The 144,179-nt window shown below is 39.5% G+C and overlaps 1 protein-coding gene and 1 pseudogene across 2 annotated transcripts; one reads left to right on the forward strand and one right to left on the reverse strand.

The window, feature by feature from the left end:
- The first annotated feature begins 43,771 nt into the window (after positions 1 to 43,771).
- SLC1A3 (solute carrier family 1 member 3) lies at positions 43,772 to 117,486 on the forward strand. Of its 2 annotated transcripts, XM_037799258.1 has the most exons (10): positions 43,772 to 43,921; positions 45,534 to 45,808; positions 63,607 to 63,744; positions 102,767 to 102,971; positions 104,950 to 104,992; positions 107,367 to 107,659; positions 109,969 to 110,202; positions 110,716 to 110,910; positions 114,134 to 114,268; positions 116,076 to 116,280. In XM_037799258.1, the coding sequence occupies exons 2-10, from the start codon at positions 45,628 to 45,630 to the stop codon at positions 116,278 to 116,280; spliced, it is 1,629 nt and encodes a 542-aa protein (XP_037655186.1). In that variant the 5' UTR covers positions 43,772 to 43,921; positions 45,534 to 45,627. The 2 variants fall into 2 exon arrangements, with proteins under 2 accessions (XP_037655186.1, XP_037655187.1); XM_037799259.1 differs by lacking the exon at positions 43,772 to 43,921 and having other exon boundaries at positions 45,628 to 45,808; positions 116,076 to 117,486.
- On the reverse strand, positions 73,957 to 74,356 carry LOC119506276 (annotated as a pseudogene).
- Positions 117,487 to 144,179: the final 26,693 nt, after the last annotated feature.

Raw genomic sequence — 144,179 nt, forward strand, 5'->3', positions numbered from 1 at the left:
CATTCTCTGACCACAATGGAACACAATTAGAAGTCAATAACCATCAGAGACTTAGAAAATTCACAAATACCTGGAGGTTAAACAACACACTCCTAAACAATCAGTGGGTTAAAGAAGAAATAGCAAGAGAAATTGCTAAATATATAGAGATGAATGAAAATGAGAACACAACATACAAAAACCTATGGGATGCAGCAAAAGCAGTGCTAAGGGGGAAATTTATAGCACTAAACGCATATATGAAAAAGGAAGAAAGAGCCAAAATCAAAGAACTAATGGATCAACTGAAGAAGCTAGAAAATGAACAGCAAACCAATCCTAAACCAAGTAGAAGAAAAGAAATAACAAGGATTAAAGCAGAAATAAATGACATAGAGAACAAAAAAACAATAGAGAGGATAAATATCACCAAAAGTTGGTTCTTTGAGAAGATCAACAAGATTGACAAGCCCCTAGCTAGACTGACAAAATCAAAAAGAGAGAAGACCCATATAAACAAAATAATGAATGAAAAAGGTGACATAACTGCAGATCCTGAAGAAATTAAAAAAATTATAACAGGATACAATGAACAACTGTATGGCAACAAACTGGATAATGTAGAGGAAATGGACAATTTCCTGGAAACATATGAACAACCTAGACTGACCAGAGAAGAAATAGAAGACCTCAACCAACCCATCACAAGCAAAGAGATCCAATCAGTCATCAAAAATCTTCCCACAAATAAATGCCCAGGGCCAGATGGCTTCACAGGGGAATTCTACCAAACTTTCCAGAAAGAACTGACACCAGTCTTACTCAAACTCTTTCAAAACATTGAAGAAAATGGAACACTACCTAACTCATTTTATGAAGCTAACATCAATCTAATACCAAAACCAGGCAAAGATGTTACAAAAAAGGAAAACCACCGGCCAATCTCCCTAATGAATATAGATGCAAAAATCCTCAACAAAATACTTGCAAATCGAATCCAAAGACACATTGAAAAAATCATACACCATGACCAAGTGGTGTTTATTCCAGGCATGCAAGGATGGTTCAACATAAGAAAAACAATCAATGTATTACAACACATTAACAAGTCAAAAGGGAAAATTCAATTGATCATCTCAACAGATGCTGAAAAAGCATTTGACAAAATCCAACATCCCTTTTTGATAAAAACACTTCAAAAGGTAGGAATTGAAGGAAACTTCCTCAACATGATAAAGAGCATATATGAAAAACCCACAGCCAGCATAGTACTCAATGGTGAGAGACTGAAAGCCTTCCCTCTAAGATCAGGAACAAGACAAGGATGCCCGCTATCACCACTATTATTCAACATTGTGCTGGAAGTGCTAGCCAGGGCAATCCGGCAAGACAAAGAAATAAAAGGCATCCAAATTGGAAAAGAAGAAGTAAAACTGTCATTGTTTGCAGATGATATGATCTTATATCTAGAAAACCCTGAGAAATCAACGATACAGCTACTAGAGCTAATAAACAAATTTAGCAAAGTAGTGGGATACAAGGTTAATGCACATAAGTCAGTAATGTTTCTATATGCTAGAAATGAACAAACTGAAGAGACACTCAAGAAAAAGATACCATTTTCAATAGCAACTAAAAAAATCAAGTACCTAGGAATCAACTTAACCAAAGATGTAAAAGACCTATACAAAGAAAACTACATAACTCTACTAAAAGAAATAGAAGGGGATCTTAAAAGATGGAAAAACATTCCATGTTCATGGATAGGAAGACTAAATGTCATTAAGATGTCAATTCTACCCAAACTCATCTACAGATTCAATGCAATCCCAATCAAAATTCCAACAACCTACTTTCCAGACTTGGAAAAGCTAGTTATCAAATTTATTTGGAAAGGGAAGATGCCTCGAATTGCTGAAGACACTCTAAAAAAGAAAAATGAAGTGGGAGGACTTACACTCCCTGACTTTGAAGCTTATTATAAAGCCACAGTTGCCAAAACAGCATGGTACTGGCACAAAGATAGACATTTAGATCAATGGAATCGAATTGAGAATTCGGAGACAGACCCTCAGATCTATGGCCGACTGATCTTTGATAAGGCCCCCAAAGTCACTGAACTGAGTCATAATGGTCTTTTCAACAAATGGGGCTGGGAGAGTTGGATATCCATATCCAAAAGAATGAAAGAGGACCCCTACCTCACCCCCTACACAAAAATTAACTCAAAATGGACCAAAGATCTCAATATAAAAGAAAGTACCATAAAACTCCTAGAAGATAATATAGGAAAACATCTTCAAGACCTTGTATTAGGCGGCCACTTCCTAGACTTTACACCCAAAGCACAAGCAACAAAAGAGAAAATAGATAAATGGGAACTCCTCAAGCTTAGAAGTTTCTGCACCTCAAAGGAATTTCTCAAAAAGGTAAAGAGGCAGCCAACTCAATGGGAAAAAATTTTTGGAAACCATGTATCTGACAAAAGACTGATCTCTTGCATATTTAAAGAAATCCTACAACTCAATGACAATAGTACAGTCGGCCCAATTATAAAATGGGCAAAAGATATGAAAAGACAGTTCTCTGAAGAGGAAATACAAATGGCCAAGAAACACATGAAAAAATGTTCAGCTTCACTAGCTATTAGAGAGATGCAAATTAAGACCACAATGAGATACCATCTAACACCGGTTAGAATGGCTGCCATTAAACAAACAGGAATCTACAAATGCTGGAGGGGATGTGGAGAAATTGGAACTCTTATTCACTGTTGGTGGGACTGTATAATGGTTCAGCCACTCTGGAAGTCAGTCTGGCAGTTCCTTAGAAAACTAGATATAGAGTTACCATTCGATCCAGCGATTGCACTTCTCGGTATATACCCGGAAGATCGGAAAGCAGTGACACGAACAGATATCTGCACGCCAATGTTCATAGCAGCATTATTCACAATTGCCAAAAGATGGAAACAACCCAAATGTCCTTCAACAGATGAGTGGATAAATAAAATGTATATACACAAGATGGAATACTACGCGGCAGTAAGAAGGAATGATCTCGTGAAACATATGACAACATGGATGAACCTTGAGGTCATAATGCTAAGCGAAATAAGCCAGGCACAAAAAGAGAAATATTATATGCTACCACTAATGTGAACTTTGAAAAATGTAAAACAAATGGCTTATAATGTAGAATGTAGGGGAACTAGCAATAGAGAGCAATTAAGGAAGGGGGAACAATAATCCAAGAAGAACAGATAAGCTATTTAACGTTCTGGGGATGCCCAGGAATGACTATGGTCTGTTAATTTCTGATGGATATAGTAGGAGCAAGTTCACAGAAATGTTGCTATATTAGGTAACTTTCTTGGGGTAAAGTAGGAACATGTTGGAAATTAAGCAGTTATCTTAGGTTAGTTGTCTTTTTCTTACTCCCTTGTTATGGTCTCTTTGAAATGTTCTTTTATTGTATGTTTGTTTTCTTTTTAACTTTTTTTTCATACATTTGATTTAAAAAAGAAGGGAAAGTTAAAAAAAAAAAAAAAAAACAAGGAAAAAAAAAAACGATGTAGTGCCCCCTTGTGGAGCCTGTGGAGAATGCAGGGGTATTCACCTACCCCACCTCCATGGTTGCTAACATGACCACAGACATAGGGGACTGGTGGTTTGATGGGTTGAGCCCTCTACCACAGGTTTTACCCTTGAGAAGACGGTTGCTGCAAAGGAGAGGCTAGGCCTCCCTATGGTTGTGCCTAAGAGCCTCCTCCCGAATGCCTCTTTGTTGCTCAGATGTGGCCCTGTCTCTCTAGCTAAGCCAACTTGAAAGGTGAAATCACTGCCCTCCCCCCTGCATGGGATCAGACACCCAGGGGAGTGAATCTCCCTGGCAACGTGGAATATGACTCCCGGGGAGGAATGTAGACCTGGCATCGTGGGACGGAGAACATCTTCTTGACCAAAAGGGGGATGTGAAAGGAAATGAAATAAGCTTCAGTGGCAGAGAGATTCCCAAAGGAGCCGAGAGGTCACTCTGGAGGGCACTCTTACGCACACTTTAGACAACCCTTTTTAGGTTCTGGGGAATTGGGGTAGCTGGTGGTGGATACCTGAAACTATCAAACTACAACCCAGAACCCATGAATCTCGAAGACAGTTGTATAAAAATGTAGCTTATGAGGGGTGACAAGGGGATTGGGAAAGCCATAAGGACCACACTCCACTTTGTCTAGTTTATGGATGGATGAGTAGAAAAATAGGGGAAGGAAACAAACAGACAAAGGTACCCAGTGTTCTTTTTTACTTCAATTGCTCTTTTTCACTCTAATTATTATTCTTGTTATTCTTGTGTGTGTGCTAATGAAGGTGTCAGGGATTGATTTGGGTGATGAATGTACAACTATGTAATGGTACTGTGAACAATCGAAAGTACGATTTGTTTTGTATGACTGCGTGGTATACGAATATATCTCAATAAAATGAAGATTAAAAAAAAAAGACTAAGACCCACCTCGAATGTGTTGGGTCACATCTCAATTGAAACAACCTAATCAAAGGTCCTACCCACAATAGGTCTGCACCCACAAGAATGGATTAAAAGAACATTCCTTTACTGGGGTACAAAACAGCTCCAAACCAGCACACTATCATCAGTGCCTCACTTTTTACAAGGTGAAAGACCAAATCCTTTGTAACCATTTGAAATAAAATATATACGTTAGGGCTTGATTCAAAATATTAACATATACAGTACTTGTTTTTTAAAATAGAATACTTAGATGGTTAATAAATACTTTTTATAACTTTTCACTAAGAACAGACTAACAATTTAAAAAATTTTGTTACTTTAACAGAGAAAGCTAATTTTTTTCATTTTAGCTTTGCATTAGTATACTATTCAATAAATAAGTATATCAAATCTTAGTCAATATTGACCACAGCAGATAAAATTTTTTCCATAAACTTTCTATAACCTTTTATATTCATTTAGATTTTGCCCCACACATTTCTTTACATTCTGTGAATATTAATTATTTCCCCTTAGAACAAAACCACACTGCTAAATAAGCATATTAAGTTTTAGTCAGCATTGAATACAATAAACCAAATTTACTCTTATAAAACCTCTACAGCTTCTTACACTTAGGTCTGGTCTTGTCTCATATGCTTGCTTCTCATTCTCTGAAAACTATTCTACTTTATGACAAATGTACATCTTTTTCTTTAACAAAGTACATCTTGCATACTTTATATGTCTGCATACTTTAAGTTACTAAGAAGATTTTTGGAACTGTCTTTAAACCTTTTACAAAATATAATTATTCTTAAAATAAAGTTTGCCAAAATAATACATTTTGTTAAATACAAACATATATTTCATTATCTTAAAGATTTAATAGATACAATGCTATTTTATTTAATCAGTAAACTTGTATAAATTTAGGGAGAACATACCCAAGTAGAATAAAATTATACGCTTAACAATGATAGTTCATAGGGGATGGTTTCCAGAAATTTTAGTTTTATTCAGTTTACTGTTTTATCAGTATGTTAGTGAGAAATACTATGATAAAAACAGCTTTCTTGATAACATTAAGTATCCAGTAATTTCTTAATGCAAAAAAAAAAAAAGTATTTTATTTTTCCTCCTTTGGAGATTATATAACTGAGAAATTAAGAATTAACAAATTATTATCATTACTGAATCGTCATATAGATGTTTTTCTTTTTTTATTGTAGAATAGATAAAAGTTAATACCTGAAATTACTGAAACTCAACTAGTCCCCTGGACCTGGGTTTGAGGGTCTAGATCCCACTTCCAGAATGATCTCCCTTGCTCTGACCCCTACACCACCCTGCTTTCAGGGTACCATTCTGTGTGGGGTTCAAGACCTTGCCCTGAGTTAGTCTGTTCAGTATACCTGGAAAATAAGTAATTCAACAATTGATTGGTATCTAATGAAATTAAGAAAGCCTGTTTATCTTAACTGTTAACAGGTGTATTACTTAGGTATAGTAAGTGTTTAATGCCTGTTTAATTGTTAATTGGTGTGTTCAGTCTAGTTAAGAATGGCTCTATAGAAAAAAAAACACTGTATTAAAGTTTTCTGCAAGAGAGATCAGAAATAGTTTGAAGTGATGTATGTTCAATCCTTTGTCTCTCCTAGAAATCAATGTTGAGAAAATGTATAATTTTACCTGTCAAGATTAGCAGCCACCTCCACTCTGTAACCAAGAGGCCAATAAATCAGAAAAGGAAGAAGCTCCCCTATTTCCTCCTCCTCCTCTGTATTCCTCTTTATCAGAAGTAAAAGCCTATGAGATAGAAATGATCTCCCCCTCCCATACCCACTAGTGTACTCAGTTTGGACAGGGCTACTCTCTAAAACCAGCAACAGAGGCACTGGCAAAACTTCTACCCAGCAAGTGCCTATAGGAGGAAACAAATAGGGAGGCCCAACAGGATTTATAATATTCAGGCATACCAGAAAAAGATGAGAAAGTAGGCTTCAAATTAGTGAGTTTCATATCTCTGTTTCTGGGTTTGTTTTTTTAGTGTGTGTGTGTGTGTGTGTGTGTGCATCTAACTTTCTATTTGTGCCTCTTTGTCCAGTGTATGTTTTCTTACCTCTGGATGGTAATACCAAATTGGCAAACAAAAATTCTTAAAAGAGTTCTATTCAAATTGACTAAGAATCAATAAGTGTGTGTGTGTGTGTGTGTGTGTGTGTGTGTGTGTGTGTGTGTATAAATTAGTACTCCTACAGTCCCAAAAAGAGAAAAAAGAATAAATACTCCAGGCACCAGGGTTCAAAGACTTAGTATCTGTAATCACTGTTGAAAGAAAGAAAGAAAGAAAGAAAGAAAGAAAGAAAGAAAGAAAGAAAGAGAAGGAAGGAAGGAAGGAAGGAAGGAAGGAAGGAAGGAAGGAAAGAAGGAAGGAAGGAAGGAAGGAAGGAAGAAAGAAAACTGGACATTAGAAAGAAACCACCACTGGAATTTCCCTAAGGCAGCAGAGGGCTGCCTCAGAAAAAGGAAAAGACTTTTCTAATTGTCCAGGTCACAGCTGTAGGCAAAATAGATCTAATAATTGGAAACAATTAAAAGAAGGCCATAGGAAATCTCCTCAACACTAAGGTCATCTTAGAGATCTTATAACCGACTACCCTCATTTAAAACTTTTAAAACCTCTGGATGCACAGCTATATGATGGTACCATGGGCAATTAATTGTGCACTTTGGATTTTTGGATGATTGTATGGCATGTGAATGATCTCAATAAAATTAAATTTAAAAAAAACCTAGTTCAACAGACCAGGACTCCTTCTTTCTGTCTCACCTATCCCTGTCCCCAGGGCATAGCCAGCTAAGGCAGCTATGGGGGAAGGGTTGGGTACAGAAAGATAGGGGAGGATGGAGTTGGTTTAGAATTCGTTCCACTGGCTCTGGAGATTAGAAATGGTAGACACAGAGGAAGTGTTGTGGAGTATGCCATTTTTGTTCTAAGAGAATTCCCCAATTAAAATTTTTTTTCAAAAATAGCTTTGCAACAGTAACCACAATAAATAAATATTAAAATACAAATAGCCTTGGGATGGGGTAATTGAATAAGATCTAATTGCCAAATTTCAATTAAGTAAGAGAGCATGTCCTTGAGAGCTATGAAAAAGTTTTCCTGGATTTATGCTTGACAAAAATTAAACAATTGTACATTTTCCAGAGTTTGATGCTTTTGAGGTTGTTCATAATTTTAGGATGTTATGAAAAGAGACAGATTTTTTTAACCTCCAATAGAAACAGGAGCATTGTGTCTATTAGATCTTTGAGATGGTGAAAAATGTATGTGTTTAATTAAATTAAATTATATGGCAAACTATTTTAAAAATATTTATGCTTTGTAGGATGTTTAAAGATAGTATTAAAGACCTTTTTGGTAACTTAAGGTATGCAGGTATGTAAAGTAAATAGGATGTGCATTGTTAATTTGTGCTCAAGAAAGTGTAGGGCAAAACTTGGGTGAATATGGAAAGTTGTAGAAATTTGTGGAAGTGAATTTCGTTTGTCATTGTCAATGTGACTAAAATTTGATAGTCGAAGGGAGTGTAGTTTTGTAAACGGCTAGTTTTTTTTTTTCTTTTTCTTCTTTTCCATTTTTTTTTTAGTTTCTAGTTTTAATGTGTAAGACAAAACCTGAATGGACATGGAAAGTTATAGAAAGGCTGTGAAAATGAGCTCTGTTTGTCATAGTCTATGCTGACCAAAGATTTGATAGGCTGTTTATAATATTTTGAAAGAATTTTTTGTGTCAAACTGTATATTCAAACAAATCTGGAGTTTCATTTTTTCTCTTTTAAAATAAAATGCAGATTATTGGTCTGCTCTTAATAAAAGATTATAAAAAGTTTTTCTTAACCATCTGAGTATTCTGTCTAGAAGACAAAGATTCTATGTCATATTAGAATAATATCCTTGATGTTTATGTTGATCTTATCATCCTTTATTTTAGAAAATGTTTTGTTGTCACTTTGTGTAAATAAGGAACCAAATATTGTTACACAGTAATCTATTTTCCTGTTTAGCATAGTGTTGAAACCTGACAACCTTTGACATTTTGTCCTCCCAAAATCAAACCCTAAAGGATGTCTTTTATTTTAAACTGCTGCAAAGGATTGTTCTTTTACCTTGAAAGAGCAAGATGTTATTACATAGGATGTGTTTGGGAGGTATTACAGTAAGTAAAAGGGATTTTCCATCCTTCTGTTAGCTAAATTTCTGTAAGTGCAATATTATTCATATATTTATGGATTGTATAAAATTCCTAAGGACTTGACAATGTTCTCATTGTCCATGTTATATCCTAATACTGATACTGATCATGGAAATAACCAAATTTACATGTCAGTTACACTACACTGCTCTAAAACTTATCTAAAAGTACATATGCTCAACAAAAAGGGACTTTAAAAGAGAAGCAAGTATGTATATTATATTCTACCTGTTGATTAACATAACCCTTGTAAATATGTAAAGGTGAGTGTTCTGGTTTGCTAATGCTACCTTATGCAAAATACCAGAAATGGATTGGCTTTTATAAAGGGGGTTTATTTGGTTACACAGTTTCAGTTTTAAGGCCATAAAGTGTCCAAGGTAAGGCATCAACAATAGGGTACCTTCACTGGAGAAAGGCCATTGGCATCCAGAAAACCTCTGTTAGCTGGGAAGGCACATGGCTCCATCTACTTGCTCCCAGGTTGTGTTTCAAAATGGTATTCTCCAGAATGTCTCTGTGTCAGCTTCTCAGGGCAAACTAGGCTAGTACCTTCAAAGCATCAGCAAAACTCTGCTTTCAATGGCTAGCTTCAAAATGTCTCTGTAAGTTGCAGCAGTGAGTTCCCTCTGTCTGGGTTTCTTATATAGGACTTAGTAAACTAATCAAGACCCATGCTGAATGGATGGGGCTACACCTCCATGGAAATTATCCAATCAGAGTTATCACCTACAGTTGTGTGGGTCACATCTCCATGGAAGCAACATAATCCAAAGGTTCCAACTTAATCAACACTAATATATCTGCCCCCACAAGACTGTATCAAAGAACATGGCTCTTTCTGAGAGACATAACATATAAAAACTGGTGCATTGAGGCAGGACAAAATTTCTGTTACAGTTTGTGGTTAATGACCTCAATATAAGCTAATTGTCAAATGCTTTTACTTCTGGAAATATCTTCATTTACAAAATGTTTATAAGGAAATTACATGCTGATTGTAAGCTTGCACAGCACTCACACATATTCCTGAGCTCTAACTATTATTTCTAAATACTGAGAAGTTTTGCTCTTTGTGTATTACCTGATAGCTCCCTGGAATTTTGGTTATCTATGTGATATCTGAGACTCAGACTCAGAGTTCTCCATCTCTAGAAGTACTAAAGAAGCAACATTACCCCATAGAGAAATTGTTAAAGAAGCAGAAAAACATTAGACTTCAATTAGGGATATAAATGAAGCTGATTTGGTTAGGACTGAAGTAAATCAGAATACCGGGTAAAATATTGTCTATATTTTAAAGCCTTAATTTCTGCATGAGACCAAAGGAGGAGAGATTTATTTTGTAGAAAATTTAAGTTTTCTGTGGCATAATTTCGAATCTAACCTGTCTGGTCAGTTTATTTAAACAACCTAATTCAGGTTTATGTGGCATGGAACCTAGGATAGGGAATGAGAGTTTAGTGATCTGTACAAATTGATTTAATACCCTGGTGTAGTTCAGAGTGTTTGGGGCATAAATGAAAAAGTATTTGTAAGTTCCTTTGAGGGGCTGGTGAAAGCATGGAAATATTAAACTTGCCCACCTGGGGAATTCAAGCAACATGAGCTCCTGCCTAACCTGACATACTGCCTAAGAGTCATTCCCTGAAAATCTCCATGTTGCTCTAATGTGGTTTCTTTCTCTAAGGAAAACTCTGAAAATAAACTCACTACCTTTACCCCATGTGAGACATGATTTTCAGGGGTAAATTTCCCTGAGACTGTAGGACATGACTTCCAGGGATAAATGTCTCTAACACCGTGGGATTAGCTTAGCAATGGATTCATGATTTAAAGGAGAAAGAAAGCTTCAGTGGCTAAGAGAATTAAAACTAGAGTTGGGAGATCATTCTAAAAGCTATTCTTATGCAACTCAGCCAAATATTGCCAACACTATTCCTGAGAACCCTAAGAAGCATTCTGGTTCTATCTAAAAACTGTAAAAATTTATTTCCAAATTAACATGGCTATAAATTGCCTCCTTCTACTCCTTTTATTTAAATCTATAATTTTCAATTTACTTAAGTTTATTTTTCAGAGACTTAAAACCTCCATATTGTTCCTAGGTCAGCTAAGCCCTGAAATCAAGAGGTCCCAGTCTTTCCAAGAATGATAACCAGCTTCATTCTCTACCCCATGATACTGACACCCCTTTCAGCATGAAGAAGTTAGAATGGTCATCACCCAGATATCACTCAAGACTGAGGAATGAACAAAATAAAAGGAAGGAATCGTAACTGAGAAATTAATAATTAACAAATGATTATGATTACTGAATCATTATATATAGTTTTCTTTTTATATTGAAGAAAAGGCAGAAGTTGATACCTGGAATTACTGAAATTCAACTAGTCTTACTTTTTTCTGTACTTGTTTGCCTGGTCCCAGCCTTGTGTATACTAACTATTGTAATGATTATTCCAGCCTAGTCTCAGCCCTGTTTACCATTACTATTGTAATGGTTTTTCTTGCCTAGTCTCAACCCTGTGTGTACTTACTATTGTAATGGTAACAATCCATCCCTCCCGTTGTTTGAATCCATAAAACCCTGAACTCCTTAGACTCGGGGAGACAGATCTGGGGGTCAATAGGCAATCTGATCTCCTGCTTTGCATGTAGCATTAAACTCCTCTCTTTGAAACCCTGGTGTCATGGATTGACTGTTACGTGCATCAGGCAGAGAACACACCGCTTTTGTTTGGTATCAGTTAAATACCTCATTGTTTACAATTAGGAATAACTTTAAAAGCATACCGATTATCAGGATTTGAAAAATACATTATAATTGTTTAATTTGTTCTAAGCATAACTCAGGAAAATTTTTCACAGCTCTTAATGATATTTTTCTTTACCTACTGGAGCCTTAAAGTACGGCAATTTGATTTTATTCAATTACCCTTATTCTAAGGTTATAAATACATTTTAGTAATGATTTGCCCTCTGTGATAATTATTGTAAAAATGTTGTTAGAAAAAAAATTCTAAATTGAAGTATTACAGAATAAATTATACAAAACATAGCCTATTCCATAACACTTTTCTGTCTCTATCACTCCTAATCCCTAGGCCCGGTAGAAATAATCTTAAAAACAAACATACACCTTTTCTGCACCCAGCCCTTCCCCCATAGTCACCTCTACTGGTTTACTTTTATTTTTTCTGCTTGAATTTGGTCAAGGTTCAGAAGGCCCTGGAGGCAAGGATAGGTGAGATAGAAAGAATGTAGAGGATTTCTTTTTCTTAGTTTTTTTCTTTCTTATAGTTTTGTCTATTTACATTTCTACATGACCTTTACTAGCCATCCTTTCAAAGCTGCGCTAGTTTTCTAAAAAATTCTGTACAGTCCTGCTTCCCAAATCTCTCTAGCTTAGAATGAAAAGATATGAGTGTCCAGGCTTATAGGTCTGAATGATAAGATTGAATTCTTTTTAAATCTACTGAGACTTCTGTAGGATTTGGGAGTTAGGTTAAGTCAGGACATAGAGGAGGAAGGCAGGAGTTTAAAGAGCACTAGAAGCTGAGTTTAGTTAATTTCTGGGACTCTAGGAGTATTGATTTACATACATATAGAAACACTTACTTATCTTTGACCAATTTGAATAGTGCTTTTTAAAGAATTTTGTTTGTTAATTTAGCGTTACCATCCAAAGGTAGAAAAATACACATTGAACAAACACACAGATACAAATAGAAGGTTAGACACACTCAAAGACAGAAGTACAGAGATATGAAACTCAATAATTTGAACTACAATTCTTCTTTTTTCTGGTATGATTTGTAATGAAGATATCATCCACATACTGTATCAATGGAATAATTCCTTCTCTGGATTTTAGTTTAAGTGAGTATTGTTTAACATGATGTACAATACCTGATTGTTGGAGTTTCACTTGAACTGATTTTATTATTTTGCACATCTGGATTTTCATCAGCTTATGTCTGGTCTTAGAGAGCAGCCTGGCTGAACTGAGTACTGAAAGGTATGGGGAGGGACTATTTCTGTCTTAGGGTCTTTTATCTCTGATAAAGGGGGATACAGAGGAGGAGTTAATAATGATTCTATAGAATCTTCCAGACTTGAATCAGGGAGGACATTTTTTTTTCTCTGCTAGTTTTTACAGGTAAAATTTTACATTTTATCATTAACATCAACTGCTGAGAGATAAAGGGTTGAACATACACCATCTCATCCCATTTCTGCTCTCCTTTGCAGAACAGCTTGAGCTGTAATATAGTGTTCTTTTCTTTTCTTTTTTTTTTTTTTTAAATCCAAATGCCTTATTTAGCACTTATTTGATGCAATGTGTATTAAATATTGAACAGGATTTAAAAAGAGGTTTCATGGATAAAAATAAATAAATCACTATTGGCCTTGGAGATAATATTCATTTTTTTTCTTCATTTTATTGAGATATATTCACATACCACACAGTCATACGAAACAAATCATACATTCAATTGTTCACAGTACCATTACATAGTTGTACATTCATCACCTAAATCAATCCCTGACACCTTCATTAGCACACACACAAAAATAACAAGAATAATAATTAAAGTGAAAAAGAGCAATTAAAGTAAAAAAGAACACTGGGTACCTTTGTCTGTCTGTTTGTTTGTTTGTTTCCTTCCCCTATTTTTCTACTCAGCCATCCATAAACTAGACACAGGGGAGTGTGGTCCTTATGGCTTTCCCAATCCCGTTGTCACCCTTCATAAGCTACATTTTTATACAATTGTATTTGAGATTCATGGGTTCTGGGTTGTAGTTTGATAGTTTCAGGTCTCCACCACCAGCTACCCCAATTCATTAGAACCTAAAAAGGGTTGCCTATATTGTGCATAAGAGTGCCCACCAGAGTGACCTCTCGGCTTCTTTTGGAATCTCTCTGCCACTGAAGCTTCTTTCATTTCCTTTCACATCCCCCTTTTGGTCAAGAAGATGTTCTCCATCCCACAATGCCGGGTCTACATTCCTCCCCGGGAGTCATATTCCACGTTGCCAGGGAGATTCACTCCCCTGGGTGTCTGATCCCATGTAGGGGTCAGGGCAGTGATTTCAGCTTTCAAGTTGGCTTAGCTAGAGAGAGAGGGCCACATCCGAGCAACAAAGAGGCATTCGGAAGGAGGCTTTTAGGCACAATTATAGGGAGGCCTAGCCTCTCCTTTGCAGCAACAGTCTTCCCAAGGGCAAGTCCTGTAGTAGAGGGCTCAGCCCATCAAACTACCAGTCCCTTATGTCTGTGGTCATGTTAGCAACCATCGAGGTGGGGCAGGCCAATACCTCTGCATTCTCCACAGGCTCCTCAAGGGGACTCTACATATTTTTTTCCCTTGTTTTTTTTTTTAACTTTTTTTTTAAACCAACTGTATGAAAAATAAAATAAATAATTAAAAAAATACAATAAAAGAATATTTCAAAGAGACCATAACAAGGGAGTAAGAAAAAAGACAATTAACCTAAGATAACTACTTTACTTCCAACATGTTCCTACTCTTCCCCAAGAAAGTTACCTAATATAGCAACATTTCTGTGAACTTGTTCCTACTATACCCATCAGAAATTAACAGACCATAGTCATTCCTGGGGATTCCCAGAGCATTAAATTTACCCATGATAGTTTATCTGTTCTTCTTGGATTATTGTTCCCCCTTCCTTAATTGCTCTCTATTGCTAGTTCCCCTACATTCTACATTATAAACCATTTGTTTTACATTTTTCAAAGTTCACATTAGTGGTAGCATATAGTATTTCTCTTTTTGTGCCTGGCTTATTTCGCTCAGCATTATGTCTTCAAGGTTCATCCATGTTGTCACATGTTTCACGAGATTGTTCCTTCTTACTGCCGTGTAGTATTCCATTGTGTGTATATACCACATTTTATTTATCCACTCATCTGTTGAAGGACATTTGGATTGTTTCCATCTCTTGGCAATTGTGAATAATGCTGCTATGAACATTGGCGTGCAGATATCTGTTCTTGTCACTAATTTCCGATCTTTCACGTATACACCGAGTAGTGCAATCGCTGGGTCAAATGGTAACTCTATATCTAGTTTTCTAAGGAACTGCCAGACTGACTTCCAGAGTGGCTGAACCATTATACAGTCCCACCAACAATGAATGAGAGTTCCAATTTCTCCACATCCTCTCCAGCATTTCTAGTTTCCTGTTTGTTTAATGGCAGCCATTCTAATCGGTGTGAGATGTTATCTCATTCTGGTCTTAATTTGCATCTCTCTAATAGCTAGTGAAGCTGAACATTTTTTCATGTGTTTCTTGGCCATTTGTACTTCCTCTTCAGAGAACTGTCTTTTCACATCTTTTGCCCATTTTATAATTGGGCTGTCTGTACTATTGTTATTGAGTTGTAGGATTTCTTTAAATATGCAAGATATCAGTCTTTTGTCAGATACATGGTTTCCAAAATTTTTTTCCCATTGAGTTGGCTGCCCCTTTACCTTTTTGAGACATTCCTTTGAGGTACAGAAACTTCTAAGCTTTAGGAGTTCCCATTTATCTATTTTTTCTTTCATTGCTTGTGCTTTGGGTGTAAAGTCTAGGAAGTATCCGCCTAATACAAGGTCTTGAAGATGTTTTCCTATATTATCTTCTAGAAGTTTTATGGTACTTTTTTTGTATTGAGATCTTTGGTCCATTCTGAGTTAATTTTTGTGTACAGTGTGAGGTAGGGGTCCTCTTTCATTCTTTTGGATATAGATATCCAACTCTCCCAGCCCCATTTGTTGAAAAGACCATTATGACTCAGTTCAGTGACTTTGGGGGCCTTATCAAAGATCAGTCGGCCATAGATCTGGGGGTCTATCTCCGAATTCTCAATTCGATTCCATTGATCTATATGTCTATCTTTGTGCCAGTACCATGCTGTTTTGACAACTGTGCCTTTATAATAAGCTTCAAAGTCAGGGAATGTAAGTCCTCCCACTTCGTTTTTCTTTTTTAGAGTGTCTTTAGCAATTTGAGGCATCTTCCCTTTCCAAATAAATTTGATAACTAGCTTTTCCAAGTCTGCAAAGTAGGTTGTTGGAATTTTGATTGGGATTGCATTGAATCTGTAGATGAGTTTGGGTAGAATTGACATCTTAATGACATTTAGCCTTCCTATCCATGAACATGGAATATTTTTCCATCTTTTAAGGTCCCCTTCTATTTCTTTTAGCAGAGTTATGTAGTTTTTTTTGTATAGGTCTTTTACATCTTTGGTTAAGTTTATTCCTAGGTACTTGATTTTTTTAGTTGCTATTGAAAATGGTATCTTTTTCTTGAGTGTCTCTTCAGTTTGTTCATTTCTAGCATATAGAAACATTATTGACTTACATGCATTAATCTTGTATCCCACTACTTTGCTAAATTTGTTTATTAGCTCTAGTAGATGTATCGTCAATTTCTCAGGGTTTTCCAGATAAGATCATATCATCTGCAAACAATGACAGTTTTACTTCTTCTTTTCCAATTTGGATGCCTTTTATTTCTTTGTCTTGCCAGATTGCCCTGGCTAGCACTTCCAGCACAATGTTGAATAACAGTGGTGATAGCGGGCATCTTTGTCTTGTTCCTGATCTTAGAGGGAAGGCTTTCAGTCTCTCACCATTGAGTACTATGCTGGCTGTGGGTTTTTCATATATGCTTTTTATCATGTTGAGGAAGTTTCCTTCAATTCCTACCTTTTGAAGTGTTTTTATCAAAAAGGGATGTTGGATTTCATCAAATGCTTTTTCAGCATCTATTGAGATGATCAATTGATTTTTCCCTTTTGAATTGTTAATGAGTTGTAATACATTGATTGATTTTCTTATGTTGAACCATCCTTGCATGCCTGGAATGAACCCCACTTGGTCATGGTGTATGATTTTTTCAATGTGTCTTTGGATTCGATTTGCAAGTATTTTGTTGAGGATTTTTGCATCTATATTCATTAGGGAGATTGGCCAGTAGTTTTCCTTTTTTGCAGCATCTTTGCCTGGTATTGGTATTAGATTAATGTTAGCTTCATAAAATGAGTTAGGTAGTGTTCCATTTTCTTCAATGTTTTGAAAGAGTTTGAGTATGATTGGTGTCAGTTCTTTTTGGAAAGTTTGGTAGAATTCCCCTGTGAAGCCATCTGGCCCTGGGCATTCATTTGTGGGAAGATTTTTGATGACTGATTGGATCTCTTTGCTTGTGATGGGTTGGTTGAGGTCTTCTATTTCTTCTCTGGTCAGTCTAGGTTGTTCATATGTTTCCAGGAAATTGTCCATTTCCTCTACATTATCCAGTTTGTTGCCATACAGTTGTTCATAGTATCCTCTTATAATTTTTTTAATTTCTTCGGGATCTGCAGTAATGTCACCTTTCTTATTCATTATTTTGTTTATATGGGTCTTCTCTCTTTTTGATTTTGTCAGTCTAGCTAGGGGCTTGTCAATCTTGTTGATCTTTTCAAAGAATCAACTTTTGATGATATTTATCCTCTCTATTGTTTTTTTGTTCTCTATGTCATTTATTTCTGCTTTAATCCTTGTTATTTCTTTTCTTCTACTTGGTTTAGGATTGGTTTGCTGTTCATTTTCTAGCTTCTTCAGTTGATCCATTACTTCTTTGATTTTGGCTCTTTCTTCCTTTTTAATATATGCATTTAGTGCTATAAATTTCCCCCTCAGTACTGCTTTTGCTGCATCCCATAGGTTTTGGTATGTTGTGTTCTCATTTTCATTCATCTCTATATATTTAGCAATTTGTCTTGCTATTTCTTCTTTAACCCACTGATTGTTTAGGAGTGTGCTGTTTAACCTCCAGGTATTTGTGAATTTTCTAAGTCTCTGATGGTTATTGACTTCTCATTGTATTCCATTGTGGTCAGAGAATGTGCTTTGAATAATTTCAATCTTTTTAAATTTATTGAGCCTTGCTTTATGTCCCAGCATATGATCTATTCTCGAGAAAGTTCCATGAGCACTAGAGAAGAATGTGTATCCTGGTGATTTGGGATGTAATGTTCTATATATGTCTGTCAGATCTAATTCATTTATCAGATTGTTTAAGTTTTCAGTTTCCTTATTGGTCTTCTGTCTGGTTGATCTATCTATAGGAGGGACTGATGTGTTGAAGTCTCCCACAATTATTGTGGAACATCAATTGCTTCCTTTAGTTTTACCAGTGTTTCTCTCATGTATTTTGTGGCACCTTGATTGGGTGCATAGACATTTACAATTGTTATTTCTTCTTGTTGAATTGCCCCTTTTATTAGTATGTAGTGGCCTTCTTTGTCTCTCAAAACATCCCTGCATTTAAAGTCTATTTTATCTGAGATTAATATTGCTACTCCTGCTTTCTTTTGGCTGTTGCTGGCATGAAATATTTTTTTCCATCCTTTCACTTTCAATTTCTTTGTGTCCCTGTGTCTAAGATGAGACTCTTGTATGCAACATATCGATGGTTCATTTTCTTTAATCCGTTCTGTGAATCTATACCTTTTAATTGGGGAGTTTAATCCATTTACATTCAACTTTATAACCATGAAGGCATTTCTTGAATCAGCCATCTTATCCTTTGGTTTATGTTTGTCATATATATTTTTCCCCTCTCTCTATTAATATCCTTTAATGTACCCATACCGAATCTCTTTAGTACTGAACCTTTCTCCAAATCTCTCTCTTCTTTCTTTGTTTCTCCATCTGTAGGGCTCCCTTTAGTATCTCCAGTAGGGCAGGTCTCTTGTTAGCAAATTCTCTCAGCATTTGTTTGTCTGTGAAAAATTTAAGCTCTCCCTCAAATTTGAAGGAGAGATTTGCTGGATAAAGTATTCTTGGTTGGAAATTTTTCTCACTCAGAATTTTAAATATATCGTGCCACTGCCTTCTCGCCTCCATGGTGGCTGCTGAGTAGTCACTACTTAGTCTTATGCTGTTTCCTTTGTATGTGGTGAATTGCTTTTCTCTTGCTGCTTTCAGAACTTGCTCCTTCTCTTCCGTGTTTGACAGTTTGATCAGAATATGTCTCAGAGTGGGTTTATTTGGATTTATTCTATTCAGAGTTCCCTGGGCATTTATGATTTGTATATTTATGGTGTTTAGAAGATTTGGGAAGTTTTTCCCAACAATTTCTTTGAATACTCCTCCTAGACCTTTACCCTTTTCTTCCCCTTCTGGAACACCAATGAGTCTTTTATTCAGACGTTTTATATTATCTATCATATCCCTGAGGTCCATTTCGATTTTTTCGATTTTTTTCCCCATTCTTTCTTTTGTGCTTTCATTTTCCATTCTGTCATCTTCCAGGTCACTGATTCAATGTTCAACTTCCTGTAGTCTTGTACTATGAGTATCCAGAATCTTTTTAATTTGGTCAAAAGTTTCTTTAATTTCCATAAGGTCATCTATTTTTTTATTTAGTCTTGCAATGTCTTCTTTATGCTCTTCTAGAGTCTTCTTGATATCCTTTGTATCCCGTTCTATGGTCTGATTGTTCATCTTTAGTTCTTTGATTAGTTGCCATATGTACTTTGTCTCTTGTGATCTTTTGATTTGGGTGCTTGGGCTTGGGTTATCCATATCATCTGATTTTTTCATATGCTTTTTAATTTTCTGTTGTTTTTGGCCTCTTGCCATTTGCTGAACTTGATAGGGTTCTTTTAGGATTTGTAGACCAATTGAAGTCCTTATCTCTAATTTATCAGATCTACAGCTTCATGGAGTGCACTTTCTGTAACTAACCAGCAGGTGGCATCCATGAGCCACTTGTTCTCCACAAGCCAGTTCTCCCCTGCTTTGCCTTTGTGGTGAGTGGGGGAGTGAGTCTTGTGGGGTCCAATTGGTGTACCAAGCTTGCGTGTGTAGTTGGTGTTGCCCGCCCTGTATATGGGGCATGTGTCTGGGCGGTCAGGGAGGGGGGGGGTGGCTCTAACAATCAAATCTCCCCGGTGTCCCTGGAGTTTTAAAGCTGCTGCAATAGTCTAATCCTTCAGTTCAGTCCTGCCACAGTTTGTCTCTGCCACTGACCCACAAGTCCTTGGTTTTGGCATATGGCCCTGTGACTTGCAAGTGGGTCCGTCTTCCAGGCCGTGCACACCCTGGTCCTCTGTTGAGGAATGACTGTGCTATGTCACAGGTGAGTTCCATCCCCCCAGGACAGTTCTGGGCTGCTGGGCTGTGTAGGGAGGCTCCCAGTCTGCTGAAAATCTATAGTGTTCTTTTCTATAGAACAATTCTCAGGCCATTTCTCTCCTGTTTCTAAGTCAAATTGAGGCCAAACTGTGTTACAGAAATAAACCATTTCTTTTGTGTTTTCATAGTCTTGTAACTAAAATCTTTTCAAATTTTCAAAATACAACCCAAAGGGATAAATTCAGGAAAGCTATTAGAATTAGAATTCCCCCATGCTAAAGAGTTTCAGAAATCAGTAACCGATTAGGAACAATTGAACAATACAAATACAATAACACCAATTAATAATTAAAACAGACTACTAACATTTCTTATGTATTTAAACAACATACCAATTGACAATTAATAATCAAACAGAAACTAAACACTTACTATATTTCTAGTACCAAATATATCCAATATTTCAAAATTCAAGAAGGGGCAGTGGTTAGAGCAAGGGAGATAATTCTGGAAGTGAGACTTTGAATCCTGCAAATCCCCTCACTAGCATCCTAATCTACTTTTATCTTGTTGACCTGCTCAACCAGTTAGATGTCCAGGTTTGCAACTGTTTCTCTCTTTGAAGCTTAAAGGCACCAATGATACTGGGGTGCCAGCAGGGCAAGAAAAATGTGGTCACTGAGCCTCTAGACTACAGGGTCTAGGCAGCTACAAAAGACTCAATACCATGCTTCCCTGTCCTGCCGGGGCTCCAGAACTTTGGGCTGTCAGACTCCTTATTCTTAAAAGACATTCATTTCCCTTCATGGTTACCAAATTGATACTGATCAAACATAGGGTTCTCTGCCCCATATGCATAAGAGTCAATCTATGGCAACAGGGTTTCAAAAGGAGAAAGAGTTTATTGCTAGATGAAGCAAGAGAACAGATGAACTACTGGCCTAAAATCTATCTCCCCTAGTCTAAGGAGTTTAGGGTTTTTATGGATTAAACAAGGGAAGGTGGAGCTGTTACCATTATCATAACAAGTAAAAACAACCACAATTTACAAAACATAAAGGTGAGGAGCTAAGCTAAATTAATGATTACAATGAAAATTATAAACAACTATAGCAGCATGTAAAGGGGGTTAACTAAGCTAGAACTAAGTGACAATAACCATTACAATAGCAAGTATAAACACTAGTCAGCAGTTAGTTCTGGGATTACTCAAGTTCACATTAGTGAGTTGTCTTTGTGATCATATGACTCTAAAGTTGTAAAACAAGGTAAGGGGGTACAAGTGGGGCCACTCAGGATGTTTTTACAATCACAAGATAAAGGTTATATAGTTATACAATCATATCAAAGATCAAGGCATCTGGGTTACAACTGAGTGGGTTTCAGTAATTTCAGGTATTTCCTTTTGACTATTCTATGATATACTAGCAAGTAAGAAAAGGGCATCTATATAATGATTTAGTTATCCTAATTATTTATTAACTCTTAATTTCTCAGTTAGTTACAATCCTTCCTACACACAATCAACAGAAAGACTGTGAGCTGGGCAGGCAATTGCAAAAAGCATTTAGCCTGTTGCTATCATCTGTATTTATTTACACAGCTGTTCTTTCCTTAGTTCAAGCAGAAGACTCTGGCCCAGAAATCAGAGACACAAATAAAATTAAGGGCCTTTTGAAGACTGCTGTGCAGTATCCTCCATCCTGGGCTCTCAGCAGGGATATGGAGTCCAGACATTTCCAAAGTCTTCCACTGTGGTGTGTTAAGGGTATGAGAACAAACTGAATACTGCTAAGAGCTTAGGGCTGTGGAAGAGGTTATTTTAAAACATCAATGTCCTACTGTGAGCGCTGAATGTATTCCCTTTTAGGGGGCTCTTATCTGGAGCCCTTGACTAGAAAGTGAATAGAACAAAAACGCCTGAACTGTTCTATGGTTGCCTTCAGCCCTCCCCTGGGATAATTTTTAGCAATAAACACAAATCAAGAGGAAGCTAAAGAATGGGTATTTTTTTAAAGGTCTTCAAACAACCAACCTTTATTTTTTCAAGTGGGGGGACAAAAAGAAGAAATTAGAGCCAACTTTTTTCTAGTTAAGTTCCCTGGACCGCCCAAAACACAACACAGATGCTGTGATGAATGTTAACAAGCTATTGAGTGGAGTGTGCTGGAGCGCATTAAGACAAAGATAGAGAATAATTTTTAAAACTAAAGAAAACACAGATAGAAAGCCCATAAAAGCTTATTGTAACCATGACTCACATTAATTCTTTGGGAGGTTATGCAATAAAACTGAATTCTTTTTCATCAGTACATTCAAAGTAAATTTACTACTCTCTTTCAGTTCCAATAATGATATACATATAAGAGTATTCTATCAATTTAAGGGTAAGAATTATTTTGTTTTAGGACAAATGTTTGGGAATAATACCCATGCCCTGGAATTCCATGGAGCCGTGTGTGTCAGAGATGGGGGGCAGGGAATAGGAGGGCTGAGATGGGTCTATCAGCTAGAGGAACATGTGAATAAGGACAAGCTAGAGGATCCCTCAAGACACTTGTCTGACCCACTACTGGCCAATTTTAGTGCAGCCACATCCCATGGGATAAGGGTAGAATGGATGGAGGGTAGGTGATTAGCACTAGATAGTTCTAGTTTCAAATCTAGCAAGTCAGAGAGGTCTTTCCTTCCCAGAGTCAGGATCTGTGGTAGTAATTCCACAGACACCAATTAAAGACTTGAAGCCCACACTATGTAAAGGGACATACAGGTGGCTTGATAACATTTTGGGATTAAGTTGAAGTGAGAGAATCAGAGCCAAGTCACATGAAGGATACCAAGAAAGATGGAAGATTCTGGTCTGAAACACGTACCACTGGAAAGAGTTGAATTCAGTGTCTGAATTCCAACTGGCAACAGATGAAGTTGGGATTGAGGATTATTTAACTGTGACTATTTGTAAATCATTTCAAAGAGGAAAATACCAAACCAATAGAGAAATGTATCCTTATGATTTCTTTCATGTTTAAATTGGGATGAAAGAATAAACCAAAATAATTATTGTAGGAGATTTGCTGCAGGTAAAAAAGGCTTTGCATATGGAATGAACTGAGGTACATGAAGGTTTCTGGTCTCTTTTTTTTTTAATTTTATTTTATTTTGAAATAAATTCAAAGTTATAGGAACAGTTGCAAAAACAATACAAACCCCATACACAGAACTCCAGCATACCCTCACTCCTCCCCTGATACCCCAATCCACCAACTTTAACATGCTGTCACATCACTATTTCTTTCCCTCCCTCCCTCCATCCCTATCATCCATCATCTATTGCTCTGTCTTCTGAATGTATGAGAGCTAGCTGCACCCATCCTTGAACAAACACTATAATTCACATATACAATTCCCATGAACAAGAACATTCTTTTATGCAATCTCTGGTCTCTTCTTAACTTCTCTGAATATCATATCAAATTATTAGAAGGGAAAGCCTTCTGTTTCTTTCCCTATGGAGGTGTAACTTTCCAGTCATCTCTCCAACCCCTCACTCACTCCTTTGAGATGAGGAGTAGTTCCTGACTGGCAAATTTGGGAAAAATAAACTGGAATAACCTAGTTCAGTTCCTTCCTTCTTCTTCTTGGAAGTGGGCAAGCCACAAAGAGAACTGGTTCTAAAAGTCTTATCTGGGGGAGAAACTAAGATGGCAGCTAGGTGAGACAGGGCAGAAAAACACTAGATAAAAACCAGAAAGTGACCCAGAATACCAGTTACAGTGATGCACCAGCTGGACAAGGTCTGCTAGTACCACAGGGGCCGTATACTTGGTGAAACCAGGAGTGTGCATTCTGAAACGAGTGAGTAAGCTGGCTGGAAGACCTGCAGCCATGCGGCAGTGAGGGGAAGCCAGGGCTTGGCGTTCGGAGACCAACTGGCTTTTTTTTAAAAAAAAAAAGGGGGGGGACCCAGGAGCAGCTGCAGTTGTGACAGTGGGAACCACGCAGTAAAACACAGCAAGAGGGGGCTGGACCAGCCTCTCGGTGTCTGGCCAGGAAGCTAGCCTGCTGCAGATACCCTCAGGGCCAAGGGAATGGAGGGGAGAGCCGGAAACTGAAAGAAACCTCGCGGCTATCAGCTGTCTTCCCGGAGGTCTGGATAAACTCCTGCCTGGGGCTGTGCCCACAGCCCAGAGCCCTGCCAGTTGTCCCGGAGCTGGGAAGGAGGAACTGTGCAAGGAGGAGGGGGTTGAGATGCCCCGTTCGGCCATCTTTGCATCAGGCAGAGAGTGCCCCTGAACGGCCTGGCAGCCCAGGGCTTCCCTTAAGGGAGAGCGCGCACTGGTGATGTAGCACGGCATTCCCTCGGCTGAGCTCCTGGAGGATTGCAACTGGGAGGGGGACCCGCTCGGACAACCCAGGGACACTACGCCAAGTCCGGTGGTTTGTGGGACAGCGAGAGAGAGGGTCTGGGGCTGAAATGAAATGAAGGTTTAGACTCTTGCGGTGGCCTTGAATCTCCGGGAACCTGGGGGATTTGAATATTAAAGCTGTCCTTCCTCCCCGGCCACCCATACACATGCCCCACATTCAGGGCAGACAGCTCCAGCAACACACCCAATCTGAGTTCTCCAACTGAACCCCGCAAGAATCATTTCCCCACACACTGTGGGAACAAGTTTGAGAACTGACTTGAGGGGTATAGGTGACTCACAGACACCATCTGCTGGTTAGTTAGAGAAAGTGTATGCCACCAAACTGTTTCTGAAAAATTAGATTGGTATCTTCTTTTTTACAACTTGAAAGAACCCTATCAAGCAAAGCAAATGCCAAGAGGCCAAAAACAACAGAAAATCTTAATCCATATGATAAAACCAGATATATGGAGAATCCAACTCCAAACACACAAATCAAGATATCAGAAGAGACTCAGTACTTGGCAGAATTAATCAAAAAACTACAATCAAGGAATGAAAACATGGCAAAGGATTTAAAGGATATCAAGAAGACCATGGCCCAGGATATAAGTGACATAAAGAAGACCCTAGAAGAGCATAAAGAGAACATTGCAAGAGTAAATAAAAAAAATAGAAGATCTTATAGAAATAAAAGAAACTGTTGGCCAAATTAAAAAGACTCTGGATATTCACAATACAAGATTAGAGGAAGCTGAACAACGTCTCAGTGTCCTAGAAGTCCACAGAATGGAAAATGAAAGAACAAAAGAAATAATGGAGAAAAAAATAGAAAAAAATGAAATGGATCTCAGGGATACGATAGATAAAATAAAATGTCCAAACTTAAGGCTCATTGGTGTCCCAGAAGGGGAAGAGAAGGGTAAAGGTCTAGAAAGAGTATTCAGAGAAATTGTTGGGGAAAACTTTTCCAACCTTCTACAAAATATAAATACACAAAGCATAAATGCCCAGAGAACTCCAAATAGAATAAATCAAAATAAACCCACTCCAAGACGTATTCTGATCAGACTCTCAAATACTGAAGAGAAGGAGCAAGTTCTGAAAGCAGCAAGAGAAAACCAATTCACCACATACAAAGGAAACAACATAAGACTAAGTTGTGACTACTCAGCGGCCACCATGGAGGCGAGAAGGCAGTGGCATGACATATTTAAAACTCTGAGAGAGAAAAATTTCCAACCAAGAATACTTTATCCAGCAAAACTCTCCTTCAAATTTGAGGGAGAGCTTAAATTTTTCACAGACAAACAAATGCTGAGAGACTTTGCCAATAAAAGACCTGCCCTACTTCAGATACTACAGGGAGCCCTACCAACAGAAAAACAAGGAAAGGAGAAAGAGATATAGAGAATTTTAACAGACATATATAGTACCTTACATCCCAAATCACCAGGACACTCATTTTTCTCTAGTGATCACGGATCTTTCTCCAGAAGGGACCATAAGCTGGGACATAAAACAAGCCTAAAGAAATTAAAAAAAAAAAAAATTGAATATACTCAAAGCACATTCTCCAACCACAATGGAATACAAATAGAAGTCAATAATTTTTGAACTGTAACTCCACTATTTACTTCCTACACAATATAAAATACACAAACTCTAATGACAAATCAGTGGTTTTGAACTCAATGTAAAATATGTAATTTTAGACAACTATATAAAGGTGGGAGAATGGAGGAGTATAGGAACAGAGTTTATGTGTCCTATTGAAATGAAGGTGGTATCAAAGAAAAACAAGACTGTCATGGATTTAAGAGGTTAACTTTAAGCCCCACAGTAAACACAAAGAAATTATCAGAGAATATAACCATAGAGATGAAAAGTAGAGTATGGGTTAAGAGAAATGGGGGAAGGGGCAATGGGGAGTTAAGAAATGAGTGTAGGGTTGCTGTTTGAGGTGAAGGGAAATTTCTAGTAATGGATGGTGGGAAAGAGCATTACAACATTCTAAATGTGATTAATCCCACTAATGGAAGGCTAGGGAGGGGGTGGAATGGGAAGATTTAAGCTGTATATATGTTTCCACAATTGGAAAAAAAAAAAAAAGACAGTCTAAATAGATGACATTTGAATGCCAAGGATGAGCCTGGATGGGATTGGAGGATGGAGGACAGGAGGCTAAAAGGGACACAGTTGAGACATAAGGAAAAGAAAATATAGAATGTAAGCTTTGTATCATTGTTGAATCTCTTGTACTTCTTATCTGCACTTAATGGGATTGCATGAAAGAATGTTCTTGTTCATGGGAAGTGTGTATGTGAATTATAGTGTTTGTTCAAGGATGTGTGCAGCTAACTCTCATATGTTCAGAAGACAGAGCAATAGATGATGGATGATAGGGAGGGAGGGAGGGAGGGAGGGAAAGAAATAGCGATGTGACAACATGTTAAAGTTGGTGGATTGGGCTATCGGGGGAGGGGAGTCAGAGTATGATGGAATTCTGCGTATGGAGTTAGCATTGTTTTTGCAACTGTTCCTATAACTTTGAATTTATTTCAAAATAAAGAAAAGAAAAAGTCTTATCTGGGCAGCTCCTACTCCAAGGGACCACCCGCAGGCCAACACTGCCTGTAACTGGAGGGGTGGGAAGCATATCTGCCTAATTATAGGGTTCAGTTTAAAAGTCCATTTGGTGTTCATACTTAGCTATCAGTTCAACTTTGGTTTATGATGAAGGTTATGTTTGGATATCCCATGTGCCTATTCTTTATCATTTTTCTTAATTTGTTCGGAATTTGGACAAGAAGGAGAAATATTATGTATTGGGCTCCAAGGGACATGCCAACTAATTTAAAGAGATTTAAAGAGATATTGGAGGCTTTGTATGATTGCATGGTATGTGAATATACCTCAATAAAATTGAATTTTAAAAAAAAAAGAGATATTGGAATAGATCAACTGATGTTAAAGCACATGCGTGAAAATAAACAAGCAAGAATATCTAAAACAATTATGAAAGCAAGAGTAATAAAATAGGGTCTTCATGTTATAAAGCTACAATAGTTAAAAATGTGGTGTTGGCACATTTAATATACATAGAGATCAATGGATCAGGGTAGAAGTCCAGAAATAGATCCAAACATGTATGGGAATTTAGTAGTCAGTGGAGAAAAGATCGATTCTTTAATAAATTATGTCCAGGTAGCCATTTGGAAAAAAAAAAAAAGTTGAATCCATTCTTTACACTTCAGGGCAAGATAATTTCAGGTAGATTAAAGGTTTAAATTTAAAAAAATGGAATCTTAAAAATCCAAGAAGTAAATATTGGAGGCTTTTTATCATCTTGCATTAGGAAAAATCTTTTTTTAAGTTTAGTAAAACCCTCATAAGCCATAAAAGGAAAGACTGATAATTTCAACATAAAAATAAAAATTTATTGCATCTCTCACCATATACAAAAATTAACTCAAAATGGATCAAAGACCCAAATACAGGAACCAAAATTTTAAAACCCCAGAAGAAAACATAGACAATTATCTTTAGAACTTGTATTAGACCAAAGTTTCTTAAAATTTCCACTAAAAGCATGAGTAACAAAAGAAAAACTAGATGAATTGGAACTCATCAAAGTTAAAAACTTTTGAGCACCAAAGGACATTATCAAAAAAGTGTAAGTACAACTTATGGAATGGGAGAAAGTACTTGGAAACCATATATCTGATAAGGGTTTGCTATGCAGAATATGTACAGAATTCCTACAGTTCAATAACAAAAAGACAAACAACCTATTTTGATTTGCTAGAACTTCTGGAATGCAATATACCAGAAATGGATTAGCTTTTATAAAGGGTATTTATTAGGTTACAAATTTACAGTTCTAAGGCCATAAAAGTGTCCAAGCTAAGGCATCAACAAGAGGATACCTTCACTGAAGAAAGGCCAATGGCACCTCTGTTAGCTGGGAAGGCAGGTGGCTGTCGTCTGCTGGTCCTTTGCTCCCGGGTTGTGTTGCTTTTACTTCTGGTTCCAGTGGCCTTCTCTTTAAGTATCTGTGGGTTCTCACTTAGCTTCTCCAGGACAAACTGGGTTTCATCTCTTAGCTTAGCATCTCCAAACATCTTTCTCTCTGCATCTCCAAGTGCCTGGGTCTGTGTTGGCTCTGAGCTCTGTCATTATCTCCCTAAGCTCTCTTAAGGACTCCAGTAAACTAATTAAGATCCACCTTGAATGGGTGGGGCCACATCTCCATGGAAATAATTTAATCAAAAGGTCCCACCCACAGTTGGGTGGGTCACATCTTCATGGAAACAACCTAATCAAAAGATCCCATCCACAACAGGTCTGCCCCCACAGGAGTGGATTAAAAGAATATTGTCTTTGATGGGGTATATAACAGATTCAAACCAGTACACAACCCAGTTTCAAAAATAGGGCAAGGACATTTCTCAGTAGAAGATACACAAATGACCATAAGCTCATGAAACGATGCACAACATCATTAGCCATTAGGGAAATGCAAATCAAAACCACCATGAGATATCACCTCATAACTACTAGAATGGCTATTAATTTTTTAAAAAAAGGAATAGAAAATAAGTGTTGATGAGTATGCAGAGAAATATGACACCACAGGCATGATTGGTGGGAATGAATGTGAAATGGTGCAGCCACTGTTGAAAACAGTTTGGCAGTTCTTTAGAAAGTAATGTATAGGATTATCATATGATCCAGCAATGCCACTTCTAGGTATATTTCCAAAAGAATTGAAAGCAGGAACTCAGACAAATATCTGTACACCAATATTCATAACAGCATTATTCATAATTGCCAAAAGGTAGAAGCAACTCAAATGTCCATCAGTGAAAGGATGATGAACAAAATGTAGCATATACATTCAATTGGATATAATTCAGCCATAAAAATGAATGTAGTTCTGATACATGCAACAACATGGATGAACCTTGCAGACATCATGTTGAGTGAAATCCACCAGACACAAAAGGCCAAATATTGTATGATCTTTCTGATATGAAAAACTAGAATATGTAAATTCATAGAGACAGAAAGAAGATTACAGGTTACCAGGGACAGGGGTGGGGTGGAGAATGGGGACTTGATGCTTAATGGGTACAGAGTTGTTTTTTTGGGGTGATGGAAAAGTTTTGGTAATGAATAGTGGTGATGGCAGCACAATATTGTAAATGTGATTAATACCATTGAATTGTATATTTGAAAGTGGTTAAATGGGAAATTTCATCAATTGTAACAAAGGTATCATACTAATACAAAACATTAATAATAAATAAACTGTTGAGGGACAAGAGGTCTAAGGGAGCTCTATACTTTCTGTTTGACTTTTCTGTAAATCTACAAGATGTAAAAAAAAAGGAACAAACAAATTTTTAAAGAGACAAATGGCAAACTGGCTAAAAATATTAGAACCACATCACAGAAAAAAGACCAAATTTCCCTAAAACATTGAGTGTCTATAAATTAATAAAACAAAGACTAAGAACTCAGTATATTAATGGACAAAGCTAAGAAAAGATATTTCCCCAAATCTTAAAGATCTTAAAGCTATGAAAAGATGCCCACTATCATTCATCAGAAGAAACATGCAAATATAAACTACAACTTGACGTTTTTGCATTTTAAATTGGCAAAAATTAAAAATCTGCATAAAATAATGGGTGGAAGAACCAGTACTATCAATACATTATTCTTGTGTGTATAAATTGATACATTCTCTACCAAGAATAATTTCATAATAATAGCAAAAATTACAAATGTTATTACCCTTTGCCTCAAAAATTCCTCCTCTAGAACGTGCAAAATGAGGCATGTATAAGGTATTCACTACAGCAGTGTTAATAATAGTGCAGGATTGAAAACCACCTAATATCCATAATTAGGGAATTGGTTAAATTAATTGTCATAGCCTATTCAATAGTGTTAAGATATTTGGCTATCCTTTTATGAAAACATTAGGTTCTTACATCATAGCAGATGTTTAAAAAAAAAAAAAAAACAAGGGTATTAAAGGGCTAGATGAAAAGCAAAACAAAACAAAAACCTTATAAAAAATCTGGGAAGAAACTATTGGAGAGTACAGTATGTTTACTACTTCAGAGTGGGGAAGACTTTGCAAGCAATACTCAAAACTCAGAGGCCACAGAGAATAAAGAAATGATAAAAACAGACTTCACCACCTAAAATTTATAACTTCTGTCAAGAAAAGACACCATAAGTGAAGTTAATGGCATGGATCAAAATCTCAAGATATCCAATACACTATCATTTATTACCTTTTTGTATATATGTTATATTTCACAGTAAGGAAATAACTGAAACTGTGCAACTGTAGCATATAATATTCTTTGAAATTTGTTCTGTAACTACTTGTTAATTTTCACTTGGAAAGTTGTCACATCTATGTATATATGTCATGTTCTACAATAAAAAATATGATTAAAGAAAGCATAATGCAATTCAAAATGTTTATGTGAACAAGTTTCAACAGTTCAACTTCATAACAATTATAAATAATAAAAGTGTTAAAGTTTTCTAGACATCAACAACCAAAAAATAAAAAAAAAGAAAAAAAAGAAAAGAGTAGTATGGTGCCCAGAAGTGAGAAGTATGTGAGAAGAGGATGCAAATTCAGACTTCTATCTCAGAGCTTCTGCACCTGCTCTGCACCGTTATCCCCTTTGGCAGTCTACTAAAGCCTATGGATGCCTTCTCAGAATAAATAAAATACATAAGTGCAGAAAATAAAATGCATGAGATTACAAAGGGAGCCAATTCTATTTAAAAACGGTTATCAAAAATTGTTTTTAAATCTTGTGATGCAGTATTATATATGCTTCTTTATCAAGCCAATAAATAGCAAGATAGAACAGCAGATTTAATAACTACTGCGATTTTGAAGTAGTGATGAGCATACATAACGTTTTGAGATATCTGAAACAATTACAAGGTGATATGAAAATCTCAGTGATTTCTATTAGCATAGGTACTGCTAATACTAATGTGGTTTGAGGCCTACATCCATAATTGAAGGAAATGCTGAATTTCCATCAAAGGTTAATGAAAAGAAAGATATAACGCTCTTTCCATCCAAGCTCATAGACTTCTGGATTCTATCCACAAAAGATCTTGACACACCTTAAAAGGCAAAGAAATGCAATGCGCAAAGTGCAAAGTCCAATTACATGGCTTAGCCCCTTGGTATTGCTTAAAGAATCGAACCAGACTTGAAAATTAGATAAAGGAAATCAAACTCTGGGAGTTTGTGACCACCCAGTCCCCTACCTTTCAAACTCATGACAAAGTAACTCTAAAGAGCTGCTCAGCAGGGCAGTCTGGGGGTGAGAAGAAATGCCCTGAGTATCTGCAGCTTCACACGTCAGACCCATCTATGTGCAACACTGATCAGCTGAAAACATGACCCCTATTCCTTTGGGAAAACAAGCCCAAAATTATTTAGATGACAATCATTTTTTTGGCAGGTAAGTGTCTATATTCTTGGGGAGGTTCAGAATTAAATACAGAGAACTATGGTACTCTGTGCTTGTGTTAAGCTTAGAAAGGATCTCTGACTTTTTGATAGTTTAAATTTTTGTTATTTGTAAGATAATGTGGCATATTAGACTCCACTTCTCCTTTTCCCTCCCTACTGCTCTATATCCCATCACTTTCTCCTTCTTCTCTACCCCTAAACATTGGAGTCACCCAGGGGTCAGTCCTTGATCATCTGTTTTTGATTATCTTTTCTCTGTCTACATTCACACCCTTTGGTGACCTCATTCACCTCTGTCTTTCATATTAAAAGGTACAAAAGCTTTAAACATTGCCTACCTGTTGATAACACCAAATCTAATCTCAAACCAGATCTCTCCCCTGAATTCATTCTCTTCTACTCAATGGTCTGTTCACTATCTCTACTCCATTGTCTAAAAGACATCTCAAACTTTGATTTCCTGACCTGACAGTGCCCCACGAAAGTCTTGTTCCCCAGTCTTCCCCAAATCAGTAAATTACAATTACTTTCCTCATGTTGGTCAGGCCAAAAACCATAGTGTGATCCTTTTTTGAGCCAACAAATGTTTATAAAAATTTAGCTAACAAAATGAGGCATGATAATAGAGGTTTGATTAGATGTATTTCCAATCTTCATAATAATGTTCGGTTTGCTAGAGTGTGTAATGTTAAACGAAATAACCTTGACAATTTAATTTTCAGTTATTCAGTTCTATTTAGGTTATGAATCTCCTCTGTCCTCACTCCCTCATGCAAAGCCATGCCTTTAAAATACCATGTGTGTAACGACTCCCAAACGTGGAACTCCAACTACACCTCTCTCCTCAATCTCCACCTGCCACCAGGACATGTCCCTTTGAAACTCTGAACTCTTGATTAACCCACACATAATCTGAACTTTCAGTCCTCCACCCCATTTCAGTTAAACTCCATTCATACAGTTGTATACGCCAAAAACCTTAGCTTCATCCGTCACTATTTTTTTTTTCTCACCTCCTTTATCCAATTTATCATCAGAATCCAAATCAGACCACTCCTACCACATCTATGGCTAGTCACCTTAATCAAAGCCCCATCACCTCTCATTGGGTCTTCTCCAGTAGTCTCCTAACTATTCTCCCACCTAACTGTTCTCCATCCAGCAGCCAGATTTAGCCTTTTAAAAAAGTCCATGTCATTCCTCTGCTCTAAGTTCTACAATGGTTTTCTATCTGTGAGGGAAATCCCAGATTCTTTGCATGAAACCATACACATTAATTTGTTTAGGATCTGTCTCCCCAACACTGGAATGAAAACTCCATGAGAGCCAAGACTTCTCGTTTGTTCACCACATTATCCACAGCATTGGACACACAGGGCTCAATAAATATTTGTTGCATGGAAAAGGGACGAATTGCTGAATGTGGGTGAAGGTTGGGAGTGTGGAATCATATCAGGGGGAGCTCGCTAATATTTTACTTTATAATTTTTACTATTTTGTAAAAGAGAAATCATTTTGAAGACATAGGTGTTCAAAAATTTTTAAGGGAGGAGTTTATTGAAATGTGTTAAATCCAAGCTCTATGAAAACACTAAAGAGACACTAGGATAAGATAGAAAACCTCAAAGGCAGTGGCAAGTGGAAGTAAGGGATCTGAAAATGTTAAAAGATTAGGTAGGAGATTAGATTGAGATCCCAGCTTTGGCTGTAGCCTGTTTCTCCATTTTTGAAGTTTATTTGTGTCCTTGCTCCCTCTCTTCTATTGTTTGTTTGTTTGTTTGTTTTTCCATTTTCTCACCATACTCACCAATTTCAATTCACAGTCAATGTACATTTTTAAATCTCCAGACAGCTCTCAGGGATTCAGAACATGCCTGAAGGAAGGTGCTTCTTTCATAAAGCCCCAATAGCTCAAATAAAGACCATGATCTGATCAAGAAGACTGAAGGAAATACTGTGAAATGGCCAAAGCCAGCAAAAGCCGGAAATCAAGACACCTAGGAGCCTGAGGCCTGAGACTTTGTGGCTTTGTGATCAAGATGTTACCCTCCCTTCCCATAAGGAGGATTTGGGAAGACCAGATATTCCTGGTTGATAAAAGAAATGCCTGAGGGTGGTGATGGTAGCACAAAAATTGTGAATGTCATTAATGCCACTGAATTGTGTGCTGGCAGTGGTTGTGATTGAAAATCTTATTTCCTGTCTATGTTACCACAATTGAAAAAAGAGAAAGACTAAAGAGACAATGGCAATTAAATGCAATATATGATCCTGGAATGGATCTAATAATGGAGGAGAAAATGCCCAAAAGCACATTTGAAAAATTTGGACACTGGAAAAAGTTGGAATAGAGACTGTATGATTTATTTCAATGTTAAATTACTTGAAGTTGATATTTTTTGTACTTAAGGTAGTTATGTAAGTGAATATCCTTATTCTTTGGAAATATACATGGAAGTAATACCAATTAAAATAGCATGATGTATGCAATCTGTTCTCAAATATTTAAGAAACGGTAGCTAGAATAGATGGTTGATAGAGGTTACATGTAGATAGAATGATGTAACATGTGGCAAAATGGTTCAAGTCGATAAATCTGGGTATCTGGATGGGGGATATTGGAGTTCTCTGTATTGTTTTCATATTATTTTTGCAATTTTCATTTTGGTTTGAAATTATTTTGAAATGAAAAGTTAAAAAAAAATTTTAAATATGAAGAGTAGCTCTGGGATGGGCAATAAATGCCTCCTGTATAGAGTCAGTTTCAGAAGGGGCAGGATTTGCTCGGTACCTGGCTACGAGTTTGTAATAAAAGACGGGAGCAGAGGGTAGTCAACCGGGGTAAATTGACTCCAGTGCTGCCTCTTTCCTTTCCCTAATCAGAGCTGTAATCCCCCTCACATATTTTAAACAGGAGGCAATACTGGTCTGGGATTGGATTGGGATCACATTTTAATCACTTAATGTCATCATCACAATAGGCCACTCCCTGTAGCTCCAACTTCTGGAGGAATTTGAAAGCAGAACTGGGAATAAGAACTAGATCAGATTCCCACTGGATTTGGTGGAGCAAAGACGCAAGTTTAAGCAGTCCTCTAGCCTCCAGCTACTGTGTCAAGGGGTTGAGAGGTGAGTCCTGTTTCAAATATTACATTTGAAAAATTGTGGCAGACATATAAAAATAGGTTCCAACTGATCATCTGATAAAATTCACTCTCTTCTACATGTGGTGAAAGTGCTTTTTCTTTTTCTGCCTGCCTCCTAAACGTTAGCATTCGCTCTACCTTGGTGAATCTATTACTCTGACACAAATCTTCCTCCAGGGGAGTGGAGGGAAACCTCTGTGGACAGAGACGGTCGGGAGCACCCTGTTTCTGCCAAGAAAGCTCCTGGAATATGGAAGAATGTTCGCCACCAAGGAAGGGATAGCATCTGTGGAGTTTTTGCTTGTTACGCGTGGACGTGTTCCTTTTGGTTAAGGAAGATTGGGTAGTTCTTGGAAAATCTTGGGGCTAATTCTGTTGCGGTTGATGCTATTGCTTGTTATGCCATATTCTAGAACATCATTGAAACAATGCATTAATACAAAGCTACCTTTGATTTTAAAAGTCACACCTAAAAGTCTTTTTTTTTTTTTTTTTTTTTGACCCAAGACTGCATTGTCAAGAGAGCAGTGCATGCAAGTTGTTTCTATTTTCTTTCTTCCCACTCCTCAACTTGTCCAAAAGGTGGTATGCTCTCTATCCCTCAGTATTTTCTCTCCCCTCTTGCCATGCATAAATAGCCGGTCTGAGCTTCTTGCTGGAGTCCTCCCACACCTCTGGCTTTGCTCCAGCTGGTTCTTTTGCCCAGAATGCCTCTCCTTAGCTATTCCTAATATTGGAAAAAACTTCCTGATCTTTAGCGGTCCATCTGAAATGCTGCCTCTTCTATGAAACCCTCCCCTTCCTCCCATAAATGAAATCTCCTATCTGCCTGGAGAATTAATTTTTTTTTTCTCTCATTAGGTCTTACTTTGTTGTATATTTAATTGTGCATATGTTTCTCTTTTTATATTCTAAGATCCTTGAGTACTGCAAGCATTTTGCCCTCTTTGCCACCTCCAGTGTCTTCAAGCATGGTGGAAACTTGTTGAATTCTGAGGGCAGTGTTTTCACTGGGAGTGTTGGTCCAAGCAAAGCAGTATCTCATGGCATTTAAGCGCCTGAGCTTGGAATGAAAGTGGCCTCAGGTGGAATCCAGTCCCTACCACTTAATCAGCTCGTGACCTTGGCTGGTGGTTAATTCTCTCAAAACCTCAATTCCTTCACTGGTAAAATGGGAATAAGAAAATTTAATAAAAACAGGGTTGTTGTGACGAATAAATAGGCAATGTAAAGCTCTTGGCACATAAGAGAGACTTAATAAATGCTATTTTTATTAGCATTAAGCTCCTGTAAAGAAACCAAAACGTTCTCAACACATGTTAATCCATTTTAATAAATTGGGAGAGAGTGGGCCAGGGAGACTTTCTCTCCCTAAAATTTTACTCTTTCCTGGCTCTTACTCTATAAAGAGAGCAATCACTTTGTAACAGTGAGGTCTGATAGAAATATGATGCGAGTCACATATGTGATTTAAAATTTTCTGCTAATCACATTAAAAGTTGCAAAATAAACAGGTGAAATTAATTTTAATGCATTTTATTTAACTTAATATATCTAAAATATTATTTCAACATATAATCAATATAAATAATTAATGAGATATTTTACATTACTTTTTGGGTGACTGAATTTCTGGAATCCCGTGCATACTTTGTGCTTACTGCACGTCTCAGTTTACACTAGCCACATTCAAGTGTTCATTACCCACAGGTGGCCAGTGCCTACCATGTCGGACAGTGTAGTTTTATAACATCAGGTTTGAAAACATTTGCCTCGTGAACAAACCAAATCACATCATGCTGTCACTGAATGCAGTTGATATTATAAGACAACGTATTTCTCTAAAAATAAATTAGGCCTGGGTGGCCTGAAGGCTGGACTCTGGTCTCCATTCTGCCATCTTATTTGAATGTGTTTCATTTTCCCCGTCCACTCCTAACAATGCCTCAATCGTCCTCTGTCTTATCCCCACTCACCTCCCCAGGGCCAGACCGAAGACCTGAAACACATGCCCAACACCTCCAAGCCATGCCTCTAAGAGATTTATTAATCGAGGGATCACTATTAATGTGGGCTTCTTAGAGAGCCACTTCATGTCTTTCCTTTTCCCCAGAGGTTATTCCAGTTATTCCAGTTTATGGGAATATTCTGTGTAGAATGTGAGTACTTCATGTTACCTGTTCCCTGATCTAGTCACATTTCATATCCTACCTACCCTGGCTACTGGGAACCCACTCAGAATATAAGGCTGGCAATGGGGAGGTGGGGAAGGCAAGCCTAGAGGCTCTGTGTGGTTTTATTTGACAAAGGGTTTAAAAAGTTTGAAACTCGCCTCACTCTTTGGTTTGGAGGGGAGACCACACTATTTGCCCAAGCTTTCACAACCCAGACCGCCCGACCCCCAGTCTCAGCGTATTTTCTCCAATGCTGTGGTGCCTCCCCTGGTTTCGCCTATTGATGTTAGGAGATTTTGAAGAACTTACTGGATTTATGCAGCTCCAGTAGAAATAGGGACTCTTACAACTGAGATCTGTTGGCATGAATGAACTGGTCACTCACTTCAATTTTGTTTTTGCAGGTGTGATCCTGCATGGGGAGGCAGCTGGTTCAGGAAGGAGAGTTACCTTTGCCCCTTCTATAACCCAGAGGTGAACTGCCTCACAGGGGTTTAGCATTTCCCCTACCAGGCCAAGAAAAATGGAATTGTTAAGTATTCTGGAGGCTTCTCCCCAAGTCTTTCAACTTATTATCAATCCATAGACACAGGACATTAGCAGAAGATGGAATTTGACTCAGGAGTGCAGCACAAATCTAGAATACATGATTTAAAGCATAAACTAACTTTATTCTGACCTCATCCCCAGAATACTGTAAGAGCATCCAGTGACCAAAAACTATTTCAGCCGCGAAGGTTGATTCGTGTTCAAGGCCCAGACCATTTCACCCTGTTTTCTCAACTCAAAGCTGCATTTCTCTTGCTTATAAAATTTGCATATTTTCTCAGTGCCTGTTTCTGACTCACAATAAACAATGCCCAGACCGCCTGCCAAAAAAATGTCCAAATGTGAATAGTTGCTATAATAGTCGTTTTTGTGATGGCAACTTTGAGCTGTGTGCTTTTAAATTATAATTACTTTTTTTTTCTTACAAAAGATGTGTATCTGTCTTGATTACTGCAATTACGATTCTATACCAGAAAGCACTTATAAAAGATTCATGTCATCACTGAGCTCCATAAAACCAGTGCCCTTCAAAAAGCTTCCTTTGGTGACTGTTTATATGTTTGTGTTTAATTTGTGACAGAGAAACCTAATGAGAAGCCATTAATCACAGAGTGGATATAAAAATGTGTCTTGAACTAAATAGAGCAAAGTGGATATGGCAAGCCCATTAATAGCATGACTTGATTTAGAATCACTGAATGTTAATAGGGAAAGGAACTTGAGAGACAATGTAGTCAAACTTCATTTTACAGATGACATTCAGAATTAGAGTGGAGGGGACATCTGGTTTAGTAATTTAAAAGCGCTATAGGATCATGAGTTAGGGGACCTGAGTTCTACACCTAAGATTCAGGTAAGAGTTGATGCTGTGTGTTTTGTTTTGTTTTTTAACAGTTTTATTCACATACTGTACAATTCATCCAAAGTGTACAATCAATGGTTCTTGGTATAATCACAGAGTTGCACAGTCATCAGCACAATCAATTTGAGAATATTCTCCTTGCTCCAAAACCAAAAAATCCCTTATCTCTTGTACCCCCTATTATTGACACATAGCATTGCTTTTGTTACTATTGATGAAAGAATATTACAACATTACTGTTAACTATAGTCCATAGTTTGCATTTGTTGTATTTTTTCCAATCTTGCAGTCTTGAGGCAGAGTTTCAGTTATATACCATAACAAAGTAGTTATGGCCCGAGCAGACTTGACTACCTCATTCATCCATGTTTTCAAACCATGACTGGTGGAATCCCCTGTTGAGGTGGCGCCTCAGAGGCCTACTGAATGAAAGGAGGGACCCTTATTTGAATAAGTTCAGAGCAGCTCTACTTGAATCTATTTTACATCATAAGGATTAAAAAAGGAATTCACTGACTCTTTTTCTTTTTTGAGTTTGGTATTTACCAATGTCCTTTCCCCAAGTCTTAGAATTGGAGACAGATTGATGAAGTCTCTAGTGGTCTTGGCTGTGTGACTTCTGTTTATTCATGCAGCAATTCTTGACTGAGCACCTTCTTCACTGGTTATCAACACAGTAGTTATCAACACAGGCTCTGCTCTCCAGCAGCCCACAGTTTAGGGTGAGGGAGAGAGGTGGGGAGACTTGCAATACAGACTGGTAGTGATTCTGGAAATTTAAGCCTAGAGGCTTTGGGAGCACATAGGAGAGACATCTGATCAAGGATCTTGTATCAGGGATTTGCAATTGAAGAGAGGTTTGGGGTTGGCTCCCCAGAAGAAATAGCAGATGGTAGACCTTCCCTTTAATATGCTTTATTTTCTATCTGTCTTTAATAAAAGCTACCAGGAACTTCTTTTGAAAAAGATGGAAAATCAAAGGTCCGGGAACTGTAAGTCATTCACTGGCTGTGTAATCCTGGGCAAGTTATGTAATCTCTATAAAACTCCATTTCAACATTTGGATATAAGGGACTAGTAATAATAGAATGTGCCTGAAAGTGTTATCACAAAGATTAAATTAGATCATGTGTGTTAAAGGGCTTATAAAACTATAAAGTCCTATAAAAGATGTTGGCTATTTATTGTGACTAAACTCCAATTAGCCTACGTTATCTCCCCCATCTAAATGAAGACTGTGGTCCTACTGAGGTTTGGCTCATGTTGGGCAACTGGGAAAATGCCATTTCACAATATAGGTGATGATTCATAACAATAACACCTATGAAATCTTCATTAAAAACAGATCATCTTTATATTTAATATGGAGAAAATGCATTAAAATTTTTTTAGCTATCATTATATCCAACCCTTCGCTAACATGACAAAAATGTATGGAATAACTTCTCACTGTTGGGGATCTCTTTGGGGAGCTCTGCTTGCTCACCCTCTCCCTTATGGTGGGGTTCCCTAGAACTTGCCCTTGCCCAGACCTCCTCTTAAGCCCCACCAGAGGTCAAAACATTACAATGTGCTTTGGGAACATTATGGTAACATGGAAGGTGCACATGTCATCCAAAGGAGGCAGCCCCCACTCAATGCCAGCCTATCCCTTGAAGAGCCTCCATTTTGTGCAGTCATCCCCTATTTTTCAAGAGGATCCATTTTGTTAAAAAAAATGTGATCGTGAATGATCCCAGTTTGTAAATGCTCCTCCTGCCCCTAGGCTTCCTGGCTCAAATCTCACGCATATAAAGACTTTGCATCTACCTAAAATTAAAACCACTTTTGTGCTTAAATGCTGTGGCTCCCCCTTGCCTAGGAGTAGACTTCAAGTTCTTTAATTTGGTGTTTTAGGTCCTCCTAGTCTACTGCAGCATTCAACCCCTGCCCACTCCCTACCATGCTGCACAATGCCTGTTCCACGCAGGCTCCATGCCAGACCCAAGTATACACAGTGGTGAGCCAAGCACAGATCCTACCTCCAAGGAGCACTCTGTCCCATGAGGAAACCAACTGGTAACAGACTTTAGCACCCAGAGTTCCCATAACTGGCACCTTCCCATTACCCACCATGCAATAATTTCAGATCTGTGTTTGTGAGCCCCTTGAGGAAAGGAACTGGTATTTGGAACACAGTAGTTGCTCATTTGAATGAATGAATGAGTGAATATTAGACAGCTTATAGTTAACCTCTCCACAGTGGAATTTTTCAGACTTCATATGTATTTTAAAAAAAACCAGTCTGTTAAAATCCAACTAACCAGAATTCACAGATTTTTTCATTCTTCTGCCTTTTACATTGAAAGTTAAAGAAAAAAATTAAGAAAAAATGAAAGGCCTACTGCCACAACCACTAATCCTACCCTTATCTCTAGTACTTCCGCTATCACACCCTGGGATCAAATCAGTTCCCCTTCATTGTCTTAGCACTCTACAATTTCCAGATCGTAGGAAAGAATTAACCCTCCTGATGATGATCCTAAAATGCAAGCTATTTGAACAGGAATCATAAAATCCCTAATGAAATTAAAAATAAACGTGGAAAATATTCAGTAATGGTTACAAGGTTTTTAATCAAGACTCTTCCTCAAAAAATCCAATTAACCATAATTCCTTAACTTGAATCCTGAAATTAAATGGTTCTGACCTCTGTTAAGATTAGCACTTGCTTATTGTCTTGATCCATCATACTTCAAACTAAGTAATGGGGATGTTCCATTTAAGGGTGGGTTGATTTAGTTTCTTATAATAACATTTTTCCCAAAGAAAGAATTTACCTACATCAAAGTTAATAATAGAATGTTCATTTGAGCAGCATTTGTTGCATGTGTTATTTTCTCCCATTCTGGAATATTAAAATGAATATGATTTCCTGACTCTGTCTCCTACTCCCAAATAGCTTTAAATGAAACAAAGTACACAAAGGCTTTTTCATAATTTCTCAACCTTTCATTTATTTAGTGTTTCTAAGAAGGAAAAAATGTTTTAAAGCTTAGGGGGTTTACTTATAAAGGAGGGGAAAAGGTAGGAATGTATGTTGAGTAAACCCAGGTTGCCCGTAGGGCATTATTTCTCTAGCTTTCCAAAAGAGAAAGTGGTGCTGAAAAGAAGTAATTCCAAATATTCCCCCAGACAAAAACCTTGTAATTCAGATGAACTCTGAACTGAGAGTCTATGCATCTCATTTTCTCATTAGGTTTTATTGCAGCCAAAAAAAAACATTCAGTGGTGAATTGCTTCCTTTCTCAAGGTCACACCAGACTCCCAAAAAGTCTGCACAAAAAATAGTGAAATGGCTTTTAACCAAGCTTTACAGATTAAAAAAAGAAAAAAAGAAGGGGTCATCAGGGCCTTCTCATCTCTGTGTTAGACAAAGTGTGATTTTCTAGCTCTTTTGTTTACCAGTCGAAAAAAAGAATAAAAAATGGAAACGCCACTTGGCTTCAATCTCCATTTAAAATCATCAGATTTCTCTTGAAGATCCCTTGAAATACAAGTTGCTTCCACAAGAAACATGGACTAGTTAGTCCTAAACCCATGGCTCAGATGAGACTTGGTGTAGTAAATAAATGCTTTAAACCAAAATCATGGTGTTCAGAAACAGCTCCGTGCACCCAGGCTAAAGATGTCAACATAAAAAACAGACAGTTGAGAAGCATTTTATTCCATATCCTTGTATTAAACATAATACAACTCATAAGAGTTCTTTAAAGTATCAGGCATAAGACAGGTTCTTGTCCTCAAGGAACTCATAATTTAGTTGAGAAGCCAAAACTTAACATGATTTTAAATAGTAAGAAGTACAAGACAGTGTATAATTAAATGTTAAGCAATGTGGAACAGATGCAAAGTGACACAGGAGATTAGAGGAGGAAGGGAAAGATCCCTGAGCTGTCAAGAGTGCGTATTTTCAATAAACTCTTAATATGGTGCCAAATTAGCAAGTTGTTGTAACTGCTGTTGATTTATAATTTTAAAGCATTCACATTATTTCCAATTGCTTTCTGGCTAGTAGCTGTTGTAAAGGACATATATTGAACAGTTGAAGCTGGCAGGAAACCTTTCTTTATCATTTCCCTGAATTTGCTAATGAGGGAAAAAAGATAGACTTCCTTTTTGGATAACAGATCATCTGTGGCAGCTTTTGCATGGAGAATATGAGATTTAATGAACCAGAATACAGAACCCTGGCTGTGGTTTTTGGAATGAGTGAGTGTTTCTATTGAACACTTCTCTGATTTGCTAAACAAGTTCTAAGTTTAGAGGTGAATCAGGCTCAAAAACTAATTTTTAATTTTTTTTTAATTTTTGATTCTTAATTTTTAAATTTTAAATTTTCCTTTTAAGAAAAATGGACTAGATGTGCAAGTTGAATCATCAAGGCAATGAGAATTTTTGAACTCCTAAAAATGACAGGGGGAGGAGGGATTTAGCATCCTTTAAAATTGAGGCATCAGAACACTGACTTATCTTCCCAAACAATGAAACTTCAGTTGTGCATTTGCATTCTGGGTCCTAAAATGCTTTTTTACTTTAGTTCAGTAAAGATCCTGATCTCTTTGCGTTTCTTACCTTTTCAGTCTTTGCAATGCAGGCAATTTGAGCTAAATTAGATTAATTATGATGGAGTTTAAACTGCTAAAATAGCGGCACTTCTCATCTTGTATTTTGAGAAACTTTAGGCAAAGTTAAGAGAATTGTAGTATTTTTTTTTTTCCTGAATACTTCATTGCATTCTGGGTCTTCCCAAGAAATGTCAATTATTTCACCAGTTCTTAAAAAAAGCACTCTCCCATTACAGTCGTACAACCAGGCAAAAGAGCACACATCTTTCTTTAGGGGAAAGAAACCTGCGATAAAGTGAGATAATTAAATTTAGCCTTAGAAAAAGTCTTTGAAACGTTCTAATCAAGACTTCCAGCTTTGAGGGCGTGTGCGCCTTACTCTTTAATTCTTCTTAGTCTTGATTTTGCATTTCTGATGAAGTGAACTGACAAAGCGTGAAAGTACTCTAAGAAGCAAAACAAAGCTAGCAAGCATGTTTCTGTTGGGCCAAGATTAATCAATATTCCAGAAGCCTCGGGTTTCCCTCCTCCTTTCTTGTGGTGTTTTCATTTTTCCCCACTCCCCCTTTCCCGGGCACAGACTCCTCCCCATTTCTTAAGTTGCCGTGATAGTAACTTGCGGTCTCAGAGCGCATGTAGAGCTCCGGGGCTAGGCTGTCTGGCTCGCTGCGTTTTGTTACTCCTTCGTACCTGTTGGGGAATTCACCTTGTCATCTGCCTGGGGTGTCTTCCACCCGTTACTAATCAGAAAAGGTAAGTCTGGGGTCCTGTATTTCTGCTGGGTTTGATTTCTTATTCCATTTATTTGCAATGCTGTTTCCCAAGCAGAGGAGTAGTGAGAGTAAAAGCTAGCCATTTTGGTAGATAAAGTTCACGTTAGTCATTTAGTGCAGCGAGTGTGCAGTGTCTATTTATGCTGTCCTCTCTAATTTAGAGTTGAGTAATTCAGGGTGGATTGGCGGCAGATTGTGGTTAGAGTTCTAGAAGAGAATCAAGGCTGAGCTCATCTGTTTCAAAGTAAAGGGAATCAGAGATTCGTAAAAATCCGGTCTCTCCCTTCCCCTCTTCTTTGCTTCTCCCTAAACTTTTAATCTGCTGTGAAGTCTTAAACAAGTAGTAGATCGTATTATCACTGACCCTAACCTGTAATTAAGTTTAAAAGTCAGAACTGTTAAGTCTTTTTTTTTCCACACTTGGATTTATTTGCCCAAAGCCTGCGAGGAGTCCCTGCGTTTCCCGTTACCTCCCCCACAGGCGCACACGCTGGCTGCCTGCGTCGCCAGAACCACACGGCCACAGTCGCGTCTCCCTTTTTACTCACATTGATGATGGTAAAGGCTATGGATTAGAAATCTTGTAAAGAAGCAGAAATGAAGCCCATGTTTTTTTCAGAACAGCAGGCTTCCACCAAGGAAAGGATCTACGTAGATCTGAGTAACCTGAGAGCCCGTTTAAGAAAGAAACTACACACTGCACTATTCAGAATAAAAATTGGATTCTTCTGCTCATCTGCTCTAGAATTCCTAAATTTTAAAATATTTAAAAGTCAGTGATAGTCTCCTCAGAAGACTCCATTATGTTGGTCACAGAGACAAATACTATTTTGTGCTTCAACATGTAATCAAAATGAAAATGAATTATGATTTCTGATAGTTTACAGATGTAAATAAGCACTTTGCCTATTTCAAGGAAAAAAATTTTTAAGTTACCCTGTAAGGTAGTGAAAAATGTATTTCCCACATCCTGTGGACACTTGTGTTTTTGTCTTGTTTTGTTTTGCTTTTGAGCAAGTTTAGTGTATGTATTGTCAAAGCAAGCACATTTTTTTTACCATTTTTTCTGAGTAATATTATGTTGTTTATAGTTACACCTATATGTAATAGAAAGGACCCAATTGCCAAATATCAATATCTTAATACATTTTGTTGACCTGGTTATGCTGTCACCATGTATGCAACATAAGTTATCAAGCCATTATTGAGAACTTCCTGTGCGCTTAATCCGATTGGACATTTATTGAGTACGTACATTGTGCAAGGCACTTGCTAGGTTTTTGGAGATAGGAAAGGGGGTAGAGGGTTCTCAGTCACACCCAGGTCTGAGGAAGCCTTTTATAGCCTTTTTGGATAGGGAAGGACAGATAAAAATAAAATAAAATAAAGACATTCTCAACTTGCATACCTTTCTTACACATGGTCCAGTAAAATATGCACATTCCAGCCTTGAAACCTGGCATTGCCACTCTCCAGTCCTTGATTCCTGCTGGAATTACACAGTTTACTAAAGACTTACATTGGTTTGGGGCAGCACTGATTTCTCACCCCTGGAGGCTATAATATAACTGTCTCTTTCTCTTCCTTTCTAGTTGTGTTCTCTAACACCAAAGAAAAGGTTTGACTTTCTGGGAGTGATTCAGAGACACTGAAGTACAAAGAAGAGACACTTTAGAGAAGTAAAATATGTCTAAAAGCAATGGAGAAGAGCCCAAGGTGGGGGGAAGGATGGAGAGGATCCAGCAGGGAGTCCGTAAACGCACGCTCCTGGCCAAGAAGAAAGTGCAGAACATCACAAAGGAGGATGTTAAAAATTACTTATTTCGGAATGCTTTTGTGCTCCTCACGGTCACCGCTGTCATTGTGGGTAAGTCATTTGATTAAAAAAAAAAAGGAAGAGAGAAAACTGTATCATGTTCTCTGAGACATCTGGCTACCTGGGAACATTATCAGATGGACTCATTGTGGGAATTCAGAACAATAACCCAGGCTTTCCTGAACTTGAAGATTTTTTTTCCATGGTGACAGTTTATTGGCATGTTTGCAGCAATGTATGGTAAACATGTGGGAATCTGAAAAAAGTATCATTAGGCATTATGCAAATTGAATAGTTGTGTGGGGAAAGGAAATAGACCAAATGTTTTCCCATCTCATCCAAGGATAAAAGAATGATAATTTATTCATTAGGCATGAGCAGTTAAAAAACAAGCAGACATGCTAGATTCACCAAATGTAATCATTATGCAATATCACTTTCACTTAAAATTAATTTATACAGCACATGCAAAATGAAATCCCTAATATTAATCATATTCTAACTGGTACTGATTTGAAGCCAAATGTCAATCTTAGACATAGACGCTGAATGTATAAAAGTACACTCTCTCATCCATTGACTGGGAAAGGTGAATTGAGATAAATGTTAACATGGTCCTCTTTCATTCATTGCCTTACAGAGCCTGCCGTAAACTACTGTAGCCTTTTTTGAAACACTTCAGTCTCTTAATAGCATTGTTAACAATCTGTACTAATGAAACAAAGTTTTGTTTGGCTTATTGGCATCTGGAGTTATAATTTAGTACTTACAAGTAGCATTGATCCAACTTTAAAAGAGCTGGAAAAAAAACTGCCTACTTGGAATTTTTTACTAAACCAATATAGAAATCCTTCGGTTAAACATATAAGCCAATGCCATCTTTAAAAAATGCTTTAACTTAAATTTCTACCAATTTGCCACACAAAAAGAGGCACTCAATGCACAGTTTAAATTCTACCTTGGAGTTTGCCAAGATCTCTGTCAACTATAAAGAGGTAATGACTTAATAAAAAACTAAAAAAATTCAACAGCATGTAAATGTAATTTTAACTTGCTCCCAAAATAAGACTCTTAAATTGCAGAAAATTAGAAATACTGCAAAGAGAGTGTAGGTTATCACAAGACTTTACGTGTGTCCCATTTCAACATCTTGGACTCCTTTTAGTAGTTGTTGGTGATTAAATGATCATTCTGTCAGTTTTAGGGATGTTCAAAGTGAAAAACATCCTGATTGATCCAGAGAAATAATGACTTTCTTGAGTAGCTTCCCAGGTTTGAATATTACTGGAAGATGTATTTAAGTACCATCCCATTGTCCTGGAACTCAATGAAAAATGTGGTATGCTCACCTCATTTTTTGCTTTGAATCACAGTCATTGTCAATCCAAGCTACACACTATTAATAATAGTGAATATTTATATACCACTCACTATTTCAGTTACTTTATAGGTGTTTTGCCTATATGAGCTCATTTAATCCTCTAGCTTGTGAAGTGAGCAAGTAGATATGATTACTGTGATCCTCCTCATTTTTCAGATGAGGAAACAGCAGGGAGAGATGAAGCAACTTGCCCAGATACACAGCTAGTAAATGCCAGAGCTAGAAGTCAAGCCCAGGCTGTTTAGCACCTGAGGCCATTTTCTTAACCACTCTGCCATCTTGTCTCTCTGCTCTGCTGAGTAGTTGAAATCTTGTGAAAGATTCCAGCAAGAGAAATGCTGCTATGTCTTGGTGGAGGCCAATTAGCAAGCAGTATTAGAAGTATTAGAAGCATTTTACTTTATGACTTGCCCAACTAAATTCAGCAGAATACTTACAATTTTCCAGTTAGTGGTAAAGCCACATCTCCCTCCGTCATTTAATGAATACCTATTTATTTTACCATCCTATAGGTATAATAATAGGACTCAGCAATACTAGAGTATGTCTGGAAAAGATGCAGAAAGGCCTATTCAAAATGGTACCATGGGAAGAGTTCAATTTTTTAGAATAGAAATGTTTCATTTGAAGAATTGAAGAATGGAAAGTAATACAACATGAATATGGAAGGTAGATTGATGAACAGGAAGTGGTTAGTACAAAGAAATAACATCTCTAATAGAAGGAAGATAATGCCAAGATTTAAGAGTACTTTCTCTAGGAGTTCTGGGATCCTTTCCTAGCCCAATGAGGCCTTTCTGGAGATCTGTGAGAACTGCAATAAGAGTTGGCTGAGCAGGGATAGATGAGTTGGCTGGATGTCCCTGTGGTTGGCTTTACTGATGGAAATCAAGGAGGTAGAAACAAGAAGGCACTAACAAACAAACAACTAGAAAGAGCTCATTGACAGTCAGGGAGGTAACTGAATCAACACCAAAGATTTGGGATAGCAAATAGACAACTTAGTAGCAGACAGGTTTAGGAGGGAAGGAAGAACCCTTCCGTTATCTTTTGAATGCATCTTCCATTGAGGACCCAGTGGACATAAGGGCTCCATTTAGCTTGTCACTTGGTACCATGTCTGCATCAGCCCTAAAAGAAATAAATAATAGGGAAAAAACGTTCTTGGACACCAACTCTTTAATTTATTTGCTACAGCTTTGGAAAAAAAACAGGAAAGATGCTGGAAAGAAGAAAACAGTTACTTTCCCCAAAGATGAGTTTAGATGAACTATATAGTTATTATTTGATTTTCAAATGCTTAGCTTTTGATTCCTCTTAGTAAAAGATGGGGAAAACTACATTTTGGGTGAATTTTTTGTTCAGTCTGTTTTGCTTTGTCGTTTGGAAATAAAATGAATATGCCTTTAATATATGGAAGGGGAAACTAGAAAAATATTATGGGGGAGGGACAGAGATGTGAATCCATAGCTTCAGAATAAAGCAAAGAATTGTAAATATTTCTGCAGTAATTCCTCTTTAAACCTAGGGATAGAACCGCTGGTGCAATTTGAGGCCATTTACAAGCAATGTCAGAGACTGAATTTGCTGTCAGGAGAGAAGTCCACGTAAGGGGAGCAAGTAATGCCCAGAGAGCAGGCAGCGCCCCAGGCACTAAGCTCCTCTAAGTGAGTTCATTATTAAAAAGCACTAGATAAAGTGTCTTCCAGGGCTCTTGCAGACATATGTCTGACAAGCCACACTGAAAAGAGTGGTGACTTTCTTCCTCCAGGAAGCACTTTGTTGTTTCAAACTGTGGTTAAGCTGTGTGAGGATGACCTCAGACATCTTGCTGAAAGAAAGTGAACATCCCTTGTCATGTTCAAGTACAGAATGCCGATTCTTTACATGTCCAGGGAACAAATCACCCAATAAAAATGAAATCTCAGGCCACAGAATTATGAAGAAATGGCTCCTAAGATCAACTGCAAGGGCTGAGAATCTGTAAATAGGATTGCCTAGAATCAGATGGTGGTTTGGCCTGGAGGAGCTCAAACAGTAACTAGCATCTTTTTCTGCTGTTGGTCTTGCCACATGCAGGAAGAATAAAATAAAATAGTTCACATTTGGGTTGTCCCTTATGGGTTTGAGAGAAAATGGTGACTTGCCGAGAAAAAAAACATACTGATCGAATTTTTAGAAAATGTTTCTCCCGTTCTCTAATACTCTTTTGACACTAAATTTAAATTGCACTGAAACTCATTGCAGTTCTAGAATATTTCTAGAAGAATATACAAGCAACCTGGTAACAGGTTATCTCTTGGGAGAGGAGCTGGGTTTCTGGGGGAATGGGGTGGTGGGAGGAATATTACTTTCTTCTGAATAATGTTTTGTGTAGTTTGAATGTTTTTTACTGTATTCATATGTTATTTACCAATTACTAAAAATGTTACTTTTTAAACCTTTTAGAAGATCCAGTGCTATTCACCAGTTTAACAAATGCTGAGTGCTGTGTGCCTAGCCCTGTGCTGTGCAATGGGGGTCCCCTTCAGATGGTTTAGTAGGAGAAAAGAATGAAAAATAAAATGACTAAGGAACAAAATTTTCAGAGATGGTAACAGAGAAGTCTGTAATTAATGCTAAACAATTTTTTGATGAGATACCATTCTGTATAACATGTGGCATCTTTCTGTGTTGGCACTTTACTAGTACCACGTTCTTATTAATAGCAGCATTGGGAGCCCTATATGTGCCTTTATGGAAAGAAAAAAGTGTGGTTTTTGGTGAAGAATAGACCAGGATTCATAGGTCAGGCTGTACTATTTAATAGCTGTGTTGTCCTAAAGAAGGCTCTAAGTTTGTTTCCTCATCTATCATTATATTTAATGTATTTTCTAATAATAATAGCTAACACAAGGCATGTACTCTGTGCCAAGCACTATTCTAAGTGCTGTAAATATATTAACTTCATCTAATTCTCACAACCACTCAGGAAAGGAGGTATTTTTATTACCCCCACTTTGCAGATGCGGAAACTGGAGACAGATAATTATCCCACAGCTGCTGCATATCGAGTGGTAGACAAATCCACTATTCTGGCTTCGTATTCATACTCTTGTCCACCACACTGTTTTGGGTGCTAGTCCCTGCCCTCAGGGAAAGTCCATTCTGGTCTTAGTACAACAATTAGTTAAGAATCTGCACTGAAGCATCAACAGAAGGCACGGAAAGGAGAGGTTGAATTGAGCTATCATTAGAAGGGTCACGTGTGAGACTTGGTGACTGATTGAATGTGAGATTGAGAGAGGGTGGACTGCAGGCTGATCCCCCGATTTCTGGCTGGGGGTGGCTGATGGTGCTACCGGTGAAGGTAGAATACAGGAGGACACTTGGAGGGGGTAGTAAGTTCAGTTTGGGACAGGTTGCGTTTGAGATGCAGGATGCCACTGTGGAAGAGAAACAGTGGAAGGGGACTTGCCATAAGTAGAGACTTGGAAGGCATCTCCACAATCACTAGACTGCATCAGGACAGGTACCATGTCTAATTCGTCTTTGAATGTGAAATGAATAATGCTCAGTGAATCGCATCATCTTACCACATCAGCTACTCCCTAAGTGAGTCTACTTGGAATAGTATTAACTCCAGGGCCCTTTTGCTCAATGCCTGAAAGTAGCAGTATTTCAGAGAGGCCACAGTGATATCCTGTGCCTTGGGCACATACACAATATCTAGTTGAGTCAGTGAGCCAGATAGATTGGTTGATCAGTGTGGCAATGGGACCAAACTGGCCAGTTGCTTGAGTTACTGGAATGGGCGTACTCTGGCAGCCCCATACTGTCATCTCCGATTACAGAACCCCTGCCAGAGGGACATCTCCATGGAGATCCAACAACAGGAATCCAAAAATGGTGGATGGATTTCCGAGTTCAGATTTATGGTTTCTTTTAACACTCTCTGGAAGTGAGAGAGGAGAGAGAGAGCTTCAGGAAGTTGGCGGGTAGGGGGCAACGATCGTGCCCAAGAAGACTGTCCCCTGGCGTCACTCAGCAGAGACTCCCTCTGGGTGGCAGAGGGCTGAGGGGAAGGGTTAGTTGGGGCTTTAAGGCTGAGAAGTAGAGGATTTGCTTCTCTGGAGAAACAGCATGGGTAGGATACAGGGACTAGAGTATATTTCATCTTTCCCATAAAGCAGCAGCACAGAGAAGTTATCAGGGCCGAGGATGGCAAATACCTGACATGAGCTCATGGCCCTCTCTCCCACCATCTCAACAGCCATTCTGGGAGCTGTCTCCTTTCCTGGGGGGATATTGTAATGGATAAGAGCATTGGGTTCTGAAGCCAGACAACCTAGGTTTATGGCCTAGTTGTAGAACTGAGCCTCCATTTCTTCATGTGCAAAATGGAATAATTAGAAAAACCTCTCTTAGATTTCTACCCCACTTCTGCCATTTACAATCCATGGGACTCTAATAATTTTCTTAAATTCAGAAGAAGTGTTCACGGAGATTGCAGAACCCTTCTTTTGCTTACGTCTTTGGAATGGCTTCGAACCCATACAAGGAAATGCATATTAACTTGGTAAGGCTGATCTGCCAGAGAACTGCGAGACCCAGTGGTGTGGGAAGAAAGAACGATGATCACCTTTAGACCTAGAAGTGGCTTCTACTGCCTTGACTAGAGAAGAGAGCCAGAGTTGTAGGAAGAGACTTAATAGCTGTAAAGGGCTTTGAGAGGCAGAGATGAAAGCCTCAGAGTAAGTGATACCATCATTATCTGTGTGTTACCGACCTGGGCTCCTGAGGTGAACCAGAAAGTAATCTCCAGGCAGCCGTCACCACATCACAGGCCAGTCAAAGGAAGGGGCACCTAAGTGTAGACACCTCTCTCAGGCAAATGGAAAATTGCCGAGAAATGTTTTTATAGTAAATGTTTTAATACACTCAAGTATATTTTTTTACTTGGGGGTCAATCTGAGGATTCTCTATGTCCTTTTTCTCTTTTTCTCCAGCATTTTAGCATCTGCTGTTCATTAATTGCCACCCCTTCAGAGTGGGGACAGGCAAGGAGAGGGGTTCTGGAAACATGAAAGAAATGGGGTAGTTTCCAACAGAATTGGTTAAGATTATTTTGAAGTAGGGGATAGAAAGCTTAATGTTGTCCTAAGATTATCTCTGGATTTTATTTTGCTCTTTTCTTAATGTTAATTCAGATGATTGAGAATACTGAGCAGGCACTTTCAAATTTGCTTCTCTTTCAAACAAGTAATCAAATAAGTGGGTGTGTTCAAAACCATTAATTGGAATAACAATACCTTCCATTTTTGTGGTGTTACAGTTTACAAAGCACTTTCCCTTTATACTCTGAAGCAGCGTAAGTCCATGGCTAGTCTATTCCCCTTCTGATTAGTATCTGCAAATGTCTGGAAATGCAGCTGAGAAAGCATTGGGAGTCTAAGGGTCCTGTGTTACAGACCTGGCTTTGCCATAAACTGTCTATGATTTAAAACAAATTCCATATTTCCTCACCATCAAAGGAAGTTTGGACTCTGCTTCCAACTCCAAATTTCAACAATTTTAGGTCTAGTTTACCTTCCTCCAAAGCATCAAAATATGTGGAGTAGGGTAGACAAGTGTTTGCTCAATCTTTGCAGTCCATGACACTGTAAAATTGTAGGGAGTTTTTCCCACATTGATGATCTCCCAACCCATTCTAGCCAGTCTATCTAGTATAACAACCAGCTGTCTTCTCTCCCCTTAACTTCTTGAAGGCCTTCAAGTCCCAGGCTCTGGATCTGATGATCAGTGTTTCTCAACCAGTGCTTGAGGACAGAGTAGGGTACACCAGTGGAAGCCACTTCTGCCCTGCAACTTCCCCTCATCTTTCAAGAACAAGAAAGGAAAAATTGTGGGCCTCTGTTTTTGTTATAGAGTAAACAAGATTGTGAAGAGTCTACACTGTTTGCAGGAGGCAACCAGAGGTGAAGCACCATTTTTCCAAGTTGTATCTTCCAAGTGTTAGAGTATTTGGTATTTATGGAACTGGGATGCTATCATTCATCAGATATTTGGTCTGGCAGCTAAGTGAGCTGTATCATTGCCATTCTGCATTTATCAGATGAGGAAATGCACAGAGCATTTCAGGGCATGTGCCCACAAAGTGTTAGCCACTATACTTACCATGTATAAAAATTGAGTTCTATGTTGAGCTTCGATGTGATCAAAACTGCACAGAGCTTATTCCCTAGGCCAAAAAAAAAAAAAAACAAAACAATAAAAACCCCTAAACTGGATAGAAGATATACCCTGGGTGAATTGTTTAAGACAAGAGGGAAAATGTACTCCTTTTTTTCCTGTGTTTCATATCAAAGTTTTGAAGGTAAGTTTAGGAGCAGTAAGTTGAAAGACATACTTAAGTTTTGAATTTCAAGACTGAGTTCCTGTCTCCAGGGAAGATACTCATTCTTCTTGTCCCCAAAGAGACTTCCCCAACAATGATTCTAGGCCATAAAGTGCTGCAGCTTCCCAGAGAGGAGACAGTGGGCTGTTAGTGAGAGGCTGTTCAGAACCTTGTAAGACTCGGCTCATTTATCCCTAATGAGAGTAGGGATGAACAATTACTGCCCTTCTTAAGCTGAAAAGTTGGTTTTAGACATATTGTGTTGCTTGAAATTCCATCTTTAAAGCAAGTAAAGCAAAACTCCAGGTATCATGTGCTTAAGTGGACACTTGCTGATTGATGAATGAGGTAAATTATGAGTCTATTAAGAGATTGCCTAGGACTAATATTATCTTATTTATTGTTTATTTTTTGCCTTAGATTTGCTTTATTTAAGGTAAATGACGTAATCATGTAAAGTGAGTCTGAGATTCTGTAAACTTCCTGGGTCTTTGTAAGTTCTAGCCTTGCAATGCTTTGCACAGTATGATGGATGACAAAAGAACATGTTAGCTTTGCTGAGTTACGTTTACAATGTGGGTTTTCAGCCTTGGTATACTTATAACTCCAAGGGCTGATTGATTGGTTGAGGCAGCACATGAGCTTATAATGATTGAGTTCAAGGTTTTTTCAGATTTACTTCCTAATCTCCAGAAAAAAAAGAGAGAGCTCTTTGGTCTGAAAGTGAGCTACACCTATAAACCTAAGCACAACTAGTGGTTCAAATTCAGTAAATTCATTGTGGAAGCAAATTAAATCAGGACAGAGGAGAAGTCATAAGTCTAAAATGACTATTTAGAAAGATCCCAGCATTTGGCAGAAATGATGTAGAATAGAATTCAGTAAGTTTTTTTAATTTGTGGGCCATTTTTTTTGTTATTCTTTTGTAATTTTACTTATGGAATTCATAAATTTATCTTATCTAAAATAAAAAAGTACAAAAGAATATATAATGAATATATAATACAAAAAGTATAAAAATATATAATGAATATATAATTTAAAAGTACAAAAGAATATGTAATGAATATGTAATGAAAATACGTAATGAAAATATATAATGAAAATTTCCCACCCGCCTCTGTCTTCCAAGGATCCAGTTCACCTTGTTGGAGGCAATTGCTATTACCAGTTTCTTATGTGCCCTTATACTTATTTTAAGAGTGTAATAATAAATACATTTTTCCACTTTTTGCCCTTTTTTACACAAATGGTGGCATAGCCTGTTTTATACATTGCATTTTCCAATTCACAACATACCTTGCATATATCATTCCTTATTACATAAGGAGCTTTCATATTCTCTATTTTATGGGTGTAACATAATTTATTTAAGCAATTCCAAATTGAAAGGTTGTAAAAAAAGTTATTTCACCCAGGTACAAATATGTCTGTGGGGTACATCCCTAGAAAAGAAATCTCTGGGCCGAAGGGGACATGCGTTTGTAATTTTGATAAATATTGCTAAATTGGAGGCTGTACTAATTTCTCTCCCAAACTGTGGAATTTGAAAAAGAGCCTTGCTAATTCCACTGCTGGAGATAAGGATGCTTGGACATTGCAGTTTCTGTGGACTGGCTAGGAAAGCAATAGGCTTATTGAAAAAAATGCAATTTCAGCATAGAATCAAGTAAATGCAGGTATTCCACCTATCTGCTTCAAAAGCATGAATTTAATTCAGATAAGATAACTCAAAGCTTTTATTTGTGTAGTGCACTCAACTGTTGGAAGCACTTAGCATCTCTGATCACATACAATCATCAGAGCAAACTGTAAAAGCAATGGAACAGGGTTTCAATGTTTATCCCTCCCTCATCTCCCTACCAATTTAATAGAAGTTTAGAGCCGGAAATACTGGTTGACTTGCCAGGGTCATTTAGAAATAAGAAACAGCAAAAATGAGACCACAGAACCAAGGACTCCTGAATTGAGTCCAGCCCAGGCTCTTTCAGGTAGTCTTATCTGTCCATAAATCCCCAGAATACTGGTGGTAATTACCTGAGGCTCTGAACACAGCAGGGCTTCCGCTAGGCTCTGGGGCAGAACATAAAGTCAGGAAATAGCAGTAGGCTTTACTATTTGTGCTGCACAGAGATACAAAATAGCAGATTAAAGGCTCTGAAAGAACAGATGAGGGAGGGCATAGATGGCAAGGGCGCATCCTTGCTGTGGGTGAGCATCTGATTTAGCTAAAAGGTAGAGAGGGAGGAAATAGCATTTCCAGTTCCATCTCACTCATAACAATTTTTTTTTTCCAGGAAGGAAGAGGTTCTGATGATTTGGGTCACTCTTCCTAGAATGAAAGAGGATTTTTAAAAATGGTGGTGGATTGGACATTGAAAAAAACAGTAGGATTATTTGTAAATCAAATTACCATTTCACATAGCCCTTGTTAGTGCAGTTTTAGGAAGAAATCACCAGGCCTTTCAGAGCTTCAAAGTGTTGGCACAGTTGCCTCAGTCACCCACTGTGTGGACTTGAATGTGTGCCTGCACCCCACTCACTCTCTTCACCCAGCTCTACTGGAGGAAGGAGGCTGGAGCAGGTATTTCCCACCTCCAGCAACAGGAAATACCAAAGGACAAAAGAATGAGCCAAGCCAGGGCCCAAGTCTCTGAGGGATGTGGGAACTGGAGAGTGGGGGAGGGCCAAGAGGTGGCCTCGAACCCAGAGTAGCTTCTCACCAGGAAATGCCTGGAAGCTTGAGCTGAAACAAAAGACCAGAGACTGGACAGACCTCTTGGGCAGGTTAGTTCACCATTATGCCCTTGCCCTCTTTGTAAAAATAGAGGAATGGGACTGGTAAGAGACCAGTTTATGACTTCTCCAAATTGGACCACAATCTGGTCAAATATGTAAATGGGAACTTTGATTTGATCTATCAGATAATTATCAAGGATTTTGAATCTGTCAAAAGAAGCGAGATGAGTCCATCTAAAGCGGCTGAGATTTAGAATGCTTTCGGTTTACATGGTCCTTTAAAACTCAACGTGTAGGTGAGAATATTAGCGTGCAGAAGGATCTTAGATACGGCCTGTTCCAGTCTGTCCCTCCCATGTTACACATTGGAGGCCCAAAAAGATGATGTGATTTGAAGACATGGGCTCTGGAAACAGGCTGATCCAAGTGTGAAACCCTATTCTCCACATCACTTACTGGCCATGGAACCTTGGTCAAATGTATCTACTGGCATAATTTACTGGCATTATCAGGCCCAGAACCCTCTTCTCTGATTGCCAGTCAATGACTGACCTTTCTACAGCATGCCACCTGTTTTCCAACATACTCAAAACCTTCTTGTGAGAGCATCAGCCATCAGGAGCTCTTACTCCTAGTCTGTGAATGTAGAATCCTGAGCATATGAGAAATAGTTCAGCCAAGATCCAGTTTCACAGGTCGTGGCAGAGAAATCACAGGTTTGTGGAGAGGGGATGCCCTTTGGGGTGGGCTACTATGCTCACAAGATACAATGGGGAATAAGATTTACTGTAAAGTAGAGAGCAAGGGGATTTCTCCATTCAGGAAGCACATTCAACACCAGCTGAGGGCCAGGCTCTGGTCAATGCTGGTCATCTAAAAGATGTTCATTCTGTTCATTCATTCACTCAACAACATATTAAGCACCTACTGTGTGCCAGGAACTGTTTTAAGGGCTTGATATAAACCAATGAAAAAAACTGATAAGAACCACTGATCACATGGGTCTTACATTTTATCAGGGCAGGCAACAATAAACAACAAACCTAGCAAACTGGAAAATTATATTGTATTTTAGAAGGTGGTATCTTGAAACAAAAAGAGCCAGGAAAGGAGGAAGAGATTTCAGGGTCGGCCTCATTGAGAAGACAACATTTAACTAAGTCTTGAAGGAGATGAACCCAATGAAAATCTGGGAAGAGCATTCTAGGCAGAGGGCTATAAAGTAGAATTGTGTCTAAGGCGATGGAGGAATAACAAGGCAGCAGATATTGAAACTGATGAGCAAGGGGAAGCTGTGACGGGTAGGGGAACAGGCATTGCACAGCCTTTGGTTTTTACTCTGCGTGAGAAGGGGAGCCAGTGGAGGAGCAGAGAGAAGTGACATTCTGACTTAGATTTTAAAAAGGTCCCTCTGGGTATTATGTTGGGGGCAGATGGTCAAAGAGTGAGATTGGGAGCAGGGAAACCTGTTAGACTACTGCAGTAGTCCACGTGAGTAAAGTAACATGTAAATCTGGGCACCTTCTTCATTTACTTCATTTATAATTGTTTTCTATTCAGATTGAAGCATAAAGAGGTAAAGGACTTACGCATGAAGAATTAAAAGCAGGACTGGGACTAGAACCCAACATCATTCATTCACCAAGCATCTACTGAGCATCTTCTCTGTGTGTCTATGCCACACTAGAAGCCACTTGGTGAGGAGGCCCAGGGATCTTTGCATGTTGGCTAGACCCCTACTACGATATGCTACTCACTCCCTGAGTGTGGGTGGGACTGTGACTTGCTTCTAGCCAATAGCGTATGGCAAAGGTTATGTCACTCCCGTGATTACCTTACATTATGTGTCATTTATTACCACATAAATGACAAGATCCTAACTGGGAAATAGGCATATTTTCACATGACACATGGTATGATATCAATGAAAATATTTGATACTATAATTTTCCTTGAGCCAGTTTGCTTGAGGGCAACATAGTGATCTTTCTGACTAAAGACCTAAGTCCTAGCTTTTGCTGAGTAGGAGCTTGACTGTTCCCTGGCTAGTTTGCACTGTAAATGCTCATAGAGGTGGTTAGTCCAACTTGGGTGAGCTGGAGCATTTGGGAGCTTTCTTAGAAACGACCTCAGAAAGCGAGGTCTTTCTTTCAAGATCGGTGCCACTCTTACTTGTGAATTTCCTTTAGGCATCTCAGCTCCTTTGGGGTACCTCTTTTTCTAGAGAACTCTGCATTGTGAGTAATAATGCTAGAAGGCTTTGGTCTGTCAATCTGTTCATCACAGATTTTGCAGAAGGTAGGGGCTTTAGGAAAATCTCACTATTTCAAACTCCAACATTTACCCAGAGTTAAATTGGGTTATTTGGTCCAAATTTTACTTTGAATTGTGGCTCATTCTTTTACATATAATATATTTTTTGGATTTGTAATATTTTCAGTAGTTTTATCAGATTCAGGGGTCATTGGCTAGTTCACAGTATGGACCAAATTCTTGAAATATGTCTTTAACTTTTACCTTGCCTCAATGTATTCTTTCTGAGGCTCCAGTTAGCACATTGTGTCTTAGTTTAGAAAGTGAGATGATATTTAATCTTCCAAAGAAGTGTCTGTTTTATAGATTCCCCAGGGGAAACAGTGAACCCCTCAAGGACTCCCTTCTTGAGCTTTTTCTTCATCAGGAAAGAGAAAGTGTTTAAACAAAAATGCGTCTTTGTGCATAGCATTCAAGCTGCATGATTGATTAATCTTGATCATCTTCAATATTCTAGTAAGATAGTCTCCGGATTCTAGAAATCCTGTTAAAATGCTAAAGTAGAAATAATATTAGACTGTTGAGGGAGAGCGAGCAACCAGGATATTGCTCAAAGTGTCAAAGCATTGTGTAATGTTGCCAAGATGCAAACTTTGCAGTTTGTTTCAGCTCTGCTAAAGCAAAGATACTCTGCTCTTCATTTTTATTTTTGCAGAATAAATCAATAATAATGGATCTGTTCTTTTACACTCAAGGATCTGTTGCCATAAAGTTTTTTATTAGCCTTGGGACAGTCAACAGTGTGCTTCAGATCAATACCCACTAACAGCTCAGTCCTGCAGAGGCAATGGGCTGTTTTACCAAACAAAACAGGACTCCTGCACCTTTGCCCTACTACCTCTAATCGGTCTGAAGGGAAGAGTGAAGGGGGCTCTGAGAAGTTTGTGCATCAGACTGTGGGAACATGTTTCAGGGAAGGCTTTTTTCATTGCTGGGCTAGAATGTAATCAGAAACCTGAATGGCTCACCAAAGAAAGCAGTCTTTGCCTTCAGAGCATTTCCTCTTGATTTGATGGTGATAGCTGCCTGACCTTAGCACTGGCTTCACCTTTAGTGCTGCCTGTTGGAACACAAAGCTGGATTTGGAGAAAAAGTCTTGTCTTTATTCATTCAACAAATGAGTTGGAAAAAAACAGCCAGACTAGGTGTTGACTTCATTAAGTAAGATTAGCAAAACCTTTCCCTAGCTTCTCTGGATTTAGTTAGCCTAATTCAAAATGGAACAAATAAGTGAGCAAAATATTCTGTAGTAACTTAGGCTCTTTAAATTAGCACAGTGACTACTCAGAGACTGAGTGCAGTGTAAGTGGGAGAGTCGGGCTCTAGAGATGGGCAGCCTGGGTGTGAAGTGCACCTCAGCCACTCACCATGGCTTGGAGCAAGTAACTTGACCCCTCTCACTGCCTACTGGTTTTGGCAATTTGCCCACCCTCTCAATGACTCTGTTCTTCATCTGTAAAATGCGGATAATAATAGTCCTAGCATCACTGGTATTTGTGAGGCAATAAGCTCGTGAGCTTTTGGCACATTCTGAGCTCTCAGTGACTGTTAGCTGCTGTTAAGAAGGTGGGAAACTTGAAGCAGTGTTCTTTCCACCTTTGTTACTGATGGTTTCCAAGGATAAAAATGTGTGCAGTAGGGACAAAAGTGGCAGATTGTTTTGAGTAAAAGGCTTCATGTAAGTTTGGTTAAATCATTTCTTTGAAAGAGATTTGGTATTACTGTTTTGAACAGTGGCCTGGTAGTAGTCACCATTTTTTGAGGTCCTCGACAAGTAAGAGAACTTGGGACAGCTCCAGCAGCTCAAGAGTGTTATCAAGGGCATCAGCAATTCAGGGGCAAGCCTCATTTGAGTGCTACCCTCAGGCCCAGGCTACAAGGATGTTCTTGTGTTTAGAGGCAGAAAAGTATAGTAGAGAAAGCAACTAGGCTTCGTTTGGAATCCCCCAAGTCGATTACTTACTTTGTAAACTTGATCAAGTTAACTAACTTCTGACCCTCAGGTTATTCAGCTATAAAACAGACCTAATGATGTCTACCTCATAAAGTTGTGGTGAGGATTAAATACCATCATTAACACCTAGTAAGGGTTCAGTACATATTTTCCTTTCCCAATAACCTCATCTTTCCCAAGAGTGGAAGTGACTCACTTGATAAAGCCAGAGATAGCCAACTAACCAAAGCATAGAAAGGGACAAAACTGATTCAGAATGGATCTGCTTTCACCCTAAACTCTTAAACTCCTCTCTTCAAAACGTTTGACATAAAACTTTCCCTTAACAAATAAATGATTTCTTTTCTACACCGTGTCTATTGTGCAGAAGACCTTTTAGAAGATGTGGATTCTGTACTGGAGAATGTAAAGAAAACGTGAAACAGATCCTAAAGCAGGTGATGCCAGAGCTAAACTCCCACACAACACTGGAATGTTGACTAGAAGGAGAAAAAAATATCACCACCTCTTGGGACTTGGCCTGCTTGATGTCTTGCTGTTGCTCTTTTAGTTATCTCTTTGGCAGGTTGGAGAGCTAAGGGTGAGCTGATTTCTTTTTCCTCCTAACACCTAGATGAGAATTGTTTGAAGAGAAAATGTGGAGTTTGATAGAGGAAGAGGAGAGAAGGTACCTGGAGTATCCAGGGAGAGAAAGAGGCTCGAGATGGCTGTTGTGTTTATAGAGTAGAGAAGGCATGTCAGTGTTGGGACAGGTTAGGCTTTGGGAAATGGAATCAAATGCATCTAGTATTTGAAAGAATAATCTCCTTCCTTCATCTACACTGGTTTGTCACTTGTTCTTGAATTATTAGTAGCTTGGCTATTCAATTAATTATTTATGAATTATGGATTAAATAGGTTTTCTGGACTAGCCAGGAACATAATAATCACCCTTGGAAATATTGTTTGAGTAAATTCATTTCCAATCCAACTTAGCAATGAACTTGTAAATCAACCTGGTCTTAAATTGTTGTCGGGATACCTAAGAATCCTAAGTTAAACTTAATATGTTCAAATTAGGAAAGAATTTGATAACACACGCTGAGGTATCCGTGTCCTTTGACCCACTACACCAAAAAATTATTCATAGATACAAAATAGCCTTTATTTGTTCATCATGGTGTTCTTCAGAAAAGTAAAAAAAAAAAAAACGTACAACAATCCAACTATTAAAGAAAGGAAGGATTAAGTAAATCTTGATATTAGCCATGAGGTCAGGAACTGATGTTCATGGTGACTATATGTGGAAAAGTATATTCTGCATGATTTCCATAAATTTAACTGTGTGTGGGAAAGTCTGGAAAGAAACGCACTGAAGCACCAACAGTGGTTGTCTTTGCTTTGCGGGACTGGCAGGGACAATGCAAGGTGGTTAAGAGCCTAGGATCTGAGAACAAACCATCTGGGTATACATCCCAGCTCTGCAACTGGAGTAATTATTTGACTTGGGGCAAGTTTTAAGCTCATTGTGGTTAGGTTTCTCCATAAGTAAATTGGTGGTAATGTTGTACCTATCTCCTGGAGTTTTTGTAAAGATTAAATTTTTTAATACCTGTGAAACACTGATAACAATTCCTGGCATATCCTAAGAGCCCAATAAGCATTAGCTATTTGCTATTTATTGGAATGGTAGACCCATGTGGACATGCTTTTTTGCCTCCTACTTTGGCACATTTATAAAATCAATGTTTCTTTCTTGAATATATTACTGTTAACATTGGAAAAAAACAATATGCATTTTCTAAAGGCCCTAAGAACTGGGTTAAATGGATTTTCTCATCACATAGATTTTGACACTTATTGGAATATCATGGTATGCAATCAGCAAATGGATACTTCATGTTTGTGGTGATCCAAGAATTGGAATTGGAGTTGCAGTAATGATTGAAATGAACTTGGTGTCCCAAAAGTCTATTTCATAAGAAGTTAGGATAATTCCATTTCCGTAAAGTTCTGTTTGGCCCGTTTGGAAAAATTAAGTCTGCCCAATATTTATTCCCCACCCCACCCCTTACTTCTAGGTAACTCAATACCAGACTCTTTTCCTCCCAATAACTTGTTTCATTTTTTTTTAAATTGAAATGTTTTAATAGTAGCCGGGCAAATATTCATAATATTGGAATAAGTAAATTTTCTTGGGGGAAGAGAGTAAGTTAGGGAAATGAGAGAGGGAGTAAATTTATTCACCATGTCTGTTAATTTCTGAACATTTCAAAAGGTATCATGCATAATTTGGCATATATAAAAATAACCATTTTGAAAATTTTGAAGTTCCAGGAGCAGAAAGAAAATTAAGGAGGAAATTGCTTTCTCTTTCCACTATTTTCCCCCAAATTTTCAGGGAAAAAGTCTTGGGGAAAAAAGTCTCTTTATTCACTTTGGAATCTTCTCTTGCCAGCAAGTAATAAGTCTGCAGAGTACAGTTGCCAAGGAAATGTCAAGACCATGTAGACAGAGAGAAAAAGGATAGTGTGCAGACAGGGAGATGATTAAAATGGATTAACAATGTGAATGAAAGTTTTTTTTTTTAATTGGAAAAAAGAAAATTGCATTATCCTTTATAAAAGTAGCTATGCTAGCAGTTATTGCACCTGTAATTACAAAAGAACTTCATTATAATAGGGTCTTTTTCCCTCACCACCTTGTTTATGGGCATGTGGTTTGTCTCCTACTTATGTCCCAATCTCTGTAATACTGTACTGATCCATGTCAAAATGATTTCACTGCACTGAAATTAGACAAAGTTAGACAAAGACATTTTTCATTTGCTAAAACCAAAAACTTTTTTTCAAGTTCTACTTGAAGCCCTGGGTTCAGCCAGACCCTTCCAGACAATAATTCCAAAGACAGACAGCATCCCTAGGCTCCCAAAGCAGCAAAAAATTTGGTTGCTTAAATAAATTTACTCTTGTCAGACACATGGTAATCATCAACCAAATATTTGCCCATTTTTCTAGGACTGTTGCTTTAGTTTCAGAAAAGTCTCTAGTCTCAGTTTTTCTTTCTTCTTTTCTTTTTTTTTTTTTTTTTTTTTTTTTTCTCTTCAGGTACAATACTTGGATTTGCCCTCCGACCATATAAAATGAGCTACCGGGAAGTAAAGTACTTCTCCTTTCCTGGGGAACTTCTGATGAGGATGTTACAGATGTTGGTGTTACCACTTATCATCTCCAGTCTTGTCACAGGTACCACATGCAGGTTTTGTTTCTGTTTTTTTTAAGTGCGCTTATTGCAAAAGATTGCTTAGAAAAGCAAATGCTTTAGGTTTCTGCTGGATGCATGCTCTGTTCTAGAAAAAAAAAAAAGTCCCTTCAAAATGATGGAAAGGAGGCTTTAGTAATGCATGAATGATTATAACTCTCATATTTTACCAATCACAAGAGGAAGCAGATTTAAACAGCCACGTAATCTGGTCTGCCTCACTACGAAAGAGGTGCCCTGCTAAACACCACACAACCAGCCTTCTCTGACCACAGTGATGTAGTTGACAACAGCGTGCAACAGGTCTGTTTTCTCACCCTCTTATCCCACCCAGATAACATCTGGTTGGACAGCCTATTAGCTATTGATGCAAGAATGCTTGTTCTCAGAGACACCAGGACTTGAGCGGGAGCCTTCTTGGAAGCCTCATCAAGAGGTAATGCCCACCACACACTCACCGACTCTGCTGCCACCAACACTGTATCTTTTTCTGGTATACCCGCATGGTTCTTTTCCTTCTCCAGTTGTCCCCCACCCCCATTACCTTTTACGTTGTTGGGAGAATGGGGAGGGGTTGGGAGGTTTTCTCAGAGGTATTTCATCAGTTGACTCTTGGATTTTCAACAAGTGGAAACTTGCTGGATAGGAGTCTATTTCCTATGACAGGGAGATAGCATTCTCCTCTTGCATTGTAAATGATTAAAGAGTTATTTTCATATGGTTAGTGAATACAAATGGAGCCAAGAAGTTGCAGGAAACAAATGTTGCTGTGCATTCCTTCCTGCCCACGCTTCTCTTTCCCCATAACAACATCTCTGACTTGGAGAAGGCATTTCCATAGACACTGCCCTGGCAGAATGGTTTCTGGGTTTGTAGCTAAAGCCCAGAACTCAGGTATTACTGATCATGTTCTCTTTCCAACCTGGCTTAACTATTCCCCTTCTTAAGCAGACAGCTGCACCTCTATCTGGGCTGGGCTGCCTTTTGAACATCTTTAACCCCAGGATATTTGTAATCTCCTTTTAAGATCTCTGTAGTAAGAACCTCATAGTACAACTCAAATGTCAGGGAGGTTTTGATTATCATGTGCCTTCGAGGCCTGGCCATTACTTGGACAGAAACTATGTTGGATGTTTCCTTTATTGCTTTGCAGATCTCTACTGGCTTCCACATGTCCGGGCCTTTAACAAGTTATTACATGTATATGAGCTCCCACTGGAGGATAAATTGCCCTTAAAACCATCAGATAGACAGTTTGATTTGGGATACTTGTTTTCAAAACTGGCCTGGTCCATTGCTGATGAAGGATAATCACAGCAATGAGTTTATCACAGAAACTGTATTAAAGGCTGCTATGTAAGGGCACATACTCTTTTTATTATTCATGCACTGTCATTTTGGGGGGAACAGGTTCTTTACAGAAAGCACTTATAGGACAGAACCCACGTTCACCATCTATTTAGGATGGCAGCAAGTCCCTCTTTGCTCTTCCTACTCACACTGTGTCTTAATTGATTACGTGCAATTTTCCTGGTATAAGGATGCAAACTGAGGGGTCCTGGATTCCTTTACGCTGTTTCTTCAAGGGTGGGACTGGTGTTTAGAGGTTTTCACAACATTCTGTCAATTGTGCTGAAAACCCATTGTGTTACCCCCTAGGCTGACCAGACAAAGCCATCATTCAGGACAGTTAGTGAAAGTGTCACTTCCCTCAGTTGCAGTCTCAGGTGACAGGTACCTTGAAGTGGAGCTTCCTGTTACTTTCTGATACTTAGTACACCACCTTTATTGAAGGAGTAAGAGCTTTGGTTAAGAAAGTATTTTTGCACAAAGAATAGTATGATCCAGTCCGTTTGCATGATTAAAAGAAATCAGTGGGCAAATCTGGGAGAAGTTATCAATATTTCTAATGTTATTAAAGAGAAAGGAATTAAAAGTTTCAAACTACAAACATAAAGTGAACTTTCAAAATGCAACCTGATTGCATGTTAGGAATGCTGCCACTTGGGACCGTTGAAAGATTCTCTGCTCCCATCCAGGACTATGTTAAGGGAAGATGCCTGATGGGATAATTTAGTTCACCAAGATCTTTTTTAAATGTAAGTCTCCATGGAGGAATTTCCAAGCTCCTCAGTAACTTAGATACTTATGATTGATTGGAAGTAATGACTCAATGAGAACTGCCTTCAGGATTTTGAGAACAATGATATAAACGAAAGAGTGTATGACCTAGTGGGATGGTGGGAAGGAGCATTTGCAAATGGCACCGCATGAGTGGTGGGAGATGTTACTGGGGAAATGTGCTGCCGAGGGAGGGAACAAAGTCAGGCTCTATCATTTTAGAATGGAAAAGCAAACTGAAACACCTTCGGTGGTGTATTGGTAGGAAGCTGCCCTCTCAGGAGACTTCTTGCCTTCCTTCTTTGATAAGGGTCATGGATACAGAGAAATATTTCTCCTACAGGAGAAGTGACGGACACAAATGTGATGATGAGTGGCAACTGACTCAGCTAAACAATAGTGTGGACAAAAGGGAGGCAAGGAGACTATTGTGACTTGTGAAGTGTAAGATTAATCCGTTCCAGCCAGTCATTGCCTTGTGGGAACAAGGGCCAAATATTCCAGTTTTTCAAGAGAATCCAGAAACCCAAATATTTTGAAGAACCTCCAAATTTTTAAACATTGATACAATTAAAAGCAAACAAAAATACTGCAAGCCAAACGAAGTACATCTGCGAGCCCAATTCCTTGGCTTACTGCTATCAGAGCTCAGGTTTGAAAGTCAAAGCTATTAATTATGCTAAATGTGCTCTTAAACTTGTGCACCTACTAGGGGATCCACTGGGTTTCGTAAGTTGATTTATTCAATCATTGATAGTTCTGTGCCAAAGCTTGACTCATAACATGGAATCAGCTACTGAAATACCATATTTATTGTCAACTAAACACAGAGCTATTGGAAAACCTTTCCTCTTCATAGTCTGAATATAACCAAGTTGTGTAAAAGCTGTGCTGGTATTTTCTGCACCAGTCAGGAACACCAGAATAAGAACTCAGAGTTTACACTCCCATAGAAGGCATTTCCCAGTGGGAAAATACTTGACAGACTTAGTGCTCTTAAGTTCAAAAGCCCCAGGTTCTGCGCAGACAGAAATCAAAACTGCGTGAAACCCTCATTCCATTTCTTGGACTAGGAATTTTGTTTTAGAAGATTCTGGGAAACATGCTGTATTCCTAATTTTACTCAAACCACATTTAAACTAAGAAATCTGATAGGTTTGTTTACTTAAAACAGTCATGTTTGTGAACTGGGGCTCTAAAGCCCCTGTAAGTCATGTTCTTCTTTTCCTGAATTTGAAATTCCAACCTTTCCAAATATCTTTGGTGTGTATTAGCATTCCAGAAGCTGCCTGGAATGCTAGAGAAACTAGGAGGAAACTTAATGGCTGGATTTGTCCTCAAGTGCTTACTTTTTAAACTTTGAACAAGAATATGTCTGTACCAACATACCGTGCAATAAAGTAGGGATTTGACGCCTCTTTCTATGGATTTGGTCAGGATAAGCAGCCAAACGAGATATTTCGTGCCAGGAATATGAGTTGGTTTTGCTGGATTTACCTGATTAAATTAAGTGGATTATAATTTAAAAACTCCATTTCAGCTTGTGCTGTGTAACATAGCTATAACCTTGTGCTTACTTCTGAATCTTTTCAGGAAACTAGTGATTCTTTTCTCATTCTAAGTGTACATTCCTCCTCACCCACTTACCTTTGGTAAATCCTTGTCTCCCAAGTTTTCTGGAAGAGGGGAACATAACTTTTGATAACAATCTCTGCAGAGTTGGACATATTGTAAGCAAGGAGTGGGGTGGGGGAGGGTGTCAACAGCAGCAGTAAAAGTCGAGTTCTGGGGCCTTTGGCAGCACCCTGGAGAATTAGAAAATGGACCAAGTTTATTTTTTAACAGTCATTCATTCATTAACAAATATGTGTTGGGCCCTACCAGGCTGAGCTGGGCACTAGGGACACATGAATAGAAAGATACAGCTCCCAAAGCTGAATGGGGGGAGGGGAAAAGGAGTTTCCCTGCATCCCTTAAAAAATACACTATATGTAAGCAAATTCCCATTCCAATTCCAACTATAAGGGAGTGAGGCTGGTCCTATGCACTTCCAACAGAAAAGAGACAATATGGTTGATTTTATTGTTGTTGTTTTGAATTTTTTTAATTGTGAACTTTAACATATATGCATAACAGTGATAACTTTCAAAGTATGATTTCACGTATAGTTAAAAAGCAAATTGCAAAGTATGTTGTGGGTCACAGTTCCACAACTTCAGCCATTTCCATTATTGTAAAGCATAACATACATATAGAAAGGTATCATCTCTTGATGTACAGCTCAACAAGCAGTCATATAGGTAATTTCAAAAATTGTTATGAGTTACATTTCCATAGTTTCAATTCTTTCCTTATTATGCAATACAAGGTATATGAAGAAAGGTGAAGACCTTCAAGGCACAATTCAGTGAGCAGCTATGGAGCAAATCCCAAAGGATGCTGTAGGCTGTACCCCAGCATCCAAAAAGAAAAAAAAAAATCTATAATTATATAAAGTTTCAGTGTTTACAGACCTTTGTTAAATCTTATCTTGTTTGTTGCCATCCCTTCCTTTCACTTAATCTCTTTCTCCAACTTTAGGGGTGTCTAGGCAGTGAGCACCCTAACTTGTTCATATTGAAAGGATGTGTCAGCAGTATGGGGAAGGGGTCTGCATCTGATTGTTCTTAAAGAGGCTATTACCTCTAAGTTTTAGGACTTGTCTGGTATAGGAGTACTCTGGTGGATTTAAGTTTCTGAATGATAAAACTTAGTGATTGCATCTTTTATAGGATCTCAGGTAGGGACCTAGTTATTTGGGGACTGCTTTTGGTAAGGGCCGGGCAAACTGTACATTTGGGATGTCTAGCTGGAGCTTGCAGAAGAGAAACTTCTAGGACAGCCTCTCAACGTCTGCTTGATTTTAAGAGCTAGATCCCAAATCTCAAGTTTCATAGAGTCGTGGCATCCCCATCATCCCAAAGTCCAGATCTTTCCATTGTGGGTTCCACCTCTGTTCTCAACTAAAGCTTTCTTTAAATCAACCTTCTTTTCCCTCAATGTCCTCAGATCATTACTGGAAACGGAGATCTCCTATAACTTGTCTTGTGAAGAAAATAATAAATTATAGTGCTTGAAATTCTAGATTGATTCTATTGCCTGCTGAAAGTTCAGCAAATGTTGAAAGAGGTATTAAATACACATAATATACAATAGTGCCAAAATGAGACTTTTTCTTTTCCTGTAATCCTAGGGACTGAAAGAATTGAAAAGAGTTACTTTCTCACTATACAATTTAATGTTGAAGTGGGGTTTCTATATTACCAGAACCGCTGTATTTACCCCTCTTTGGGAAACTCTGATCTAGTCCAGCCAGCCATCTAATTCTTAAATTCCGGAGTATCTCTTTCAAGTGATTGTCCAGCCAGCCTCTGCCTGCAAATTTTCAAATGTTCTTGGAAACCTATTTGTCCTTGGAAAACTCCAGCAATTCCTTTTGGCTTCAAAATGAAACAAACAAAAACCCCAGAAAAACAAAACAAAACCCCTACCTGCCTATAACCTCCTACCTGTGACAAGCTCTGTGATATGTCCCATATTACTTGGAAGCTTCCTTTCAAATACATAGATCGATGGATCAGTGGAATGTGGGGCTTAACTCTGGTTGAAGCCAACAAACTAGAGTCACCAGCAAAGCGCTTTCTTATCTGGGAAAATAAAAAAAGTAAAAACTATAATGTTGTAGTTCAAAATATGACCCCTTGGCTTCAGAGAAAAGACAGCTACAGTAAGAGTGAACTGAACTCTTGTCATTTCATTTAACATGAAAGAGGAAAATATGAGCTAGACAGTTCGTAATGCTTGAACATGTAAAGGGTTTGCTAAGGGCTTACAAAAATTAGAGCCAAAATCACTAAAGAAAAATTTTAAGCCATTCATTGCCATGTGTCTGTTGTGTAACTGAGACCTATTTGGAATGCTCTGGGCCCTTAGATAGAAAAGGGAGTGTAGAGCTCTACCCTTCCCCACACATATAATATTTTATTGGGGGAGGAAGAGTATCCATCTCACTTGGGGAGGAAGAGTTTCTTTGAGCCCCCCTTTTTCATTCGCTGTAAAATGGGGGTAATAATGACACCTATGTCTTGCGGTTGTTGTGAGGATTTATACCTGGCACATAGTACGTGCTCAATTAGTGTCATTGGCAGTAAGAGTCCTGGGGCAAGAGCTTTCCACTGGCAATCCACATCATGCTAAGAATCCTAGAACAAGAAGAAAGAGCTTCAGCTTAGGGGCATGTAACTAAGCCATCAGATTCTATGTTTATTTGTCTGTGATCCTTGCAGCAATCACTTTCCTGTTAAAGGTAAATTAAAGAAACCATGAAGTTAATCGAATAACAACATGGGAGCCAGAGAGAATTCCTTCCTTACCACTGGAATGGATTGGTTTCTGCCCTGTAGCATGGGATGCGATTATACTTATCACAGCTGCATAACTCTAAATATTATTGGTTATACAACTGCCCAGTCTTTCCTGGGAAGCTCAGCCCCAGTGTGTGGTACCCCAGATTTCGGGGGGCAGCAGATTCCACAAGCTGCTTACATGCTGCGAACAGAGCCTCCGTGGCTAACAAAACTTCAGGCAAACTGAACCTCTGTCTCAACACTTAGACAGCCTGCAAAGAAGCCATAAAGAAGCTCATAAAGTCTTGCTATATTCTCTCTAGACCCCTCTAGGTTAATCAGTGCCCATCTAGAGATGGAGGTTGTAGGATATAATTGGAAGAAGCCATCTGTGGGTAAAGAAATCACCTGGCTTTTTTGCATCGTGTAGAAAGGGAATTTGGTTAATTAAATGTTTTTTTTTAAAAATGGGCTTTGGGCTTTGGTGAGATGTAAACAAAGCTGCCCCAGAAAAACTCTACCCTTCCTTTACGGACAACTTCATCCAGTAAGCATTTATCGAGGCTTTTTAGGTACCAGGTACTTTTCTAGGGCCTATGGATACAAAAATGAAGACATGGTTCCTGTCTGCAAGGAGTTCAAGGTCAGGCTGGGTGAGAGGCTCATGATTGCAATATCATAGGGTAACGGTGCCGGGGGTATGAGCCCAGTGGGGAAGCAAAGTAGAGAATGCACAACACAATCATACCTCTTCCCTGCCTCACCAATTCTCAGGCTTCATTGCCTAGAAATAACGCTACTAGGAGGGAAGAAGTACATTCTTCTTGTCCTGCACTGTTTTCCTCACACCTGACTCTTTTCCTGTTAAATACAGTAAGAGTCGGAGAAGGGGGTCCTGTGAGTTTCCTAACAACAGTAACCTCTGGAAATGTGGCCCCCAAGATGGGAAATCATGGAGAAGAGGTGCCTGTTAGGGCTTCAATCACAGAAACTTTCCCTGTAGGAGAGGAGCCGCTCACCTTTCAGGAGTCTTGACTGTCCAAGCTGGAGGGATTTGGAGGTCACATTGTACAACCTTGCACCCAAGCGGGCCATCCGGATTCTGCTGGAGCGACAGAGAAGGACATTTCTGCCGATGTTTTCAGGAGAGCACCTACTAGTCTTTTAGGCACCTGAGCACCAGGTTAAGTATCCCATGTCTCCCAGGCCCACACCCCACTCTGTTCCTATTAGACTAAGTGGCCCAGCATTGAACCCAGGGCTCAGCATGTCATGTGACTGGGAAGGTCAGTGATCGGGACCCAGGCTTTCTGTTACTACAGGCTGAGGTTGGGACAGCTGTTTTATCAGCTGCAACAAACCATTGGCTCAGAGAAGTTAAGTTTGTGGTCACCTAAAACCCCCAGAATTGAATTTTTGTGGAAGGATTTTTGCGGTAAAAAGAAAATAGAACAGTTCTTCCGTTGAAAGATCAGAGGCACCAGGCACAAGGCTTTGTATGTGATGCCACTTTACGAAGAGATTTGGGTCTGTGTGAGTTAAGAATTCTTCTCTATGGGTTTCAGCAGCTTCATTAGCCTATGGGTTTGATCAAAGTTCTGGTTTATAAGAAACTTTTCAGAATTTGAAAAAATAAAGAAGAAATAAAAGGCACAAGCTTTCTTTAAAATTAAACAAGTCTCTTAAAAAAAAGAGAGAGACTTTTTCCATTCCTTATTGATTTGATTTTACTGCTTACCCAAAATCTCCTTCAATTCTTTGCAGAACTGCAGGTCTATGGGAGGTATTGGGAATGGATGCGTTTCTTCTCTTGATGCAATGCTTGTTTCCAGGAGAGTGAGGAACCTGTTTTGGAGGTCTGTGCTTAAGGACTGAAAGGGAGAAGGGAGGGAAGGGCGGCAGATGATTGTGAAGTGAAAGACCATCTTGTGCAGTTCTCACCTCTGAACTTCATATTCAGAGAGTCAGTACTGTCCCATTCAGATTTGTTGTGCTACAGGGGAAGTAGTACCCAGGCCCCAGTTCCCCAGAGCTCTTCATTTAATTAGCCTGAAATGGTGCTTGTATATATAGAGAGAGAGAATTTTTTTTTTTTTTTTTTTTTTTTTTTTTTTTTTGTACTTCAGGTGATTCTACTGTGTACCCACGGTTGAATGTCACTGCATTATAATTCAGTTTCTTTATTAGTTCAGACACCCCCTCTTCTACTTCTGGCTTCTCCCTGACCCTTGCTAATACATGCTTCCAGAGTTGTATGTTCACAACTGTCTCATAATGTTAACGCACTATGATATAATTTGCAGTTAATTTATCTGTCTGTCCCCCTCACAAAACCTTCTTGAAGGTACTATATCTTTATCTGGCACATTCTTTGCGTTGCCTAAAGAATAGAGTCTGAATTCTTGGCATGGCAAATAAGACCCTTTTTTCACAGTCAACGTTACCAGCTTTCTTGTCCACTGCTTCCCCGAGAGAATCACTGCTCCCTCTGAATTCTCAGATGCCCTCAGCCTGTCATTCTTCCCCTTAGCATGTTGCCGTCTCGGAACTACCTCTTCCCCCACTCTATTGAAATTCCTTAATTTGTTCAAGAGCCACATTACCTTTCACTTCTTCCATAAAGTTGCCCCTGCTTGCTCCAGCTGAAAGTAAGGGCTCCACTGAACAACTGGAGTACTTATTCTTGCTGGTACTCATGTCACCAGCACACATGCTTCGCAGTTGCTGGACTTTTGTGCAAATGTCTTGTCCTCTAAACTAAATGGAGGCTTTCTCTAGGACCATGTTTTATATATTTTTGTGACCTCATAGCCCCTAGAACATAGTTCATTCTGTCTGACAGCATACCACTTTTAATTTGTTGTTACTATTATTATTACAAAAGCAAGACACTTTTTACGTTAAAATGACACATAATTACAGATGTATATAATGAAAAAAATGAAATTTACTTTGCAGGGTAACTGAAACCCATTGGAAAAGCAGTGCATGGTGGTGGGTGACCTGAGGTGAAAGCCTGGGATTGCCACTTGCCAGCTCTATGATCTTGGGCAAGTTAGTTTTTCCACACAGATATCCTTTTTTTTAAACAAAAATGGATCATACATATTGTTCTGTAATATGTTTTTTTTTTTAATTAGAAAAATTATTTATTTCTACTCCTTTCGTACATCTTATTGTTCAGGAAACAATCTTACATACACATATGAAACAACGCACTATCGCCCACTCTGTTTAAAGGCAAAGCACCGTAGGTAAAGCTGACTAACTGTCCAGAGTTCTCAGGTTATAGGATCTTGCTTCCTGATTTTACATTAATTTCTGAAAACCAGAAATGCCTTCTCCAAAAACTGTTAAGGGGGTTGTTAAAAAAAAAATCACTTTATTCAATATTATAATTGTAGAAATGGAGTATATTTCCTTCTAGAAATAAAAATCTAAAAAGAAAATGCCACTTCACATCGTTGGCATGCTACCATAGGTCAGCAGAAAAAAATACTGTGATATGATTGTCTCTCTGATATTACCAAGAAGAAATTCTAGTCCAAGCTTTAATAAGCTTCCTTTTTTCACTAAATGCTTCTTCCTCTGCTGCTTTTCCACATTTCATATTAGAGGATTGGTACAGCCTTTAAAACTTCATTAACAGGAGCAAATCCAGTATCCATTGATTTCTTCTCAAAAGGCACTCTAACCCATCAGATAGCCTGGCAGGTTCATTCTCATGAATACTCTAGCCATGAAAAAACTCAGTAGGGCACAGACGAATCCAATGAACAGCAGAAGAAATCTACTGAGTTTTGGAAAGTTTGGCACATTGGATCGGTCCAGGATTATGAATCCTAAACCTCCCATTGTAAACAGGAAGCTGGATGCAAGCCCTTCCATAATACATTGCCCATTTACTCTGTAGGCCAGAAAAGCTACTGGCCTCTGGTGCCCATGTTCATCAGTCATCAAGCCAACACTTGGAGGTTCAACAATAACATCATAAATTATTCGCTGTCATAGCCCACAATGTGAACCTAGGGAGGCTTCTTTAGCTTCAGGTTGGGACATTCGAGCATGGGACTCAGTACAAGGTCTCCATGTTGGTAGTAGCAGGGGTAGCTCTCTCTGCAGTATATTTTATGTGGTCAAAAATATGTCATGGAAATATTCTCCCACATCAGTAGATGCAGATGCGCATTATCACTGAATGATTAGGTTATATCCAATATTTTGCTCTTTAAAAACTGAAGTGAACTTCATTATATACTATTTTTGTGTACTATTTCTGTTTGATTGATTACTAAAAGCAATGTTATTAGAGCCCCAAGTCTGTGCATTTAAAACCCGTAGAGTTGTTGCTATGTTACATTCCAGAAAGGCAGGATATTGTCCATTATAAATTCTTACTAAAGTGATACATGAATGCATGCTATTTGTAGGATTAAAATGATATAGAAGTATATGGAACAAAACACATAAGTACCCCAAACACACACATACACACACACACAGAGAATCAATTTCTTGCTAGGTCTGCTCACACTGGGAGCAATTGGATACCTGAATTCCATTATAAAGAACGTCTTTGCCCACCCTTAAAGGCAAATAAAAAGAAGCCGGAGTTTCTGCCAGCTGAAAGAGTGAGACAGAAAGTTCCAAGCCAGACAAGATTGTAAGTCTCTAGGGAATGCTCTCCTGTCTCCCTTTGTGCAGTATTTAGTGGGCATTTTGTGATATGCAGAAAGGCCTTAGAGTGGGAATGTTCTCTGCTGGCAAATTGAACAGCCAGATGATCTATCCAGTTTTGAGTCTGGTAGGATCTAGGTTCACCAAGCAAGAAAACTTCTTTCATCTGTTTCATGGACACAATCGTTGCAATAATCTCAGTTCCCCAGGATGGAAGCCCACACATCACCCCATGATTCCATTTGTTTTACTGATCCATCAATGTATGCAATACCAATGTAACACTGTTTAAATAGTTGTTTGAGTTTCCATCTGGGCTTTCTTCAGAGGCAAGAAACTTTCCCTAATTTACCCAAGGGGTTTCCTCTCACAGGGTACTGGATTAAAAGTGGCCAGTATCTGGGGTCCATGATCCTGGAGGGAACTAAACCACTCAGAAAAAGCTATTAGCCAATCATTTAGGAAGACAGGACTTCCTAAATGATTCCATAAGAAGATGATTGCTGGCCTCCTAGATCCAGCCTGTTAAAATGGCATCCATGTTATCAGGATTTGTCAGTACTCTTGAAAAAAACTATATATGCACACTCAGACACACAAAGAATCTTTTTCATCTCTGATATCCCTCCCCCACCCACACCTGGGTTATTTTGAAGCAAATGATAGATAGGTCATTCCATCTCTAAAAGCGAAGACCTTCTTTTAAGAAACATAACAGGTGTTTATGTCTTAATATTTTAAGGTGATTTTAACATATTTGATGTTCTCTCAGCGCCACCATGCCCCCCACCACGCACACACAGGAGCTGTCAGTCACATGAAGAAATTGTTTCTAACCAAACCATTTATGGTACAAGCTTCTGTACTAGCACTTTATATATTTTTTTTAATTAAGGTTTATTCACATACCATACAATCATCCAAAATATATGATCAATTGATCACAATACCATCATGTAGTTGTTCATTGATCACCCTGATCTATTTTTTTTAACATTTTCCTTGTACCAGAAAAAGTGATGATAAGAATTAAAAAAAAATAGTGAAAAAAGAACATCCGTATCATCCCTCATCCCACCCTATTTTTCCTTTAGTTTTTTACCCCCAGTTTTCTACTCATCCATCCATACAATGGATAAAGGGAGTGCAATCCACAAGGTTTTCAAAATCACACTGTCACCCCCTTGTAAGCTACATTGTCGTATAATCATCTTCAGTAATCAAGGCCACTGGGTTGGGGTTTGACAGTTTCAAGTGTTTACTTCTAGCTATTCCAATACATTAAAACCTAAAAGTTTTATCTATATAGTGCATAAGAATGTCCATCAGAGTGACCTCTAGACTCCTTTTGAATTCTCTGAGCCACTGAAGCTTTATTTCATTTCATTTTGCATCCCCCTTTTGGTCAAGAAAATGTTCTCAGTCCCACAATGCTGGGTCCAGATTCATCCCTGGGAGTCATATCTTTCATTGCCAGGGAGATTTACACCCTTGGGAGTCAGGTCCCACGCAGGGGGGAGAGCAGTGAGATCACCTGCCAAGGTGGCTTAGTTAGAGACAAAGGGCCACATCTGAGCAACAAAGAGGGACTCAGGGGGAGACTCTTAGGCACAATTATAAGCAGTCCTAGCTTCTCCTTTGCAGTTACAGGCTTCTTAAAGGCAAGTCTCGTGATAGAGAGTCCTGCTGCAGCCAGAGCATATGTCTTTAGTAGGGGATATGAAACACCTTGATGTTTATGCCTTGAAACTGGTGTCACAATTTGCATCATAGCACGACATGAGTGTATGTATGTGCATGCAAAGCTTTGTCTGTTCTTTTTTCAGAAGTCCTTCCAACACTGAAAAGTACTGTAGTCTGGTAGTGCCTCTAATGTTAACTTTTTTCTTTGTAATTTACAGCTTTTCCTAAATTTGTTTTTGTACTTTAGATTTCTCAACTAGATAATTTTTAGTTGAACCATAATTTGAATACATTGTTCTCAGGGCTGTTTGTGCTAAAAGCTGAACATATTGCAAATTTTTCCCAAATTGTAATATAGCAATATATACAAATTAAAAAATCCCTAATATCAGCACACCTAAACTACAAACTAGGTATTTAAGGGAAAATGGAAATATTAGTAGCTTCTAATGGAATTTGGTAGTCATCTCTTGGGTTCCTCTGCTTAATGATATATCATAAAGCATTCCTTTGGCATGAGTTGTTTTAGAGCCAGGCGCCAATGTTAATAGTTCTCAAACGTATTTAGGAATAAAAAATTTAAAAATTAAGAATGCTCTTTTGGGAACATTACAAATGTTTATATATTAATTTCTATAATATGAAGTAGGAACACTTACTATGAGAAAATATGGCTCTTATACTGTATAAGGAACAAAACTATAAACATGTTTCCATAAACAGTATAAGCTATTGAACATCCAAGCATATTTGACAATTTCAAATTTTCTAAGATCATTCAATGTATACTATTTCATACTTTTCAAGCCCTTTATACACTAGAATTCAGATAAGTAATAGGCAATAAAGTCTTCATAAAAATTTATGTTGGAAAATCTTAAAATTCAGAGAATTCAATCCACTAACTTTATTAATTTTGCTCACTTTGATTTGAGCACCTGGCACCATTTCATTTTAGCAGAGGACTTTTGGGTTTAGCTTACAGAATATAGATGTTATGTGGGAATGTGAGCTGAAATCACTAAATAATTTCCCATTAAATAAACATCTGAGCATTAACTACCAAGTGAGTCCAAGTGCCTGAAAAATACTGTATACATCACATAAGTATGTTTTCTTATGTGAATGATGCATTTATAATAATGAATGTCAGACTTTTTGACCTACTAGAAAATTACTTGTTGCCAAACTTTGTCAATCACCACTAACTTCTCCTTGTACCTTAGAATGGCAGAAACATGTTTTATACTAGAAAGAGAGGTGAAAGCCCTAAAATTATTTCTTGGTATTGGAAGATTTAACTTTAACTTATCTCACGATTGCACTTTTTAACAGCTGTATTGAGATATAATTCACATACATGATTTACTGTTTTAAAGTATACAATTCAGTATTTAGCTTTTAGTAATTCAGAGCTGTGTGTCCATCACCACAATTGATTTTAGAATGTCTTTATTACCCCACACAGAAATTTCAATCTAGCCATCATCCCCATGACTGCCCCAGCCCTCCAGCCCTAGGCAACCACTAATCTACTTTCTGTTTACATAGGTTTGCCTATTCTGGACATTTCTTATAAATGGAATTATAAAATATATGATCCTTTATTATCAGCTTCTTTCTCTTAATACGTTTTCAAGGTTCACCCATGTTGTAGCATGTAACAGTACATTTCTTTTTTGTTGCTGAATAATACTCCATTATATGGCTGATACTACATTTTATTTATCCATTCATCAGTTGGTAGACATTTGGGTTATTGTTTCCACTTTGGGGCTGCTATGAATAAATAATGTTGCTATGAACATTCATGTACAAGTTTTTGCATGAACATATATTTTCATTTCTCTTAGATATATATCTACTACTGGAATTGTTGAATTATAGGATAGTTCTGTTCAACCATTTGAGGAACCGTCAAACTTTCCCAAAGCAGATGCCCCATTTTCATTACTACCAAGAGAGTATGAAGGGCTCCAATTTCTCCACATCCTCGTCAACACTTGTTATTATCTGTCTTTTTGGTTACAACCATCCTGGTAGGTGTGAAGTGGTATTGAATTTTGGTTTTGATTTGCATTTCCCTAATGGCTAATGATGTTGAGCATCTTTTCATGTGTTTATTGGCCGTTTATATATCTTCTTTGTATAAATGTATTCAGATCTCTTGTCCATTTTTTAGTTGGGTTATTTATATTTTTATTATTGAGTTGAAATAGTTCTTTATATATTCCAATTGCACTTTTAAAAGCTCTGGACATTAAACTATTTACAATGATTGCACAGCTTGTTATAAGTCACAGTTATGTTCAATCTTGCGAAGGATTCTTTCTTGTGGTTAATAGCTACTATAAATAAGCACTCTTAAGTTCTTGTTACAAAGAATAGTGCAAATGATAAAACAATGGTGAAGGTGACTTGTTCTGTATTACTATGTACTTTGAAATAGCACTTTCCCTCCCTTTCCAAAAAAGGAAATAGTTGAAATGGCATTGTCTGATACAGTGGCACTTTCCTAGGAATACATTTTATTTGCCTTACATGTAGAAGGACTCTTGCTTTTAACTATAGAGGCTTGCGAGTTGGCTAAAACTTTTAAAGTCATAAGATATGTAGTCTGGGTATTAAAATTGCACATTTTACATTTCAAAAATGGTAAAATACAAATATTAAGTCTTTGCCTATACTAAAACTGTTGAAATTCTTCAAAATATAGATGGTAAATACACCAATTACAACTTGCTACATTAAAATACCATATTTGTTGACTTTCAGTTTTAGTGAACAAAAATAAAGTTAATTTTTAAAATGAGGCAGATGTGATATTTTACTCCCAATTCATTTGAAATGGACATTCCAAGTGGTCTCTTGCTTATCAATCTAACCAATACCACAAAAAACTGAGACAGATGTGACATTTTAATGTCAACTCTTTTGAAAGGGACATGCCAAGTGGTTTCTTACTTATCGGTCTAACTTACCACAGTTACTACAAAAGGCTTTCAAGGGCATCATACGCTGCTTCTGAGTTAAATGGCTTTCTCCCTATGTTTCGCCTTCATTTTGACAGATAAGTAATATAGACACGCGGAGTGCCTAGAATGTTGGTTCTTGGGGGCAGTAATCAGATATCTCCCTAAGTTTCATCCCCCATTGTTTCTGGTTGCCCTAAGGAGGTTGATGAGAGTGAGCAGGGGATGGGGAAAGACACAGATGAAAGCAAGAGGACCTCTGGATTACATGCTTCCTCCAAGGAATGTGGGGACTAAGGCTGAATTGCTTTTTCAAATCTCACTGGTGTGAAGTCGATTTTATGGGCTGCTACAGTCTCCTGTTTCGGCTCAATTTATAGGATGATACCATTGCTGAAAGTCCCGTTTAGGTCTTTTACAATAACATTGAATTATATACTCATTATACTTATTTCCATTATGTTTTATAATTCCAGATCAGTTATTTTCAAATCAGAAAGAAAGTAAATATTTGCTCTCCTTAGGTATCTGCTCTGGGGTGATTGCAAGAAGAACCACTCAAATAGTGTTCTTTAGGACACTCCCCTTTTTGAAACCACTAGGACCTCAAACTCAAGTCTTGAGTGCTGCATCTTTAAATAATGATTTCCACTGCCTTTTGACAATCAACAAGGACCAAAGTGGAGCTTGCCAGAAAAAGGCTAAGCTGACTGTTCTCAGAAATTTTGGGGTTGTTTCATTCAGCTTCTATCTCGTGTCTTGAACTCCCACCAGGGGTTGCATGGTTTGCTTTTATTTGATGAGCAATTTATTGTAATACAGATTAATAGGGCTACAGCCCAAGCAACTTCCTGTCTGGAAGCTGACATCCTCTTACAGATATATAAGTAATGCATGTGCTAATTACAAGTCATTCCTTTGTGTTCATTAAGGAAAACTTCCAAGGGACTCTTTGGTGTAAGCTAAATTTAAGTTACTGAATACCCTTAAACAAAACTCTAATTGTTAAGTGAAAACTAAAGCTAGTTGAGTCTTTTGAAGTTGAAGTCAAGGAGGGCAGCATCGTCTCCCTTCAAAACCTCCACTGGTGCTGCTCTTAGAGACAGGACTACATTGTTGGTCCAACCAGTGCATGGTCTACCCTTGGTAAGAAGCCTTTCTTTCACTTGCAGTCAGTTTCCTCTGTTTGTATTGCTGTTTCAGATGATCTTTTTTGTGTTGAAATCCACACAAAGGACGTAAAACAAAAACCCTCAAAAAATAAACAATATATCCCAAACTTTTTGGAAATCTGAATGCTAGACATTGTTCAGTAATGTTTGCCCTCCGTGGCTGGACAGAACCACACTCTGGTATGCGCATCTGCTTTGTTCTTCAGCCCTGTGATTTGCTTTTGGTGGCGCGAGAGCTTTCTCTCTAAGTGCAAGCTACATGAAGGCAGACAGCGTGGCTCCGCTGTTATTAAGCTTTGCTGCCAAGCTCCTCGCTATGTGTGTGCCACATGGCAGGGTGCTCTGTGAGTGTTTGTTCAAGATGCTAATGATGATTTAACCTCCCTTGTGGGAAAACCGGATTTTGATATTGGAAGGAAAACAATTTACGACATAATATTTGTGGCCTCTGGGAGAGAATTCCACCAAGTGGTTCCCAAGTCTTTGAAAACTCTCTGTTTAGATAGTGCCCACAAATAAGGCTCAGAGGGATATTTTTGAGAAAAAGATTCTTAGATATTTTGTGGGCACAAGTAATTCTTGCCTCCGGGTAGAACAAATAGTGCTATTTGAGGGAAGCCGAGCCACTGGCAGATCTTTAAAAATACACTAAATTCTCCCCATACTGATCATACTGATTCTAAATTCTCCCCATGTTAATTGTGGGTAAGTGTCAGGGATAGAATTGGTTCCATGGGATACTTCCCTTTGAAATCATCTGTGTTTCACAGCCCTGGTATCATTAGCGAAGATGTATATATTCTAATAAAATATAGGTCCTATTTGACCAGTGATAAATGTGATAAAATGCACATTTGCAAGAGTGTGTCATGTACTCCGTCTGCCCCATGCTCCACACACGGAGGTGGAAAGAAAGCTTCATGAAACTGCATAACCAAGTTTTATGTTTCATTTGTTTTTCTTTAATTACTGTATATGGAAACATGAAGTTCTGTGATTTAAGCAAGAGTCTAGTATGATCATTTTTGTAAAATACTCTAACGAGTCCTATGAGTACTCAACAAGCATTCACTCCTGACCAGTTTCTATTTTTGGCCACATACTGGTCATAATGCAACATATTGAGAGGATCTGAATGAAATAATTTAACTTTTTTCAGCGTACAAAGCACAGAATCAGCTACCATGACTTTCTCTGTAGCAAAGCATCCTTGATCCTTCCAAATAAATGTTTTCTTCTTTGATGTTCAGTCAAATTCAAACATATCCTTTGTTAAACAGAGTATTTCCCTTGGTGTTTAAAATGATTCCAGTCTCCCCATCCATCTACTCACACCTAAGGGCACATATAACTATTAAGACAGGATCATTGATTCTTTCATGAAAAGCGATTTTTTGCCAAAATCAGGAAAAGGCAAACTTTGACTGAAGGGCCAGTTCCTTAACAAACATCCAGACTCTAGTCATCCACTTCATCTTATTTTATAACTGAAATCAGGGTTTGAGAAAAGGCAGCAGTAGCAACAGTTATTATATTTTGAAAGAAAGTAGCTGCTTTTATCACAGTTTATTGTAGTAATTGCATGACTTTCTTTGTTTCGTTTTGTTTTTACAATTTATTCCTGATAATTTTGAGAGGGATAAATTTGGGGAGTCCTGATTGTAGTGAGTTTGTTGTGGATATTTTAGGGTCCTGCTATTCTGCATTTCTATGTGATCATTTTCAATTTTCCTGAAGTTAAGGGGTTAATTAATTTAAGCATTAAACTTACCATTCAGTTTGTGCTTGCCCCTTTTTTTGAGGCCCAAGCACATAGATGTGGGTTAGAAGAGTAATGTTTTATTCTTCTAAATGACTTCCCATTATTAATTTTACAAACGATTATGTTTTCACGTTGAAAGGACTGTGCTACTCAGAGCAGCAAACCTCCATGTCAAAAATTTACCTTAGGAACTTTTCAAGGAAAGTTGAGATTTGTGTCAAGGTTATGTCAATAAACCTTTTACCAATGGTTAATATAATTTGGAACACAGTTTTTAAGTTAATAAGAACCTGCAAATTTTCTCATGTTTGCCCCCGTAATTAGTCAGTCCTTTGGACAACCTCAGAATGCATTCTGTTCCATACCTAATGGTGTCTTCTCCTACAGAGTTTGAGAGTTGGGCTTTTACTTTTGGTTGCTCTTGGAAGGTATTTGTAGCTTTGATGAGCTTTGCTCATATTCACAGTGGTCATATACCCACCCTGGCCTTCTCGTGACACTGAGCTACTGATACCAGCTTCCCACGTGCACAGAGAGTTGGAATCCATGTTCAAGAAGTGCAGCCTCCTTAGGAGAGGGACTTGACAGGGACTGTCTTTAGGCACAAGCAGGCCCAGTGTGCTGCTGGTCTTTACAGATAGCAATTCTCTCTCTTTTCCCTTCAACCATGTACATTGTGGAAAGACTCAATGGGGGAAAGTGTGAGCCTTTGATCTCTCATGACCCTATCTGCATTGACGATCTGTGATTCAAGATCCCCATAGAAGAAGAAAAATGAAAACAAAAAACCATTCAAAGGAAATGCCACAAATGTATACTTTTATAATACAGTTCTAACTGTACAGATCAGCTATTATATTCTTTATGTATCTGTAATTACAAAAATCACAAGTCTCAGTCCTAGTGGAATTAATTTATATGATTGGCTCATGCGTAAAAGATTCTCTGAGAATTTTGTTGTCTCTTTTGTTATCTCTATCACAAGAAATGGACAATTGGATTAAATTCTAGTTTTTAGGCTTCCCAAAGAAAAACACAATGCTATCTTCTGTTGGTCGACAAGACCAAGATTAAACATTTATATGAAGAGCAGGGCTTTAGTGTTTATGTAACTTGTCATTTCTGTTTTGTTTTTTTTTAATTATTTCTTTTTTCATGAATTTCATTCTAACAGATTTGTTCTAAAACAAATCCTGACTATGTTGAAAGGAGAAGATATAGCTCAGTTTGAGAAAATACCCTGAAGAAAAATCCAGATCAGTGGTTCTCACTGATAAAACTCACTCTTCTCAATAATTGTAGCTTATACAACCTCTTTTGTTGTTGTTGTTTGTTTTGCAGGGAAGGGGCACAGAATGTACTATGTAAATGTGTATGCTTTAAAAGGATCCTAAAGAAAAATCAAATACCTTGATACTCTTTTTCCCCACCCCCTACCTGAGTGAGATGTGCCTTCCCAATTGAGAATCACTGTGCAAGCTTTCCAAAAAATAATGGATTGCAAAATGCTCCACCATGGATTACTTTGGTGCATTTAAAATTCAATGCAAACTTCTTAGAACATTAATTTCAATTTCAGGAATACATTGCTGGGTAAATGGAAAAGTAGATTTTGGGAATGTCAGTCTAATACACTGTTTTTGTCTGGGGCATCCAACTCCTACTGTGAATGTAGGTGGGGACACTAGATTAGATGTTGGGTGAACTTGCCCGCTTCTCCATTGACCTCTAGCTCAGGGATGCAGAGTGAAAGCCTTCTCTCCAGAGTACAGGATCGAGACTTCCTCTCTGTAGTCTGAGGGGAAGGCTGGTTTCTGCTGGAGTCCTTTGCCTAAAAGAGAAGGATTCTTTTCTCTAAACAACCATAGTACCCATTATCACTCACTTAAAAATTAATAATCCCTATCAGATATATAGTCAGTTATCAAATATCTCCATTTTTCTTTTTACTTCGTTGGTTTGAATCAAGCCATATTCATATGTTGGATTTGTTTGGTATGTACTTTGTCTCTTTTAATCTGTAGGATTTCTCTCTATCCTTCTCAGTCTTCTCCCCACTCTTTCTCTTTAGTTTGAGAAGTTCACGTTGTTTCTCAGGTAGAATTGATTCCATAATCTGGGTTTTGCTGATTACATCTCCATAATGTTACCAAACATCTTCCTCTGTTCCCCAGACCATCATTTTTCCATCATGAGATTCACAGATAGATGTGAACAGTACAGATATATAGCTGAAAGAAGCCTTGAAGAATTTCAGTGACCACAGCTTTTAGCAGCTGGTAAAACGCAGTTGGTCAAAGGATTTTGAATTAGTCAGGACCACCCTTTGGACAACGTGACTGCCGCTTTCTTAGAACCATCCTTTTGTTTGAAAGTGGGAGAGAGTTACGGGATGAGACACCGGGTGTACGCACAACTAGAATTGCCTGCTAACTAAACTTACAGATGCAGTAAAGATTTTGTAATTCTCATCTCACCCCCTGCTCTCAAAGGATCCATTGGTCCTTTCAAGTTACCATGATTTTACAAAATTGGTTCATTATGAAGATGGTCTGTGCATGTAGAATAAATTTAAATTGGCAAAAGGGGAATTCAGCAATTTTAGATTTAGAAAGACAGATTAGGAAAACTGCTGAAAATTTTTAAAAATAAAGAAACTTGGAATGAAACCAGAAATGGCCCCTCCTTTGACTTCCCCACACCCAGTCTAGTTGATTCTCTTTAACTCCGTTGACTTCTCTCTTTGGCCACTGCCTCCACCTTGGTCCAGACCAACACCATCTCGTCCCTAACGTACAGCAACAACTCCTTGGCTAGATTCCCTGCCCTCCACTCCAGGAATTTCCCTCTGCAAACCCACTTTTTCACAGAAAGTGGTGATTTTCCTGGAGCTGAATTCCAAGCTTATTACCCACATCATTTTTACAATAAATCCAAACTACTGAGCATGGCTTTCACGGCTCTTCCTTTTCCCTTCCAGTCTTATTTCTCACTTCTATCTCACAGTGTGTGCGTGAACTTTTTCCCCCAGCCTCAGGTCTTACCTTGGATGTCACCTTCTCCAGGAAACCTGTCCTACCTGTGCAGTATAGTTAGGTGACTTCATAGTCATCGTCTACCCCCTCCAGCTGACTGTAAGCTGCATGAGAGCAGGGACCATTTTGTTAAGCTGGCAACACTCATTTTTTAAGATTCCAGAGTCAGTTACTTTAGAAAGTGTCGTGAAATTCTCTGCTTTCATGTAAAAAAGTAATACACCCTGCCAGAGTATGAGTTAAGAAAAAATAACTTCTCTGGTACTGGAAACTTTGGTTTGGGGATCTAGGAACACATCGATCTGGGGAATCAAATATGACCCAACCATTGGTATCTATGGCTTGGACTTCTGTGTGGTGCTGGGTAGGCTGTGTTTCAGCATCGCAGACAGGAAGCACAGGACAGGCTGCACTGGGCCAAACACAGAATCAGCAAAAAGGAGGCCAGGCTGGTTCCTGCAGAATTATGATGGCATCATCCTTCCTGGCAAATAAATTCCCATTTTTATCCAAAAGGCCAATACAAAGTTTTCATTGAAAAGTTTAAAAAAAAAAAAAAAAAGCCCTGTTTTGGAGAGATTAATATAGGAGGGAGGAAGGGTCAAAGTTCCAAGGTGACTCAGCTATTTCTGAAAATATTGCGCTGCTTTCCTGAGCAGATTCAGACCCAAAAAGCCAACATTTGAGTGCCAATTTATGTGGTTGGCTTTTTTTTTTTTTTTTTTAACAAGCCAAGAGAGCTTTGCCATGTTTTTCCTGGAAAGATTTGCTGATTCAATCTTTCAGTTAATACTTGGTGCAGTGCCTACTAGAAGCCATGACGTGCACTTCTGCCCCCAGACATGAGAGTGTGTGCCTTTTAAAACAGTGAACATTACTTGGGGGTTTTCTGATTGCCATCTAGTTTACTTCCCTGACAGGCATTTCCGGATGTGAGGAAAGGTTTATTTTGGCACCTCCGGCCTGAACACGTGTACACACACACACACACAGAGCAAACATTCTTCCTCGGTATTTAAGATGACCTGTCTTCAAAGTTTAGAAACCGTGTTTACTCTATGGCAGAATAGCTGGCTCTTGGTAACTTTCAAGGGGAGAAAGGGCGTCTTTCCCTCCCCTGGAACTGAGTGCAACAGCTTAAAAATAGAACAATGTGTGTTTGGTGTTTTCTTTTCATCCTCTGTATCAATAACAGGTGTACAGTTACAAACACAAAGAGCTAGATTCATGTCTTCTGCACGCCTCCGGAGAATTCTGAGAGTTACCCAGGGAGCAAGAACTGGGCCTAAAATGTTTAATAAAAGGAAAGTAACTCAACATAGCTATGTGTTACTAACACTGCCCTATTACATGGTGTCGTTATTCTCCTCCCATAGTGACTCTGAGATGTAAATGCACAGACAGTAGGGGAAGATTTCACCAATGATTCTTAGGAACTATACACAAGTTTTCCAGAGAACAAGAATAAATTTAATACCTCTAAAAGTTGAATTAAAGCAAAGGGCATGGCAACTGTAAATCAGTTGCCGGCTTTGACACGATTTGGATGAGGGAACTGAAAGCTGAAATGCTTCCATTGGAGGGAATTGGTGCATCTTTGTGAGCCAAACGATAGGAGTCGATTGATTTGCTAGTTTGCATCTTACTGCGTTTTCCGTGGTGTTCTGCTTAGAAGTTGTTTTGTGACCTCTTGGAAGCATGGATCTCACATTTGCTTTGTGACTGAATTTCTTGTCCATTTTCTAGCATGCCCATGATTGTTAATGGTAGGTTTAGCTTAAGGAATAAGTTTGTGCATAAATTTGCAGTGTGGAAGCACCGTCCCTGCTTGCAGGCTCCTCAGCAGCTGCTTACAATTCTTGCATGTTCTGTCCCTGAGGAAATGGCTCATAATAGATTTGAACAGATGCTGGGTGTTTGGCAGCACTGGGAGGAGTGCTAGTTTGCAAATTTTGGGTTATTTCATGTCTCAAATAGAATTTCAATGGCCCTTAGGCCTTCCACGTGCTCCAGTGTTCATGTAAATACCTAACGTCTGACTCCATACTTATCCCTCACAAGTTCTCCTATTTATTGGGTCTGCGGCACCACTACTAAATCCTTGGCTCTCATAGTCGAATCTGATAAACATGTACAGGCAGATCTAATTTGGCAGTAAAATTGTGGCTTTTTCTAAATGTGCTTTTCCAGTTGCACCCGGTAATAAAGTATTGCCAGAACTCTAGCTTATGGGTGACTACAATTTCCTGAGTCCCCTTCCCCAGCCCCTTTTCTGCTACCCACTTACCCCTGCTATCCCACCCCTTGGTATGTGGCCCCGCTCAACACACTGCTCTGCCTTGCAGAATGCCGTGCTCCTCCATGGGTTGGGAGCTCTGAGAGCAAGTGTGAGGCTGTATTTCTGTCTAAAAATACAGGCTTCCAGACCTGGCATACAATAAGTGCCAGATGAGCGTTTGTCAAGTGAACTAAGGATGACCAGTCAGGAATAAGGAGAATGTTAAATGTTTTCCTATTAGTTAGCTTTAGCATCAGAAGACTCAGAATTCATGTAAGAGGGTTCTCCTCAAGGGCTGTGAGGAAACATACCAAAAATCCACTGTGAGTTACCTGGGCCTGTTGAAATGTTCTTCTGCTTCAAAACACACGATGGCAGATGTGGGGTTATGTTTGTGAATCTTACAGATTCTCCATGATTGGATATCCCTTTCATTTCACTTTCTGTAATTCATCTCCCTACTTGCAATAGATTACATTTCTACTCATTTGGAAGTTATTTCACAAGCACCCAGGAGGCATTTTACATGTGCTGTGGCCACCATAAGATTTGATACAATCTCATGGACACAGACTGTGCCATTTCCTTTATTTTCCCTGTCAAACCTTACATAGCTCTGTGCTGTCAGTGGGTGCTCGATAAATTATCCTGATAGCATCTGCCGTATGTTTTGTTTTCATGCTTCATTCCCTTCCTCCTCCTCATTGCATTTGTGCTCTGAGTCATGCGTAGCAGCTATTGTCTAGTTTGAGGTTGTTAATTCATTCAGTACTGAGCTCCTCCGGTGAGCGGGGCTGGGTGCTGAGGAAGGAAGTCACAGGACAGTTCAGCATCAGTCCCAGGCCCCGAGCTCCTCTCCTCTGCAGAGAGACTAGATGATTGCCTCTGAGAAGTTGAAGAGAGGCCAGCTCAGGGGTGCAGGGTGTACATTCAGTAAAAAGGGCACACACTCCGGCTGCAAACAAAAAGTACTGTTTGCTTCTTAAGAACACAAACTTTGGGGTCACCAGACTAGTCTCTTCCTGTACTAGTTGCAGCATTGACTAGCCACGGGAGAAGTCACTTCAGCATTCAGTGTCTCATTTATGGACTGGAAATAATAGTAGTGATGCAGTAACTGTTGTACTCGCCTCATGGGGGACCCGAAGTAGCTCAGTTGATGAGCCTGCTTTATGTGAAGTGTGGGCACCACCCACTCTTAGATTCTGCTCCGATAGTGTAAACATCAGACTTCAAAGGCCCTTTTGGCTTCCTTGCTGGAAAGTTATCAACTGTAAGTCCCCTCCTTGTGTTTGCATCCGTCTTCCCTGGTTATCCAATGGCCTCCTCATTGACCACTCCCTGGCTTCCACAGTACTCGGTAGCCAGTTTCAGAAATCGAGTTTCTTGTTGCCTCCCCTCCTTTCAGCTGGCTTGCTGTCTCCTACGCCATGCTCACTGCTGCTTGTGGGTGTTTCTGAATGAGAAAACTGCTTTTGGTTGACCCTGAGTAAACAGTTGACATCACTGTATTTTCTACGTCAGAATAAACTCACTTGCCAAGAAAACTAGTGACCTTCCAGGACTGGGAAAACTTTCTTTGCTGTAAACTTAACCAGTTTCAAGTTGGTTTGCTAAAGCAAAGCTTTAAACCGCTGTATGCTAACAAAAGACTGAGACTGTGATTCAGTCCTAGCTTCACCACTAACTAGTGGTGTCATTTTGTATATCATTGAAGTTCTTGGTTTCCTTGGCTGTGCTCACCAAACCTAGAGGGTGTCAGCCATAACCTAGATCCCATTTTAGTATTTCATTTTGGTTTTTTGATAACAGACTTGCATTCCCAGGGTGTTGGCAGTTTCCTTGAGGGATTCGTTCACTATGACCAAGTTTCAGTAGCACTAAGTTGTGTGCAAGTTAGAGACCACAGTTTCTTTAGCTGGGACCAAGTTTCTTTAGCATTAAGTTGTGTGCAAGTTAGAGACCATGGTTTTTTCAGCTGGGACAGAGCCTGGCACATGGTAGCCCCTCAGTAATAAGCTAAACAGTGAGTGATTTACAGCTGAATCTGTAAATGTATAACAGCATTTAGATATTGAGTTCAGATTGGGTTTACTCTTCTACCTGAAAGTGGTAAACCAATCATCTTGATCACAGGTTTATTCTATATCAGTCAATAACATTTTAAAATTTTACCCACCGTAATAATTCCTAGCAGTTATTGAGTATAAAAGGCACATCAGAGATTGTATACACATATTTGTCATCCTTTCTTCAGGATCATTATTATTAGTATCCTCAGTTTATAAGGTGGGGAAACTGGGTCTCAGAGAAGTTTCAAAACTTGCCAAGTTCTTCCTGCCGGCAAGTGGCTGGGACTGGATTCAAATTCAGATCTATGTGTCACCAAAGCCCCCCTCTCTGCTGTGCTGTGCAACCCCTAATGAGGTGTGACCTATGGATTTGTACTGTATCAACTTATAATGCTAAACTGCATTTGTTGCCTTAACTTTGCTGCCCAATCATATATTTTTTTCCACAAGTGACATATTTTCCACAGTTTTCCCATACTTGTGCACTTAATTATTTTACATCTTGCGTGGTTTAACATTTGGCTATATATTATCTTATTCTCTAATTGTTTGATGAGAATATGACTTGTCTGCTCAAAAAAAGAACTCCTTGAGAGTAGGAACTACTTTTTGTATATTTGCATCCCAGCACCAGTTGCAGTGATGAACTTCTATTAGTGGTGATGGTGTAGATGTTATGCCAATAATTCTTTGGTTAATTATCTTCACCTGCTAAAGTTGCAGGCTTTGTCATTCATCATTCATTCAACAAATATCTGTTGAGTCCTTACTTTATTAGCCACTGAGCAAACAGCAGTAAATGCAGCCCATCATGTATGTTTGTAACTGAAGGGACATGACCTGGAAAATCACAAGCTGATATGGCATTGTGGAAGGAGTTAAAGTAAAGATGCATTAAATGCATATACTTTTAAACAATGAACATTTTAGTAATCAGTGGTGTACATCCAGAATTTTTTGCTTATGCATTATCAAATGAACTTTCCTAATGCCTAAAATGACTCTCTCATTTCTTTTGTGTATGACCTTATGCTTTAAAATCCTTGATGTGTTTATATCTCTGCCCAAATGATATTACATTTCTATTTAGTAGGGAAGAAAATTTATCAGTTTATACTTTCCTAAACTGGTACTACTGATTCCTTTAGGAAGAAAGCTATTTCTTGAATTTACCAAGTCAGACCATTAAAATTCTCACAAAACATCTTATAATACTTCCATGTACTGTCAGGGATCTTTTTATATTTAAAAAAATGCTCCCTTCCTATAATAACTTTTTGGCTTTGGAATTCCTGATATAACTTGTTTGGGTGGTTCTGAAAATGTGTGGGTCTTCCATAACACCTTTGACAATAAAATAAGGCCTAATAACACAGTAAAGTAGATTTGAAACTGGCTTAATATTTAGGGCTAAAGAGTGTTTAAAGTTCCTTGGCAACCTGGTGGTACACCCGGTCTAGTACCCTGGTGTTCTTTTTTTCAAAACCTGTCTTGTATAATTATTTATTTATTTATTTATTTAACTTTATCAAAAAAATCAAACAAACAAAAACTACGTTTCAAACAATAATTTTGTTTAATAGTTTTATCAATGACATAGAAGGCATCTACCTTGTGTTTTCAGATGACATAAGCCCAGAAAGGATGGCCTCTACCACATATGCCTGGGATCATGGTTCCAAATGACATCAATAAGTTCAATGCTGGATAGAAACCATCAAGATGAAGTTGAGCAGGGGATAAATATACATTTCGTCTTTTAGATTCAAAAGGCAACTGCACAATCACAGGATGGGGGGCACAACTGAGCTTGGCAGCACTTCATGTGACTAAGAGCTTAATATGAACCAACAGTAGGATGTGGTAACTGAAAAAGAATGAATATAGTTGTGTGCTTCCTCACTGGAAGTATTAATAGTTCACTGTACTCTGCACTGGTCACATTGTGTCAGGAGTGATTTGTTTAGTTCTGAGCGCATTCAGGAAAGACTTTGACAGAGCAGGGTAGCTACTAAGAGGGTGTTGAATCCAATCCAAGATGTACTTACTGGACTCCTGTTTTGGGCAAGGCCCTGTGCTAACCACTGTGGGGAATAAAGATATGAAGACACATTGCCAGTCCCAGCCTCTAGGAGTTGACAGTTTAAACAGAGAGCCCGACAGGTACACAAGCGACTATAAAACAAAACAGACTATGACACAGAGAAACTTCAAAGAAAATGCTGTGGGAAATCGGACTGGTAGTAGGATTACAACAGGAAATGAGGTCCAGGGCAGAGGAAGCATTAAAAGCAAAATGCAATGACAGGAAAACTGAAGGTTCCTCGAGAGAATATTGAGCAGTCTATGTGGTCTGTAAAAATAATGTAAGTTGCAGTAGGAAATGAAGCTGAGAAAAGAAGAGCTCAGGCATGAGGGCATTGACTGGTGGTCAGTGGAGGCATTACAGGCTGGTGAGGGTCTGGAAATAATGATACATGAGGATCATTTGGAGGCAGTTGGAGGCACGGTGTGTATTTAGTCTGGAGAAAAGATGACTGAGGTCCCTCTGGTAAATGTGGCCCAGACCTTGCTCTGGGTTCTTCCAGAAGTGAAAATTAATCTTAGGGGTAAAGAGTTACAAGGACCCAGACTTCAATTTTTTCTAAGCACCAATTTCTAAAAATCAAAGCTTCCCAACAATTGAAAGCTAGCCTAGGAGATCATCAAGGCTAAAGTGGGAGAGTATGGTAACTGACACCCCAAAGGTAGCGAAAAATGCTACAATTTCACCAAGTGCCTGAGAGTTCCTTTCTACAGAATTTAGATTCTGTGCTTCTAGAAATTATGACCTTTGCAACATATAATGATCCGTGGTTGAGTTTTCTTCTCTGATTTCAGATATCCATTAGTACATCACCTTTGAATAAAGCTGTCATAACTCTCCAGTTCAATGTGATGTTAAACTAACGAAAGGTTCAATGAGATGTTAAACTTAATTCTGATGCAGGGTTCCCAGTGCTCTGACAGGAGCCACCCATCATCATGGCTTTATTTTACAACACATGCATCATCCTTTTATATCATGATATAGAGCATCCTTTCAGATGTGAGTTTAACCAGATTTTGTCACAGTTCCCCCTTGGGTGGATCGGTGCAAATCAACAATCGCTACAACCCACTCCATTCACATCAGTCTCGACGTTAGTCAAATGTCGTTTCCGCATCCTTTCCTTTTACATCCTAAAAGAAGTCTCTTCAGGATAAGTGAAGTTTAAAAAATTTCAAAATATTTTGATGCAACAAAACTAAAGTAGAATGTGTAGAAACAACCCCTTTCTTTTGAAGGTAAAAAGTTGTGAAAGTGTTTGCATGGGCCAGTACTTGTGAAGTATGTCAGGAGTAATTCAATTTCATTGTGGCCCTTGGGCCTAGAGGCAAAAATGCAGCTTTTCCTGTTTGGAGCAGTCTCTTACTACTACATGTAAGGGCTGGGATGAGGGAAGCCAAACCAATTCCAGATTTTACAGCAGGTTTGTTTTTCACTCTATGAAGTGATACTGCTTTATTGTTTGGCTCAAGTAGCTGGGAGAAGAATCCCCCAGTCCCTGGGTGTGACTATTCCTGTATAGATTAGATAAGAACAATTGATGAGCTTTTCAAAGAAAACTAATCAGAACTGCAGAGGGAGTGTGTTGGCCACTGCCCAAGAAATACAGACTGAGATAAAAGCACCTACCGAACTTTTCTCCATTCCATTTTTCTCTGCCTTTTAGTCTCCCTTACCCTTCATCTTCTGGACTCAGTTATCTCCAGAAACTACTCTTTCCCTTCTTCTTGAGCTCCTAACTCTTTTCCCAAAGACTTAATTTTATGCACTCTAACTCTTAACTGGCCAGTATGTGGGACCTCATTTTTTTTTTTCAGTGTTTTCCTTTGTATAGTACATAGGATTCTACATATCTGGATTTCATTTAGAAAATACTCTCTAAATACTCTCTAAAATACTCTCTAAATTAAATCTCTACATTTTACTGTCTAATTATTTCTTATTTTATAGAAAAATAATATCTTTAAAAAAACCTCTAATGTCAGTTTTAAGCAACAAACTTAACCTCAGTCCATTTCAGGGATCCCAGGTTGGGTTATGGTTTCAGAATCTCTGGAGGCCAAGGAAGAAGGAGAGTAACATCAGCTCACACAGACATGGCTGAGATGTGTGTGGCTTTGGCTCCAGGAATCTCTGCTACTTCTTAGCTTTATTGCAAGGCCTCTTCAACTCTTCTTCTGGAAAGCGGGACCAGGTCAAACTGGTTTTTAATGTCCACGTTTCTTTCCATTTCTATGAGGGTTTCAATTCCTATTCTTCTGTGATGGAAGGGCCGCCCAAGGAAATAAAGGGCACCGCTTGAGTCTCACGTGTTCTGTCATCAACTTGAGATGTCCTTTGATTAACTTTGGACAAGTTGGGCCTAGTTATGGAATTCTGCCACCTTCAGCATCTGCCAACTAGGAAATGTGCCATTTTGATCATCATCTTCCCAAGAAAATCATGTGGGGCCCAGAACGTATAAGTCTTTTCCATAGCAGGAAACACATTCCAAAGTAAAGAGGTCTGTTTTGGAAATTGCAGACCTACTCAATCCAGTGGTTGGTTGTAAGTCATGATTCCTTTGGGGGGGAAAAGTGTGTGTTGGGGGTGGAGGGGAGGGGAGGTTGGGGGATGATGACACAGGCTTTGGCCCTCAAAGAACTTCCTCTCATTAAACCAAAGCAATTTGCTGCACTCAGGCACACTCTTTGTAACGTTAGTGAACGCACCCTTTCCCCATACACATTAATGCTCCTGATGAGTGCTAGTGGACGGGCCTGCCCGGTTGGATGCATGTCATTCCACATTCTAGAGTTTCTTCTCAAAGCCAGGCTTTACAGGTATAACCAAGAGTTGGTTCAATTGGTCCCTTATTCCCCACTACCCCAAACACACGTTTTCTTTTAGCTGCTATTTTCTGTGTTCCTGGGTTTCTAAATCTTGGCAAGAGGACAGTCATTCCTTTGTGCTGGGCTGTTACAATGAGGTAACCAAAGAAAGGGTCTTGGTCTGAGGCTGTCAGCTGTTACTAATCACTACTCCCCGGCATTTCGTGGGCCCCGCTCGCCTCTCCGTCTTGCTCTGCTGAGCACACATAAAGAGGATGAATTACTCCCTGGTTCCTCTTCAAAAAAGCATATTGTGCGGCACATTCCAGTACTGTGAGCAAAGGATGGGCTAATGCGAAGGGTAAATGGGTATCTAAAGTACCTCACAGTGGGTCTTGCGCCAGCAGCTGGGCCCCTAAGCAGTGAATTTCAGAGCTGGCCCTTCCGAGAGTTCCTGTGACGTTGTCCCTGTGGTGGGCAAAGTACACAAAGGAACAGTCGCAGGGCTGTAGCGAGAGTCTATTGGATGTCAAGACCTGTCTAGAGAGAAGCAAAATATGACCGTGCAGGGGACCCACCGGCCCATTACTCAGGAAAGGACGTCTCCATCCCAAAGTTTAAGGGGCAGGGAAATGGAAACTCTTTGATATAAGAGGTTTTGAAGTTGGTCCTTAGTCTCCCCTCAGTACTACCCCCGTTCAATTTCAAGGGATGACGTCAGCTAGGGAAAGAGGATTGTCTGCTTATTCCTACCAGACCAAGGGTAAAAGCTGATTTATTTGACTTTTTTTTTTTTTTTTTTTTTTTTGCCATTAATAATATTGTCTGCTCCACTGATTTTTCCATTTAATGGTCTTTCAAAAATGTTCCCCTTTTGCCTTTCCACACTTCATTTTACTTGTGAACACTAGAGCTCAGAGAAGGAGACTTGTTAACAAGTTTTAAGTGCCAAGCTTTAAAAACATCGATTTGCCTGATCAATCATATGCCTTCATAAACTGCAAATTTGTAAAGAAGCTACTTGTCATTTTCATGCAATATGACCTCTTAGAGCTAGGTGGTGTTATAGGCTAATTAAATGTCGTTTTGTGATATTATGAACAGCCATGAGAAGGAAAGTTTGGCCAGAGAAAAACCTATGTGAAAATACTTGTGATTTAATTGACTGTAAATTTGATAAAATCCACAGCCTTTTGTGGAGAAGGCTTAACTCTGTTCACTGCTGTTCACTGCACTGATTAAATATAGACACCTCTTTGCTCAAAATTCCATGAGGTGAAACTTTTCTGAAACTTTCCCTCTCATCACAAGGTCCATAACATTTCAGTTCAAATAAACGACCAGATGCCAGAGATCAGCACTTTCCTTTCCTCTGCTAGTGAGATGACAGGAATTGTTGGAAATGGTGGGCAGATAAAGTTCATAAGAAGAGAAGACAATAGGGAGGGAAGACAAACCCCAGCTCATGGTTACTTTGTAAAGCTTCTGCCACTGACTGCTCTGGCTATTTATCAACGCGTTGCAAACTTTTTTTTTCTACTGCAACCCACAATAATAAATATATTTTACATTGTTACCCAGCACACACATACATACAATGAAAAAAAGTTTCACAAAACAATATTTACTTTTACCACACGTGGTGCACTCTGATATTTTCTCCTGTATTCTCTTTCATTAATTGATAAAAATACAAGTCATGACCTACAAAATTGATTTTATGACCTGCATAGTAAGCCTTCATTTTGACCCCACTCCTTTCTCCTATTACCTTCTCTGCATTTGTTTATTTTTTCATTCATTCATTCATTCTTCTGTTAACATATGCACATATGGAACTATAGCAGTTACTAATAGAGGCTCGTCTATAAAAGTGAAACATGTTAGCAAAGGAGGGAAAATAATACAGGACTGTGAGAGGGAGGGCAAAGGGAAGGAAGAGGGTTGCTCCTGGTGGTAAATGGCAGAGGGAAGCCAGCCTCCTGGCCTCCCTGCCCAGCATGGGGACACCTTGCTATAAATGACTCCCTGGCTCTGGACATGAAGCTCTAGGTGATGCTTGGTTTATTTATGCAGTCACTGTGTCCTTCCAGGATCCATCTCTCATTACTCAAGATAGAGTGACTCTCACTGTTTATGATTAATTGGGGGAAGAGCAACCAAAATCAGTGAGTTAGAATTTCAGAGTATTTTATAAGAAAAGCAGCTTTAGTACTTGTGATTCATACAGGACCCTAACCAAAGCATTTAAAAAAAAAAAAAAAAAAAGTGTGACCTTTCACGGCCTTCACAGTAACAGTAACGACAATGGACAATGACTATTCATTCAATAAATAATTATTGTATTAGGTGCCATCCATTTGCAGGCACTATGGCTACAGCAATGAATAAAACATACAATACTGCACTCCTAGCACTACAGTTCAGAGGGAGATGTAATGATCTTAACTATCATTTACCAAGGACTATATATACATTCTTTCTTTTTTTTGTTTTAAATGTTTGTGATCATTTTCATTTGCTTTTGGGGTTAGCGGCTACTATTTAAACTCATTCTGGGAAAAGTACATTTCATCTGTAGTTATTTTGTTTATACCTTGTGGATTCTAAACGCTAATGGGCTCCATGGAAGGAAAGTAAATATCTGAAGTTTAGAAATATAAGTTTTGGTACCTATTATTATCAATATTTAAATGACAAATGGTTTTGAAGTGCTATCAACATCTTTAAAAGATATGTACAGATTCCTGATGTACGTTTTCTCTAATGTTCACAGGAACCTTGCAATATAGGTGTCATTAGCTTCTTTTCTAGATGAGGAATGGAGGCTTGGAGAAGTCAAATAATACCTAGTGAGTAGCTTGTGTATTATTTATCTGCTTAATTAGTGATAACAGCTAACATTAGTTGGATGCCTACAACATGCCAAGCGCTAAGCTTAAGTGCCTTCTGTATGGCAGCCCCTTATGGAACTCTAGTGAGAACCCTGAAGCTTTCATTATTCTCCTACAGAGGAGGAAACAAGGTTAGAGAGGCCACACAACAGCAGAGCCAGGAGTGGAACCCGTTATTCTAACCTCAGAGCCTGAAATCTTAGTCCCGGTGACGTAATTTTTAAGGAAGGATGTGTTTCTGAAAACGCCCAAGGTCGGCCTTAAGTTATTTGAATGTTTTCTTTTAGTTTATGTTCTGAGGCTCTTGCCTACTTATTCATCACAATTCAAAACTGTGATACAATTATTCTTTACCAATAGTTTCTTACTTGATTTATGGCTCTACAACCCATAGAATCATAGAACTTACCTTTTCACAATCTAGTATATAAGGGGGTCAGAAAAAATATTTTAGTGCAGAAAAACATAATATTATTTTAGATAGACTTCACTTCATTGTTTTTAAGTTGCCCATCTTGAAAGTCTATGAGGGTTGAGAAGAGGCGACTTTCATTAGATGAGTGTTTGAGAACCACGTTATGGAGAAGAAATACATCTAGAATAAAATAAAAACTGCAACAGAACAATATTCTTGAATTATCTGTTTTCCATTCTTTTTGGACCTAGTTCAGTGGTCCTGGAAGAACAACGAAATGCCATGGGGATAAGTGGAAGAACAATTCACAGCAGAAGGCTGCTTTCATGTTTCAAAAGCCAGGGACAGGAATTGTTAGAGAAAGCATACTGAGACATGTTAATGTGTAAGACGTAGGTTTCAGAGTTCAGAAGGTTGGAAAATAATATCCACACAAATGATAGAACCTTGGGAACTACCTATTATTTTTACATTATTACCTTGATACTTGGCTGAATACATATTTCATTTATCCAACAAGTCATTCCAAATATTATACCAGAGAAATGTAATTTACAATACAGACCTACAGAGTTCACCAATATATTTATGGCCCCCAAAAAGCCATGATTTTGGTGCATCTTTGTTGTGCTAACCTGATAACCGAGATTGCTTCGTAAGTAAAGGGATCATTACCCACTTGTTTCAAGAACTCTTTTCTCTTCCTTCCTGCTCTTAAAAGCGACTGCTACCTGAAACACCCAGGTATTTGAAGCCAAGTTTTAATCTTTTACATTCCATCAAATGTCTTGTACAGTCTCTTTCAGATGTTTAACTCATTGACGAAAATGTAATAAGTTTGCAGAAATGACTGGCTGATTGCTTGCTTGATGACTGGTCCACTGACTGGGTGATTTTTAGAGAGGAAAATAAAGCTCAAGTGCTCATAGCCAGCAAGTATCCACAGCCCTGCTGGAACAGGCTCTGGGCTGTTTTTGAGAAATGCTGAAGAACTTTAACTGATCTATCAGCTCTCTAGCTAGTCCTTCTGGTGACCATTTATCCATCTTGGCCTTAAGGAGGGTTTAAAGAATGCTCAGGAATGTTTTTCCACAATCCCATCCCTCTATGGAATTTTCCTCAAGCTAACTGGTTCTTTGCAACTTGGAACTCAAATGCAAGAAAATTGGAGAAAGCCAGCATGGATAACAAGCAATTGAAATATGGAGGACTCCCAGATCGTCCATTTCTACTAGCTGTGCAATACTGAGCAGTTACTTAACTCCTCTGACCTCTTGTTTCTTCATCTACAAAATATAATCAACAATTTCTACATCATAGGGTTGTTGTGGAATTAAATGAATACTGCCGTTGGTCAGAGGTAGGACTGGGTGGGTGAGTTAGGGGACCAGTGTAAAAGTTAACTCAAAAATACAGAACATACAGTGTCATCATAATTGGAAGAATCATCATAGAACTTGCAACAATGGTGCAGTATAGTAATTCTTTGGATTTCGAGAGGGTCCTGATTCTGATGACAGGTTGTTTTCATAATAGAGATGTCAGGATAATTGAATGGGGCTGGTTTGCATAAGCTCAGGTCATATGAAGAAAAAAAGAGACCAGGCAGGCAAGATCATTATCCTTACTACTTGCTCTGGAATGTGTTTCTCAAATATATATTTAGGTGAATACATGGTGGTTGTAGCACTCCCACAATTACCAACATATCCAGGGGACCTGCTATCTCCCCACAGCCCCAATGCTGCCCCCTCCTTTTTTTCTATTTTTAAAGTGACAAGGCTCAGTCAAATGTTCTCCTTCCCAAAAATTTAGGGCAGTTCCCGCCAAAGTTCCCTTTTCTATAAAGAGATTTAGTACTCTACCCTTGCCCCAGATGCCCTGACTTCTGTGCTTAGTCTCTGGTGTAAACCTTATTGTCTCATATTTCATGACTTTGGGGAAAGGAGAGGGTTGTGGAGGATGGGTGAGGGAAAACATGGACCTGTCGTTTGAGCTTCGTCTTCCCAAGTACCCACTGGGCCCCCCCAGTATCAGGCTCATTCTCCTTCCGGCTCTGTGTGTAACTGATTATCCACATTCATCCTGCTGTTTTCCTAATGGCCATGTGTGGCCTTGTTCCTGGTGTCCTCTTTAGTTCTGTAGGCTTGTGTCAGAGAAAAGGGGAGTGGTTGGATTTGGAATGTGGGAGGATGAGGGTGTGGAGTAACCCCCTGTGGGACTACCAGATTCCCTACAGGAGGAGGTTCATGGAGAATTGGTTAATGAAAATAATCCACTCTCTTGGTTGAAACAATAGCTGCTATTGCTTTATTCTTTTGCAAAGGAAAAGAGCAGAGGATGTTTAGGTTCTCTCATTGAACTCTAGTATAGATTCTTCTTCTATGTTCATTGACAGTCGTCTTCAGCTATTTCAGACTTAGAAATTATGGAGAAAATAATTTCTTATTAATTTTTATTGTAAATGTTAAAAAAAAATAAAAAACACCTATAAACTTTATTTCCTTGAGCCCTGTAGTTGTGGATACTGGGATAACAACTTCCCCTACGCCCATCCATCCCCGTGGCAGATGGTGGTTGTGATTTAAGACTCACCCTTTGTTTGCTAATGTTTCCTTGCCTTGACCACTTGACTTGACCACTTAGAGCTTTCTCTGAATAGTAGTGGGCAGGAGCATCAGAGAAGAGTTGGCCTTGAACGGAACAGCACTGCAGAATAGAAGGCGAGAGGGAAAGAAAGCGTCTCGGAGGAAGACGGTTCTGCTGCCTGGTACCCCTTAGCAGAGACTTCCAGCCTCTTGTGCTCATGCCACTTGACAGTGTGCAGGGAGAGAGCCGAATGAGAGCTTCAGTGGTGGCGAGCGGAGGCAATGATGAGAAAGATAGAGGGCCCCTTCTGAGAGAAATCAATTTTTGAGAACTAGAAAAGCCAAGATATTGTGAGATGTGACTCAGACCTGAGAATGAAAAAAGGGGAAAAGGAGTCTGAGAACAGATCAGCCCATTTTTAGTGGAGGTGAAATATTGTGTCACACATTCCAACCTGTCGATACACTGTGGCACAGTAATCACATCTAACTGTGGGTTCTAGAAAGTTGGTAAGGATAAAAGGTAAGGATGAAACTAAAGCCAAAGTTGGTTTCTTCGTTCATGGGAGCTGCAACTGGTTTCCTCAGTGGCAGAAGCACACTAAATTTAGCTACAATCTGCTTTCAATTCCCCACTCCATTCTCCCTGTTGTTAGCTAAGACCTTAGACAGTTAGTGTTTTTAAATCTTCCTTAGAGGTCATTGGTAAAAATAAGACCATATCAGATACTAAACAAGTGCTTATTATGAAAATTATGAATGATATGCTACAAATACAAGTGAAATTTTACAAGTTGAAGTTTGTGGCTTCAATTCCCAAATAAGCTAATTACCTTTGCATCAGGACATTTGGGCAAACCTAGCCAAGTTATCTGGTAATCGCAGACCCTAGTTTTTTCAATATCTTGCCTTTTTATAAATATATTTGCATGAACAAGGTCACAAACTAAATATTAAACAACCATTAGAATCTGATACATTTACAGAAACACAAATTTAAATAGTAAAGAAAATAGCTTAACTATAATTGAATTTTAGTGTTTTCTATGGATTTAGGTAGGAAGCACAAGGAAGAGGAATAAGGAAACAGAAGGACCCATGTTATTGTAGCTATTTCGATCTTTTGGGGGTTTGTTTCATTTTTCAGCTGTTTTCCGGGAGAGCAGGCATTGAGATATGTTCCATTTGCTAAAACAGTTAGGAAAATCTTAAAATTCTTGGCTCTTTCCTCATCTAGGATGGCTCTTGCCTGAGGTAGACTTTAAAGAGGTCCTGAAAATTGAGGGGAAGAGAATGCTCCACATGGGATGATATATTCAGGCCTGTGGGACAAGGTGAAGAAGGCAGTGTGTGAGAATGAGAAGAACCCCACTAAAATAACATTTTAAAAAAACTGATTAGATGAGGTAAAATAAAGCAGGGAGAGATATCTGAGGACTTTGGCCTCATGACCGGATGTCTATTTTAAATGCAAATTGAAGACAGATCAGCAAGTAATCAGAATAATAGCTTAAATTACATAAAAACATCAAAAAAGACCCCCCAAATAATAACCCTTTTTAAAGAATTTAATGGCAACTAATCTGAGTGATTCATACCCATGCTTGAGCCTGAGGTGAACTTAAATTATTCTGCCAGGAATTTTTTTTTAATTTTTATTTACTTACATACAGATACACACACAGACACACATACACACACACACACACCTGTCGCACTTGTAGTTTCCCTGGCTAGCAGTAACCTAGGAAAGAATTTGATTGCACTTTCCAACCAATAGAGAGCAAGTTTTATCTGATCTACTCTTTTGAGCAGAAAATGGTGATCACATTTTCTTTCACACAGCTGATGCCAAGCCATTCTATGGCTTTTTCCTTTTACATTTTTGGTGCCCTGATTTGGAGCCAACTTCTCATATCAAGTAAAAAAAAATGCCATCGACTGGTGGGATGAGGGTAGGGGAGTGTAGAAAGAAATGCTGTTCCCATTGTCTTCCACTGGAGAAATCTCTGGAAACACTTTTTGAAAATCACCTTCTGTTTGCCTTCACCAGGAATGGCGGCCCTAGATAGTAAGGCATCAGGGAAGATGGGAGTGCGAGCTGTAGTCTATTATATGACTACGACCATCATTGCCGTGGTGATTGGCATAGTCATTGTCATCATCGTCCATCCTGGGAAGGGCACAAAGGAAAACATGCACAGAGAAGGCAAAATTGTAGAAGTGACAGCTGCAGACGCCTTTCTGGACTTGATCAGGTATGTCCTTGCAAGCCAGTCCCTTTGGGTGTATTTTAACCACCCAACCCCTCTTATGTTGGGGAGCCAATTAAACCCCCTTAGAGGTGTCTGGGTAAACCAGCCTTGCCGGCCTTGAAATGAAGGCCATATTTTCACTTCTTTCTTGCATGAATCCATTTTCTGATCACATGTAAAAGAGGTGAGAGTAGGAAGGAAGGGAAGGAGCTGCTATCAGAACCCAGGAAGAGCTGCAGTCTGGCAGGGTGGCCTTCAGAGTGGGAGCTATAGCTCTAATCTGGAGGAAGGGAGTTGCTGCCAAGCCACAGCCTTTCAGAGATTGCTGGGAGAATGTATCCATTGACTTCTCAGTAGTACCTCTACCCCATGATCTGTCAAGCCCAGTGAGAAGCTGAAAGGCAAGGAAACCCACATGCTACGGTACCTAGAGGCAGGTCCTCAGGGCACAGAGCAGGGTAGAGAGTAGATCTAGAGGGGCAAGCAGAAGATCTCCCAGCACAGGCCTCTAGTGTCCCTACCTGCTGAGGGTTCCTTCACCATGTAACCCCACCCAGACCCTCATCCTCAAACTTACCTGCAAAGTGACTGGTTTGCCAATTTTAGATATACTATACCCTATTCTGAAAGATTCCCCTTTGATCGTCTAAGGGAAACTTCACCTGGAGATTTGACTTCACTTGGTGTCTCAAGGGATGATCTGGGGGAGGTAGACTTGAGAAATCTGGGGAAGAGAGGGACTTTTCAGTAGCAACTCTCAAATCCCACCCTAGGTTACTCTGTACCATCTGTATGTAAGCACAACAGAGCCACATGGGGCCTTTTCTTGAAAGTCCTTTTTGGGGAGTTAATCACAATGATTTGAAGGTAATAGCTGCCTTATAACAGTATTTCATATTAAATTGTCACCCAAAAAGTATGTTTTCATTTGACTCATAAATTTAATTAGAGCTTTTCACAATTTTTTTTCATGAACTTTATGTCATATAGCTTGGATTACAAATATTTTATTGTACTTTCTTTCCCTACAATTTCCACTCCTTGTCACCCCCTGTCTGGTTGATCCATCAGCACTGCCTGATTCTGTGCCCCCCACCCTTTGCCCCAGTGACATGTATGCTGTCCCCTCCAAGCCACTTGGCTTGAAAATTTATTGCAGATTCTCCTGAATTTGCATTTCTACCAAGGTTTATAGAAATAAGCCCGTAGAGCATTGATGGGAAGGAAAAGGAAACAGGATGGCCCAGGTGGTAGGAAGAAAGGGGCAAGACTTATTAAACTTAATATATGACTTTGATAACACACAACTACTGAAATCCCGTGCTCTTCAACTGCCCCAGATCATATCTCCTCTTCCCACAGTCTCCAGTCTTAGAGCCTTAAAGATAATTTAATCCATTCTCCTTTTTAACAGAGGGATCAGCTGAGACCTAAAAGGGTATACCATGACTTGACCAAGGTCACACAGCTGATCAGAGACTCCCCAGCCAACGTATTGCCCTCAGTGAACTGAAAAAAATGTTCTGATGCCGTCTCTGAGCAAACAACAGACCCTGCCGTTTGGTCCTCAAATTCAAAAATTGTTGGCCATTTCCCCATTGGTCACCAAACAGCCTCAGACGCTCCAACAACCCAATGCCAATATCCCATGGCCCCTAGATACATGGCACAATACCAAAATGACCACTGTTGAGCACTGTCTCAGTTACATTCAGATGTAATATCTGAACCAAGAATCACATTGTCTGACAGAGGAACAAAAGAGTTGAATTTGGGACATCCCTGAAAAATATGGGCCATATGGTCTCATTTAGCAATGGCCATATGTCCCATTTCAAGTCATAACATCCACCAAAATGTTTCTCTTTTTCCATTAACTGCTTGGTTCAGTGCAGTCTTTACCTTAGACGCAATAAAGCAGTATTTAAGGAGCAAACTTATTATTTGGAAAATTTTCAAGTGAGTATTACTTTCGTTGCAGGAACATGTTCCCTCCAAATCTGGTGGAAGCTTGCTTTAAACAGGTAAACACTGTAGCTATTAATTCACCTTTGAAATTTCTCCTCGGCACCTTTAGCATATCAAATAGTGGGACCCTCCTCTTTTTTCCCCCTCCTTTTTTCTTTTTCCATTTCTTTGCAATAATAAGAAATACTTCTCTTGCCAACCAGATGGAAAGTACTAGGGTTTTTCTGGGGTATTTTTCACTGGGTGGAGGGTGGAGAGTGGTTCTTACTTGGTACTGAGGACTTACTAGTTGCTAGACACTGTTCTACTGGCATACAAAGCCTCATTGAGTCTCTTCTCGTAAAGAAGACTAATCAGGAGACCCCCCTCCTCTCTGCCCCCGTGTTTCCCCCATCAAAAAAAAAAAAAAAAACACTGAGCATGCAAACACCAATACAAGATACATTTACAACTTGCTTTAAGGAAGTTTAGGGCATCTTCAGCTTTCTGGGTTTGATTTAAAAACCCTTGGGCAGTTGTTTTGGATACTAAGGGAGGAGCTATATTCAAAAGGAATGGCATCACCAGTTTTCCTGAATGCCTGCTATGTGCCAAGCACTAATGTTATATTTAATCTTCACACAAATATAACAGGCATCGTTGTCTTCATTTTACTGAGGCAACTCATCTGTGAGAGCTCAGGTGGACTATGTCATAGGCCCAAGGTCTCACAAGAAGTGAAGAGTGGACCGAGAATTCAAATCCATTGTACTTAGGATCTGTTAACTAAACAATATGAAATCCTGACCACATGGAGGACAGGGTTCTACACATTCGTAAGCCAGCCTTTGTTTTTCCCCTTTTAAAAATTTTATCGACTATTTTAATAGGTAATACATGCCCACACTACAGATTCAAACAGTATCCTTTGTTTGTTTGTTTTTTTTTAAAAAAAAGCCTAAGAAGCCAAAATCTAACTTTCTTTATTCAAAAGCAGCTGTGGCCATAAATAATAAACCCCTTTCAATCTAACCTGCCAACCCTAGCACCGTGGGGCTGACTATTGCAGTTTGTCAGCTGGCACTGAATGATATAAAAAATGTTGATTTCCAGATCTTTTAGATGGGAAAAGTGCTGACTCATGCACATTTATTGTATTTGGTTTGGGATTGCTTTTATGGGATTTTGAAGCGGTTGCAAAAATATGTTCCCTGATCTATTTGGCTTCAACCGGAAAGAAAATGAGGTTGCAATTTCTGTGCAGGCTACCAACTGTGTTTAAGGGAAAAGAGTTGGAAGCACAGGAGAGGCTGATCAGGAATGAAAATCCACCCTGGACAATCCATAAAATGCGTGATCCCCCCCAATGGAATAAAAAGATGAGGGAGTTGACTGGAAGAGGAGACAGGTAGGGGCCAGTCTTTGTTGCTTGTAGTAACAAGCAGTGCCACTGATTGCTTAGGGACATGCCCATAGTAGTGACAGCCAGCCATGTCCTTGTATAGGGACAGTGGTTTCCCAGTGGACAAAAAAGTCTCCCACTGACTATTGATCAAGAAATGACCCCACTCTTCATGCACAGCTGTGTCTAGACCATAGATCCAGTTAACATCCATCCGTTATTGCTCTCTGATATTCTACCACCATCACTGTCAAGTCAGGATTTTTCTGCTCTCATTAAAATCATAGGGGGATAGGCTTGATTATTTTATATAGCCACACTGATGAACTCAGCATCTCCTGTCTGAAGCATCTATGCAGAAGAGGTGGGTATGAGTATGTAGAGAAATGCCACTATGGTTTGAAGAAGTGGATTGTCACCATCAAATATTAATCAGGTGCCTATTCTTAAGAATTGGTAATACTGGGAATGCTTTGAAGACTGGTTGTTGTGGGATTCTTAAATTTTTAATCTCCACTGAGATCTCTGATTCCTGAAGGGCTTTGTCACTGAGCTCTGCCAGCCAACATTCATATAATATTTTAGACTTTACAAAACGTTTTCATAGATCCTATTTAATTTCATCACCACAACAACCCTGCAAAGTAGAACAAGCACAATTATTATAATAACCCCTTTCACAGCTGCAGAATATGAAGAAAAGGATGTTAAGGATTTTTATAGTTGTTTTAGTAGGGTTTCAGAAGAAAGCAAAAGCTCATGTGCACGTTTAACCCAACATCTTTATTCAGATATCTCTTCCAGTGTTTGTGCAGGTGTCTGTCTGTCTGTCTGTGTCTGTTGAAGAGGTAGTAGTAATTTATAATAGACTAGGTAGGTAGATAGATAGATAGAATTTGGTAGATAGGTAGATGGTAGGCAGATGATACTTTCTATAATATTGTTATCTGAGTACAAAGTAATGTATATTATTATAGAAAATTTGGACAATCAGAAAGTACAAAGAAAATTAAAATCACCTGTAATTTCTTGTGCTTTTTCCTTGTAAGTTTAAAACCAACTATGAGAAGAGAAGCTTTACAGTGCCCGTCCAGACCAACGAAACACTCGTGGGCGCCGTGATAAACAATGTGTCAGAAGCCATGGAGACCCTTACGCGAATCACAGAAGAGCTGGTCCCAGTTCCGGGATCTGTGAACGGGGTCAATGCCTTGGGACTCGTTGTCTTCTCCATGTGCTTTGGTTTTGTGATTGGAAACATGAAGGAACAGGGGCAAGCCCTGAGAGACTTCTTTGATTCTCTTAATGAAGCCATCATGAGATTGGTAGCCGTGATAATGTGGTATGTATTTCCATTTGCTGAGTGTGGTATATGTAAGATGCATATTGTTAGCCACATGCGTTCTGGACTGAGGAAGACGCTCCCAGGCTGACAGGCCAATTGCAGTGATCTCATTCTGGTAAGCACAAGAAAATTAATACATAATTTCTGGGCCTGTAGAGTCCTTGAACTTACCTGGAAGCTTGTCTTACTAAACGTGCTTGCTTGTTTTGAAAAAGTGTCCACTCCTTTATCCCAGTGCTAATGGGACCACATTCCTCATTCCTTCATTTTGTACCTGTTTAGTTATTCATTCATTAAATATTTATTAGTGTCTACTGTGTGCCTAGCATGTACTGTCAGGCACTGTGGGTATAGCAATGGAGAAAACATACAAGGATATTCTGGATCTTACACTTATTTTGGAAGGGGAGAGAAAAATAAGAAAATAAATCAACTGTATGCTTTAAATCAGTGACAAGTGCTAGAAAATAAACAGCCAGTCATGTGATAAAAAGTAACTAGGTAGGAGACATGAAATTTGGCTTGGATAGTGCATAAAAGCCTCTGAGAAGGTGATATTTTTGCCAGCCATACAAAGTACCAGAAGAAGAGCATTCCTAGTAGAGGTAAAGCAAATACTGAGGCCCCTGGACCATCATTCAAAACAACTGTGGTCTCCTCTCCTCCACTTCCACTCTAAGAAAGAAATGTAAGTGGCAGTTCTGCTGCATGCTTGAAGGACTCATGGGAAGTATTATAGAATGCCAAGCCACAGTTTTACAACAAAACTTCCTTTAATAGAGTTGAGACCAGGAGACAAAGGAAAAGACTTAAGTCCAAAGAGGAACGTTGACCTTGAAAAGTAAATTCTCCCCGGCAGGGAGAGTGCCCTTTGATGGCTGTAGCCCTTGTGTAGGGTTGCTTTTCATTTATCCTTTATTTTTAAGCTAAACTCCTCCTTGGCACCTTGAGGCAAGGAGGCATCCATATTCTTAGAAAAGCCCTCAGTCATCAACATGATTAAAAATATCCTTTGTCTTTATTGTCACCAGAGCCCAGAGAAATTCATTTTTCAGGAGCTTGAACAAGATGAATATGAACTTGGGTCACAAAGACCAATCAGAATGTGGTCTCTGCAGGAGCCCCCTTTTGGAAGGCTCCAATGAAATCTTGGCAGAGCTGAAAGTGGACATTTATCTTCATATTATTAAAATGCCTCCACCCTTCACCTCTTTTATGAAAGAAGCCCATTCAAAGCCACCAAATGAACCTCACATGTAGCTTTTCTAGCTGTACGTTCGCCTGCACATTCAACATTGAGTTATTACATTTCTGAAAACAGGTACTCTTATGATTTCCTGGCATATGCTTTAAAAAGGGCTTTTAAAAGAAGCATTGTATTTTTCAACTTAAAATAAACCCTACACAGCTCCCAGCAGACCCTTATCCTTAAGGGTGATTGGCTTCTCTGTGTTTGGTAATGTGAATTTGGTTGTAGTTTACTGCACACATCAGGCAAAGGGAGTTGAAAACAGGGAAGAGTGTCCTCCAAGCAACCAGGCATATTTCAATAAGTACAAGTAAGTAATTTTGGGTCTCAGTTGTGCTTTTTTGCAGTCCACAGGGGAACACTCACAAATGACAGCAGCAGCCTGATAATTACTTAATCAGAGCATCTATAATCCTGATTGTTGTAGCCCATACATGCATATCTTTAATTTTAATAGCTCTGAATTTATTTTATGATTGCCTGCTATATATGGCAAGTGGTACCAGAGTTTTCTATTTGCACTATAACAAAATGTCCTCTTAAAGTAAATTTACCTAAGTTGAGGTTGATTTGAATGATAATATTAAGTAATATTTTAAGTGGTGTGTGGATGTGAAAAAAGTGATAAAAGTGGTCCTTGAATAAGAAGGCTCACTGCAAATTTCAAACATTGAAATGGCATTTTATGCATCTTACTTTACCTTGGGAATCAGGCTGTGATATCAGAAATGTTTGTAAAAGTCAGGATGTTGGTTCCGTGGGTTCTGGAAGTTCTGGGTATTTGGCTGGGGAGCAGAAGATGGGGAGGGTGGCATCAGAGAACCAGAAAAATGACCCAGGGGTGATAAAAGGATAGATAGTTATCTAGGGAAAAGGAGGTGAGCAACAAATCCTCTGTTCCTGTCTTTTCTCACAAAGGAAGAAATCCACAGTTTCTAGACATCCTAATGCTATGCTGGGCAGGAAAGTTTGGAAATCAACTATTTCATGTTCTTCTCATTTGGTAGTTTGTTGGAAATCAGCCTTCCAATTTTTGTCTGTATTTACTTTTCTCTAGGTACGCTCCTCTTGGCATTCTCTTCCTGATTGCAGGGAAAATCGTTGAGATGGAAGACATGGGAGTAATTGGGGGGCAGCTCGCCATGTACACAGTGACCGTCATCGTGGGCCTACTCATTCATGCGGTCATTGTCCTTCCCCTCCTCTTCTTCTTGGTAACACGTAAAAACCCTTGGGTTTTTATTGGAGGGTTGCTGCAAGCACTTATCACAGCTCTGGGAACCTCCTCAAGGTACAAATATGTGTGTCGCTTACTCCTGAAATTTTACTGTGGTGAAACAGAATCCTCAGTCTTGGGGTGGGAGGAAACATTTGGATTGGCACGTGAATTGGCTTTTTCACTTCTGATGCTAATCAGACCTATTTGATTAGGCAACAACTGGCCATAGACCCTTTTGAGGACAAAACAGAACTCAGCAATCCTTTCCTCCCCACGGAGCGCTCTCCTCCTTCTGGTTCACATTTGCCTTAGGGATAAAGTGTAGAGTGACTTGGCCCAGGTTGTTGAGATGCTGGTCACAAGTGATGCCTCACAGAGGAGCCCAAAGGCAGGAGAGCTGCCAAGTGACCCTGTGAGGGACCCACACTGTTCCAACCCTGCTCTCCTTTTTAGACAAGTGCTGACTCGGTTCCTTTTAAGTGAGAACATGGGAGAGGAAGGAACTCTATGTCCAAAAGACCAAACACACAGACGTGGTCAGAACTGCCAGGGCCGTCTCCTGACACGCTGTTTTACTCTTCTCAGTTCCGCCACCCTACCCATCACCTTCAAGTGTCTGGAAGAGAACAATGGCGTGGACAAACGGGTCACCAGATTCGTGCTCCCAGTGGGGGCTACCATTAACATGGATGGGACCGCCCTGTATGAAGCTTTGGCAGCCATTTTCATTGCTCAAGTTAACAACTTTGAACTGAACTTTGGACAGATTATTACGATCAGGTATGAGGAAAGAGGTCTATGCAATGTTTTCTTTCTTCTTTTTTTAAACAGTTTTATTCACGTACCATACAATCCATCCTAAGTATGTTACCAGACCAAGGTGGTGGATTCTTTTGCCCAATGCGCTCAAAAAACCAATTCCTGAGCCACCAGGGTTTCAAGGAGAGAAAGAGTTTTATTCCTAGGTGTGAATCGGGAGAACAGATGACCAATCAGTCCACAATCTTCTCCCTGAACTGCAATAATTCTGATAGTATCAAAAGATGGACAGGTTTTAGTATAATGAGCACAGTGGCCCCAGATGATGTAATTAGAGGTGATCTAATTATTGAGCATGCGCAGATTGATTACATGCTTAGTCACAGAACATATGTAAGAAAACGATGGCCTGAATATGATGACGGGTGAGATTTTTAGTATTATAATGAGGTGTGGGTGACTTGTAAGTTAAAGTCTAAGCTACTGCGCATGTCAGGTGGGCCCATTTTGGTTAGATCCAGCTTTGGTTATCAAGAAAACTTTGGACTTGGGGTGGGTTAGTTCTGGGCTGACCCAAGACCCTTCATTAATAAACATCAGAGGCTGTCTTTAGTGATCATGACTTTAAAGTCGATAAACTGGATAAATGGGTACAAGTGAAGGTCAGTCACAAGGTTTTTACAGTCACAAGGGCACAAGATACAGGCTATACAATCATTATCAGATATCAGGGCAGTTAGATTATAGTTCAGGTTTCAGGTATTTCCCTCTGTCTATTCTAATATACCAGAAAGTAAAAAGGAATATCTGTATAATGATTCAGTAATTATAATCAGTCTTTAAATCCTCACTTCTTGGTTACAAGTGTACAATCAGTGACCCTTGGTATAATCAGATAGTTACATATTTGCCACCACAGTTGACATGAGAACATTTTTGTTTCTTCTAGAAAAAAGTCCCGTACCCCTCAAACCCCCTACACACCCAACCATAATTGACATTGACATTTAGCTTTGGTATAGTATCTTTGTTACAATTAATGAAAAAATTACAATCTTACTGTTAACTATAGACCTTAGTTTGTATTAATTGTGTTTATTTACCATATACCACCCTATTATTAACACCTTGTAATACTGATGTATGTTTATTCTAGTTCATATAAGAACTTTTTTATTTGTACAATTAACCATAGTCATCATCCACTTTAGGTTTTGCTAAATTATACAGTCCTATGTTTTATCCTCTAGCTTTCCTCTTTCAACCATACTCACACTCAGTATACAATATTTTCTTAATAATGACTTTGGGTTAGGTGAAGAAACTAGGAAAGGGACCACACATAAATAGGAGGCTGAGGTTGGGGCTCAGAATAGCTTGGTTTTTATATTTTTTGATGTTTTTATTGTTTTTTTTTCCTTAATTATAGATGTGCACACTCATTAAAAACAAAATTCTAATAATAGAGAAGTGTAACTTCTAAATAAGTTACTTAGAAGCAAAAATAACTTGGAAGAAGTGAAACTTGCCTGCCACCATCATTCCCCACCCTCATCCTACCCCGTCTTTCTCTGGGTTGCCACTATTAAAGTTAGGTGTGTATAGACATACACACACTTTTTTCTTTTTTTAATTATGGGGTCATACTATACATACTGTTTTCCACTTGATTGATTTGCTTATTTATATACCATCTTTAAATATATCATTATATCTTCCTTCATCCTTCCTAAAACCTGCAAAATATATAGCATGGATAATTCTCTTTCTAAAAATTTCTAGATTATTAAAATGTTAATTTTATTGCCAATACTAGAAACTAAAAATGCACTTGAAAAACTGGATTAACTTGCTCCCTTGGGTTAATTGTTAGGCAATGTAAGATAGATGACAGACCACACTGTCAAGTAGGTTTGGAATGTGATTTTGTGGAGTAATTTTTATATTTGCAATGTCTAGTGAAAAGTAATTTTCCCTACTATACTTTTCCCCAGTCTCTTACTTTCATTCACCAAGTGCAACCACCTTTGTTTAAAAGTGTCTTTTGTATCCTTCTAAAGAGAACCCATGAATACTCATGCAAGATTGCAGAATAATTTCCCCTTTTTGTTTACTGAAAATTTGTGTAAGTGAAACAGCAACAAAAGAATGGTAAGCCTTACAATCCAGATCAGGTCCTAATCATCATTGTTATATATATATATATATTTTAGAGTCAAGATAAGCCAGTTTTTTCCCCACAACTTTTCATTATGAAAATTGTCCTACATATAGAAAAGTTGAAAGAATATGTTTTAGTTTCCCAGGCTGCTCAATGCAGATACCAAAAAAAAAAAAAAAAAATGGGTTGGATTTAAACAATGAGAATTTATTAGCTTACAGTTTGAGGCCATGGGAATGTCCAAATCAAGGTAGCATCGAGACAATGCTTTCTTCCTGAAGACTGGTTGCCGGTGATCCTTGGCTCCTCTATCACATGGCAAGGCACATGGCAGCATCAGCTGGTCTCTTCCTTCTCTTCTGGGTTTTGTTAAATTTCAGCTTCTTGCTTCCATGGCTTTCTGTTCCTCTCTCTGGATTCATCCCATTTATGAAGAACCCCAGTAAGAGGATTAAGACTCCCCCTGGGCCATGCCTTAACTGAGGCATCCTCATCAAAGTTCCTACTTACAGTGAGTTTACACCCACAGGAATGGATCAGCTTTAAGAACATGATTTTCTGGGGTGCATAGAGTTCCAAGCCACCATAGAATATTACAGCAAATGTCCTCTATCTACATCTAACAGTAGTTAGCATTTTGCCATTTTTGCTTCTTTCTCTCTGTCTTCACATTAACCAGGCAAGTTCCATGTTCTTACATTCCTCCACTTGGATGGGGGAGTTATTAGAAACAAATTGTTATTGTAACTGTACAGCATTTTAAACTTTAAAACTTTCAGATACATGAAAAATTATATAGCCAACCAGTTTCTTCATTGAAAAACGGCTATGACACTGACTTCATAAGGGTTGTGGTGAGGATAAAATGAGATAAACCGTGCTTAGCATATTAGATGACATTTGATAAGTACTTGATAAATATTAGTTGGAATGATTATTAGGGTGATGATTATTTTAAATCCCTTTTACATTTTTCTGAAGCACTCCCTCTTCTAGCACTGCACAGTGAGTGTTTTGCAGGGTATACTCTCTACTAGGGGAGATCTGTAAAAATCTTTTCTGCCGTGGCACTTCTTTTGACAGCATTACAGCCACGGCTGCCAGCATCGGAGCCGCTGGGATTCCGCAGGCGGGTCTGGTCACCATGGTCATCGTGCTGACATCTGTGGGCCTGCCCACTGACGACATCACGCTCATCATCGCTGTGGACTGGTTCCTGTGAGTACGCCCAGGCAGCAGGCTGCTGCGCCACTGCAGAGCCATCCCCTGTCATCTCGGGTGCTGGGCAGCCTGACATACCTTCCAAACAAGACTCCACCAAGAGGGGCAGCTTGTCTGTAGTTAAATTCCTCATTTCCTGATGTCTGGCCCTTGTTGGAGCCCCAAAAGCCATGCACACTGGCTCCCTTATCATCCCAAGAGGCACATCTGGCTGCTACATTTCTCACTCCATAAAGCCGTTTAGGGATTAGGAAACCTGTTGTCTGCAAAGCCAACATAAATCACCAAAAAAAGAGGCTGGTTCTGAATTGCACAACACTTCCCCACAGCGGCTGGAACAGAGCTGCAGGCTTCCCAGACCCATCCTTCTTGTGCTTCCCATTCCAGTGGCGTAATGAATGCGGGGCACATGTTCCCGTCTGAACCCAGCAGGGCAGGGGTGACCATGCAGAGAGCAGGAGCAGAGGTTGTGTCACTAAGTGGAATCGATTTAGGGTTCTAGGGAAAGTTCCAAGAATTATACCCTTTACTCTCTCAAACCCTAATCTCTAGGGCCTATCCCTCTGCCCTCTCTCCCCATCCTTCTCTGCCTCTTTTCTCTCTCACAAGTTCCCTTCTGCTTTCTAGAATTTTCTCCCAAAATGCCCAAAGTGAATGCCTAAGACACAGTAGTTGCTTGAGTCAACGCATGTTGACTTCACTAGAATTAATGACCATGAAGAGCCTGAAACTGAACACAAGGCACAATGAACGAGAGGAGTGGGGGTGTCTGTGGACAGCATGGGTTCCATTGTCACTTGGGTCTGTATTTGCGTTCTGACTTGGTGTGACTTCTGGCAGATTATCCAACCACACCAAACCCTAGTTTCTTCCTTGTAAAATGGGAATGATAATGTCATTTACTCCTAGTGATGCTGGGAGAATTCAATGCAATGATGCAGGGAAAGCACTTAGTCTGATCCAAGTCAGCACTCAACTGATGTTAGCACTTTTATAGTATAAAGCTGTAGTTCTCAAGGTTTTGGCCTGGAGACCCCTTTACCCTTAAATTATTAAGGGCCCTCAAAAGCTTTTGCTTTTGTGGGTTAAATCTATCAATATTTACCGTATTAGAAAAACTGAGAAATTTTTAAAATTTTAAATTCATTTAAAGATTACAATAAATCCATTATATGTTCTGTAAACAACACTTTTTATGAAAAATAACCATTTTCCAAATCAAAAATTTAGTGAAAACAGTGGCATCATTTTACATTTTTTGCAAATCTCCTTAATGCCTGACTTACAGAATGCAGCTGAAGTCTCCTAACTGCTTCTCAGTCAGTCTATTATGATATCACACATCATGTAGCCGTTGCAAAACTCCCCTGTACATTCATAGGAAAATGAGAGTGAAAAGGGTATAGAACATCTTAATGTTATTTTGAAAATAGTTTTAACCTTAAGGTTCTCTAGACCATTCTCTGAGAACTTTTGGTATAAAGGAAGGTGAGGGTGAGTTGTAGGAAAGAGAATCAGAGAGAAATGTTAAATAAGAGAAGAAAGGGAAGGGTCATTCCCCACTGTTGTTCTTTTACAGTCAGGCTAATAACTGAAAATTAATCATCTATATGCTCTTATAATATTTAATAGCTACTATTATAAACATTACTTGCACGTTAGGTAATCAAGCAGTTGGTGGTTACTCCAAACTGAATTTTCAGAGATGCTTCTGAAGACGGAGCCAGGCCGTTCATTGAAGTAAGTCGAAATTGTGTGATTTTCACAGAAGCCTTATTTTCCCCTCCTCCCCACCCTTCTCCAGGGACCGCCTCCGTACAACGACCAATGTGCTGGGAGACTCCCTCGGAGCTGGGATTGTCGAGCACCTGTCACGACATGAACTGAAGAATCAAGATGCCGAAATGGGTAACTCAGTGATTGAAGAGAACGAAATGAAGAAATCGTATCAGCTGATTGCTCAGGAAAATGAAACTGAGAAACCCACTGACAGTGAAACCAAGATGTAGACTAATATAAAGAAATGTTTTCTTGAGCACCAGGTGTTTGAAAACCATCATAATATTTCCTTCCCACTAAAACTCAGTTTTCAACAGTAAGCCCCTTATTTTGTTTTCCTCCCTACACTGATAGTATTGGCCATACACATCCAAAAGTGAGGGAGAATTTTTCAGTGGCTAAATGTATGGTTTTCGTAACTACCTTTCAAAATTTTAAATCATTTCATGTCAGTCTTGCATAATAAGGTACTGAGATCAAAAATATTCTTGATCAGTTTATGTGGCACACAATCCTGTAAATGTGATTTTTTTTGTAAGTTAAAGAATCAAATAGTAGGCAAAAAAAAAACACAACATGTTTTTAAATCAGGTTTTGAAGTTTAAAAATCCTTCAAAACACAATTCCATTTTAGTCTTGATGCATAACAACTTGAGAAACTACAATCAGTTATTAGTTGAACAGTAGAAGGGTTTTTTCCCTTTCTATTCTGACTTGTGTCCTTATTTTATTAGTAGCAGGATAATACATATACACACCTAGCACAGTGGTGAGGAGGGACATAAAGTGAAATTTCCGTGTGACCTTGAGCAAGTCACTTCTCATATTTAGGCCTCAATGTCCTCATCTGTAAAATGGTTGAGTTCCTAAATGCCTTTACAGTCTCCTCTAGTTTGAACATCCTGTGACATTATGAAAAGTCCTTGCCCTCTGTTACCCTCAGAACATCCTGTAGCAAGTATAATTCCTCAGAACATGGGGCTTTCAGAAACAACATTTTTTGGGGAGTGAACATTTCTAACCAAGGGCAGGATGGTTGTGTAGTTTACCAGGTCCATTCCAGAATGTCAGTTTCACAAGTCACAGTCACCAGGCAAAATAACTCATAAAACCCTTCGAAGTATCCACTTCTTTCCTACTCGTCCTAAACTGAAGGGACTGCTCTGGGGAGGAGGTCTTCTCAACTGACAATAGATTTTTAGAAAATAACACATGAGACTAGCAAGGGTGCTCATGGACTTGCTATGGAACACTGTAAAGAGCCCGCTAGGAAAGAAAATAGCACAGTTGGCAATATTGAAGAGAGGATTTTAAAGCACTGATGTTATATGCCTTCTTGAAGGAAGAATAAAAAAAGGAGAGTTTTTGTTTGTTTGTTTTAAATACCCAAAACACTATTTCTCTTCGGTTCAAAATCATTCCCCAAGGAAAGGAAGTCTGCATAGCATATCAAACTATAAGGTCACTTCTTATATATTTTACAGGAGTGAAATGAATGCGCTCTAATATGTATCCATGAGCTGGATTACATTAATCAAAAGTTCTTAGAACGAGAGAAACAAGATGTTTCTTTGTGTTGGAATACCACTTAACGAAATCATTCAAAATCTTTAGCTGGAATAGGTTTTTGTTTTATTTTGTTTTGTTTGTGTCCCCAAGAGAAATGGTAGAAGATGAGTTGGTATGAAGGCATTTTACTTGAGACTGCAAGTAAAACAGCAGAAGTATAGGTTTAGGTGAGCCAACTCCCAGGTTTAGAAGTGATTAATTTTTACCTCCTAAGGAATATCTAGTAAAGTCGGACCTGTCAGAATATACCAGCTGTGTTTGACTTCCTGACTGAAAATGGTGAAGAATGGACTTAATTATGCTAACAAACTGAAAATCTAGACACATGTCTTCTGATACACAGTTAGAGCTATTTTTGTAGAGATCATGAGCATTATTAGGCTATGGTGGAGTAAACATTTAATGTCAAGGCTCTATTTGGGAAATAAACTACAAAAGTTAATATACATGGTTGCCATTTTGTGATGCCAATAGAAAAAAAATTAATCCTGTCAAATTAATTGTTACAATGTGATCTTTTTTTTTATACTAACCAGTTCTTAGGGAAACCAGGTCCTTTAGGAATGATCCTCTCACCAGCCCATCACAGGCTCTGCATGTACATGCACCCAGTGTGGACTCAGAAGCATTACTTTGTAGATGTATTTTGAATAAAGAAAAAGAAATAGTTTTACATTATATCTTTGTATGCTGTTATTCTTCTCCCCAAAGGAAAATAAATTCTCCATTCATGGAAGTACTGCTGGGCACTCAGGGCAATGCTGGGGAAGGATACCGTACGGCAAGGTAAGGGGAAGGTAAAATCTTGAAAGAAGCAGCTGAGGGAGCTGGGTGCAAGAAATTGAGTAATGACCCACTCTTCCCACTCAACTCCTAGAACTGAAGCCGGAAACAGGAGTTGATGAGGGAAACGCTTGCTCTTAACAACCTGCATTTACTTACTTGTCCATGTCAAGTTCAAATTTCTCAGATAAATTGAATCATTTTCTATTGGGATAAGAAAGTATAATGCCATCATTGGTCCTTCCAAAAAAGTGATTTCCTGTCTGACCATCACATTAGGTAGATTTATTGCTGTGATTACTACTGTCATTTGTGAAAAGAGCTGAGTAAGATCTCAAGGGGTATTTCAGAAACAGCCATTATGCCAGTAAACCAATTTATGCAATCAGAACAACTTAATGGACAACTACTTTTTTTGACATGCTTTTTAATAAGGAATTGGCAGCAATATCATGGAATCTCCAGATTGAAGCTGGGTCTCTGACCCTTTCATCTGACCCTCTGCCTGCAGGTGGCAGCCCCCAAGAGGAGAGGCTATTAAGTGGGATCCAAGGATACACAGGTCACCGAAGTGAAGACTTCATTGAATTCATAAGACCCTTGAAATTGTGGGAAAAGTTTTCATGCATTTGCCTTTTTCTGCAATTGAAATCCTTCATTTCTGGCAGGTTCTCTAGAAGATGCTAGAACCAAAAAATTTACGAAATCACTGTGCTTGATCAATGCATTCTGCCTCCTAAATGTTTTCAAGGAATATATGATATTTGCATGGCTGGTTGAGGGAGGAGGCTGCTCACAGCCTGGGGCAACCAAACCAGCTCTGGCCACCCTGGGGCGGGGGGCAGGGATCAATCTCTGTGGAACATTCTGGATATTGGGAAGCATTCAGGAAAGTACCAGACAGAAAAAACAATCTAGCCACTGCTAGGAAATGCTTCCGCCTTCAGTTGCCAGTTTCCTTCCCTTCTGCAGCCTAAGCAGGATTCTGGCCACCTCCACAACGCAAATTTAAGATGCTCCCCGCTGTGGAAAACTCTGTGGAGACACCATTAAGGCCAAGAAAGGCGGCCTGTCTTGCCAGGGTGAGACTAGGAGGAGGAAGCAGAGAGCATGGATCCCTCCCTTACGTGTGGTAGGCACAGATCTGTTCACAAACGTGAAAAAATTTCAGGTTAGCTTTTTAAAGTTTTTAATGTTTCTGAGCAGAAAATTCCAAATAAGTGTTTACAAGTTCTCTTTCTGAGCAGTCGGGTTCTATGACCTCCCTTCCCCATACACGCCCCTTGAGGACCGCTGCCCCCTACCTCAAGCAGGCTTCTCTTTAACGGGCCGAAAAATCCCCCTTTCCCGGTATCGCTCCCCTCCCCTCCCCCAGGCCTTTATTCACATACACCAAGTTGAAAACAAAATGTGTTGTAATTGCACGGACGGTCCTGCTGGGGCTTCATTCCGGAGGCCCCGCGGGGGATTGGCCCCGAGGCTGCTGTCAGGCCCCGGCCTCCGCGGCGGGCGGGCTTCCCCTGCCCCCAGCCGGGTGGTCCCAGAACTGGGTCAGCAACGCGCCCCTCTGTGTGGCCTCGTCCGGGGGAGGGGGGCGGGCAGAGTAGTTGGGAGGTGTCACGAGGAGAGCAGGCTCTGAATGAATAAGCCAAAGGAAAAAGAGGAAGGAAGAGAGAGAGAGAGAGAAGGAGCTGATGGGCAAATGCTGTAATAGGGAAAGTGAAAGATGAGAAACCGCCGAGGAATTACGGGAGTCTGCGGGAGCGATAGCCTCAGTAGCCTGCACCCGGAGCCCCGAGCTCATCCCGGGGATATTCGCGGGAGCCCCACGGGGAGGGGCTGACCTTCCAAGAGAATCCGCTTAAACGAGTGCATACTAGATTCCAAGATTTGCAGTGTAAAGAAAGGATAATTTTGTTCCCTTTTCAGTTCTTCCCTCAGGTAACCTACTTTTCTCCAAAGCAGAGCTTATTCAGGTCACACGCTATTCTCTCCCAGAAGCCCCTTCCTTTCTGGCTATTCTCTACTTTGTTTCCCTTGTGCCTTGCCTCTCTCCTCTCCCCTATCCTCTTTTAACCATCAGTCCGGATTCCCATCTTCTCATTCCGTCACTTATATTTCCCAGGTACAGACAAGTACTCAGTAGGCTACATGGTAACATTTTCTAGCGGGTCTTCCCTCATTGTACCCACAGAACTGCTCTACCATTCTTCCATTTTGAAACAGTCACATTTTACTGTTTCTACACATACAAGTAGGGTTGCCAGACAGATAAAATGCAGAACACCCAGTTATATTGGAATTTCAGATAAATAACAATGTTTTAATAGAAGCATGTCCCAAAATATTGTACAAGCATCCTACATTTTTATTTGTTAAATCTGGCAGCCTTATATACAAGTGAAATAAAGAACTCAAGACAATTCATGTTTGCTTCAATGAAATGGACATTATAGGTGAAGAGAGTTTTTTGGGAGGTGGGGAGTTGGGGGATGTCTTCATTATAAAATAATTATCCCAATTCTTAATTTTTAATTTCTGCAGGCAAAAACATACTTCAAAAGTCAGTCCAGATCAGGGACATTTCTGGGGACATTATCACTGATTACGTGCTTGTAAATCTTGTGGCTGCAGTTTAAAAAGCTGGATCAATCACCTTTAAGACTTCACAGAGTTGTCTCAAATAAACAACATTTCAGTTATCCATACTTGAAATATTTTAAGACATCTGTTTTTCATGGTTTCCCTTGCCTTTTTTTTTTTTTTTTACTTTCCTTATTCCTACTCCCCCTGCTCCACTCCCCCCAAACCAAATATTTTCTATAATACAGTACAGGGCTGAATAATTTGGCATGCACATGGGTTTCCAATGATGGACACACATTTTTTTCATCAAGTGTGCATGCACCCTTTAGAAAAGCGACCATATTTTTTTCATATTGTGCTATTCAAAGACAATCCTTTTCTAGCCACTGTGAGGTTGGGAATGAGGCATTTTTCAAAGTCTTTTCAGGGAACTCTAGTCTAGATGCCTGGGCATCATTCTCACAGAAGCCCCTTCTTTAAACCAAGGCTGAAGGGCATGGGAAGCAGGGCCCATATTGGTACTGCAGAAGAGGGATAAAATACACCTCTTAAAAATAATAAACTCCAAATAATCATGTGTAGCCATGTTTAAAGATAGCAGTGAGTCTCCTAGAAGATGGTGTCAAAGTACGACTTCTGCATTTTTTTTCCAACTCTTTAGGTTCAGGGGATCATAAGAGTCCCAAGGGCAGCCAGCCAGGAGCTTCCAGACATAGCTGTCACAGGAGAAAATACAGACCACTCAGGAGTAATTACAATGGACCAGTGATTGGTCTGCCCTGGGGAGAACTTAACACACAAGGATTTTGTCAGCAACACAAGTCTGAAAACTCACCCAATTCCACTGCCTTGGCAGCACTGCACCTCAGTGAGGCATTATTTCATTTTAGTTCATGATGAGTTCTTGTCCAAAGTAGAAAACAAACCCAAGGAAGACAATATATATGTTAGAAAACTAACTTAACTAGATTAAAAGTAGCTCCTATCCTTCTAAAACCTAAAGACCTTCAGCTTCAGACTGGTGGTTGAATCCAAACTTGTTCACAGTGATGGATTGAATTCATACTAGTTACTCCTGGATTTGTGAGCAATGTCATCAGGGTCCCTGGATGGTCAATCTATCAACCTAGTGGTAATAGTAGTTTTAAGATGGCTTCACTGGGCAGGTACAGTGTAAAGCAGATGGGTAATCAGGAAATGTGGGTTCTAGTCGCTGTCTTGCCTTTAACCAACTGCAGCATCTGGGTCTAATCATTTGGCCTCCCAGGGACTCAGTATCCTCATTTGTACATGCGGGAATTGCATTAAACCAGCAATCTCCACCCAAATTCTTATATCAGGTTATCCCCCTTTCTTATGTTGGAAGGGGTATTAAAAGTAGGATTCTATGGTCAAATAAGCTTAGCAAATGTCAGGTTAAACTTCACCTTCCTCATCATAAATGGATACAATAATGCCTTCTTCGTGAGGCTGCAATGGGAATTAATATATATATATTAATGATATATATAACATTCTCATCACATTTCCTGGCACTTAGGATGCTTCTTAAGATGTTTCAGGACAAAACTGGTTCAATAAAGTAGGAAGAGGCGTGGGGATAACATTGGAAGGAGGGGAGGGGTTCCCGCCTCCCTCTGGGTCCACTGTGAGCAGGGCGGCGGAACTCTCCGAGGATACCACAGACCTACATTTTCTAGGCGGGAAGCTTTGCTGAAGCCCGTCTCCCCTGGAAACTGGCATCATGAGAAAATGCCCAGCTGCTTCCCGGAGGGGCCCAGGCCCCTGTACCCGGGGCAGACCCACAGCTCCTGCCAGTCTTCTCCGGCCTTTTGTGGGGCCCGGCTCTCTCGGCAGCCGTGCCCTGCGTGGTGGTTTTGTGAAGGGTACAATTCGATGCTCTGAGGGGACCACCCAGCTTCCTCTCAAGTCTTCCAGAGAACAAAACAGCCCCTCTGTGCGCCAGCGACCTCCCCTCTCTGCCAGGCCTCCTCCTACCCTCCTTCCTGCCAAGGGGAAAAGAGAGCCAGTCGGGCAAGCGCTCTGGGGGAACGCAGGGGATGGCGCGCTAAGGGGAGGTGCAGGCGCGGGCCGAACATTCGTCCCCGGGATGCTGCTGCCACCCTGTGGCCAAGGTCTTTCTCTGGGCTCCAGACGGCCCAAAGCACCCCAGACCAGACCGCGTGGAAACACAGAGCATTTATTTACCCAGAAACTCCTTACTGATGGACTCACAGGAAGGAGATAGAAACAGAAAATGGTTCAGAAGTCCAAAGGAAAAAGCAACTTAAAGCATTCTGTGTCTAGAGCATTGATTCTGTATCAGCACCCCTGGGAACCTGTTAGAAGCAAATTCTCACATCCCACTCCAGACATATCAGATGCTCTGAGGGAAGAGTCCAGAACTCTGTTGTAAAACCCACCCAGGTGATTCTGATGCTCACTAAGGTTTGAGAACCACTGGTCTAAAGTCTAAAAAGAGAAGGACTTTAGAGTTGACAGATCAGCGTTCCCATCCTCCCCCAAATATTGCATTGTCATCATCATCATCATTATTATAGAAAAATAAGGCATGATGGCAAGGAAATCTTCATTGGGGTCCTTTTTCATTCCACAGATTTTTTTCAGGGTCTTTTCAAAGTCTAATCTTCCACTCCTGCTAAAGAAGTCCTTATTTCTCCCTTTGAGATTTATTGATTTATAAAATTCAAACTACTTGGGGCTTTTATGCCTGTCCTGGTTCTCCCCAGTGATGGTTAGATTCATGTGTCAGTGTGGCCAGATGATGGTGCCCAAGTGTCTGGTCAAGCAGGAATGGGCCTGTTACTGCAAGGACATTTGTGGCTGGTTAATAAACCAGAAGGCTGGTTTATTAAATTCATCAGTCAATTGACTGCAGCTATGACTGATTACATAGGGCATGTCTTCCACAATGAGAGAATTCAACCAGCTGGATTTAATCCAGTCAGTTGAAGACTTTTAAGAGAAACAGATAGAGGACCTTCACTTCTTCTTCGTCTGACCAACAAAGTGTTTCCTGAGGAGTTCATTAAACACCTTCATCAGAGTTGCCAGTTTACTTCCTGAGGAGTTCATTGAACACCTTCATTGGATTTGGACTTGTGCATACCCACAGTTGCATGAGACACTTTTATAAAGTCTTATATTCATAGATATCTCTTGCTGATTCTGTTTCCCTAGAGAACCCTAACTAATACACATCTCCTCCTTAATTTCGTATATGTTTACCTCCCCTGGATTTGTGACTCACCCCAGGTTACCCTGCCATGTCACCCTGGACCTCTTTGCTGTAGTTTAGAGGCTACAACTAAGATCCATGAGAAAAAGGACTAAAGATCCATGTTGGAGAATGAGATCAGGAGTTGTGAAGCTCAGAAGCTGTACCCAGAATCCATGCAAGGGCTGCTAGCCCTGCTGGGTCATGCCTGGAACAAGTTCAGCCATTTTTCCTCAGATAAGAACCCTCTTGAAGTGGAGAGGAGATTTTATGTAAAAATAATAGAAGTGTTTCTCAAATCTCCTAAGAAAAGAGCAAAGAAAACTGTTCCCGTTTGCTAAAGCTGATGAAATGCAATATACCAGAAATGGATCGGCTTTTACAATGGGGATTTATTAGCTCACAAATTTACAGTTCTAAGGCCATGAAAATGTTCCAATTAAGGTATCAACAGGACGATACCTTCTCTGAGGAAAGACCAATGGCACCTGAGGTTCCTCTATCTCATGGGAAGGAACATGGCTGGAGTCTGCTGGTTCTTTCCCAGGTTTAGCTTCCGGTTTCCATAGCTTTCTCCAAAATGTCTCTGGGCTTCTGTCTTAGCTTCTCCTGTGGGTCCTCCTTGATTCTCCCAGGCAAACTCTGGGCTTTGTCTCTTAGCTTAGCATCAAACATCTTTTTGTATGCATCTCCAAGCATCTGGGTCTGTGTCGGCTCTGAGTTTCTGAGTTCTCTCTCTCTCTCTCTCTCTCTCTCTCTCTCTCCTTGTCTCTCTCTCTCACTCACTCTCTCTGTCTCATTCAGCTCTGAGCTCTCTTAATGACTCCAGTAAACTAATTAAGACTCACCTTGAATGGGTGGGGTCACATGTCCAGAGAAATTCTCTAATCAAAAGGTCCCACACATAATAGGCCTGCCTCCACAAGATTGGATTAAAAGAACATGGCTTTTCTGGGCTACATAAACTTGACATAGGAACAAAGTCACTATTTGCCACATGAGAGGCAGAGACCAGGATGGAAATAAGGGCTCCTCTCAGAACTCCTTATTTGAAGAAATCAAGGTGTCCATCTAAGCAGAATGGAAAAGACCTCCTTATCCATGCCTCATACTCTTTAGACTCTAAGCAGATGCTACTTTGTTTCCACCTTGTCCCCGGTGGGGGCTTATGAGGGAGCGAGTCACCCAGAATAGTAAAGCCTGAGCACGGGTTTTACCATCAGACACAACTGGTTCAACTCAGATCTCTTACACACTGGGTGTCACTGCTGAGTGCTCAGCACCCATGCTTTAGCAGGTGCAGTGTTTTCACTATCACCTTCTGGCTGTTGCTATTTTTAGTAGTATTCATATTTTTTCCACAGTGTGTGTCTAGAGTAGCACTATCTGGAGAGAGAGAAATCTTGCCACAGGATGGCAGCAAATAGCCTCCAATGTCCTTACCAGCTCTCAAGTTTCATATTTCTATTAAGATGTTCTATAGGTTGGAATCAAGCCAATCCAAAGAAAGTCTGTTGTAGCACAGGTCAGGGGTCTGGGCCAGGAGGAGGGCCCTCACCCACTCCTTCCCTTCCAGGCAGGAATCTGCAACTGTCCTGACAGAGAGGCTGGGGCTTTGTTTCTGAGGCTCGGAGATTTCTCCTCCTCCCTCTTTTTCGTCTCTTTGATCCTCTGCTCTCTTGATTGCTTGCAGTTTCCCTATCTATCTATCTATCTATCTATCTGTCTATCTATCTGTCTCGCCCTCAGATCAAGGACTCAGCCTACTGGTTTTCCACTTCCATTCTCCCCTGACTCTGCTCTCTGGGGTGATGGCACCACAGGCTAGGCCCAGATCCTGGGGCACTCAGTTCCAATCTGGATGCAGCAATTCAAGAACTTGCTTGTCTGGAGAGTAGGGATGAGGAGAGAATCAGACATCAGCTGAGTTGAAAGGCAACCACTACCTTCTCTAAGACCACAGAGTCAACACAGCTACTGACTGCTGCAAACATGCCATGCACTGAGTTAGCAGCTGTGCGGAGCCACAGAGGAGGGAGATGCCATGAGTGGTGTAGGAATGTATGCAAGTTCTGGCCTCAGAGGGGTGAGTTTGGATCCTGGCTCTGCTGTTTGCTGTGTGACCTTAGGAAAGTTTTATACCCTCTCTGATCCTCAGTTCCCTCATCTGTAAAATGGGGAAAATAGCAATATTTACCTTGTCAGGGTGGCTGTGACAAGACGTGATCATGCACACAGAGCGGGTCATCATTATATATAACATGAAAACAATGTCAACAGTGGCATGGATTGTCATACAAGGGGTTCAGAGGAGCTGAAGTGCAAGAAAATTGGGTCTCTTCCTCAGGTAACATAGCCATGAGGCTCTCACAGACTCCGAAAACACCTATATTAGCAGCTCTGTTATCAAACAATTTATTTTTTACCTTGAAAATTAAAACATCAGCCATCCTAGGTCCTCCCTCAGCACCTCAGAGGGCTCCTTGGCCAAAATTCTCTAGATGGACTGTCTGACCCACCAGTCTCAAGTTCGCTCATAACTATGCATTAATTCAACAATATTTTGAGCACCTACTGTTTACTAGCCAAACACAGATGCCAGAAGGGAAAGCACTTATGCAAGTTATAATATTTGTGTGATTAGTACTAGGAGAGGATCAGACAGGGGAATCCCAGGGAAAGTATCACTGAAAACGGGGTGTGCCTTCTTCTCCCCAAACCTCTAAATGGCCCTTAGTCCAGCACCATGATGCCTTGGAGCATGATTATGCCCACATTACCCAAGCGAGATTGCTCTGTTCTTAAAGATTTCCAGTCACTGGTTTTAGTGCTTAATCCCCCTTCCACATCAGAAATGCCCTCGTTTTGTTAAATTTTAAAATTCTCTCAGCACGTATAAAAAATCTTCAAGCTCAGAAGAGGAAGTGTATATTGAAAGCCATTTATACACCAGGCACCATACAATAGCCCTACAGGTAGGCACTGCTATATTCATTTTATTTATTTATTTTTAAATTTTATTTTGAAATAAATTCAAAGTTACAGGAACAGATGCAAAAACAATGCAAACCCCATACACAGCATACCCTGACCCTCTCCCCCAATACCCTGATCCATCAACTTTAACATGCTGTCACACTGCCATTTCTTTCTTTCCTTCCCTCCCTCCCTCCCTCCCTATCATCCATCATCTGTTGCTCTGTCCTCTGAACATATGAGAGCTAGCTGCATATATCCTTGAACAAACACTGTAATTCACATATACAATTCCCATGAACAAGAACATTCTTTTATGCAATCCCATTAAGGGCAGTTAAGAAGTTCAAGAAATTCAACATTGATACAAAGCTTACATTCTATATTTCCTTTTTTTTTTTTTTCTTGTGTACCAACTGTGTCCCTTTGAGCCTCCTGTCCTCCATCCTCAGATCCCATCCAGGATCATCCTTGGTATTTAATTGTCATCTATTTAGACTGTCTTTTTTTTTTTTTTCAATTGTGGAAACATATATACAGCCTAAATCTTCCCATTCCACCCTCTCCCTACCAGTCCATTAGTGGGATTAATCACATTTAGAATGTTGTAATGCTATCACCTTCCCACCATCCATTACCAGAAATTTCTCTTCACCTCAAACAGCAACCCTACACTCATTTCTTAACTCCCCATTGCCCCTTCCCCCACTTCTCATAACCCTACTCTACTTTTCATCTCTGTGGTCATATTCTCTGATAATTTCTTTGTGTTTACTGTGGGGCTTAAATTTAACCTCCTAAATCCATAACAATCTTGGTTTTCTTTGATACCAACTTAACTTCAATAGGACCTGTAAACTATGTTCCTATACTCCTCCATTCCCTCGCCTTTTTATAGTTCTTGCCAAAAATTACATATTTTACACTGAGTCCAAAACCACTGATTTGTCATTACAGTTTACGTATTTTATATCCTGTAGGAAGTAAATAGTGGAGTTACAAATCAAAAATTATTGACTTCTATTTGTATTCCATTGTGGTTGGAGAATGTGCTTTGAGTATATTCAATGTTTTTTTTTTTTTTTAAATTTCTTGAGGCTTGTTTTATGACCCAGCTTATGGTCCCTTCTCGAGAAAGATCTGTGATCACTAGAGAAAAGTGAGTGTCCTGGTGGTTTGGGATGTAAGGTACTATATATGTCTGTTAAAATTCTCTATATCTCTTTCTCCTTTCCCTGTCTCTCCTCCAGCAGGGCTCCCCTCAGAATCTGAAGTAGGGCAGGTCTTTCATTGGCAAAGTCTCTCAGCATTTGTTTGTCTGTGAAAAATTTAAGCTCTCCCTCAAATTTGAAGGAGAGTTTTGCTGGATAAAGTATTCTTGGTTGGAAATTTTTCTCTCTCAGCTTTTTAAATATGTCATGCCACTGCCTTCTCGCCTCCATGGTTGCTGCTGAGTAGTCACTACTGAGTCTTATGTTGTTTCCTTTGTATGTGGTGAATTGCTTTTCTCTTGCTGCTTTCAGAACTTGCTCCTTCTCTTCAGTATTTGACAGTCTGATCAGAATATGTCTTGGAGTGGGTTTATTTGGATTTATTCTATTTGGAGTTTACTGGGCATTTATGCTTTGTGTATTTATATTGTGTAGAAGGTTTGGGAAGTTTTCCTCAACAATTTCTTTGAATACTCTTTCTAGACCTTTACCCTTCTCTTCCCCTTCTGGGACACCAATGAGTCTTAAATTTGGACATTTTATTTTATCTATCGTATCCCTGAGCTCCATTTCAATTTTTTCAATTTTTTTCTCCCTTCTTTCTTTTGTTCTTTCATTTTCTGTTCTGTGGTCCTCTAGAACACTGAGTTGTTGTTCAACTTCCTCTAATCTTGTACTATGAGTAATGTCTTAGTTTGCCAATGCTGCAGAATGCAAAACACCAGAGATGGATAGGCTTTTATAAAACGGGGGTTTATTTCACTACACAGTTACAGTCTCAAGGCCACAAAACGTCCAAGGTAACACACCAGCAATCGGATACCTTCACCGGAGGACGGCCAATGGCGTCCGGAAAACCTCTGCTAGCTAGGAAGGCAGCCGGCGTCTGCTCCAAAGCTCTGGGCTCAAAACGGCTCTCTCCCAGGACGTTCCTCTCTAGCAAGCTTGCTCCTCCTCAAAACATCACTCACAGCTGCACTAACTTCCCTCTCTCTGAGTCAGCTCCTTTATTTGGCTCCACTGATCAAGGCCCACCCTGAATGGGCGGGGCCACGCCTCCATGGGAACATCTCTTCAAAATCATCACCCACAGCTGGGTGGGGCACATTCCAAGCAAATCCAACCAGCACCAAAAACATCTGCCCCATAAAACTACAAAGATAATGGCATTTGGGGGACACAATACATTCAAACCAGCACAAGTAACCAGAGTCTTTTTAACTTGGCCTACGTTTTCTCTAATTTCCAGAAGATCTTCTATTTTTTTATTTACTCTTGCAATTTCTTTTTTATGCTCTTCTAGGGTCTTCTTCATGTGCTTTATATCCTGTGCCATGCTCTCGTTCTTTGACTGTAGTCCTTTGATTAATTGCACCAAGTGCTGTGTCTATTCTGATCGTTTGATTTGGGTGTTTGGCATTGGGTTCTCCATATCATCTGGTTTTATCAAATGCTTTAAGATTTTCTGTTGTTTTTGGACTCTTGGCATTTGCTTTGCTTGATAGCTGTGATCTTCCAGGACCTCTGCTGAGGGAATGCTGTGCTACATCACAAGTGCGCACCTTCCCTCAAGGGAAGCCCTGGGCTGCCAGGCTGTGCAGGGGTGCTCCCAGCCTGATGCAAAAATGGCTGAATGAGGCGTCTCAACCCCCGCTTTTCACACAGCTCTGCCTTCCAGCTCCAGGACAACTAGCTGTGGGTGCATCCAAGGCTGCTGTCCACAGCCGATATTGTGGTATGTGCACAGTGCTGTAGGATACACTCCCCATCAGACTGGGTTTCCTGGCATGGCTCTGGACTGTGGGTCCAGCCCCAGGCAGAAGTGTCGCCAGCACGCCAGGAAGCTGGCTGCAAGGGGCGCAGTTTCTTTCTCCTTTTGGCTCTCCCCTCTGTCCCTCTGGCCCCGGGACAATCAGCAGTGGGTGTGGGGAGGGCTATCCTCCATGCCAGACACTGAGGCGTTGGCTACAGCCTGCTTCTGCAGTGCTTCACTGTGCGGTTCTCACTGCCGTATCTGCAGCCGCTCCCTGGTTTTTTTTGTAGTTGTTTTTTTTTTTTTTAGAAAGGAACTAGTCCATCTCCAAATGCCAACCCGCAGTTTCCCCATACCGCAGCATAGCCACGGGACCTTCAGCCAGCTTACTCACTCATTTCAGAATGCAGACTCCCGGTTTCACCAAGTGCACGGTCCCTGTGGATTTAGCAGAACTTGTCCAGCTGGCGTGTCACTGGAATTGGTGTTCTGGGTCACTTTCTGGTTTTTATCTAGTATTTTTCATGGAGGTGTTTTTTTGCCCTGTCTCACCTAGCCGCCATCTTAGGTTCTCCCTGCTATATTCATTTTATTTGTGAGAAAGTTGAGGTTCTGAAAATAAGCAATTTACTCAAGGAAAAAATGGTTACTTGAGTCCAGATCTAAATTCAAAGCAGCTGTTTTCCCCCTTAGACCATTCTAAACCTGGAAATGAACTCTAGGCAAGCATTGCAAATCCAGGACCCTCATCTAACACGTACTGTAGAATATTCTTTTAAGGCAGTATTTTCAAACTATTAATCATTAATCAAACTCTCAAAATCATTAAATCAGCTCATTGGATCCCATCTAACATTTTTTTTTTAATGAAAGAATAGAATGGCATGGGATAGGATAGGATGAATAGAATAGAACAGATTAGAATAGAAAAAATCAGAGTGCATCATATGTAGTAAATATTGTCTTAGGAAATTGCTATTTCCATTGTATGTATGTATAGTCTTACATCATAATAAATTACATTTCATGATCAAAAAGATTTTAAGCTACAGTACTGAGACTTTGCTAATCAATAACCAATAACCAATCAATATCTTTTTTCACCTGTGAGATTCAAGACGGCCTTTCAGTTTCCACAACTGACAACCTTCGAGGGACTTTCATCTTCCAAATACAAATTGTTCCTTAGGAAGTGATGATCTGGACTTTTTCTTATAGAGCCAAGCGTTCTGCCACCGCACGTTTTCCAAATTTTATGCACTTTGCTGACCGATGCTCCTCTGACCCAGCTTTCAGAAATCACCACATGCTCTGGTGTATTTGGACACAAGGCTCCACGACCAAGTTAAATTCCTCTTAGACGGCCGTATTTGCGGGTCCTGCTTGCCAAAAGAAGAAATAGTTGCAAGCACCCTGCCGCTTTGCTCTGGAAACGGAACCTGGGGGAGGAATTCCTTGTTAGCACTGACCTCTGGTGGTCATCGAGAGGCCAGCACCCCAGTTTGGAATTTCAGGGAAAGCATTAAACTGGGAACCAGAACCAACCCTGACTTCAGCCCAATTGATCCCTCAGGCCCCCAACCCCTCTCCCAAATCACTTTCTTTCTCTATTCAGCTGGACTCAGGAAGGTGGAGAAAAAGACAACAAGGATTTAGAGTCACACATAGCCAGGTGCTGTCTCCTATCCTGTGATCCTGGACAAACTACTTAAAGTCTATAAAAACTGGGATAAGAAAACAATCTAAGGTGGGGTATGTTATTTTATTGAACCTTCAAAAAAATTTCTTTGATGTTAAATTCCAGATACTCATTAACCACTCAAAAATATTGATTCCCTCCTCCCATCATTTTGTTTAAGTCTTAATTGTCCTTCAGAGTTTAAAGTCTGACCTCCTTCCTGTCATTGCTTGTCTGGCTCATACGATTAAAATAATAGCTAATATTTATGGAAAGCTTACTATGTGCCAGACATTGTTCTAAGAGAGTTACATGGTTAAAATCAAGTCATGTTAAAAAAAAAAAATCAAGTTGTGTCAGCCCTCTGAAGTGGGGGCTATCATTGTACTGATGAGGAAAAGGAGATGTGTGAGTTAGAGCAAGTTGCCCAAGATCACAGGCTGCGAGACTAAACTTTTAAATTCAGTCTTCTAGCTCCAGAGGGCACATTCTTAACCTTTGAGCTAAATGTGGCTTTTGGCAAATGCTGCTTCCCATTTGTAATCACTAACATTTATTGAACACGTATGAAGGGCTGGGCTCCTTATATGCATTATCTCATCTAATCTTTATAAAAACCCTATTTACTCATTATTGCCCTCTTTCTATAGATGAGAAAACTGAGGCTAAATAGCTTCACCAAGTTCACAAAGGAAACAAATGGGAACATTTGAATTCCAACTCAGTTTGATTCTAGAGACTTTGGTCTTAACCATTCTCCTGCATTAGCTTTTCATGCTTTTGTGATTTCGAAGGCAGAAAGGTCTCTGCCTCTTCATAGAAGTCACTCGCTCACCATGTGGTTGATGATGGTGGGGGTAATCATGGCCAACTTGGTGAGGGAGGTCAGTCCAGTCCTTGTGAATGTTCGGCAGAGCCTCAAGGATGGATAAATAGAGAAAGCCCCAGCCCCAGGTCACTCTCAGTGGACTTCTGTCCAGTGTCGGAAGGCAGGTGATAGCAGTACTAACGCCAACAAAGCTTCTCAAGTTGGCCGGTGCCATCCTGGACTTGCATTCTTGTCATTCCCTTGCTTTAAATCCCCAATGGCTTCTCCTGGCCCCAGAATAAAATTCAAACACTTTAAACAGGATTTCAGGGCCCTTCATTATTTGACCTGTACTTTCCTCAAGTTTTCAATACTCCTCAGTCTTAGAATCAAGGCGGCCAGCAGGCTGAACTTCTCACGTTACCCCAGTGGCACTGTGTGCTCAACCTCCAGGACTTAGGTAGGCACGCTGTTCCCCAGCTTGGAAACCTCTCCTCCCTACCCTCATGGCCCCCACATCCCCAAACCGCCCTGCCCACCTTCTCACAGTTGACTCAGATTCTGACTTCAGTGGAGGCAGCATGTCCTCTAGGAAGTCTTTCCCGTCTCCTCCTCTGGCCTCCTGCGTTACCACTACCATGGCAGAATTTGGTCTGTCCACCATTAAACTATATGCTTCTTGGGGGTAAAAGTGTTTCTTTTTCACCATGCATTCCCAGTGCCTGGGCTGGCATAGAGTAAACATCAAATATATAAATAAATATAAATGAATTTGAGCATTATTCCTTTTCAGTGTTGCTCAGTAAGGGCATTACTGGCATTTTTGGTGAGACAATTCTTCATCAGGAGGAACTGCCCTGAGCATGGCAGGTATTGGCCATTTCTGACCCACGGGCACCACATGCTCCTAGCTTTCCACCACCACCACCCCATATCCCACCCTCCCATTCTCTTTGCTGCCACAACCAAAGTTACCCTCACACATTTCCAAATGTCCCCTGGGAAGTACCTTCCCCAGGCTGAGATCCACTGTAACTGAAAGATGATTTTGATTTGGACAGAATATACCTTCCTTGAATCAGGCACTCATGTTGTTTTTGGAATTTTTATAGTCCATCTCTAATACTTTTGCTTGTCAGTTATTTGTCATTTGTAAATTCCTCCCAGTCTATGTTCTCTCTGTTTTCTATGATGCATGATACTGTGCAAGACCCTATTTTCATTTGTGAAGTCACAGAAACCAAACTTAGAGAGCAATTCTCTTAGTTTGTCTTACCTTTGGGGCCTTTCATTAGTATAGCTGGTACAGTGTATATATATATATATATGTGTGTGTGTGTGTGTGTGTGTGTGTGTGTGTGATTGTGTGTGTATGCACATATGATATATATATATACACAAATGTGTGTATATAAATTTAAACAAACATGTATCTAGCACTTTTTAAGAATTGAGCCCTTCATGATGCATTTGCTATGGGGTTCTTCTGGAGTATTGATCAAAAAAACTGCAGAAGTCATTGGCCCCAATGAACAGAGACAGCAAAAGGCCAACCAAACCCCTGAATGCCATTTTCTTTTTGGTAGTACATAGCTTTGTTAATAAGCTGTACAGTTTCCTATTGCTGCTGCACCAAATTAACACAAATTTAGTGGCTTAAACCAATGTATATTTATTCTCTTATGATTCAGAAGTCTAAAATGAAGGCATCAGCAGGGCTGAGTTCCTTCGGGAGGCTTCAGGGCAGAATCCTTTCCCATGCCTCTCTCAGTTTCTAGAGGACACCCAATTCTTTTCCTGGAGGCCCCTTCCTCCTGTCACACCCCTTTCTCCCACTGTCTCCTACTACTAACTCTGATACTCCTGCCTCTCTCTTGTAAGGATCCTCATGATTGCATTGGGCCCACCCAGATAATCCAGCACCATCTCCCATCTCAAGACCCTGAATTTATAACCCCTGCAATGTCCCTTCTTCCAGGTAAGGTAACATACCCACAGATTCCAGGGATTAGGAGGTGGGCATCTTTACATGAGCATTATTCAGCGTCCCACACAAGTCTGGGCGAGGGTTCCTCCAAGGAGGGCTTTTCCAGCTTGGGGCTCTGCTCCTCTAACAGGTGGTACCTGGAAGCTCCATGGAGCCTGGGTTCCATCCATTAAACGGAATTTTATTCTCTGTGAAGAAGGCAGTTGGCGTGGTGCTTTAGAATCTAAGGACAGGACTTCCGAATTCAGCTGTCACCTTCTACCAGCTAAATCATGAGCAACTCACAGTACCTCGCTAAGCCTCAGTTTTACTGTCTATGAAATGGAAATGCCAACTGATCTCAGGGTCAACAATATCCTGAAATGAAGTTCAGCTCAGGAAAGGACTTATCATGGGCTCCAGGAGACCCTCTTGGGTGACAGGGAACTAGAGCTGCTCAGCAATATCATTGTCGTGATGAGCCTGCCCATGACAGGATGACAGGTGAGGCGGGAAGGAGGAATCTGGGAGAGAAAAGACACAAATTTTGGATAACGTTGCCAGGGCCAGGATGAGGTAGTATTTGTCCTTCTCTATGTGGCCTACTTGGTGAAGATGATAAAATCTCTGACTTTTCATCATCCATTGTTAACATCAAATATATAAGCAGCAGACATCAAGACTGTGTCAGGAGCAAATGGCTCGCCTGAAGGGATGCCTTATGTGCTTTGAAGTTGGTGCTGGGATTTAGGAGGTTTTCAAGTCCCATTGAACATTCAACACAGCTTCTACCCAATTAGGTAGGGAAAGCAAAAACGCCTTCATAGATTCTTGGTCTCAGTTTCCTTCTCTGCAAATGGAGATTAAAAATACCTCTCTTTCTAAATAGGTAGAGCAAAGAGGAACATTAAGGAATTTCATTAATGACTGTGCCACTCACTTTTCTATTCTGAAAGATCAACATTGTGTAAGTCATGCCTTCCATCTTAATCATTAGTGTCAGAACATGAAAGGGTTACGTATGGGACAATTATGAAAATGACTTGTGAAACTCTGCCCTCATTTTTTACTCATAGGTACGGAACACTTTAATCAAAGATAAAACACTTTGCTTAAAACAATTAGCTTTGACAATACACATATAAGCAGAACATTAAATTGTAAATGTGTTCAATTTCTTCTTCCTTGCTACATATATTAGATAACAAAGACAAGAAAAGTAGGTGGAAGATGATTCCAAGTAATTTCAAGGCATTATTACACAGTGAGGCTGGTGAGGTTTTTGTCTTTTTGACAAATTGAAGGAAGTTGGCAGAACAAATCTTGTTTCAGGAGTGCATTTTCACTTAGCTGTCCTCTAAGTGGAGGTGCATTACCCCTAGAAAGAAAAAACCACAGTTCTGCAACTGCTAAAGATAAAATGACAAATCTGGCTCCCAGCAATATATTCTTGACAGCTACTAGAGTTTCAGAAAAAGCAAACAAGAAAATTAAATGTGACAGAAATGAAAGGGAGGAAAAAAGCAGGAATTTTTTTCCGTTAGCATCTCAATGTCTTCAAAGGGATTTCAGGGCATTTCAATAACAGATCTCTTAGGCTTCTCCCCCTTATTCCCCTATAGATGTGAATGCTATTTTAATGTAGTCACCACCCTATAGATGACAGGGGCTGTCTACAAGGGTATTCTACCAATTGATTACATGATGATTTGCTAAAGACGACATGAGAACAAACATGAGCACAGCACTGGTAATGAATTGTACAGCTTTCCCTCACACCTTATTTCTGTAAACTCAGGAATACATTTCTGCAGAATTCTTGCAAAAGCCTGCTCTCCAGTTTGGGTTTCAGATTGAGGAGCTGGTTTGTCCCATGTTTGGAGGGAGTGTTTTCCATAGGCACAATGCCTTTCCTTTCATTTTTAATCATGATCTCCAAATCCTTATTTCATGACACATTTTATTCTTATGCATTCCTTGAGAGCAGTGCTTTCCAATATGGCATGACTATTTACATTTTTATTCAAATTAATGTAAATAAGTTATTAAAATCCATTGTTTGAATTAATTATTTAGTTTATTTAAAATTAAATAAAATTCAAATTTCAGTTCTTTAGTTGCACCAGCCACATTTCAAATGCTCAGTTGTGACATGTGGCTAAGTGGTTACCTTGTTGGACAGCAGAGATACAGAACGTTGTAATCACAGCACAAAGTCCTACTCGGAGAGTGATCTGACTCAGGACACAGGAGGCAGGTCGTGAAGAGTGGGGACCCGTGGATAAGTGAAACAAAAGGAATGCAGCTGGGAAGAAAGGCTGCAGTGGGCTTTTGTGAACAACCAGATGTAATTCAAGTGAAGAAACATTGTTGATTGCCAGCTCCAGGCCCAGCACAGCACTAAACCTGAGAGTAACAAATATGAATGAGATGTGGTTCTGGCCCTCAGGAAATTCAGACTAAGACAAAAGAAACAGAAAAATATATTACAAAACAACTTACAGCAAGTTGTGGTGCCAAAAGGGTCATGGCATGAGAGAGAGATGGGGGTATGCAGGGAGTTATTAATGGAAATTAAAGATGAGAACACTAAGCAGCTGAAGGATGGAAGGAAAAGAAGATCAAGGGGTAAGAGAGGACCCCAGAAGGGAGATAGAAGGGACAGTAGAAAAAAATCTGAGAGTGGGAATGCTGACAAACAAGCCCATTATGGAGCCAGGTAAGCAGAGTGCATAGACTAATGATTCCTGACATTTTAATCACTAGGAACCATTTTTTATTAATTTCTCATCAGTATGTTTTGAAAGAGTTTATCATTGTTACTTGAAATACTGAATGGATGTGTGTTCTAGAGTCAGAGAGTAGGGTTTGAATTCTAGCTCTACTACTTGCAAGCTGTGTGATCTTGGGCAACTTACCTAACCTCTCTGAACCTCCATTTCCTTCCTCCTCTACAGAACTAGGAATTATAACAGCTATTTTAAGGACTGTCCTGAGGATTAAATGAAATAATTCATGTGAAAGTGCTTAACAGAAATGCCTGGCATGTGATAGATGCTCAGTTTGGGTGTTTCCTTTCTCTTTCCACAAGGCAATGGCTAAGAATGCTGTGTGATTTGGGCACACTGCATCATAAGAGCAGTGTTCCCAAGTAACAGGTGAGGATGGAGCTATTACAGGGCAAGCCTGAGGACACCACTGTTTGCAGCCAGAATGGTCACTATTGGCAAATCCACTTTGTAGGACTTTATTCAGACTTCTTAGGTTAAGGAAGAATATCTGCCTGTTTAATCTCACAATAACAAATTGAGAATGGAAGTACTGAAGCAAAAGTTAGGGGAAAAAAAAGAGTTAAATAGGGTTTTGTTTTGCTTTACACTTGCATAGTCAGCACTTTGTAATATGCATCAGCAGTGTAGGTTCATACTTTTAGAATTTAATCATATATATGTTGGGCTTATGCTGTCATCTCTTCTATAACAGATAATCTGTATTTTTCATATATCTTATTGTCCAAACAATATGTAGGCTTCTTGAAAGCAGGAGCTAAGTATATCTTCTTTGTACCCCACACAGAAAGGAAAGAAGGGAGAGAAGGAAGACCTTGAGTTAATGTTAGAAGCCTGAAATGAACATGCATTTTACAATAAAATGGCCATACTTGGTGTTTCGGTTTGTTAAAGCTGTCAGAATGCAATATAGAATGGGTTGGCTTTTACAATGGCGATTTATTAGTTTACAAATTTACAGTTCTAAGGCCATGAAAATGTCCCAATTAAAGCATCAACAGTGCGATATCTTCTCTGAAGAAAGGCCACTGGCATCCTGGGTTCCTCTATCAGATAGCAAGGCACATGGCTGGCGTCTGCTGGTCCTTTGCTCCTGGGTTTTATTGCTTCAAGCTCCTGGCTTCAGTTTCTCTCTCAGATCCTCCAGGGGCTTTCGTCTAAGCTTCTCTGGGTGTTTCTCTCTCTCATCTCTCTCTGGGTGTTTCTCTCTCTCATCTCTCTCTGGGTGTTTCTCTCTCAGCTCTTTCTGAGTATTTCTCTCTGAGCTCTCTCTCCTTTAGTACAGGACAGCAGTAAAAGATTAAGACCCACCTTCAATTGGGTGGGTCACATCTCAATGGAAATAACCTAATGAAAAGGTCCCAACCACACCAGGTCTGCATCCACAGGGATGGATTTGAAGAACATAGCATTTTCTGGGATACATAACAGCTTCAAACCAGCACACTTGGTAAAATTCAAAAAGTGTATTACAGTCTAATATTTCCTGTCTGATCATGATGTTATGACATTAAGTGGGATTCTGTGGAAGACTTGGTCCTTCTAATCCATGTCAATCACAAATAATCAAGACTGTATCTTGGAAACATGCGAGAAGAATAACTCTGTATGGTTCTGCAGACACTACTGTTCTAACTTATTTTTTAAAGAGATATACTAAATTCTTTTGTTTACATTTTATATATTTTTAAAAAGTGATATATAAAATAAATCCCTGTAAAAGATTTGAACAATAGGTAAACATACAGAAAAAACTATAGAAATTGCCCTTCACCCCCTTAACTCACTCCCCTCCCTGCTGATAAGCTCTGCTATTTGTTGTTTCTCCAATTATATTTTGTATATTATATAATTATATTATATTATATTTTCTGCCTGTATTAAGATTTTTGTGTATCTTTCTAAGTCAAACATGTCATGATTTTATAATTAAGAAAGGTTCATTAGATATTCATTCATCTAATAAACATTTACTGGGGATCTACTCTGTGGTAGGGAAATATAATGCTGAATTAAACATGCCTTCGCTTGCACTGGACATAGAGAATCAGAGAAACCTCCTTTGAAAGGGCCCTTTGTTGGGTGGGAGGGTGAGAAGCAGGATTTGGGATGGAAGCTAGACGGCAGGAAGATGGGAGGTGGATGAGAAGAAGGCCTGGAGACCACAGTGCTGTGCTATTGTGAAATTTGGCTGTGAAAGAAAAGCTTATGATGAAGTAGTAGCTTAAGGAAGTAGCAGTAACATGGGAGGAGCCTGTAAATTCATATAAGAAATATTTGTTGAGCACCTGTTATATGCCAGGCACAAAACTTACATTCCTCAGGTGTACATGTTACTTATGTTCACTTGACAGATGAGTGATGAGCTCCCTCTCACTTGGCTAGGCACTGTGGGGTGTACAAGTGTATGTAAAATGACCCCTGCTCATTTATGAAAACCACTGCCATGTTAGAAGGCAAAGGTGAGAGAAAGCTCAGGGACAGCATGAGAGGAGTTGATTAAGGGGGCAGTTCCCAGATGATACTGTGAGAACAACTTATGAAAACAGGTGGGAAGATTAGTTTTGGAGCAGTGGGAGAACATCTTTGCATCTTGTGTGGAAAGAAGAAGGGTCTTAGGATGCATGTAGACATTGTAATATACTGAGGAAAAAACGAATAAAAGCAAAACAAGGAAAGCTCATACAGACAGCCTTCATTTTCTGAAAAAAAAAAAAAACAAGTGTGATCATTTGGCAGACCAGGAGTAGAAAGATGGGTTTGGAAATTTTGAGAAAGTAAAAAAAGCTAGGAATAAACTACTGTGGGGAAGGAACCAAGATGGTGGCTAGCTGAGACAGGGCGAAAAAAACGCCTCCATGAAAAACACTAGCTAAAAACCAGAAAGTGACCTAGAATACCGGTTACAGCGATGCACAAACTGGATGAGGGCTCCTAGCTCCAGAGGGGCCGTATACTTGGTGAAATCAGGAGTCGGCATTCTGAAACGAGTGAGTAAGCTGGCTGTAAGACCCACAGCCGCACGGCGGGCTGGGGAAGCCAGGGTTCAGCGTATGGAGACCAGCTGGCTGTTTTAAAAGGAAAAAAAAGGAGTGGCTCCAGTAGCAATTGTGGGAACCACGCAGAAAAACACAGCAAGAGGGGGCTGGGCTGGCCTTTTGTGGTCTGGCTGGGAAGATAGCCCGCAGCAGATACCCTTGGGTTCGGGGGAACTGAGGGGATAGCTGGAAGCAGAAAGAAACCCCACGGCTAGCAGCTAGCCCCCAGAGGGCTGGATAAACTCCTGCCTGGGGCCATGCCCACAGCCCAAAGCCCCGCCCGTTGTCCCGGAGCTGGGAAGGAGGAACGGTGCGAAGAGGAGGGGCTGAGACGCCCCACTCGGCCATTTTTGCTTCAGGCTGGGAGTGCGCTGCCGCACGGCCCCTTGGCCCAGGGCTTCCCTTGTTTGACGGCGCGCACTGATGACGTAGCACAGCCTTCCCTTGGCTGAGCTACTGGAGGAACGCAGCTGGGAGGGGGGATCCGCTCGGAGAACCCAGGGACGCTACGCCAAGTCCGGTGGTTAATGGATCAGAGAGAGTGAGAGGCTGGGGCTGAACTGAAATGAAGGCTTAGACTTGTGCGGTGGCCTTGAATCTCTAGGATCCTGGGGGATTTGAACATTAGATCTGCCCTTCCTCCCTGGCTACCTGTACACACGCCCCACATTCAGGGCAGACAGCTCCAGCAAAAAAACGTTGAGATCAGACTCGAGGGATATAGGTGACTCACAGATGCCATCAGCTGGTTAGTTAGAGAAAGTGTACGTCACCAAACTGTGCTCCTGAAAAATTAGATCGATATCCCTTTTTCTTTACAACTTGAAAGAGCCCTATCAAGCAAAGCAAATGCCAAGAGGCCAAAAACAACAGAAAATCTTAATGCATATGATAAAACCAGAAGATATGGAGAATCCAACTCCAAACACACAAACCAAAATATTGGAAGATACAGTATACCTTGCAAAGTTAATCAAAGATCTACAATCGAGGAACAAAAACATGGCAAAGGATTTAAAGGACATCAAGAAGACCATGGCCCAGGATATAAGCTACATAAAGAAGACCCTAGAAGAGCATAAAGAAGACATAGCAAGAGTAAATAAAAAAATAGAAGATCTTATGGAAATAAAAGAAACTGTTGGCCAAATTAAAAAGACTCTGGATATTCACAATACAAGACTAGAGGAAGCCGAACAACATCTCAGTGTCCTAGAAGCCCACAGAACAGAAAATGAAAGAACAAAAGAAAGAATGGAGAAAAAAATAGAAAAAATCAAAATGGATCTCAGGGATACGATAGATAAAATAAAACGTCCAAACTTAAGACTCATTGGTGTCCCAGAAGGGGAAGAGAAGGGTAAAGGTCTAGAAAGAGTATTCAAAGAAATTGTTGGGGAAAACTTCCCAAACCTTCTATACAATATAAATACACAAAGCATAAATGCCCAGCGAAGTCCAAATAGAATAAATCCAAATAAACCCACTCCAAGACATATTCTGATCAGACTGTCAAATACTGAAGAGAAGGAGCAAGTTCTGAAAGCAGCAAGAGAAAAGCAATTCACCACATACAAAGGAAACAACATAAGACTAAGTAGTGACTACTCAGCAGCAACCATGGAGGCGAGAAGGCAGTGGCATGACATATTTAAAACGCTGAGACTCTAATTATTATTCTTGTTATTTTTGTGTGTGTGCTAATGAAGGTGTCAGGGATTGATTTAGGTGATGAATGTACAACTATGTAATGGTACTGTAAACAATCGAAAGTACGATTTGTTTTGTATGACTGCATGGTATGTGAATCTATCTCAATAAAATGAAGATAAAAAAAAAATAAAAATAAAAGGACTGTGGTAACACGGATTAAGACCCCCCCAAAAAAAAATAAAAATAAAAATAAAAAATAAAACACTGAGAGAGAAAAATTTCCAACCAAGAATACTTTATCCAGCAAAACTCTCCTTCAAATTTGAGGGAGAGCTTAAATTTTTCACAGACAAACAAATGCTGAGAGACTTTGCCAATGAAAGACCTGCCCTACTTCAGATTCTGAGGGGAGCCCTGCTGGAGGAGAGACAGGGAAAGGAGAAAGAGATATAGAGAATTTTAACAGACATATATAGTACCTTACATCCCAAATCACCAGGACACTCACTTTTCTCTAGTGATCACAGATCTTTCTCGAGAAGGGACCATAAGCTGGGTCATAAAACAAGCCTCAAGAAATTAAAAAAAAAAAAGCATTGAGTATACTCAAAGCACATTCTCCAACCACAATGGAAAACAAATAGAAGTCAATAATTTTTTAACTATAATTCCACTAATTACTTCCTACATGATATAAAATACACAAACTCTAAGGACAAATCAGTGGTTTTGAACTCAATGTAAAATATTTAATTTTAGACAACTATATAAAGGCGGGGGAATGAAGGAGTATAGGAACATAGTTTATATGTCCTATTGAAGTGAAGGTAGTATCAAAGAAAAGCAAGATTGATATGGATTTAAGAGGTTAATTTTAAGCCCCACAGTAAACACAAAGAAATTATCAGAGAATATAACCATAGAGATGAAAAGTAGAGTTTGGGTTAAGAGAAATGGGGGAAGGGGCAATGGGGAGTTAAGAAATGAGTGTAGGGTTGCTGTTTGAGGTGAAGGGAAATTTCTAGTAATGGATGGTGGGAAAAAAGCATTACAGCATTCTAAATGTGATTAATCCCACTAATGAAAGGCTAGGGAGGGAGTGGAATGGGAAGATTTAGTCTGTATATATGTTTCCACAACTGAAAAAAAAAAAAAAAGTCAGTCTAACTAGATGACAATTGAATACTAAGGATGAACTTGGATGGGACAGGAGGATAGAGGACAGGTGGCTCAAAGGGACACAGTTGAGACATAAGGAAAAGGAAATATAGAATGTAAGCTTTTTATCATTGTTGAATCTATTGTACTTCTTAGCTGCACTTAATGGGATTGCATGAAAGAATGCTCTTGTTCATGGGAAGTGTATATGTGAATTACAGTGAATGCTCAAGGATGTGTGCAGCTAACTCTCATATGTTCAGATGACAGAGCAATAGATGATGGATGTTAGGGAGGGAGGGAAAGAAATAGCAATGTGACAGCAAGTTAAAGTTGGTGGGTTGAGCTACCGGGGGAGGGGGGTCAGGGTATGATGGAATTCTGTGTATGGGGCTAGTATTGTTTTTGCAACTGTCCATATAACTTTGAATTTATTTCAAAATAAAAAAAATTAAAACTGGTTAAAAAAAAAAACTACTGTGGGGTGGCTAATGAGGCAACAGCAAGAAATGAATCAATACAAGCTAGCATTCTCTGTGATTAAACATCAAGTCCTTTTTAGACTAACAAAGATAGTCTTCCCACATTTCTAATTGTCATTTCCCACCATGAACATGGTTCGTTTCTACCAATAGCTGTGGCACTTGACTCCCACACAGATAAAGAGCAGAAGGATTTCCTTTTAACTGGCATCATGTCTCATCCACCAGCAACTCTTCCATTTTTCAAATTCATGCCTACCAGTGAAGAGATGTCACGTTATTATGGAAATTTGAAAAGACCCTGTCCACAGTGAACACAATTGAGGAAAAGAAGCTTCTAAAATAAGAGCTTTTCCATAGCAAAGACAGCAGGAGAACACTGGTCAATTGTTCCTGCAGACTGGCTACCTGCAACACCTCTGAAAATTTGTTGCAGTCCAT

Source organism: Choloepus didactylus, chromosome 11 (assembly GCF_015220235.1).
Source record: "Choloepus didactylus isolate mChoDid1 chromosome 11, mChoDid1.pri, whole genome shotgun sequence".
NCBI classification, from domain to species: Eukaryota; Metazoa; Chordata; class Mammalia; order Pilosa; family Megalonychidae; genus Choloepus; species Choloepus didactylus.

What these genes read in the sequence shown, in the direction of transcription:
- SLC1A3 (XM_037799258.1), top strand. Translation starts at nt 45,628, where the DNA reads ATGTCTAAAAGCAATGGAGAAGAGCCCAAGGTGGGGGGAAGGATGGAG. An exon ending in GGTCACCGCTGTCATTGTGG is followed by an intron (nt 45,809 to 63,606) that starts GTAAGTCATTTG and finishes TTTTCTCTTCAG; the next exon opens with GTACAATACTTGGATTTGCC. An exon ending in ATCGCTGTGGACTGGTTCCT is followed by an intron (nt 114,269 to 116,075) that starts GTGAGTACGCCC and finishes ACCCTTCTCCAG; the next exon opens with GGACCGCCTCCGTACAACGA.